At 40.9% G+C, this 144,179-nt stretch overlaps 1 long non-coding RNA gene across 1 annotated transcript; it reads right to left on the bottom strand.

Moving 5' to 3' along the window:
* Positions 1 to 24,278: 24,278 nt before the first annotated feature.
* LOC140731036 (uncharacterized) lies at positions 24,279 to 95,954 on the bottom strand. Its single transcript, XR_012099723.1, has 3 exons — positions 95,741 to 95,954; positions 94,738 to 94,867; positions 24,279 to 25,571 (listed from the first exon to the last, which is right to left on the bottom strand). It is a non-coding gene; the product is annotated as an uncharacterized lncRNA (long non-coding RNA).
* Positions 95,955 to 144,179: the final 48,225 nt, after the last annotated feature.

Genomic DNA, 144,179 nt, shown 5'->3' with positions numbered 1-144,179 from the left:
CTTTGGTTTTCCAACGTCTGCAGACTTTCTCTTGTTTAAAATTCTATCCCTTTCCCTTCTAAATTACAACTACCACCCTTAACCTTCACTATCACTACTGCTTCTATCTCCAACCTTCCAGCTCTCTCAGGAAATCTTGCTTCATTCTCAGGAGTGTGGCAGATAATGAGGAAGTATATTACCATGGACATGATGTACATCAAATTATCTTAGACAAAGTCATATAAAAGGCAACTGTAGATTACTGAAGTAACACTGGTTAAAAGGATGATAAATTAAAAAATTGAAATTATGAGCAGTTTAAATAAATTCTCATTGCAATTGATTCCTCTTCTTCAACCCCCTTGATTTTTCTATTGTTTTTCTGATACTTGATAGTGTAACAGCTCCACTCATGCTGGAATAGAATTTCCATCAAATTGCATTGATTTTACTAAAGCAATTCCTCCCAGTGCAGACCAGCAAAACATTCAAATTGAGGTTTCCTGATTATGCTAGACTGGGTAACGTTGTGTCAGCCACAACACCGTGCTTACTCTCGGAACAAGTTAATCAACATGAAGGTTTTCTGCTTATCAGTGACAGAGTCAAAGAATCTGTCAAAAAGTGTGGAAGTAGGTGATTCGTCCCATCAGATCTGGACCAACCATCAAGAACCCTGCATCACTATTCCCATATAATCCACATTTTATTCCCCCCACATTCACAATAACTTCTCCCGATTCTACCATTCACCGATACACTATAGATAATGTAATAATCTATCAATATAAATGTCTTTGGAATGTGGGAAGAGACTGGAGCAGTCATGGGTAGATGTGCAAACTCCACACAGTCAGCACTAGTAGTCAGGATTGAACCCTAGGTCTGTGCACCTGTGAGAATGCAGCCCTACTACCCGTGTAAGGATGCCATCCACTGTATTAATATGTATTATTAAATGTTAATCAACAAAGAATATAAATAATGTTTATGATGAAGCTACACACACAAAATGCTGGTGGAACACAGCAGGCCAGGCAGCATCTATAGGGAGAAGCGCTGTCGATGATTCGGGCTGAGACCCGTCAGGTCTTGGCCCGAAACGTCGACAGTGCTTCTCCCTATAGATGCTGCCTGGTCTGCTGTGTTGTACCAGCATTTTGCGTGTGTTATTTGAATTTCCAGCATCTGCAGATTTCCTCGTGTTTGCTTTTTATGATGAAGCTACTTGGGTTTATAAAATAATCTACAGTTTGAATATGTCATGCTTTTTTAAAAATCTTGCAGAAAAGTAATGCAACTTTGAGCAGTTTGTCAAATATATCCAGAGTTGTAGTTCTAGTCAATTTTTATTTATTTAGAGATACAGCAAGGAACAGGCCTTTCCAACACTATGAACCATGCCTCTCAGTAATCCACTTATTTAACTCTATCCTAATCCCAGGACAATTTAAAATGAGTAATTAAACTGCTAACCAGTGTGTCTTTGGACTATGGGGGGATCCAGAGGAAACTGACATGGTCATGGGGAAAACTTACAAACTCCTTATAGACAGCACTGGACTTGATCTCCAAACTCTTATGCCCCAAACTTTAGAAAGACTGAGCAATCCATAATTTCTGAAGGCAAAATCATACTGGCAATTAATTAGGCTTACCCTGGCCTGTTTAAACTTCATGTTATTTTTCACCAATTTCATCAGGTTTTCCAAAATAACATTGAGGATACAGGGTAATGCTTTGTAGGCAGCTCACAAAACTTCAAGATATACTTCTTATGAACTACTATTACTGCATTCTGCAGGCTGTAGTTTCCCTCTAAATAATGTATATTTAAACTGGATAAATGAACGAGAAATTCCATGATTCCCTGCTGAATTTGACTGATTCAGCTCTCAGGAATGCAGGTATGGCACACCTAAGTGGATAAAGGACATGGCACCAAGATGGGGAGCACTCTGAGCCAGACTAAAATGGTGGGATGTAAATTTTCCTCGACCCAGTATATTGCTAGAAAATATTCAGTCATTGGATAATAAGATAGAGGACATAAGGGTAAGATGGTTGTATCCGAGGGAAATGAGGTATTGCTGTGTTCCCTGTTTCATGGAGATGTGGCTGGATGTTGAGGTCAAGCCTAAGATCTTTTAGATGCATTTGATGGATTGAAGTGCTCATTTGGAGAGGGTAATGGGTGGGAGTATATGTTTCTGGATAAACTCTTCATGGTGCTTGGATGAAGCAGTCTTGGCTCACTCTTGTTCTCTCATCTGGAATATCTAACAATTCTACTTACTGAGAGAGTCCTCTTCCCTGATCCTGACCGCAGTTTATATAGGTACTGCCAAAGGCAGATATTAAGCAAGCACTTGAGGTATTGACTATCACGATTAGCAAACAAGAAGCAGCTGCATCGAAGACTTTCAAGTTAATGGCAAGAACTTCACTTAGGTTTCTTTGAAGAAATCTTTGCCCAATTATCATCGATATATCACCTGTGGCACCAGGGGTCCCAGCATGCTCAACCACCGTTATAAAATGATAATGAATGCTTACCATTTAATCCCTAGATTGCATTTTGGGAGATCTGATTATCTGGCTGTGCTCCTCCTATCAGCATACAAGTAGAGGCTAAAGAACAAGAGGTTACTCAGAGGTAAGGAGTGATTATGGGATTGCTTCTAGTTGGTGGACTGAGCCACGTTCAGGGACCCAGTAGAGGATCTGAACAAATAAGCCACAGTTATCACTGACTTTGTAAGCACAGTCATGAATGAGTGTTTCTCCACAAAATTGTTCGGTCTCCCCCAACCAGAAGTCCTGGATGAACCAAGAGATCCACAATCTACTGAGGGCCAAGTTAGTAGTGCTCAGGACTGATGACCAAATAAAATACAAAAGGTTTAGTTACAACCTCTGGAAAGCCATCTCATATGCAAAATGGCAATTCCAACCCAAATTTGAATCACAGAACATTTGACTGCTATCTCCTCCTACAAAGTAAAACCAGGCAACATAGGTGACAACAAGGTTTTGCTCTAGATGAGCTCAGTGCCTTTTATGTTTGCTTTGACTGACAAAATATGCAGGGACCTTTATTAACTTCCACAGGCCCCCAAATCCCTGTGATTTCAGTTTCCAAGGTCGACATGAGAAGATCCTTCAAGAAGGTGAACCCATGGAAAGCATTTGGCTCAGATGGGGTACCTGGATGAGTACCGAAGACCTGTGCTTTTCAACTAGCTGGTGTGTTCACTGATATCTTTAACCTCTTGGTTGGGCAGTCTGAGGTGTCCACTTGCTTCAAACAGGCTTTAATTATACTGGTGCCTGAGAGAAACATGGGAGCCTGCCTCAATGACTATTGTCCAACAGCATTTATATCTATCGTGATGAAGTGCTTTGAGAGTTTGGTGACGAAGCATATCAACTGCTGCTGAGGAATGACTTTGAGCCACTCCAATTTGCCTACCATCACACAGGTCAAAATCAAGCAATATTTCATTGGCTCTTCACACAATCCTGGAACATTTGGGCAGTGAAGATGCTCTTCGTTGATTATAGCTTTACATTCAATACTTAGATGCCATCAAAGCTAATCAGTAACTCCAAGACCTTGGCACAATTTCTCCTTGTGAAACTGGATCCTCAGCATCCTCACCTGCTGATCCCAGTCAGTTCAGACTGAAAGCATCTCCTCTATACTTACCATCAACACAGCTGGAGCACAAGCCTCTGTACTTAACCCCCTGCTCTAATCACTTTATACTTATGACTGTGAGGCTAACTACGGATCTAATGCCACCTTTAAGCTTGCTGATGATGCCACTGTTGTGAGCCAAGTCAAAGAAGGTGATGAATCAGCATATAAGAGGGACATTGCAAATCTAGCTTAATGGTGCTACAACAACAACTTCTCATTCACTGTCAGCAAAACCAAAGAACTGATTGTTGACTACAAGAGGACGAAACCAGAGATCCATGAGCCAGTCCTCATCAGGGGATCAGAGGTGGAGAGGGCCAGCTTCTTTAACTTCCCTGGTGTAACCATTAGTGTTGAAATGTGAGTATTATTAACAGTAAGTTAATACTAATCGGGGAGCTGTTGGTAGCAAGAGGCGGGATCTGGGGTTGGCGGGGTCTTTACTTCTGCTCTTTTACTCCCAGTATGCATTGTATATAGTTCCTCCATCCCTGCCGCACCAGGTACCTGGAAGCCTCTGTATTGTAAATATCATTTGCCGTCCCAGATAGAGATGCTCTTTTGGCCATCAAGTTGTTGAGTGGTCTTTTTGTAAAGCAGAAGTTACCACAATTTCCAAGGATCGGTCCCGAGCCCAGAATGTACGTGCCATGAGAGCAAGAGCACAGCAGCGCTGCTACGTTCTTAAAATATTGCATAGATTCGATATGTCATCTAAAACTGTCAAGCACATTTTTTCATCGATTCAAATAGTTCCATTTGTTATCAGAGAACGTATATAGCAAACAACCTGAAATACCTAATCTTTGCGGATTTTCAAAGAAAAACAAAGTGGAGGACAAAAAACATTAGAACTCCAAAGCCCCTTCTCCTCTTTCCTCACACAGGCGGCAGCAAAACATCAACGTCCCCTTCTACTCATCCCCCCCCACCCATTCACCCATTTCAGCAAAACAAATCATCAGGGCCCACCACCCACCATGCAACAGCAAAGCACCCAAAGAGAGACCATGATCTGCAGCCCGCAAGAGCTATTGTTTACCCAACAGTTTGACATGCCCCAGGCTCTCTCCCTCACTAACTAACAAGGGCCAGAGAGATGTCACCCATTTCACTGTGAAAGGGGTAACTCACAGTCGCTGTTATGCTGTTAAAGTCTGCCATGTCACCTTTTATTCCGAGATTCTCCGACTCGAGAATTAGCAGCAAACTCTCCCCATCTCTGAGAGAAAGAAAAAGGAGCAATCTCTCAACTGTGGAGGCCTCCGTCTGCCACAAAATCCTGATGTTCCTTCTCCTGCGACACCTGAGTCGGTGGCACCAGCCTGGAATCTGTCATTTACGAGACCGCGCAGAGCTGTACCCCAGCATCTTCCATGCAGAGCCTGGAGAATGATGGAAAATGGCCGTTCGGTTGGGGAGCTCCAAGAACGGGAATTCATTGCCATGAAAAACCACAGTCTGAGTGTTGCTGCAGATCAGGGACCTCCAACAGAACCCAGCCACCTTGAAAAGGGAAAAAGAGGCATTAAAGAGAGAAATTTAAGCTGTCTGCAGATGAGCTCAAAGAGGCAGCCATTTGGTGCCGTCTTTACTCTGCCCATTCTATTCCATTGTATTTCATTAAATTTACTGTGAATGCCTGCTAGAAAGTGAATCTCTACGGTGACGTACATGTACTTCAATAACAAACTTACTTGAATTTTGAGCTTTGAATTTGCTAGAAGTGTGGACTGAAGACAAAGCAGCAATAAACAACAACCATTTTGGGGACCTTTTCTTAAAGTTCAAACAATATTTTAAATCTGACAAAAAGAGACTTGAAAACTGTGGAATGAGTAGTGTGGATCTTCAACAATACTTTGGACCCTTTGTCTACAACTCCTGGTAACCGTCACAAATGGAGGAGAGGGAGACCCCAGCAACCGCCTCTGCAGTTTTCACTATTCTCTGTAGGGTCTTGCAGCCTGTTGCTTTATAACTGCGGTGAACTACATGTACCTGTCTGGACACCCCCCCCCCCCCCCCCGCTGACTGCTCCTGTGGCTCCTCCCACAGACCGTGGCTCCTCCCACGAACCGCGGTATAAAGGTGATTGGAGACACAGCCCCGGCCTCAGTCTCCAGGATGTTGTGTGGTGGTCACTTGCTGCTTGTTCTTTCTTCCAGCCAATAAAAGCCTATATCTCGCCTCACGTCTCCGAGAGTTATTGATGGTGCATCAATAACCTTCGTAGTGCACAATGATGCAGCCAGACAGGAAACTCTCAATGGTGCTCCTGTAGGAAGTCAGGGCTGGGAGGCTTGTACATCTCAATCTCCTCAGGAAGTGTAAATGCTGCTGTACCTTCTTGACTAGTGAGGAAGCATTATGTGTCCAAGAGAGAACATGGTTACCAAGTACTTAGCTGTTTTTTCTTAATTTATTCAGTTTCAGGTTCTGGGCATCACTGGTAAACTAGCTGTTTTTGAGCTTAAGGAGATTATGGTGAGTCATTTTGTGAACAGCAGTTCTGATGAAGTCTGATTCACAGGGGTGTTGGATCACTAGTTCAAGAATTTAATGGAACACAGGAAACAAGGCCTCAGTGAATCTTCAAGGCAATTCAAAGCACACAACAGGAGCCAGATGCAAATCATTAGTATTTTCAAATGTTGAGATTGCCAATTATCCAAATTTTACAACATCCAGTTTTTGAGTCTCTTTTTGTCAGATCAGGACTAGAACTGCCAAATTTTTTAACTGCTTCGTCCCTCAGGCTGTGAAACTAATGAACACCCTTCCACCACCAAGGTCTCATCACTGAATTACTGTTCACTGTATACTGTAATGTCTACTGCTTGCCTGTGCTGCACTTAGTTATGATAATATTTTGGTTTACGTGCTGTGTGTGTTATATATTTTGTGGGGGCACCGAAGTTCAGTGGAACGTTGTTTTTCTTTGGTTGTGAATGTACAATTAGATGACAATAAACTTAAACTTGAAATACAGCCCTTCGAGAAGACTGCAACCTTGCTGTAAGGTTTGGAGGCTTGCGTGCCTCAATGACCCAGAGAGCTATGCTGACTGGAGTCAGGACTTTATGCTTTGGCTCCTGGTAGGGTCACCCATGTCAAACAGGTCAAATAGTAGAGGGCAGACTAATAGTGTCCGCCGGTCCTCCAGGTTCAGGGGTTCAGCTCAGTGCTAACAACCCTGACTGGTAAAACAAAATTGTTGTAGAGTCAGCAATGAAGATTCCTTCTACATCTGACTATGTTGGTATTCCTGAGTGTTCCACTTGGGAATTCCATGACTGACAGTAGTGAAAACTGAGAGGAAGCTGCTGACATGATGACAGAAGCCCTAAACTCCGCCAGAGACAGAGAACCTTCATTCCTGCCCTAAACTCCAAGCGCATAATAGACAGTAGGTAACTAAGTAAAATAAAACAAACTGTTCTTATCAGGCTGGTGCTGAGGTTCTTGAGTGTTGTTGGAACTGTCTAGATCAAGACAAGTAAAAGTTATCCCTTTAGAATTCTGACTTATGATCTGTGAATGTTGTCTTGGTTTTGCTGCATTCTTAAATGCTGGCCTCTTTAATTTCTGAGGAAATGTAAATATGATTAAACATTATGCAGTAATCAATACGTTATGCCAATTCTGAACTTGTAATGGAGGGAAGGTCAGCTGATGCCTGTGGTGAATTGCCCTCAGAAAACCTTATCCACCTTCCTAAATGCAAAATGTTTGTCAAGTTTCTTCTTGCTTGCAATTCATTTCAGCTTTGCAATAGCACCTTGATACCATATTCAGTCAGGCACTATCTTAATGTCAAGGACTGTCACCCATCATTTCTTCCATGGAATTCAGTCTTGTTATTATTGAACTAAGCTTATGACAAGATTTGAGACTAATCTGTCTAGGAAAAAAATCAAACTGAGCGTTGGTAAACAAGTTATTAGTGACTAAGTGCTTCTTCATAGCACTGTCAGCAACACTTACAGCAAATTGATGTAGATGGAGAGTAACCTAATAGGGTGGTAAGTCCTCAGATTGAATTTGTGTTGCTTTTTGTTGGCAGAGCATACAAGGGTAGTTATTCATGCTGTTGAATAGATGCCAATGTTACATTGCATACACAAATAGATTGCCAAAGCTAAACCACTACCGTTTTAGATCCCAAGTTGGTATCACATCCAGGGATCAGAAGTAGAGTAAGCTGGAGGCAAAAAACAAGATGCTGGAGAAAGTGAATTGAGATGAAAGGTCTCAAGCTGAAACATCGACTCTCCTTTTCCCTTATCAGATGCCGCCCGACTTGCTGAGTTCCTCCAGATTCTGGATTTCAGCACCTCCAGTCTTTCGTGTTGTCTTCTCTGCTGGATGCATTCCGCATGAGAAGAAGATGAAAGTGAGTCACCATATTAGGTTAAGGGTCCTTCATCTGAACTGGAATGATGAAAGATATGTCTAGTCCCTCTGAATGCGATGTAAGTTATATAGGATTATTCACTTGAGGCTGGAATTTTGGAAGGTACAAGGAAGGATAAGAAAGGAAGGGTGGGGTACAGACATTTCTTTTCCTCCCATCACATTTCAGTAATCTGAAGGGATTGTTTTCACCATGAGTCTCTTGTCAATACTACCATCTCCTCCAATCACTTCACTTTCCAAGTACTTTTCATTAAAATATGACAGTTGTATCACCTTATCCCTTCCCACCAGTGACCCAAACAATCCTTCCAGAAGAAGCAGTAATTGACTTCCAGTTCTTCCCTTTTAATGCATTGAATCGGGATTGATGAAGACTACCTTTTGGGAGATCAGACTCATCAACTGGAAGCTGAACTGGGTCATCTCTGGGTGAGGTCCTTCTATTAACTGCTTTATTGTACACTACCAGTCACATCTGGATTTGTCAAACCTGTAGTGCTTTAATCTGATAATTACATTCTGGAATCACATAACTTCATTTTTGCTATATAACAAGCACTCTGAGTTGCATCTCAGTAAGTGTTGTCAGCTTGCTTTCAGATAGGGCAATAATTAGTAGATGAATTAGCTAATTAAACTAAATCCAAAAGAGCGGCTGTGGCTTTTAAATGTTGCTGATTAACCATGTATCAGATTTTACCTCACCTGCTGTAACAATCTTATAATAAATGCCATGGGCATCATTGTAATTTTGATTACTGTTTATGATTCTTTAACTTGATTTTATGATAAATTTGTTTCTCCCATCACTGACTGAGTCACTGCAATGTCCTAGGCTCAAGTGGAAATAAACAATTTGAAACCTTGACAAAAATTTCAATCTCAAAATGAACATGACCACAACGCTCTCTCCATCACAAAGCTCCTTTGCTCTAACAGTAACTCCCTTCTGGTACAGTTTCCTAAAGATCCCAATCACTCACTTACTTCCACCTACACTATTTATTTCAAAAATACATCAGACATAGAGGAAAATGTAATTCAGTCATTTAATTAATCCTTATTATACTTCAGTTTTAATACAGTTGTGTTCCTTGAAATCTGTCATTAGTAAAGAGGTTGTACAGACAAGTTTAGCTCTAATTGTTATATACAGAGGTAGTAGATGGGTGAAAAATCCTAGACTGGAGAATCCTGCTGTTAATTTTAAGAGAGAGTTATTTCACTTTTACCAATAAAATGATTAAGAGTTATAATGCAGGTAATTGTTTCAAAACTGGATGCACACTTACAAAGATTGTAATGGCATATTTCAAACCTTTACCTTCATGAAAAACAATCTAATACCTTCTAAATTATTCACTTAATTTTTTTATCAAAATCATTTTTAAAGATGACCATTTCACTTTATGCAATAATATAGCTATCATCTTGGTATCAAAAGTATTTTCATTTTTAAATTAGCCAGCAGATCAAAAATTGATATTAAATCAAGAGAGGATAATAGAAGCCAGATTATTGCAACTACATTAAAGATTGTAGCGCAGAATTGAATAAAATCCTACAACTAGAAAAGAACACTATATTTTTCATTAAGAGAAAAGACCACGGTATTTTCCCCTTATTGATCAAGAAACATTATTTATTTTTACTTTCCATCTATAGAAGATAGGAGAAGGGAAACAAAATTAACATTTCAAGCTGAGATCCCTTTGTTGGAACTGGAGAGGGCAATAAAGAAACTTATTAAATTGCAGTGCGGGTAGGGTCAGTAAAACTAGGATGAGCATGTGAAAACACTGCAAACAAAAATTATCTGGCCAGTTAGTGAATTGGAGCAGTAAGAGAGTGAAAGCATATACAAACAAGCAGAGACAAAAGAATGTAGAAGTGTAAAATGCAGAGCAGGAAGTCTTGCCAAATATGAGAAAATCTGCAGATGCTGGAAATCCAAAGCAACACACGTAAAATGCTGAAGGGTCTCAACCTGAAACATTGACAGTCTACTCTTTTCCGTAGATATTACCTGGCCTGCTGAGTTCCTACAGCAGGAAGAATTGTCTGGCAAGTTAGGTTGGGTGTGTCCTCCACTCCCAGAGAGAAATAAATGAAGCAATAAGAAAAAATAAAGCTGAACTAATGTCACAAAATAAGGTTGAAATAAATAATTACTTTCCAATGGGTCTAAGTATTTTCAGCCATGTTTCCCTGCTGATATGCCAGATGTCAAGATGACTGTATGCATCATAACAAAGATTTAAATGAAAATCCTCACCTTTCCTAATGTATTTATTTTGTACATTGTGTTGGTAAGCTGTTTTCTATGCCTTTCTACATGCTGAATTTTCTGAAAAGGTTTTAAAAAATACCTCTTATGATACAAACTTTCACCTGCCGTCTGAAACCCCAAATCATTCAATTCCCCAGAGTTCCTTCTTTCGAACTATTGAAGCTTCATATCTAATGATTTCTGACATCTCCAAAACCGAGCATCTGATGTAGGCACAGAACTCTAACCTATTCCAAAGCCACTTAATTGATTACCAATATCTCTCTCTACTTCCCTGCATTATCCCGTCACCAACCACACTGAAAACTATGAGACTCCACTATACAGGTATTGAATTCATTCTTTGGCACATCAGGAAAATTTTGAAGTAATCTCTGCATGCTGGAAATTTTCAATATATCAGAAACATCTGTGGCAGAAATAGGCCGCATTGATATTGCATCAGAATTATATTGTAATGTCCATTTCAATACAAGTCAATAAGTTGAAAAAATGAACTTTACTTCTCTGCACCCATATACTCCCTGATCTGCTGATGATTTCTAGCATTTCTATTTTATTTCAGAATTGTAGCATCTGCAGTATTTTTATTTGGAATCATAAATGAGATTGTGTATTCCTTAAGTAATGCTTGGTTTTGAAGTGTTGTGTATTTAATTATAAAGTCCTTTTTTTATTCCTTGCAAGAAGGTGCAAAGTTTCCTCTGTTCTCCCTTCCAATGTTCTCAGTTGAATAAACAATTGCAAATCTGGATCCTATTGTGCTAACACCAGAATTTAAACTCATGTAATTGGATAGATTGAGAATTAAATGTAGAATGAGCCAAGGTGCCCATGAAACAGTCAGATTATTGCAATAAAAATAATTTGATAACTAATATATAAACCCCATTTCCAGAAAAGTTGGGATATTTTCCAAAATGTAATAAAAACAAAAATCTGTGATATGTTAATTCACGTGAACCTTTATTTAACTGACAAAAGTACAAAGAAATTATTTTCAATAGTTTTACTGACCAACTTAATTGTATTTTGTAAATATACACACATTTAGAATTTGATGGCTGCAACACACTCAACAAAAGTTGGGACAGAGGCATGTTTACCATTGTGTTACATCACCTTTCCTTTTAATAACACTTTTTAATCATTTTGGAACTGAGGATACTAATTGTAGTAGATTTGCAATTGGAAATTTTGTCCATTCTTGCTTGATATAAGACTTCAGCTGCTCAACAGTCTGTGGTCTCTGTTGTCTGATTCTCCTCTTCATGATGCGCCATACATTTTCAATAGGAGATAGATCTGGACTGGCAGCAGGCCAGTCAAGCACACGCACTCTGTGTCTACAAAGCCACGCTGTTGTAGCCCATGCAGAATGTGGTCTGGCATTGTCCTGCTGAAATAAGCATAGACGTCCCGTGAAGAAACGTCACCTTGATGGCAACATATGTCTCTCTAAAATCCTAATATTCACCTCAGAGTCAATGGTACCTTCACATACATGCAACTCACCCATGCTGTGGACACTGATGCACCCCCATACCATCACAGATGCTGGCTTTTGCACCTTTTGCTGATAACAATCAGGATGGTCGTTTTCATCTTTGGCACGGAAAACTCGACCCCCGTTTTTTCTGAAAAATAGCTGAAATGTGGACTCATCTGACCACAGCACACGGTTCCACAGTCTTTCGGTCCATCTGAGATGAGCTCAGGCCCAGAGAATTCGCTGGCGTTTCTGCATAGAGTTGATGTATGGCTTCCTCCTTGCGTAATACAGTTTCAAGTTGCATTTCTGGATGCAGCGACGGACTGTGTTAAGTGACAATGGTTTTCCGAAGTACTCCTGAGCCCAGGTGGCTATAATTGTCACAGTAGCATGACGGTTTCTTAGGCAGTGCCGCCTGAGGGCTCGAAGATCACGCGCATTCAACAGTGGTTTCTGACCTTGCCCTTTACGCACTGAGATGTCTCTGAATTCTCTGAAGCTTTTCACAATATTATGTACTGTAGATGTTGAAAGATCTAAATTCTCTGGAATCTTGCATTGGGAAATGTTCCTTTTGAACTGATTAACAATTCTCACGAATTTTGGCACAAAGGGGTGAGCCACGACCCATCCTTGCTTGCAAAGACTTAGCCTTTGATGGACGCTACTTTTATACCCAGTCATGATACCTCACCTGCTACCAATTAGCCTGCTTAATGTGGAGTCTTACAAACCGGTGTTACTTGAATATTCTGTGCACTTTTCAATCTTATTTTAACTCTGTCCCGACTTTTGTTGAGTGTGTTGCAGCCATCAAATTCTAAATTTGTGTATATTTACAAAATACAATTAAGTTGGTCAGTAAAACTATTGAAAATCTTTTCTTTGTACTTTTGACAGTTAAATAAGGGTTCACGTGAATTAACATATCACAGATTTTTGTTTTTATTGCATTTTGGAAAATATCCCAAATTTTCTGGAAATGGTGTTTGTATTTCTACCATGATCATTCAAGTTCAAGTTCAATTTCATGTTTAATGTTCTCATTGGCATCCATGGACAGAGTATAAGTACAATGAAAATAAGCTTTTTGCAGCAACAACTTGGTACATTATAAGGCAAGAACAAACATAGTTAACATATGCATAAATTAACATAAATTATACATAATTTGCAGGTGCAGAATATAAACAACAAATTAAACAATGACATTAGAATGAGATTTAGAGAGAGAGAGAGAGAAAGAGAATGTGAGGGGGAGGGACAGAGAGAGAGAGAGAGAGAGAGGGAGAGAGAGAGAGAGAGAGAAAGAGAATTAAAGATAAGGTAGTGTTCAGGGTCTTTAGGTCACTTCCAGAACCTAATGGCAATTGAGAAGAAGCTGTTTGCTGAACCTTGAGCATTTGTGACTCCCCATCACCAATGCAGTTTAGCATTTCCTGACATGTCAAATGAACATAGAACATAGAACAATACAGCACAGGATTCAATGATTCGAAGTACATTTATTATCAGAGTAGGTATAAATTATATAACCTTGATATTTGCTTGCTTATAGGTAGCCGTAAAGCAAGAAATCTGAAATAACCCAATTAAAGAGAAAAAAGTAAATAAAAGACCAACACCTGATACACGAGAAAGAAAATGAAAACACAAAGCATGCAAACAATTGAAGTGAACAACAACATTATGAACCAAACTGAGTCTTCAGATTTGAAACCCGGAACAGTGCAGTGTAGGCCCAAAGCCTCACTTATTAGTTCATCATATTAGTGGGCACGGTTCACAACAGCTGGGTAGTATTCATAGTCTCAGCACCATGGCAGAGAGCAGCAAAATCTGCTCTAGCCCCAGATCCCAACACCCTGTCTTTTTAGTCTATCTGGGTCAGCATTTAAATTGACCAAACAACAGAACAGCAAAACACCCTAGAGAGAGGAGTGACCATTTGGTGAGCGAGGGATTTTGGCTTTTGCCTCCAATCTGGGTTGACGTTTAAATTGTGTTAACAGAGGATTGTACCTCACACTAGGAACCGCCCGCTGCGAAGGGATCAGGGTCTTGGCCATGCTGCCCAGTGTTTCACTCTGGGCCAGATTTCACCGCCCAGACTGAAGCCACTCTCAAGGTCTTCAAATCAGCTCAATGCCCAGACTGATCCAACCTTGCAGCCAGGGCAGTTGTATGGGCATCTAATTTCCTCTACCCCTAACCTCTCCTCTCAGCATGCAGAGAGATCCAACCTCACACATGGGCCAGTTGTGTAGGGATCTGTACTACACTGACCTGATCTGGTCTCTCAATGGCTCACTCCATCTGCATCAATTCTGCAACACACCATCTCAGTTCATCCCCCAAACTCGACTTGCCCCCTCACTGTTTGCGGCGATAATACAACTTAACAAAACAATTTCATCCATCCTCTCATTATAGCACATGCCCTCTAAACCAGGTAGCATCCCGTTAACCTCTTCTACACCTTCTCCAAAGCCTCAACATCCTTCCTATAGTGAGGCAACCAGAACTGCATGCAATACTCTGCATGTGGTCTAACTGGAGTTTTTTAAAGTTGCAACTTAATCTCTTGACTTTTGAACTCAATGAATAAAAGCAAGCAGTCTTAACCACCTTATTGACTTGTATAGCCCTACCTTGCGTTTGCCCTTCCAAGGTGCAACACTTCACACTCATCTGGGTTAAACTCCATCTGCCATTTTACTGCCCATATCTGCAACTGATCTATTTCATACTATAATCTTTGCCTCTCTTCTACACTATCCACAACTCCAACAATCTTGGTACTGTGTGCCAATTTACAAGTCTACTAATCTACATTTTTATTCAGTTCACTTACATACATCACGAACAGCAGACATCCCAGCACAGATCCTTGCAGAACACCAGTAATTACAGACCTCCAGCTCAAATAAGTTCCTTCAACCACTATCCTCTGAATTCTATGTGCAAGCCGGTTCTGAATCCAAACAGCCAATTCGCTGCAGGCCCAATGCATGTTCATCTTCTGGATTTGTTTCCCATGATGGACTTTGTCAAACACCTCACTAAATTCCACGTAGACAACTTCCAATGTGCTACCATCATCAATCTCTATCATCACCTTGTCAGAAAAACTCAATCAAATTGGTAAGGCACAACCTGCCATGCACAAAGCCAGGTGGGGTTTCCCGACTATGGCCATGGGTTTACAAATGCTCATATATCCTATTCCTAAGACTTTTCTCCAGCAATATCCCTACAACTGACATGAGACCAACTGGTCTATGGTTCCCAGGATTTTTCCATCTTAAATAGTGGTACAACATTAGCCAATCACCAGTCTTCCAGGACCTCACCTGTGGCTAGAGAGGAGATTAAGATACTGATCAAGGGCCCAGCAATTTTATTTCTTGCCTCCTTCAATAACCTGGGGTAAATCCCAGCAGACCCTGGGGACATATCCATCTTAATACTCATTAGGAGACCTAACACTGCTTCCACCTTGACCTCTAAACACGCTGACATAAACACTCAGCACTGATTTCCTGGTCCTCCATATCCTTTTCCTTGGTAAATACTGGAGCAAAGTACTCATTAAGTACCTCACTCACATACTCTGCATCCAGGCAATTGTTCCCTCTTTATCCTTGAGTGGTGCCATCCTCTCCCTAGTTATCCTCTTGCTCTTGATATACGTATAAAATCCCTTGGGATTCACCTTAATCCTACTTGACAAGGACTATTCATGGTGCCTCTTGGCTTTCATAATTCCCTTTAGTTCTTTTCTGACTTCTTTATACTTCTCATGTGCTTTGTTTGATCCCAACTTCCAAAGCTTTACATACTCTTCCTCTTTCTTCTTGATTAACTTCTTCACTTCATTGGACATCCAAAATTCTCACATCTTTTCATCCCCATCCTTCCTTCTAATGGAAACACACCTTTCCTGTCCTCTGTACTTTAAACACCCTCCACATGTCTGACGTGGACTTGCCAGAGAAAAAGTGTTGCCAAATAATGCTTCTTAGTTCCTGCAAAATGACCTCGTAATCTGCTTTACTCCAATTTAAAACTCTCCCACAAACACCATACCTATCCTTATTTATTGCTATCTTGAAAGTTAAGGATTTGTGGTCACTATTCCCTTACTGGTCACTCATTGAAAGGTCAGTCAGCTGACCAATGTTATTACCCAACACCAGGTCCAGTACGGGCCTTCCTCTCATTGGATCATCCATATATTGATTTAAGAAACCTCCTGGATATACTTAACAAGTTCTGCCCCATCTAAACCCCGTGCACTAAGAAGGACCCAAATTACATTAGGGTAGTTGAAATCCACCGTGACAACAACCTGATTATTTTTACACATCTCCTTAATCTGATTACATATCTGTTCCTCAATGTCCCGATGGCTAATTGGGATTCTGTAGTAAAATCCCATCAGTGTGATTACACCCTTCCTATTCCAGAGTTCTACCCAAATGGACTCAGTGTCTGCCCTCTCCATTATATGTCCCCTGAGTGCAGCTGTGATATCGTCTTTGATTAGTAGTGCAATTACCCTCCCCTCCATTTGCCTCATCCTCTACCTTTTCTAAATGAAGGGTAATTGGGATAGATAATAAATACTGGCATTTTAATCAATGACAGTGATGTATGAAAAAAGTAAAAACAAAATCACATATATAACATGCAAAATCATTTCCTCCTAGACTGTAACTTTAATTATAATGAAGTTGAGAGAAACTGAGTCAGTTTTCATGAGGTATTAGCTCAGCCTCACATAGATAATACAGAAGTGGCAGCTCCAAACATCCAAATTTAAATTGAACGATGGAAGTTGTGCTACACTTACATAAACTTTTTCTACTGAAATTAATGAAGCCAACAAGCACAAATGCTAATGAATAGTGCATTAAAGTCTACCAATTTGGGATGAAATCCAAGGTGAGGACAGAAAATAAATGATGCTTCTAACTCTGTATGCAGAGATAATATAAAACCACCTTCAGATCTCTTCTGGGGGAAAAGTTACAGCTTGCACTTTATCAGCTTGCTGTATTTAGTGTGAAATACACCAACTACAATCAACATTCATAATTCATGATGGCTGAGGGACGGGAATTATGACACAGCTTTCACTTACTAATTCCTTTATTACACTGGAGCTTAGTAACAAATCTTAATTCATTTGAATTACCTTGTTTTTCAGCATATCTTTGAATAATGTATGTTTAATATTATGCACTGCAGAGAATATTTATATTGTGCAGTAAATTATTTTCATTTCATGATATCTCATTTTCATTGCCCACATTTCAAAAGAAAATTTGTTAATAAAGGTTACTTCATTCAAACACTTTACTGATGCAGGAGTTGTCCAACATCATATAAATTAATAATATCTTGCTTTAAGCTCTGTATAAAATAATAATATGTTTCGTACTCCAGTCTTTTTCCATTGTTCTTGAACTCAATAAAATCTAATGAATATTATCTGGGCATTTTTAAAACCAAAACTAAAGTCAAAAATGCAGGTTTAGAGATTTTTTAAGTAGGTTTGACATCATTGCATAATTCCTTTTACTTTTATTTATTTATTCATTGAGGTACAGCACAGAATAGGCTCTACTGGCCCTTCAAGCCTCGCTGCTCAGCACCCCCAATTTAATCCTAGCCTAATCATGAGACACTTGATAATGGCCAACCAACCTCTCAACTGGTATGTCTTTGGACTATGGGAGGAAACCCACGTGGTCAGGGGGACATCATATAATCTCCTTACAGACAGCAGTGGGAATTAAACCTGGTTTGCAGATACTGTAAAACATTGTGCTTTACTAAACTACCGTACTATCTCAAATTCTCTTTGTCCCTAATGTATGTTTACTGTATAATCTGACAAATGTATCTTTTAATAACTCTATGTTAGAATAAATGATTCCAAATTAACTAATCTTAAACTAATTGGCAACCTTATTGGGGGAAGATGAAGAACATTCCAAAGTTTGTAATCTACCCTTATATTCATCAAAACCATTTGTCATCTGGCCAGCTCCAGGAAACTGCATTCCATTCCATCGGAACGTTTCGAACTAAAATAGCAGGATAACCTTTAGGTAAACTTCAGACTTTTATGGGGTCTTGCAATTTTACATTAACGTGTTTCTGTGAAAGAGGTTATTGTTCCTGTCCATTCTTTCAGTGAGACCTTGTGGTTTCACTGCTGAGTTAAGTTGCATGATAACTTAGAATCCATTTTGACAGCATTAAGTATGAAAACGTAACAAGCAGAAATAGGTGTTATGTATTAAGCCTTTTGTATTTAGTTTTCAATGAGATCTAGATTTAGCTTTCACCTCAATGTCACTTGCCTATCTCCATATCAATTGAATTCATTAATATGTAAATATCTATCTATCTATCTATCTTTAAAGAGAACTAGAGTCGTAGAGCACTACAGAACAGAAACAAACCTTTTGGCCTATCTACCCATGTCAAACTATTATTTTGCGCAGTCCCATTGACTTGCACCTAGACCATAGTCCTCCATACCCCTCCCATCTGTGTACTTATCCAAGCATCTCTAAAATGTTTAAATCCAACCCACATCGGTCATTTCCAATGGCAACTCATTTGACACTCTCAACACTCTCTGACTGGACTTAGATGCATGTGTCATTCTTTTATTCTAAATTGCTTGCATCTCTCAAACTTGTCAATGGTTAGGACTGATGAAGGGTCTTGGCCCACAACGGTGACTGTTTACTCTTTTCCATAGATGATGCCTGAGTTTGTGCAGCACTTTCTTTGTGTTACTTGGATTTCCAGCATCAGCAGATTTTCTCTTGTTAATGGTTAGCGCTAACCAACTTTGTTCATTCATGACAAGTATCTATATGATATAAAGAGGGCAAAACAATTACCAGCTGACTCTATAACATAGTCTACATGCATGGTCTTGAGATGATTCTTATGTAACAACTATTGACAACTGCATTCGCCTGGAATTTGTGACTAGTTGAAAAAAGATATGGCATCCACAGGGAGAGGACTGTCTACTCACCGTGCTCAGAATGAAATATCATGGACCAGATAGGTCTGCTTCACCTGGCACAAAATGTGCAAGTACAAGAACTATAACACTCAGGGTGGAGGAGCAACATCTTATATTCCACCTGGGCAGCCTCTAACTTGATGGCATGAATATCGATTTCTCCTTCAGGGAAAAAAACATTCCACCCCTCCTTTCTTCTATTCTCCACTCTGACCTTTTACTCTTTTCACCTACCCATCACTTCTCCCTGGCTCCCCTCTTTCATTCCTTTCTCCTGCTGTCCACTCTCCTCTCCCGTCAGATTCCTTCATCTCCAGCCCTTGACCTTTCCCGCTGACCTGGCTTCACCTACCACCTTCCAGCTAGGCTCCTTCCTCCTCTCCCCCCACCAACCTTTTTATTCTAACAACTTCTCCCTTCCTTCTCAGTACTGAAAAATATAATATAAGCTGATATTATTTTCCTTGCTAAAGTTGAAGCTTAAATATTTGACCGACAGAAATGAGAAGAATATATTCTGAAAATTAAAGGTAGCCTCAGATCTTATTTCTGGCAACAGAATTTCCTTACAGCGGCACTACACACAAGCAGTATCGATCCCTCCAGCAGCAAATCCCACGGAAATGTGCTGAGAGCTGATTTGCCTCATGCTCCCAGGCTGGACTGGCTGTCAAAGCTGTCAAGCAAACTGAATGCTTGTGACATTAACATGTTCTCAGAAACTGTAAAAATTGTTTAACAAAAAAGGGGGGAAAAAAATCTTTAAGACGTGAAAGCAATGCAAGCAAAGTTAAACCATTAGAAGCACATAAATAATTAAGCGGGTTTGAATGAAGCAAATTAAGTAAAAATCTATCTTACTTAATAGATATCCCTTTATCTGACAAACTAATGGAGTCATTGATCATATAGTGAGTAACATATTTAAAAAAAGATTTTTTTCTCCAAATATGATATGATGGTATAATGGATTCCTCAGATAAATTCTGACCCATATATTAGAGGGAGAAAAATTATTTCCTTCCTGTGGCCTTGAAATCCAATGACAGAAAAGAGACAATCTGTGGCATTAGAAACATAGAAACATAGTAAACCTACAGCACAATACAGGCCCTTCGGCCTACAAAGTTGTGCTGAACATGTCCCTACCTTAGAAATTGCTAGGCTTACCTATAGCCCTCTATTTTTCTAAGCTCCATGTACCTATCCAAAATTCTCTTAAAAGTCCCTATTGTCTCCGCCTCCACCACTGTTGCTAGCAGCCCATTCCACACACTCACCACTCTCTGAGTAAAAACTTACCCCTGACATCTCCTCTGTACCTACTCCCCAGCACCTTAAACCTGTGCCCTCTTGTGGCAACCGTTTCAGCCCTGGGAAAAAGTTTCTGACTATCCACACTATCAATGCTTCTCATCATCTTATACATCTCTATCAGGTCACCTTTCATCCTCCGTCACTCCAAGGAGAAAAGGCCAAGTTCACTCAACCTATTCTCATAAAGCATGCTCCCCAATCCAGGCAACATCTTTGTAAATCTCCTCTGCACCCTTTCTATGGCTTCCACATCCTTCCTGCAATGAGGCGACCAAAACTGAGCACAGTACTCCAAGTGGGGTCTGACCAGGGTCCTATATAGCTGCAACATTACCTCTCGGCTCCTAAATTTAATACCATGATTGATGAAGGCCAATACACTGTACGCCTTCTTAACCACAGATTCAACCTGCATAGCTGCTTTGGGCGTCCTATAGACTCTGATCCTCCACACTGCCAAGAATCTTACTATTAATACTACATTCTTCTCATATAAGGGAACTAAACATCAGCATCAGCAACATGTCAAGTTAAGAAAAAAGATCTTTTTAATATGCAACTCCTCTCTTGTCTCCAAGCAGGACAGCCGGGTGGAGACAAAAAATTAGTTCATGACCACAGCAACAGTTAAAGCAAGTTGGAAGATGTATGTGACTGACTTTTTAATATTTGGTTTCCTCAAGTCTTACCCTCTGTCTATCTTAGGATTTCAGACTAAACTGTCGACTATTTACTCTTCTATAAATGCTGCCAGGCCTGCTGAGTTCCTCCAGTGTTTTGTGTGTGTTGCTCTGTCTATTTTTCTGCCTTGCAAGCCTCTGTCTCATGACTTCTTCCAGCACTGTCGTCGATTGTATTGTTTTCTGTTTGCCACAGTGCCTCATTTCTAGACTTATTCCTTCACAGCTGCTAACAGTGGAGTTTCAGACTTTCTCTTCTGTGATCTACATATTTTTAAAACTAATAACCTTGGTATCCTAATCTATTCACTTCTTGTTACTGCTGATATCAACCTTGATGGTGTCTTGCACATTGGGCCCTGACTTCCTATCAAAGTTTTTCAATAGAAACATAAATTAAATTTGTAATATCTTGCATATGGGTCTGGGATTTATGATTTCTGTCATCTTGCTCTACTGATCATACTCTTCTAGATACATAAACACCTGATTTAGTGACTAGAAATGCCTTGACATTTGGTCCATAAATAAATGCCAGTGAAACTAAGTTTTATCTCTTTAGGAACAAGCAGATTAAGTGTTATTGATTTACCAGTCCAAGCAATGAAGTTCATTTCAACTCTGTTCAAGCCGAACTGGCTATAATAAATTATCGCAAAGCAGCATCAGGTGGTTATTGTAAATTTCTCTTTCATTTCAAATGGATGCATGCAATTTGAGCTGCATCCTTTAGACACTATTTCAAGGAGGATTTACAATGAATTTTAAACATTCAGGAAAAGCATGTATTAATCTGTTGTCATTCTTTGGTGGGACGTGTTATTGCCACTACATTTGAAGGTAGCAGAATTAGAAATTGTGAGTTTCCATTTATTTATTCTACAAATTAAGAGAACTGAACCCTGTCTATTTTGATTTACCTCTCCTGAAATAAAAATGTATCATTGTTAACCCTGAATGTTCTTTAAAACCCGCAATCTCCTTTCTATTAGTTACGAGAAAGCATTACATATGCAGACTAGATTTTATGTTGTCTAACATAGAAAACTAAGGAGTACATCAAGAGAAGTAAGATGCTACTTTTAACAGTACTGTGCATTGTATCAGGAGGAGGATTGTAGTGAAGTTTGCTTTCCCTACACTTTGCTTGCCAAACAAAACTTACCAGAGATTGGTGTCTTTTCTGATCCTGATTTACAGGTCACCTTGATCGAATGTTGAAAGGACTAGATAAGGTGGATGTGGTGAGGATGTTTCCTATGGCGGGGGTATCCTGAACGAAAGGGTGCAGACTCAAAATTGAATGGCGAGCTTTTAGAACAGAGGTCAGGAGGATCTTTTAGCCAGAGAGTAGTGAATCTGTGGAATGCTTTGCCGAAGACTGCGGTGGAGGCCAGATCTGTGTATATATTTAAGGTAGATGTTGATTGTTTTCTGATCAGTCACAGCATCAAAGAATATGGTGAGAAGGCAGGTGAATGGAGCTGAGTGGGATCCGGGATCAGCCATGATAGAATGGTGGAGCAGACTCAATGGGCTGAATGTCCTAATTCTGCTCCTATGTCTTATGGTCTTATGGTCTAAGAATTAATCTACCTCCTTTTGGGATGGAAGGGAAGTCCCATTTGCCCATTCCATAAACCCCAGGTATATGGTATCCCATAGTAGAGTGAGATGATGTTCATTTATCCTACATGTCGATTCCCTAAGACATGAAGGGACATCATTCTTAATGTAAAAATATATCCCATGAGCTTCCTCTCCCTCCAAAAGAAGGTATATCTGTCACCTTGTTGATTTATCTGGACTTCCGCTTTCCTCTCTTGTCTCACTCAAGATAGTGATACCATTATCAAATTATCTGGGTTCCCAGGCTATGAAAGAGAAGTGACATTCAGGGATTGTTCAGGGCTGTTAGCATTCTCCATAAGAGATCCTGATGTTGCAGATTTTGGGTTTATTTTAAGGAGCAGCAGGTGTATGTGCTTAATTTCTTTTAATGTGAAGTTGGATGTTGCTCACCAGCTATATATTATGGAGTTGACACAGAAAGGCTTTTCTTCAATAGAATTGGTTTCCAGGACAACAAGAAACCCAATATTGTTGCATGGGCTGAACATATACATGCAGTTGGAGGTAAACATAAACAGCTACCTGCACAAGACACACACGTGAGTGGCTAAAGCAAAGGTACCTTTGCCCATGGATTCCTTCTGGTTCCTCTGCCCATTCATTCCCAATGGCAATTGCCTCATCCCCAAATTTCTTTTTGCCTATCTTCCTATCTTACCCTAGAATGCCTCCAACACTTGCATCTATTTCCTCCTTTCTTGTAACCAGCCTTTCCAGTCACTGGGCAAACGTCTTTCACCTGGTATTCAGCTGCATTATCTTTGCACCATGTCCATTCCAAACACACGACCCTCAAGTCTACCCCATGTTTTCCCGCATTCTCCATACCCAAGAAACCTAATCCTACCAGAACTGCTTCCTGCATCATCCATGGGTATCTAAAGCAGGGTTTCCCAACCTGGAGTTTCACAGACTCCTCCGTTAGTGGGAAAGCTCTATGGCATAAAAAGGGTTGGAAGCCCCAAATCTAAAGTATATATATTTTTTTGTTTTCTGATAGCCTCATAAATGAATTTGTTGGCGTGTTCATGAACAGAGGTTGCATAGTTCCCAAAGGTAAAGGAAAATATTGAATATGATTTACTAACTAGCATCATATCTTAGAGAAATGCTGAAAAGCTGCTAAATTCCAGTTTGAGAGACTGTTGGAATGTTTTCTTATTCCTTACTTTTTTACATCACGTTGAAATGTTCTATTCCCCCCATTGTTTTTGACAGTCTTTACGGAAATCATGGTGGGATTCTTCCAGGCGAACTGGTTTCCTCCCACATTCCATTAAGGTTAGTGATTTGAGGGCAAGCTGTAATGGTGCTTGAGGTGAGACGACACTTGTGAGGTACCCAGCACAATCCTTGCTGATTCATGTGACAAGATAATCTTTAATTATCGAATTAGTGATAAAGAATCAAACTGATATTTAGACAAGGGTAGCTTGACCTTAGAGCATGACTCTATCACAGTATAAATTCACGATTTTCATCAGGCAGTCTAAGAGGTAATAATTAGAAGCTGTAGGTGCAGCTGAGAAATGATGCAAAAATTATGATGCAAAGTCACACTGAAATGATTCAACTTTGTGGTTGATGTTAAGAGAGGCCTTTAAGTCTGTTTATCTTCCTGACATCATAGTCCAATAATGAGATGTAGCCAGGCAAAGCCAAGGAGAACTAATGAGGTCAATAATTCTGTTCCAGTAATACATCGATGGGCAAGACCTTATGTTTTAATGATGTGCGGGTTAATTTACCTGACAACGTGGCATGCATATTTTGCCAGGAGCACAGTAATTTCAATTAGGGAGTAGTTATCCCATACCAGAGAATCTTAAATGGTCGCTTGTCCAACTTCAACTATCTTGACAAAATTTGTTGGTACAGGTTGACTCAGCAGAACAGCTCGTTGACATACGGGGTTTTAAAGATGTTTCAGATACAGGCTCTGCTAGTTAGGCAGAGGAATTCTTATCCATGGTTAATTACTTAAGTTGACTCACATTTCTTGTTGTCATAATCTTGTCCTTCAATGCACAGCATTGTACGGCTAGAACACTCTCACCAAGCAAAAGTTCTAAATAACAGGTAATTTTAAAATGTGCTAATTCTATCTGTAAAAAAAAGCTTGAGGAGTAGATTTTAAAGGTGGTGCTTCTCCCCCCTTTTCTTTCTTCCATGGTCTTCTGTCTCTTTCACCAATTAACTTCCTAGCTCTTTACTTTATCCCTCCGCCTTCAGGTTTCACCTGTCACCTTGTGTTTCTTTCTCCCCTCCCTCCACCTTTTAAATCTGCTCCTCAGCTTCTATTGCTCCAGACTTTCTGAGGGGTTTCGGCCCAAAACGTTGACTGTACTCTTTTCCATAGGTGCTACCTGGTTTGCTGAGTACCTCCAGTATTTTGTGCGTGTTGCTCAGATTTCCAGCATCTGCAGATTTTCTCTTGTTTGCTACTTCTGTCTGATAATTAATTTCTTGTCAATGTTTCAGCTAATGTTATTGAAATTCAGAAGATGTCAACACTGTATATATTATGAGCAAGTATTCATTTAAAGCCTTGCTAGGCTTTTAAGTCTGAGAAGCCAGAATTCACTTAAATGACTGGGGGACATAACTCTTTTCTTAAATGAGAATGTAGCACATGGGAGAGTGCTCAGGAACAATTGCCATCTCAAATGCAGCAGTCACACACGTAAAATATGCTGGAGATTCAAGAGTAAAAACAATAGAGCTTTTCCACCATGCCAATTTCCATTGACTCCGATCAAAATATAAAGAAGCAGTGTGATTTATAAAATATGCTTAATCAATACTGCCTGTTTTAAGATATTTCTCAATGATAGAATTGCTTGTATTACAGCTGGAAAACATAGGTAAAAGTTCAGTAAGCCGCCATAGCAATCAGCCTCAAAGTCATCCACTGTTCTGCACTAGTGTTCCCTCCATCCTAGAAGGCAGCCAAACTTTCAGACTTCTCCCTCTGAGAGAAAAACAGTGGGACTGCACACCTGAAATAAAGAACAAACATCAAACACTGAGCATATTCACACATTGAAGAAAGCCACAATCTATCTATTGGTAAGATGAATTACACTTGAGGGATCTGTTGCTCCAAATTTGTGATGGCGATGTTTAACTTTGATGAAGACAAATACTGTGGTATCCTTTACTCCTGTGTTCACTGAAAATAAGATATTGGGTGGGTCATTTATTGGTAATCTTAAAGTAGGATGATAATTGTAGCATGATGGTGTTTCAATTAATGGTCGATCTTTAGTTGTCTCTTAAATTTATGAGTTAGTCCTTCCCTCTTCCATCACTGACTGAGGGAGAAATTCTGCTTATAATCGATGGTGATGGCATTATCGCTGCAGTACAATGCATTTAATATCAAGTCACGTCACATACAAAATAAATATCAAAAGTATTATTAAATATTCAACTCATGACCGAACTGTCATTTATAATATGCAACATCTGTCTGGCACTTCAGTCTTCCTCCACAGAAAATTTATCCCAATTTTGACATAATCACAGAACCAAGAATAGCTTCTGCTAGCCCACAGCACACACAGGCAGAAAATACTTAGCGAGTCTGACAGTCATTTCCTCTGTCACTGAAGCTAATCATTGTCTATAGCCTGGAGATAACAACGGATATCTGACAAGCTGATGTCCAAAATGACATGAAATGGAGAATGCTATAATAAGTTTAGAGAGAGTCAAGCTTTGTCTTTAAAGTAAAGCAATGTTCCCCAAGGACTTCATCAGCAAGTTTACTTTCTGACTGAATCATTGTGATAGAGCAGAACTTTTATCAAACCTGATTGAACCCAGTGAATAAGTGTTCACTCAGTGTTCAGTGATTTCCCTAAAGATGCTTAATATGAAAGACTGCATTTTTAAACACTTGTAGTTACTGATGATAAACTGCATTTCTAAACACTTGTAGTTAGTGATGATAGATGTTGTTGTTGTATCAAATCAAATGGAACAATCAAAGCTTAAGGTGAATATATTACCCTGTTGCCTTTCAAAATGAATTCTGCTTTGAACTCTGTCCTTAAAACATTCCCCTTTTCAATCTTATACTTAAATAAAAATCAGAATATAAACCTCTGGAAATACTCTCCCTAGCACCACACCCCACTCATGTACACACACTTCTTATGAACCAAAGTGGCAAGAGAAACGTAATTGAAAAGTAGGCTGCATGCCATTTTTGTGCTTCATCTGGTTAACTTTTGCAAGGTCCGAGAAGTTTACTGTTATGCAGCAAAGACAGGAATAAGAAGGGTCAGTTCTGTGACATCCCGCACATGGAACGTTTAAAAGGCATCATGGACCAGGGAATGGAGCAGAGCACCATATCACTGGTCCCTGACTGCAGATCACATACATTTCCAGTGGTATTTCAAGTAAGGCCTCAAATCTCCTCTATCAAGCAGTTACATTGTGATATTGAAAAGAATACAGGATGACATGATGTTTACGCATGTGATATTTGCCAGTCATATTTTTGGTTACAAGTTTAGAAATCTTTGCTTTGGGTCAAAAAGAAAATAAATTGTTGACATTGTTATCAAAGGGACATTTGGTCATTTCATTGAATTACAGTCAATCAGAACCAAAATCAGAGTCAGGTTTATTGTCACTGACGTGTGTCGTGAAATTTGTTAACCTAGCAGCAGCAGTAAAATGCAATACATGATAATATAGAAAGAAGAAAAAAATAATTAAGCAGATCAATCGCTGTATGTACATGTATGTGTATTAACTAGTAAGATAAATATAGCGCAAAACAGAACTAATATATATTTTAAAAATTGGGTAGAGTTCATGGGTTCAATGTTCATTTAGGAATCACATGACTGAGGGGAAGAAGCTGTTCCTGAGTCACTGAGTGTGTGCTTTTAGACTTCAGTACTTCCTTCCCGATGGGAACCATGAGGTGCCCTGGGAGATGGAGGTTCTTAATAATGGATGCCAACTTTCTGAGGCACTGTTCTTTGAAGATGTCTTGGGTATAATGGAGGTTAGCTGACTAATTTTACAATTTTCTGTAGCTTCTTCCGGTCCTGTGCAGTAGCCCCCACCCCCATACCAGACAGTGATGCAGCCTGTCAGAATGCTCTCCATGGTACACCTATAGAAGTTTTCGAGTGCTTTTAGGAGACAACCCAAATCTCTTTAAACTACTAATGGAATGTAGCCACTGTCTTGCTTTCTTTATAATTGAATTAAATTCAAATAAATTAAATTCAATTAAATACTCTGTAACCTCACTTGGATTTGCTTTAACTTAAAGCTGAAGTTATATCATCCATTAATCAAAAAGCATTAGTTTTAAATATAATGCATGTATGAGTTTATGTGTGCATGTATGCATCTGTGTTTGTGTGTATGTTATTTTATTGTTAGTAATGATCTTGTTACTGTATATGCATGAGAAAAGTTGATATAGATCTCACCAAATACCAGAAACAACGGGGTAGCTGAGCAATTTTCCAATTCATTGCTGACCATCTAGTAATATTTGTTATTTACAAACATGAGGAAATCTGCAGATGCTGGAAATTCAAACAACACACACAAAATGCTGGTGGAACACAGTAGGCCAGGCAACATCTATAAGGAGAAGCCTGAGAAGTAAGGAGAAGCTAGTCCTGATGAAGGGTCTCGGCCTGAAACGTCGACAGTGCTTCTCCTTATAGATGCTGCCTGGCCTGCTGTGTTCCACCAGCATTTTGTTTGTGTTGTTTGTTATTTACAAATTGCTTTGCCCCCTTCCAAGATGATATCATCAAGCACAAGCGAGTGATATACAAGAGTTTGGGGTGTTACACTACTGATCAAGATATATGCAAGCCTCGCTTATAGTAAAGCAAAGTTAAACACATAATTTCTGGCACATTATTTTGATTAGTTTTGTGATTTGGAGCTACAAAACGTAACACCATTCACTGGATTTTTTTTTTGTTCTTTGAACCATTCCATGTAAACTCCAGAGCTGTTAAGCATGAAACTCCCTGGAGTTCTGCAGATTCTGAGATACTCAAACCACCCTGTCCGACATCAACAATCGTCCCATGGTTTGAGATCATATTTCTTACCCATTCTGATGTTTGGTTTGAGCAACAACTGAACTGTTTGACCATGTCTGCATGCTTTTATGCATTGAGTTGTTACCACATGACTGGCTGATTAGAAGTTTGTGCTAATGAGCAAATGTGCAGGTGTGTCTGAAGAAGTGGCCACTGAGTGTTGACCATTGTGTCTCACCACAGTGGTGGGGGAAGAGTCTTAGGCATAGGACTTATTAGCATTTACAGAAGCAAAGTCTTATTAAACATAGTTAGCAGGACTTTGTGAGTAGGAGGGAATGCCTCATAGGTCTGATTGAATTTGTTGAGGATGTGAAAGAACACATAGATGAAGGTATAATCATTAGATGTGGTGCATATGGATTTTAGCAAGGTGATTGATAAGGTTCCCTATTGCAGGCTCATTTAAAATGTCAGGAGCCGTGGGATCCAGGGAAACTTTGCTGTGTGGATTCAGAATTGTCTTGCCTATAAAAGCAGAGGTTGGTATTGGATGGAGCATAGAGATCAATGACAAGTGTTGTTCCACAACCATCTGTTCTGGGACCCCTGCTCCTTGTGATTTTTATAAATGACGTGGATGAGGAAGTGGAAGAGTGGGATTGTAAGATTGCTGGGTAGCTTACATGCTGTCAAGGGTTACCAAAGGACATTGATAGGATGCAGAGCTGGGCTGAGACATGGTAAATGGAGCCCAACCCTGAAAAGTGTGAAGTACTTCACTTTGGAAGATCGAATTTGAAGGCAGAATACAGGGTTACTGAAAGAATTCTTAGCAGATTAGAGGAACAAAAGGATCTTGGGCTCCATGTCTATAGACCCCTCAGAGCTTTCAGACAGGCTCATCAGGTTGTTAGGAAGCTTGCTGGTGTTGGACTTTGTTATTCAAGGGATTGAGTTCAAGAGATGCAAGATAAAGTTGCAGCTCCATAAAACACTGGTTAGATCACCCTTTAATATTGTTTTCAGTTCTGGTATTCTCATCATCAGAAGTAACTTTAGAGAGGGTGCAGGAGGAGATTTGTCCAGATGCTGTCTGGATTAGAGAATATGTCTTATAAGGATCAGTTGAGCAAACTAGGGCTTTTCACTTTGGAGCAATGGAGGGTGAGAAGTGTTGTAGTAAAGGTGTACAAGATAAGAAGCATTGACAGAGTGGAATGGAATGCACTACCAGGATATTTTAATGGTTATTTATGAATGAGTCTTTTCCATTGGCACATGGATGATCGAAAAATGGAGGGCTATGTGAGATGAAAGGGTTAGATTCATCTTAGAGCAGGCTAAAAGGATGTCACAACATCATGGGCTGAATGGCCTGTATTGTGCTGTAATATTCTATGTTTCTATGTTTTATGATTAGGAAGCTAAAATTGGACATGACTTTTTAAAGAATATAAGGTAAACTGTAGGGTACATAAACAGGGAATCAGAATGTCTAAAGTGGCTATGGAGTGACTTTGGTGAGTCAGATTGAAGAGAATCCCAAACCATTTTATACATACATTAACAGTAAAATGGGCACTATAGAGAGGGTGGGATTACACAGGAGGATCATGAGATCAGGGAGATGATATTCTAGGGAAGTTAAGGAGGAGGAAGTGTTTGGTCTCTTGAAGTTGGATGTTGTCAGGGCATGATGGAATTATTCAATGTAGAAAAAGACAAGAATGGTGATTGCTGGAAATTTAATAGAGATGTTTTTTAATCCTATTCGGCATCAATTGAGGTTTCAGAGCTCTGGAGAATTGCAAATACCTTTCCTCATTATTTTATGTAGGGCAGTAAAAGCAGATAAGAAAATAATAGACCAGCGAGCCATACATCAATGGTAGGGAAAATAATGGAGAAAATTAATTGGGATAGGATCTAATCACATACAGAAAGGCATAGATTTATTTTGGAAAACTATATGTAGCCTTCTGCAGATAGGGTCATGCCTTACAAACTTGATGGAGATTTTTTTGAGGCGATTAAGATGATTTTTGAGAATAGAACAGTTGATGTTGTCTACATGGGCACTAGTAGAGTTTTTAACAAGATTACTCATAGTAGGCTGATCAAGAAGATTACAACACATAGGATCCATGAAGATTTAATATATTGGATTCAAACCTGTACCTGTTTCCCAGCACCTTAAAACTCTGCCCTCTCGTTTTAGCCAGTTCAGCCCTGAAAAAAAGCCTCTAACTATCCACACAATCAATGCCTCTCATCACCTCTATCAGGTCACCTCTCATCCTCTGCCGTTCCAAAGAGAAAAGGCCAAGTTCCCGCAACCTATTTTCATAAGTCATTCTCCCCAATCCAGGAAACTTCCTTGTAAGTCTCCTCTGAACCTTTTCTATAGTTTCCACATCCTTTTTGTAGTGAGGTGACCAGAACTGTGCACAGTTCTCCAAGTGGGGTCTGACCAAGGTCCTATATAGCTGTAATATTACACCTCAGCTCTTAAACTCAATTCCACAGTTGATGAAGGCCAATACACCATATGCCTTCTTAACCACAGAGTCAACCTACACAGCAGCTTTGCATGTCCTATGGCCTTGGACCCCAAGATTCCTCTGATCCTTCATACTGCCAAGAGTCTTACCATTAAAACTATATTCTTCCATCATATTTGACCTACCAAATTGAACCACCTCACACTTATTTGAGTTGAACTCCACCTGTCACTTCTCAGCCCAGTTTTGCATCCTATCGATGTCCCTCTGTAACCTGTGACAGCGCTCCACACTATCCACAACACCCCCAACCTTTGTGTCAACAGCAAATTTACTAACCCATCCTTCCACTTCCTCATCCAAATTATTTATAAAAATCATGAAGAGAAGGAGTCCCAGAACAGATCCCTGAGGCATACCACTGGTCACTGACCTCCATGCAGTATATGACCCGTCTACAACCACACTTTGCTTTCTGTGGGCAAGCCAGTTCTGGATCCACACAGCAAGGTCCCCATGGATCCCATGCCTCCTTACTTTCTCAATAAGCCTTGCATGGGGTACCTTATCAAATGCCTTGCTGAAATTCATATGCACTACATCTAATGCTCGACTTTCATCAATGTGTTTAGTCACATCTTCAAAAAAATCAAACACGAGGAAATCTGCAGATGCTGGAAATTCGAACAACACACACAAAATGCTGGTGGAACTCAGCAGGCCAGGCAGCATCTATAGGGAGAAGCGCTGTCGATGTTTCGGGACAGCGAAACCACTTGGAGAACTGTGCTCAGTTCTGGTCACCTCACTACAAAAAGGATGTGGAAACTATAGAAGAGGTTCAGAGGAGACTTACAAGGAAGTTTCCTGGATTGGGGAGAATGCCTTATGAAAATAGGTTGCGGGAACTTGGCCTTTTCTCTTTGGAACGGCAGAGGATGAGAGGTGACCTGATAGAGGTGATGAGAGGCATTGATTGTGTGGATAGTTTTAGGCTTTTTTTTCCAGGACTGAACTGGCTAATACGAGAGGGCAGAGTTTTAAGTTTTAACTGAAAGGAAAGATACTAAGAGATTTGAAAGTAGGAGTGGGAGGGGGAAATGCGAAATGATAGGAGAAGACCGGAGGGGGTGGGATGAAGCTAAGAGCTGGAAAGGTGATTGGCAAAAGTGATACAGAGCTGGAGAAGGGAAAGGATCATGGGACAGGAGGCCTAGGGAGAAAGAAAGGGGAGGGGAGCACCAAAGGGAGATGGAGAACAGGCAGAGTGATGGGCAGAGAGAGAGAAAAAAACAAACAACTAAATATATCAGGGATGGGGTAAGAAGGGGGGGAGGGGCATTAACGGAAGTTAGAGAAGTCAATGTTCATGCCATCAGGTTGGAGGCTACCCAGCTGGTATATAAGGTGTTGTTCCTCGAACCTGAGTGTGGCTTCATCTTGTCAGTAGAGGAGGCCATGGATAGACATACCAGAATTTAAAAAATTCAATCAGGTTCATAAGGCACAATCTGCCTTTGACAAAGCCATGCTGACTATTCCTAATCATATTATACCTCTCTAAATGTGCATAAATCCTGCCCCTCAAGATCTTCTCCATTAAAATTACCAACCACTGAAGTAAGGCTCGCTGGTCTATAATTTCCTGGGCTATCTCTACTCTCTTTCTTGAATAAAGAACATCTGCAACCCTCCAATTCTCCGGAATCACTCCTGTCCCCACTGATAATGCGAAGATCATTGCCAGAAGCTCAGCCATCTCCTCCCTCGCCTCCCACGGTAGTCTGGGGTACATCTTGTCCGGTCCTAGAGACTTATCCAACTTGATGCTTTCCAAAAGCAGCAGCACATCCTCTTTGTTAATGTCTATATGCTCAAGATTTTCAATCCACTGTAAGTGATCCTTACAACCGTTAAGATCTTGGTGATCTTCATGAAGAAATGGAAGAAGTATTTTGCTCTGGGTCTCATGTTAATGTTATTTCTGGTTTCAGATCATTCCTTTTTTTGTTACAATTTTGGGCAATTTTGATTGGGGTGGTCTGTAGATAATGAATGACAAGTGCGAGATTGAATTGAACTGAGCTGAACTGAATCTTTCTGAACTCATTATCTTTTGTATTTTATTTTCTATGTTTTTCACTCTTTTTTTTGCTGTTTGTGCAATTTTTTTTGCATGGAGTAGGGGTTTGATGTTTTTCATTTGAATGGGTTCCAGGGTATTCTTGGTTTCGTGGCTGTCTGTGGGAAGACTAATCTCAGGGTTGTATACTCCATACAAACTTTGACAATAAATACACATTGAATCTTTAAGTCTTTGAATTAGTTCATGTATCTTCTACCAATAGTTATCATTTTGCACTCTTCTACAATACCCATTATTAGTCAACCGCAAACACTAATTGGATTCTCCCAAGAAAAACGGAGTGATTGATTACATTTGCATCTTCCAGCAAAAATTAGCAAGTGTCAATATAAATTATGCATTCCCATCTTCTGAAGCATTATGTGTAAAATTATTCACATCTCTTTACTGGTATTTATTCATAAGTAATACATTTAAAGTTATTGCTTTTGGAACTGCTTTTGATGTTTGTAACATACTTCATGTTGTTTTATAATTTTTTCTTTAACCAAACTCCCATCAATAATATACATTGCAATTATCTTGTTAATATGGCAGACAGCTGAATCTTACACGTTGGGAATCTTTTACTCAATTAGATTGATTACAGTGGCTGTTCAGCACTAATCACTGTGCCTGTTGCTTTCCCTAACCTCTCTGATCCATTGCCATTATAATCAGTCTTTGAGTCAGGTGCTTTAGGAAACATTGAAGGTGAAGTACTGTTTTATATTAGACAATTCTGCTTTTGTTAAGATCACCACAATTAGTCCTAGTGATATAATTTGAGTATAATTTGCCCTCATTTAATAAATGGTTTTGATTCCTTTTCAGTTTTCTAAACACATTAATGAAAGCTTTCATATTCAAGAAATCAAAACAGGTTGCTCTGAGTCTGCAGTAGTTACCTCACTATTAAAAGATGCTTATTTACAAGGGGTGATTGAAAGTTTGTGGCCTAAGGTAGAAGGAGTCAATTTTAGAACACCTAGCACTTTTATTTTTTTCTACATTTACACACTTAGTCCAGTGGTCATGGAGCATACAGATCCTTTCTCTGTAGAAGTCGGCGTCTTGGACCTCCAGAAGTGGTCCACAGCACAGGGTGATTGATAAGTTCATGGCCTCAGGTAGAAGCAGATGAGTTATTAACTTTAAACTTTCTGCATTTTCACTCAAAGAGTAGAACTGCATGGGCATGTAACGAGAGCTGTATAACTCATCTCTTTCTACCTTAGGCTATGAATTTATCATTCACCCCTGCTGTGGACCACCTGGAGGTCCAAGATGCTTTCATTACATGCACGTGCAGTTCAACTCTTTGACTGATAATGCAGAAAGTTTGAAGTTAATAACTCATCTCCTCCTACCTTAGGCCTTGCACTTATCAATCACCTCTACTGTAGATCACTTCTACAAAGAAGGGATCCGTATGCTCCACGACCGCTGGACTAAGTGTGTAAATGTCGGAGGGGACTATGTTGAAAAATAAATGTGCTAGGTTTTCTAAAATTGTCTTCTTCTACCTTAGGCCACAAACTTATCAATCACCCCTCGTATATCCTTCTATCCTCTTCCAATGTAGCCCTCTTCTCACTACTCCTATCAGCAGAAGTTCTGGAATCTTAGGTGCTACACCACCAGATCCCTGACAATTATCAGGATCCTGAACAGGCATATCATTCATCACTACTCTCAATGCATTCTACACATATAAACTCACTTCAAGGGCTCTTTATATCTCATGCTCTCAGTATTATTTTTATTTGCAAATTTGTCTTCTCTCACATATTAGTTGCTTGTCAGTGTTCATCTGTTTATGTGTAACCCTCAGACTTGGCCAGCATGTGTTCGTCTAGGGGAAAACAACGTCTGACCCCGCAAAACTGAGAAATCTTGTTTATGTGGATGCTGCGTGATGTGTTGCCTGGTTACAAATCCACACCACAAAATATCAAACAGTACACAATATGCAATCAAATAATTGATCTTTATAAATCTTAATCTGAATAAAGGGTTAGTAAAGAAAATAAAAAGAAAAAGGGCCCATTTTAAGGAAAAAAAGTCTATTGCGCATCATTGGAGCTCACTGATATGGCTATTCATCAACCATCGACCTCCTCCGAGCGTCGCTGACCTCCAAGAGTAGCCAGCCCTCGGACCCTCACTCCTCAGTCCACTCCATCCAGTCGTCTTCCAATTCTCTCTCCATTGCTCCCTAATGAAAGCCTACAAAAAACTCGGCTTCCAAACACACAAGAAAGAGCAGCATTTCCTCATTGGCTAACCCCTGCCTTCCAAAGCCCCGTTATCTCTAAACATTGTTGCTACAGAGAAACCATTTCCTTAGCAGTGAAACATTACATAGAAGCCAATACATTAGCCTTAAGAGTGAAACCTCATAGCATGCATAGTTCTTCATAAAATTCTGTTGTATTCCACATATTTCCTGTAAATGCCTGCAAGAAAATTAATCTCAGCATAGTATATGGTTATTGTTCCTCTCCATGCCTTGTGGCGTATCGGGTGGCAACCTTGCTGTTGCTTTAGCCATGATCTGTTTTTTACGAGGTTGAGTTGTTATCTCAATACTCAACCCAGCATGGATTGGAAAGCGTGCAAGGAGCCAGCCGGATTCGAACCTGGACCACTCACCTTGAAGTCTTGTGTGGATGCCACTACACCACCAGCCGACTGTATATGGTAACATGCAGTATATATGTACTTCGATAATAAATTTACGTTTCAAGTGTGTATAAGGGTTTGTCAAATCTTAAAACACATTTGACTTCATACATTAAAACAAAATGGGAGAAGGAAGGAGGGATAATTATGTCTGAGGAAGAATGGACAATAATATGGAGGTATCAATGGAATTGTACCAGTTCACAAAAATGGAGGGAGTTCGGGTGGAAAAACTTGATAAGATACTTTATTATACCTTCGGGGAATGCCCTGTTATCAAAGATTGTTGGAGTGGGATACATAATGCCCTACAAGACATCTTTAAATGTGAAATGCCCTTAGAGAATAAGACCATATATTTTGGGTATATACCTCAAGAATGGTTGAAAAGAGATAAATATTTAATGAATATCCTGCTGGTGGCTGGTAAAAAGACCCTTACCAGGAAATGGTTATCACAGGAGAGCCCAACTTTAAATGTATGGATGGAAATTACAATGGACATTTACAAAATGGAGAAGATAACAGCATCTGTTAATCATAAGTTGGAACAATTGGATTCATACTGGGAAAACTGGTTTAACTACATAACACCTCATAGGCCTGATTTTATTCTCACAAGGCAATGAATATATTGTAAAAAAAAATCACTCCCTACTTTGTACATAGTTTTCTTATTTCAATTGTTCTTTCTCTCCTCTCCTTTCTATAAGTTTATACCTCAGATAATTATTATGTGGAGAATTTTGACAAATATGATTATATGATATATGTACAGTAACTGAAATACATCTTATGGAAATGTTTGATGATATACTTCAATAAAAATAAATCACAAAATAAATATAAATAAATAAATAAACAAACAAACAAACAAACAAACAAATAAATAAATAAATAGATAGATAGATTTACGTTGAACTTTTACTCGTATAAGTTCAAAGTAAACTTCTCGAGCTTTTAAGATTTCTTAAAGAAATCCAACTTTGGTTGCGAGGTGAAGTGTACTTGACTAAATCTGGTGCAAATAATTAAGCTTACAACCACAGTCTGAAAAAATTAGTAAGAAGGTAATGGTTCTTGTCAGCCCCGGAGGGATAGATTTACTTATTGAACATACTTAGGCACGGTGTAGTGTCTAACAGCTGCAGAAGTTCTCTTGACTGATGCCGGTTAGGAACTGTTCGACGACAGTCTCCTGTCTCAATTAAGCAGCAGAGTCCTACATATATATAAAAGGAACACCAGCTATTTTCTTGATTAGTTGTTTTTTTAAAGAGTTGTCCCAAATAAATGATTGCCCGAACTAACTTATGACCCAATTAACTGGAACCCGCTGTTTATATTTTAAATATATTTTTATTTGCACAATTTAGTTTTATATGGACATTGGTAGTTGGTAAGGTTTTGTTTATGTGTAGTTAGACCGGTGGCATTGATCTCCCACATCATGAAGATCCTGGACAGACTTGTTCTAGAGTAGCTCCAGCCTATGGTTAGGCCACACTTAGACCCCCTCCAGTTCGCCTACCAGCCCCGACAAGGAGTTGAGGATGCCATCGTCTACCTGCTGAACTGTGTCTACGCCCACCTGGACAAGCCAGCGAGCACTGTGAGGGTAATGTTTTTTGACTTCTCCAGTGTGTTCAACACCATCCACCCTGCTCGGCTGGGTGAGAAGCTGACAGTGATGCAGGTGGATGCTTCCCTGGTGTCATGGATTATTGATTACCTGACTGGCAGACCACAGTACATGCGCTTGCATCACTGTGTGTCAGACAGAGTGGTCAGCAGCATTGGGGCTCCACAGGGGACTGTCCTGTCTCCCTTTCTCTTCACCATCTACACCTCGGACTTCAACTACAACACAGAATCTTACCATCTTCAGAAGTTTTCTGACGACTCTGCCATAGTTGGATGCATCAGCAAGGGAGAAGAGGCGGAGTTCAGGGCTACGGTGGAAAACTTTGTCACACAGTGTGAGCAGAATCATCTGCAACTTAATGTGAAAAAAACTAAGGAGCTGGTTGGTGGACCTGAGGAGGGCTAAGGCACCGGTGACCCCTGTTTCCATCCAAGGGGTCAGTGTGGACATGGTGGAGGATTACAAATACCTGGGGATACGAATTGACAATAATCTGGACTGGTCAAAGAACACTGAGGCTATCTACAAGAAGGGTCAGAGCCATCTCTACTTCCTGAGGAGACTGAGGTCCTTTAACATCTGCCAGATGATGCTGAGGATGTCCTACAAGTCTGTGGTGGCTAGTGCTATCATGTTTGCTGTTGTGTGCTGGGGCAGCAGGCTGAGAGTAGCAGACACCAACAGAATCAACAAACTCATTCGTAAGGTCAGTGATGTTGTGGGGGTGGAACTGGACTCTCTTGACGGTGGTGTCTGAAAAGAGGATGCTGTCCAAATTGCATGCCATCTTGGACAATGTCTCCCATCCACTTCATTTTGTACTGGTTAGGTTCAGGAGTACATTCAGCCAGAGACTCATTCCACCAAGATGCAACACTGAGCGTCATAGGAAGTGATTCCTGCCTGTGACCATCAAACTTTACAACTCCTCCCTCGGAGTGTCAGACACCCTGAGCCAATAGGCTGGTCCTGGACTTATCTCCACTCGGAATAATTAACATTATTATTTAATTATTTATGGTTTTATATTGCTATATTTCTACACTATTCTTGGTTGGTGCGACTGTAACGAAACCCAATTTCCCTCGGGATCAATAAAGTATGTCTGTCTGTCTGTCTTATATGGAAGCCTCACTGAAAGCCAAGGATATTCCAAATACAGAGGGTAATTGACTGACAAACAAGAGAAAAACTGCAGGTACTGGAAACCTAAGCAACTTACGCTGCCGAAGGAACTTGGCTGGCTGGGGGGCATCTATGGAAATAAGTGCTGTTGACATTTCGGGCCGAGACCATTTGGCAGGAATCATTTAACTGCTGCATTTTGCCTCAAGTGTGTAGATGAGTGGCAGAGTCTGGGAGGAGCTGGAAAATTTGGGGGAGAATTAAAAAAGGATTCAGACAGGATTGTGATAAAATGTGCGTTTGATGGTTAGTGCAAAAAGTAGAGAAACAAACTATTTGTCTGATGGGCTAAATGGCTCATTTCCATGTTGTGTGACTCTTGACGCTATAACTAATTTTATCCATTGCTGGGTGTTCATCTGATAGAAAGCTGCTGGCTAAAGGCAGCAGTGATGACTCCATCCCTGATAGCAGGTTAACACTTTGTCAGGGAACGTGCTGTTGAACAGCAGAAGGCAATATTCATTCTTCCTCCCGCTGGTAAGTGAAGGTGAATGCAGCACTTTCACTTGCAATGCGAGACTGAAGGATAAAGCAACTGCACAAACTGCTGAGCGATCACAGCACAAAAAAAACTTCTGAAATTAATTGATGAGCGCACATGCTGAGGTTGGACCAATTTAGAAAATTGTCCAAGGCTGATCATGCGGCAATTTTTACAACACTGATTAAAACGTCTGAAATGGAAAGTGATAATAGTCATTTCCACTATCCTGAGAGGATGAATTTTTACACAACAATGACACTGGTATTACAGGTGCAACCTGGTTTGCAGCTGCATTTGTAGTAACTGTACACAGCCATCATCACAGCAGCCGTCGTCTGAGTGAATCTAGTCACAGTGGTGATCTTGAGGCTTCAGCTCTTTGAGGCCTCACTCAGAGAAAGCAAAGGAAAGGAAAGCTCTTTTTTCCATTCTCTTCTTTATTTCTGTTCAGCTAGGACAGTAGAGATGCCAGGCAGGATAGTGAAATGCTCCTCTTGCAGGATGTGGGAAGGCAGGTTGACCTCCAGAGTCCTGGATGACCACAACTGCGAGAAGTTCATCCAGCTGCAGCTTCTAACAAAACACATTAAGGAGTTGGAGGTGGCACTGGAAAAACTCTGAATCATTGGGAGGCTGAAGAGGTGATAGGACATACAGAGGGATAGTTACATCCCAACATGTAGGACACAGGAACTCTGTGACAGTCAGAGAGGGGAAAGGGGTTAAGGAGCCTATGCAGATTATTCCCGTGGCTATCCCTCAACAATAGGTACATGACTTTAGATACTGGGAAGGGTGAGAAGAGGCATGCTGTGATGATAGGGGATTCATTAGTTAGGGGAACGGACAGGAGGTTCTGTGGGCGAGAACGAAATTCCCGGATGCTATGTTGCCTCCCAGGTGCCAGGGTCTGGGATATCTCGGACTGAGTCCTCAGCATTCTTAAGTGGGAGGGTGAATAGCCAGAAGTCGTTGTCTATGTAGGTACCAATGACACGGGTAGGGTAAGGGATGAAGTTCTGCATAGGGAGTTCAGGGAGTTAGGTGCTAAGTTAAGGGGTATGACGTCTAGGGTTGTGATCTCAGGATTACTACTCATGCCACACATTAGTGAGGCTAGAATTAGGAAGTTTATACAGTTTAATATGTGGCTAAGGAGTTGGTGTAGGAAGAAGGGCATAAGATTTTTGGATTATTGGTCTCTCTTCCAGGGAACGTGGGTCCTGTACAGAAGGGACTATTTGCACCTGAACTGGAAGGGACTAATATCATAGTGGGAAAATATGTTAATGCTGCACGGTGGGGTTTAAACTGGAGTTGCAGGGGAATGTCACAGTCCAATCCATGGATTCTTCATTCCAGTTATTTCCTTTTCCCCGTGTTCTGTTGGACGCCTTGATTAAGGCACCTGATCTTCATTTGATACTGGCAACATAGAGGCTCTGGTTTACAGTGGTGATTGCTGGACCATCACCAGAAGTTCATCACTGGAAACCAGTCACCGGATCATCTCACCGTAGCCACTGCGGCTATGATCATCCAGGAATCGTGCACTCTAGTTGCCTTGGTGCCTGTGGCTGCTTAGCGAATTCAGTCGTTTTCGTGTCCAGCTGAGTTGCCAGCTGTTTTGCCACAGCTCCAAGTAAGGTACGAATTCTGTCATTTTCGTGGCCGGCTGAAGACTTGCTGGCCTTTTGCTCCCACTCCAAGCAAAGATACGTGTGGACTGTCATTGTGTGGTTTTGTCTCCTTGTTGTCCAAGTCCTTTCCAGCTGAGTAGGTCTGGCCGTTTGCTGCTACTCCGAGTTGGGTATTCTGTTTTTTTGTGGTCCAAATCCAGTCCAAGTCCAAGCTCGTGGTCCAAGTTCCAAGTCCAAGCCGAGGTCCAGAAACCTAGTCCAATGCAAGTTCAAATCCAGGTTCCAAGTCCAAGTCTTAGTCTAGGTTTTACTGGTTTGTTATCTAAAGTTTATGTCCATGTTGACATTTTGTCCTTGCTCACTGGCCTCCCTAGTAACTATCAATAAACACTGTTCTGTTTATACTACCCCTGTGTCTGTGTCCTGTACTTGGGTTCACTCTCAACACCCCCTTGTAACAGGGAATGGGAACCAGAGTTCCAGAACAGTTAATGGAGAGGTTGTGGAGGCAGATGTTGGTAAGACCTCAAACATAGAAACATAGAAAACCTACAGCACAATACAGGCCCTTCGGCCCACAAAGTTGTGCCAAAAATGCCCTACCTTAGAAATTACTAGACTTACCCATAGCCCTCTACTTTTCTAAGCTCCATGCAGCTATCCAAAAGTCTCTTAAATGACACTATCATATCCACCTCCACCACCTCTGCTGGCAGCCCATTGCATGCACTCACCACTCTCTGAGTAAAAAACTTACCCCTGACATCTCCTCTGTACCTACTCCCCAGCACGTTAAACCTGTGTCCTATTGTGGCAACCATTTCAGCCCTGGGATAAAGCTTCTGACTATCCACATGATCAATGCCTCTCATCAACTTATATACCTCTGTCAGGTCACCTCTCATCCTCCGTCACTCCAAGGAGAAAATGCTTTGTTCACTCTACCTGTTTGCATAAGGCATGCTCCCCAATCCAGTCATGTTAGGAAGATGAGCTGCTTATATCTCAATGCGAGAAATATCGTAGGAAAGGCAGATGGTAGTGCTGAAAAAGAGGTAGCTGGTTTACAAACACAGGCAATGTGTAGTGTGGAGAGGCAAAATTGCAGTCAACAGCATGAGTTGAACGGTAAAAGCAGGACAAAATCGAAAAGGATGAATACAGAACTGAAGGTGTAATTGAATGTGTGCGGTATACAGCAGAATAAGGTGGATAAACTTGCAGCACAGTTGCAGATTGGCAGGTATGATATTGTAGGCATTACTGAATCATGGTTGAAAAGTGTAGCTGGAAACTTAATGTCCAAGGATACACATTGTATCAAAAGGATGGGCAGGAATGCAGAGCGGGCGGTGTTAACCTGTTGGTAAAAAATGAAATCAAATCATTAGAAAGATGTGACATAAAGTCAGAAGGTGTTGAATCATTGTGGATTGAACTAAGGAAATGCAAGGGTAAAAAAAGATCCTGATCGGAGTTGTTTACAGACCCCCAACAGTAGTAAGGATGTGCCCTACAAATTACAATGGAGATAGAAAATGCATGCCAAAAAGGCAATGATTCAATAGCCATTGACAAATTCAATATGCAGGTAATTTGGGAAAATTTGTTTGTGCTGGATTACAGGAGGGAGAATTTCTAGCAACAAACAAGAGAAAATCTGCTGATGCTGGAAATCCAAGCAACACACACAAAGTGCTGGAGGAACCCAGCAGGCTAGGCAGCATCTATGGAAAACAGTATAGTTGACGTTTCAGGCCAAGTCCCTTCATCAGGACTGGAGGAAAAAAGATGAGGTCAGAGTTAGAAGGTGGGTGGAAGGGAAGAAGAAATACAAGGTGATTGGTGAAATTGCAAGTGTGGGGGAAGAGTGAAGTAAAGAACTGGGAAGTTGATTGGTGAAAGAGATATAGGGCAGGAGAAGGGAGAAACTAATAGGAGAGGACAGAATGTCATGGAAGAAAGAAATGGGGGAGGAGCGCCAAACGGAGGTGATGGCTGGGTAAGGAAATAAGATGAGAAAGGGAAATGGAAATGGGGAATAGTGAAGGGGGGCACTACTGGACGTTCGAGAAATTGATGTTCATGCCATCCAGTTGGAGGGTACCCAGACAGAATATAAGATGTTCCTCCTCAAACCTGAGAGTGGCCTCATAGCAACAGCAGAGAAGGCCATGGACTGAAATGTCAGACATTTTTTTTTCTCCAGTCCTGTTGAAGGGTCTCACCCAGAAACATTAACTATACTCTTTACTGATGTCTCAGGGTACTTGGAGGCACATGATAAAATAGGCGATAGTCAGCATGGTTTCCTCAAGGGAAAATCTTGCCTGACAAATCTCTTGGAATTTTTTTCAGAAATAAGCAGGGTAAGTGGGATAGACAAAGAAGAATTGGTTGATGTTGTGTACTAGGATTTTCAGAAGGCCTTTGACAAGGTGCCACACATAAGATTGCTTAACAAGATACAAGCCCATGGTATTACAGGAAAGAGTCCAGCATGGATAAAGCAGTGGCTGATTGGCAGGAGGCAAAGAGTCAGAACAAAGGAGGACTTTTCTGGCTGGCTGCCAGTCTGTAGTGGTGTTCCACAGGGGTCTGCATTGGAACTGATACTTTTAACTTATATATCAATGATTTGGGTGATGGAATTGATGGCTTTGTTGAAAAGTTTACAGACAATATGAAAATAGGTGGAGGGGCAGGTAATCTTGAGGCAGGCTACAGAAGGATTTAGACAGAGTAAGAAAATGGTCAAAGACATGGCAGATGGAATATAGGGTCATGAGGTGTATGGTCATGCACTTTGGTGGGAGAAATGAAAGGATTGACTATTTTCTAAATGGAGAGAAAATACAAAAAAACTGAGGTGCGAAGAGACTTAGGAGTCCTTGTGCAGGGTTCCCTAAAGGTTAATTTGCAGGTTGAGTCTGTGGAGAGGAAGGCAAATGTGATGTCAGCATTCATTTCAGGAGGACCAGTATACAAAAGTGAGGATGTAATGTTGAAACTTTATGAAGCACTGATGAGGCCCAAGTGTACTTTGAGTAAGTTTGGGCCCCTTATCGTAGAAAGGATGTGCTGAAACTGGAGAACGTTTAATGGAGGTTCACAAAAATGATTCCAGGATTGAATGGCTTGTCATATGAAGAGCTTTGATGGCTCTGGGCCTATATTCACTGGAATTTAGAAGAATGAGGGGTGACCTCATTGAATCCTATCGAATAGTGAAAGGCTTTTATAGACTGTATGTGAAGAGGATGTTTCTTATGGTGCAAGAGTCTAAGACCAAAGGACACAGCCTCAGAATATAGGTGCATACTTTTAGAACAGAAATGAGGAGGAATTTCTTTAACCAGAGAGTGGTGAATCTGTGGAATGCTCTGCCACAGGCGGCTGTGGAGGCTAAGACTTTATGTATATTTAAGGCAGAGGATGATAGATTCTTGATTGGTTAGGGCATGAAAGGACATGCGGAGAAGGCAAAAGATTGTGGGTGAGGGGAGAATTGGATCAGTCAAGATGAAATGGTGGAGCAGGCTCGATGGGCTAATTCTATATCTTGTGGTCTTGTTTCAATATACTTTGAGCATCAGAACAGGACCATGGTGTGACAATTACTGTAATGCAATTCGACCTGGGCAAGGAGTCTGTAAGGAGTGTTCGTGTGTTCTCCCTGTGACTGCATGGGTTTCCTCCTTTGATTCCAAAGTCGTAGTAGTTAGTAGGTTAATTGGTCACATGGGTGTAATTGGTTGGTGTGGTAGGACTTGTTACCATGCTGTATCTCTAAAATTAATAAAAGTAATAACTGATTCCTTGGTGCACTTGGCTTCATGCTAAGGTCCTTCTCATTCTTGTAGCAATTGGCTTGCAAAGTCAAAAAGATTTATTATTAATGCTCCAAATCTTGTACCAGTATGCTTTAACTTGTTTAGAGGTATAATGTCAGTCATATTTCTTCCTGAAGACATCTAAAACAATTATCCAAACACCATAACAATTCTTGCAATCGCATCTCCTAAGCTTTCAGAAAAAGCCTTAAGAAATTGATCTCTTTAAAAAGACATTGCTTTCTTCCTTCCATTAAGGAGAGGTTTGCGATGAGAAATGGTGACTCTGTAGTTGAAATGCAATTTGTCATCCTTGGCATTCCACGGGAATTGAGAGTGAATTGCTTGCCTTGTAATTCAGTTGGTTCTGATGTGCTGTTGAGGATAATCTGGAATCCACACTCTCTGTCACATGGACAGATGTATAGGCTCCAAATCAGTGTTATTTTGCTAATGTAACAGCAGCTATTTTCCATAAATACTGATATTTTAAGGAGGCAAAGTTTTATATGTATCAGAATAAAGGAGATGCAACAATGGCTTGCAAGCCCAGGCCCATGATTACTCTAGTTTTTCTCCAAATTTCTAGACGGGCAGTTCATTGTGGCACCAAATCAGTATTGATCAAGGACTGATATCATGAATGTCCTCTCTTCTACACCAAATGGACATTAGCATCATATTCAGATTCAGATTTAGTTATCATACTACATTGAAACATACAGTGAAATGAAAAACATTTCTGTTAACAAGCGGCACGCCCTAGGATGTCCTGGGAGCAGTCCATAAGTGTCGCCACATATTCTTGTGGCAACATAGCATGCCATTCTCTTCAGAAGGACAACTCAAGCAGTAATTACAACAATTAATACAAGATAACAACAGCTAAAAGCAAGCCTTGTTCCCACTCTCCCTTTCACCCAACCAAACATTCACATTAGCAAACAGATCTCCAGTGCCAGGACTTGCTGCCTCTGGACCTCCCGTTGCAGAGTCACAGATATCCAGCCTCTAATTTCTGACTTTACTATCCTCTGGGTCTTGACCACAGGACTCACCGATCAAGGTTTGAACTTTCAACCTAGACTTCAGGACTCACTGTTCGTGGGTTTGACCTTCAAGCCTTGACTTCTGGACTTGCACAGAACTCTGACCCTGATGAGCTGGGAAGTGTCTGGCCATTGTGACCCCTTCAGGCCTCTACCTCTGGACTCGCCGAGCTTTATACTTCACAAACAGCAATGACCTTCCCAATGTGGCAATTCATACCAAGCTATCTCAAAATGAGCCAGACATACAACCATGGTAATTATTATGGCAAGGCCTTTGTTCACAACCATTCATGCTTCTGTTTGACCATCTAGTTCAATAATCTGTCAACAAACATGACAGTTCTTAAATTGTCAGTTCAAGTCATTACCTTAAGCTTGCTTTTTCTTTAAAATAATTCTGGCATGTAACATTTTCAAAACATCTCAATATTTTTCCCTTTACTTCTATCTGCTGTGCATTCAGCTTTAGCTTGCAAGCATACTGCAGGGACTATACATCAGTTGTCCTCTGTTTACAGCAGCCCACGACAATATAAGCATCAAATTAAAGACGGCAAATTGATGAATCAGTTCTTCTGAAGCACAGGGAAATTACAGAAAATTTCTCCTGTAGCTGTAGGCAAGTGATTATTAGAAAGAAAGAGACTGGTTAATGCTGTTAGGATTTGTATTATAGCCCTTGAAGAGTACACAAAATCATGAATTTAAAACCAGTTGCATTTAGGAAAAATGGATTCTGATCGGAACATTCTTTATTTGCCTGTTTCAGTACTTCTCCACCATTGAATGTGACGGAACTTAGTTCAATATGATTTGTATTCAACCCTTTTCTATGAAAGATATGTGTCTCTGAAAGAATAATAATAAGTGACAGAATTGTCATTCCACCTAGCCCAGTAAAGCACAGACCCTGTTCACTTACGTGTATGTTTCCAATGCTTGAAATTCTAACTGCAATTCAGCCAAATGTTTTACATTTCTTTTAGGTAATGAATTCATTATTTCTATGGTAACAATGGAAGGAGCATGTCTCAGGCCTCCTCTGATAGCAGTCGTGAGGGCACTTGCAGAAGAGAAGCCATATTTAAATGACATCTTGTGCTATGTTACAAGCAGCTGCTGTGGGTGATGAAAGGAACATCCTGCTGAGTTATAGCTCCAGCCTTACTTTCCAGTAAAGGAGATAACTTAGCCAATTCCTTTTCTGACGAAGTCGACTCAACACAGACAAGCCGTGATCATGACTGCACCTCAGCTCCCGAGACCCACGTTTGATCCGGACCTTCAGTGCTGTCTCAGTCGAGTTTCTACATCCTCTCAAATCGTCCCACCCCTGGGTGCTCTGGTTTGTTTCCCATTTCCAAGAAGTGCTTGTTGGGGGTTTATAGGCCTGTTACATTATCCCTTATGTGTAAGAGCAGCAGGAGCATCAGGGTGAAGTAGTAATTGTCACCCGGATGCCTAACACAAACATATCCTTTTCTCTCAGTTGCAAGCCCCTGGAAGGGAAGGGAAAACTGAAAATTTAATGAGTAGGGGCTTGATGATTGACATGGGCATGGTGAGTCCAAGAAGCTATTTCTGTGAAGTGTAATTGCTTGTGACATGGCTGTAAAATGCATCAGGGATCCTGATAATCCAAGACTTCACTACACATTAGATCGGAATTTGAAACTAATGCAGTTGCAAAGCAGTAGTGTGATCACTTGAGTGGACTACGATGTTCTCCTGAGGGATTGTCTACCGGTGGGTCCTCAGGTGGCTGTAGCGACTGATTCTGAATCTTGTAGTACGGGCAAGAATAAGTGATGGCTGAGCTTAGAGGTTGGGCCTTTTGGTTGTTCAGTCTTTCCTTTTGCAGCTGCCGCTTGTTCCCTGTGGCGAATCAGAGCTCGTTCTAATGTAGCGTGGTTCATTCTTGACCAGATTTCCTGCAGATATGTCTATTAAGTGAAATGTCTTCCCAGTTTTTAGATGTAATGTTGAATTTCTTCAGGCTGATTTTAACATTAACTTTAAAACATTTCCTTTGACAACTAGTGGCTCACTGACCTTCCTTCAATTGGAAGTAAAGGATCTGTTTGGGAAGACATGCGTTAGGCATGCAGATGACATGACATATCCTTTGCAGACTAATTGCCCCATCACAAGGTTGTTATACATTATCATGAATTGGAATATCTTACTAATACAAATAATAATACAATTCCTTTCCCGGTACATTCAGAAACTGATGGAGAATGTATCGTGAAAGTAAGTGGACAAGAAAAGATAGACATTTAGTGGTTGGTGAGTTTTCCACTTTATCCAGAAACAAAGCTATAGATTCACTTTATAAGGATAATGAAATTCAGTTTTATGAAAGCAACACCAGTGGTCATTTGGATGACACAGCACAGAAGTAGACTCTTCAGCACAAATGGTCCAGGCTGACAATTACCATCAAAACTTGTCTCTTTTGCCTGCATTTGGTCCATATTCCTGTAAACCTTTCCAATCCATGTACCCATACAGATAGTATTATATCTAGGTTGTAGGACACATTTTAAGCAAATGCAAAGACAAGGTATTAGTTTATTTGCTCTTCAGAAGACCTTAAGTTAAACAGAAAACATAGTGGCAGCAGGGACACCTTGAAATAATTTCCAGAAATAACTCACCACATCAGTCAACCAAGCCTCATTAACCATTTGCTGGATCAGAATGTGTATTAATAGTCACATTAGCTCTGTTTGAATTCTGGAAGATCATCGGTTGGTTAAATCTCACATCTACTGAATATAGTATCACTTGTATATTGCTGGAATAACAGACATGTAATTAACTATTTTTCTGTTTAGTTATGCAGATATTGAGTGCCACTCAAACCTATCTGTCACTCAAAGTTGAACAAGTAGTTCTTTCTCAACTGTTCTATAAGTATTATTCTTCAACTTTTTAGCTGCATTTTAAAATTTCACTTTTTGCACCTGCTGCCCATTGGAGGAATATTCTGTTTCTCCTTCAGGAGTCCCTTGGAATCAAAAAGAGCCCACTCTGGTTTTCAAACTTCTGAGGTGACTGAAGAACAATGTAACATCTACGGACTATTCTGGAGATAGAACAGGAGCCGAATGAAGAATTAGACGAGTGAGTTTCTGGCAGTTTATTCCTTTGAACTTTTACACAGTGCGCCATTTACTCATGGATTTAAGCTTCCCAGATCTCGATCTCAAATATCCCTTTCCCACTCTGAGAAGAGTTTCCAGCAGTTAATAAGTGTTCTGTCCTTTTGGGCAATTGATTTAGGTTTTTCTATGTGATTAAACACAATCAGCTTTTATTTTAATGAGTAGTTTCTGATCTGTATTATGTCACTTCTTGTGCAGCCAGGACATAGTAAGTCGAACAGCACATTGGCTGGAAGTAGGCCAGAAGTTTATGTTAGGAGACGAAGGAGTTTCTATCCAAAGCCATCCTGTTGTTCCTTAGGAGAAGCATTGCTTGTAAGTTGATATTATATCATTTATAAGTTAATCAAATGGTATCAATAAGAAATAGAATGACTACTTCGAGTTTATTTTTTCACTAACCTAGATGCTAATTCTTTCCATGTACTGTATTATTTACTTGTCAAAATCTTATAATATTTACCTTCAGAAAACTTAACCAAGTTCTTTCTTACCTGTGTATATTTGCTTGTGTGAATGGAACAATGCAGTAATTGCACTCTATTTTGTTGCTTTTTAGTTTCACTATGTCATGCCATTGAGTCAGCAATAAAACCAGGAAGCTAGGAGACGATACCCTGACTCTCATGTTATTCTTGAATGGATTTTGGCTGACTGTCTAGATGATGTTACAACACCTCAGTGAGGGCAGTACAATAAGGTTGCTGACATTTTTTTAAGATAGCGTTTGGGACATTGTTCTCTTTCTCTGTCCACCTGGTAATCAGTTTGCATGAGAGAGTTCAAAATAGAGTTTCCATTTTAGCAGTTGTTGTCAGCCATACAAGCAGTGTGGCCTGCCCTTCAGTTGACCAAGTGTAATTAGGGGTTTGATGCTGGGAGTGTTGGCCTGGGAGAGGTAATTGATTTGGTGCACTTATCTTTCCAGGGGATTTGGAGGCTATGGAGGAAACAGAATTGGTGATCTGAGGAGCTAGATGTAGGTAGCCACAAGAGCAAATAGAAGTTCAGGAATCACAAATGACTAGAAAACCTTTGACTTTATTTATTTATCATCACTGTCATATGCAAAAGTACATTATGCACAAATATAATGAAAAACTTACAGTAGCATCACAGATACATTGCATCATATAAGCAACATTCACAAGAAAAACATAAATTAAGCATAAATTATACACAAAAATTGCAAGAAAATACAAATAGAACAAAAAAATAAATTTTAATGTAAAGTGGTGAAAGTAGCCATGGTGTTGGTAAACTGTAGTGATTAGGGTTGCGCTAGTCGGTTCAGCAACTAAAGGGAAGTAGCTACTTTCTTAGTAATTCTTAAACCTGGTGGTGTGGGATTTTAAGCTTCTATACCTCCCGCCTAATAGCTGCTATGAAACAGATGCAACGTCATGGACGGTGGAAATCTTTGATGACAGATGTTGCCTTATTGAGGCAGTTCACCAATGAGAGAAAAATGTGCCCATGATGTATTGGGCAGAGTCCCCATCTCTTCACAGCTTCTTTTGTTCCTGTGTATCCAAATTGTCACACCAGACCATGATTCAACCAGTCAGAATAATCTATCGAAGTTTTATTAAAGACAAGCCAAACCTCCTTAACCTTTTAAGAATGTAAAGATGCTGATGCACTTTCCTTATGATTGCATCAATATGTTGGGTTCAAGAAAAGACATCCAGTATGTTAATTCTAGGAATTTAAAACTGCCAACTCTATCCACCTCTGATCCAATAATGTAGACTAGTGCAGGTTTTCCCTCCTTCCCCTTCCTGAGGTCAACAGTCAGCTGTTTATTTTTGCTGATGTTGGGCAACAGGGCAAGCTGGTGACCTATTTTGCTCCAATAAGCTGATACTTCATCACATGCGATTTGTCCAGCAACACTGGTGTTGTCAGGAAATTTGAAGATGACATTGGAGGTAGGCTTAGCCACATGGTCATGTGTGTATACAGAGTAATGAAGTTTGTGCCAGGTTTGAAGGCTTGATTTCAAACACCTTTTTGCTTAGTTGATCAAAAGCTATGCAAGCACACTAAATGCATTGGTGAATTATGATGACTACTTCGGCTAAGATGGAGCTCCTGGGGTGATAACATGATGCAGCTAGCAGAGCTGCTGCATTACAGCTCCAGTGGTTGAAACCGAACCTTCCTTCCTGTATGGTTTGCACATTCTCTGTGTGACTGCATGGGTTTCCTAAACACTATAGTTTCTCCTCACAACCACACAACCAAGAGATTTGCGGATAGGTTGCTCCATTATTGTCAATTAATCATTTCTTCTTGCACTACTTCAGACTGCATTGCAATCTTTGCATCATTGTGTTGCTTTGTGCTCATCACTATTGTATTTATTGTTCCTGAGTATACTATAAGCTTCAAGAGAGCAAAGAATTACACAGCATACTGATGTATTTGATGATAAACTAATCTGAGGAACCTGTTTTTCCCAGATTCCCTAACAAATAAATAGCCTTTGTCTTTGACAGTGGTTTGTTCTGACAGACTCCTTCTCCCTAATTCATCAGCAGACTTGATTCAAGAAAACAGGACTAGGATGTGCAACTTAGCTGCACTGGGATGAGTGCACTAGAATATCTATAAAATTGCACGCACGTTGTACTCCTCTGAAAGTCGGTTCCATTGACCAAATTGTACCTTCATTGGGAATTAATCTTTAAGATGTGTATTCACCCTGTTCAGCCAAAATACACCATGTCTTCCCAGAAATTAATATTTTCCATTTATTTTTGAGTTCCCTGCAAAGTACCTCAATAAACAACCTGAAGAAAAAAAAAATCAAAGTCAAATGCTTTCAATTTTTATTGTGAAATATTTGTAACTGATGCTTTAATTCTTTAATATATTTTGCTTTCCTGTTTTCTGCAATTTTATTGTTTTACTGTGATTAAGGTTTATTTCTGTCACTCAGAATAAGTATTGTTGAATGCAAGTTTAATAGGAATAAAGCATACTACATGATAGATGCCATTAGTAAGGCAGCTTGGGGTAACTGTTGGTGGTTGAGGTGCAGTCTAGAGGTTCTCCACCTATTTCAAAAATCATGGCTTCAATCAAAATCAGATATGAACAGACCTTTATGCACTTTAATTTTGTCACATAAAATGTCCAATTGGTCTCACTCTCTGAGATGGCACAAGTTATAGCTCTTTTGTGTTCTGAACATGAACTTACAGGAAACTGACCCAAAGCTGTCTGTGTTTTTCTCACTTTGAATGGTAATAGGTGGGAAATTAAAGAAACTTTGCTATCATTACACTGGGTGGAATACAAATACAGGTTTCAGAGTTGAAAGACGACACTTCGCTCTTCTACCTGTCCCTTTCATACAGTGATCTGACATAACCACAAATTACTGCTAACCAGTTGTGTGATTCAGAAAGATTTCTGGGAAATCATGCTCATGATGCACCTCATTATAAATGTGCAAATTACACAGATGATGGATGGAATTAGTTACCTTTCATTATGAATTGCAAATCTCCACGATGTTCTGGTTAATTTACACCATTTCTCTGTTTGTTTCATAACTGTTGCCTTCATTTCCTTTGATCTCCTGTTGTTTTCAAAAGCTTGCTGGATTTGCACATTAATTGCCCATAAAACACATTGCCAAATGTTAATTCTGATTAGAGTTTACCTACCTCTTAAACTATTTTTTTTAATCTGAAATTATCTCTGCTCCTAAATTCTTCAGTCTTAGCTACTTATAAGACTGTTTATTTGCAGAGTTTAAACAGATCAGATTTATAATTTTTGATTGGATGTTTCCATCTCTAATTTTTAATCTTTCCCTTGCTTTATTTTTTTTCATTCTGTACCCAACTTAACCATTACTTAGCTCTTCTAACTCTTCTATTACTATTAAGTAACTCTTCTATTACTTAGCTCTCAATTTTGAAAGGACGTTTGTTTTAAAGAAGCATTGTTAAATTCCTCCTATAGAGTAAAGGTAAATCCAAAAATAATACTTAGCATTTGATTTCTTCAAGGAACATGCTCACAGCATCAGCAAAGGAAGATGTAATTAGATTCTAGACCAGCTAGAATATTTTTTTAATCTGGATGTACTGGATATTCTGGCTGCACAAAGAAGTAAGTCACCAGATCCAGATTGAATGCAAGTAGCAGGAGCCAGAAACTTGTAATGAAAGCTACCAAATTTTGAAAGGACTAGATAAGGTGGATGTGGAGAGAATGTTCCCTCTAGTGGGGCTACCCAGAACTAGAGGACATAGCCTCAAAATTGAGGGGAGGCCTTTTAAAACAGAAGTAAGGAGGAATTTTTTAGCCAAAGATTGTGGAATCTGTGGAATGCTCTGCCATAGACTGTGAGTATATTTAAAGTGGAAGTTGGTAGATTCCTGATTGGTCATGGCTTCAAGGGATATGATGAGAGGTCAGGTGCATCGGGTTGAATGGGATCTGGGATCAGCCTGATGAAATGACAGAGAGGACTCAATGAGCTGAATTGCTTAATTCTGCTCCTATATCTTATGATATTATCGAAACATTATTTTCAAACTGACAGCAAGTGCAATCTGAATTTTCACAAGATTGTATCCCAGACCATTGCTTTCCTTATTATATGTTAATAACACAGATATTCAGAGCAATTTTTTAAATGTGCAAATTACACAAAACCTGTAACTATAACGAACTGTGAGGATGATAGTAATAAACCAAAGAGGTATAGACGGGCCAATGGAATGGGTAGAGAAATAAGTGTTATGCTAAGAAATGCAAAGTGTTGCATTTTGATGATAGGAATAAGAATAAATTACAGTCACATTTTTCAAAGATGTGCAAGAGGAGGCATCAGAAATATGCTATCTGGGTCAGTGACGGAAGCAGATACCATTGCAACATTTAATAGACACTTAGACATACACATGAGTAGGCAGGGGAAATAGGGATGAGGACCATGTCTAGACAGATGGAATTATTTTAATTTGGTTGGCCTAGACATTGTGAGCCAAAAAGCCAATTCTTTGGTTGTATTTCTCTGTGTTCTATATTGTGTGTTCTATGTGTCCAGCTGACAGGGCAGGGTGAGAAAAAATAGATTAAAAAGAATATGAGAGTCTGTCCATAATAAGTAAAGGTGAAGAATAAGGAAAATATGATGCACCTTCATAAATTTAATTTTTTTATTTTTTTATTTAGAGATACAGAGAGGAACAGGATCTTCTAGTCCAACGAGCTGTACTCCCTAGCTACCTACCTATTTAACCCGAATCACTGGGCAATTGACAAAGACCAATTTCCTCACTAACTGGTACATCTCTGGATTGTGGGAGGAAACTGGAGTACCTGGAGGAAATACACGTGCTCACAGGAAGGACTTAATACTGACCGACAGAGCCACAATTGAACTTTGAACTCAGATGCTCTGAGCAGTAATAGTATCGTCCAGACTGTTACGATATCGTGCCATAGCTGGTTCAACCGTGATGGGAAATTTGTAAAGAGTTCTGCATGCTATAACTTACTGAAGATATGAAGGAAACAGAAAAGAAAGTGAAATTGATTCCAGGGATAAATGGTTTTAGCTTTGTGGATGGAATAGAAAAGGTAAGATTGTTCTCCTTGGATGAGAACAGGTTGCAAGGGGATCTGATATTTAAAGCTATGTAGCATATGGACTGAACAGATGGAGAGAAACTGTTGTCATTGGCAAAACGGGAGTCACTGAGTGATTGTGATTGACCAGAAGAACGAAACATGAGATGAGGAATTCTTTACTTCACAGCAGGTTATTCGTTGCTGGAATATATCGTCAGAGGTAGCAATGAAGGTATTAGTGCATTAAGGAGGAAGTGAGATTGACTGAAAACATTTCAGGCCTTTGTAGAAGGGGCAAGAGAGGAACTAACTGGATCCCTATTACAGATACTATGTACTATGTAGAACATAGAAGAGTATAGTACAGGAATCGGCCCTTCAGCTCATGATGCGCTGAAATAATTAAACTTGTAATTAATTACCTGACTAAACTAATTGCTTCTACTTATCCAATGTCTATATTTTCTCATTCTCTAGACATTCATGTGCTTACTAAGAGCCTCTTAAACACATCAATTGTATTTGTCTCCACTGCCAGACCTGGCACTGAATTACAGGTACTTACCACCATCTGCATAAAAATCTTGCCCTATAACAATACCAACTCTAAACACAAAGTACACCGCAGATGCTGGGTTCAAGGCAACACGTACAACAAGCTGGAGGAACTCAGCAGTTCGGGCAGCATCCGTGGAAACAAGCAGTCAACATTTTGGGCCGAGACCCTTCATCAGGACTGAAGAGGGAGGGGACAGGGGCCCTATAGAGAAGGTGGTGGAAGAGTGGGAAGGAGAAGGCTGGTAGGTGCCAGGTGAAAAACCAGTAAGAGGAAAGAACAAGGGGTGGGGGAGGGGATAGGCAGGAAAAGTGAAGAAGGAACGTAAGGGGAAAGCACTGTGTAGTAGAAGAAGGCAGAATCATGAGAGAGGTGATAGGCAGCTGGAGGAGGAGGCAGAGAGAAACTGGGATGGGGGAAGGGAGAGGGAGGGAATTACCAGAAGTTGGAGAAATCAATGTTCATGCCAAGGGGCTGGAGACTACCCAGATGGTATATGAGGTGTTGCTCCTCCAACCAGAGTTTGGCCTCATCATGGCAGTAGAGGAGGCCATGTATGGACATATCCGAATGGGAATGTGAAGCTGAGTTGAAGTGGGTGGCAACCGGGAGATCCTGTCTGTTGTGGCAGACGGAGCAGAGGTCCACTGTCCACTGACATCTTCTGTAAACCCACTGACTCTCATAACTACCTCGATTATTCCTCTTCCCACCCAAGCCAAATGCAAAAATGCTATTCCCTATTCTCAGTTCCTCCATCTCCGCCGCATCTGCTTCCAGGATGAGGTTTTCTGTTCCAGGACATCTCAAATGTCCTCTCCCTTTAAGGATCGTGGTTTCCCTTCTGCCATCATCAATGATGCCCTCACCCACATCTCCTCTGTTTCCCACACTTTGGCCCTCACCCCATCGTCCTGTCACCACAACAGGGACCGAGTTCCCCTTGTCCTCACCTACCACCCCACTGGCCTCCAGATCTAGCACATTATCCTCCGCAACTTCCGCCACCTTCAACAGGACCCCACCACTAAGCACATCTTTCCCTCTCTACCCCTGTCCACTTTCCAAAGGGATTGTTCCCTCTGTGACTCCCTGGTCCATAAGTCCCTCCCCACAGATCTCCCACCTGGCACTGATCCCTGCAAGCATAAATGCTACACCTGTCCTACACCTCCTCTCTTACCACTATTTATGGCCCCAAACAGTCCGTCCAGGTGAGGCAAAACTTCACTTGTGAGTCTGTTGGGGTCATCTATTGCATCCGGTGCTCCTGGTGCGGTCTCCTCTACATTGGTGAGACCCGATGCATATTGGGGGACCGCTTCGTCGAGCACCTCCGCTCCATCCGCCACAACAGACAGGATCTCCCGGTTGCCACCCATTTCAACACTGCTTCACATTCCCATTCGGATATGTCCATACATGGCCTCTTCTACTGCCGTGATGAGGCCAAACTCAGGTTGGAGGAGCAACACCTCATAAACCGTCTGGGTAGTCTCCAACCCCTTGGCATGAACATTGAATTCTCCAACTTCCGGTAATTCTCTCCCTCTCCCTTGCCCCATCCCAGTTTCACTCTGCCTCCTCTCCAGCTGCCTATCACCTCTCTCATGATTCTGCCTTCTTCTACTACACATAGTGTGTTCCCCTTACATTCCTTCTTCACTTTTTCTGCCTATCCCCTCCCTGCTTTCCCTCCTCCACCCCTTGATCTTCCCTCTGATTGGTTTTTCACCTGGCACCCACCAGTCTTCTCCTCCCCACCCTCCCCCCACCTTCTTTATAGGGCCCCTGCCCCCTCCCTCTTCAGTTCTGATGAAAGGTCTCGGCCCGAAACATTGACTTCTCGTTTCCATGGATGCTGCCCGACCTGCTGAGTTCCTCCAGCTTGTTATACGTGTTACAGTACCAACTCTACCTGCTGAATGGTATCTCAGTGTTACAGTCTATTACCTTTTCTATGATATTTCTCGAAGTGCAAGTTGCAGGTTGAAGTATATCTTCATTACAAGTGATCAACAGAAAATTAAACTATGACTGCTATGAACAAAGCAGTTCTGTTTGGGAATCTTTAGGAATTACTGATTGCTGACGACAGACATGTACTTTTCAAATCCTGATAATTAGGTCCTGGAAATCCTGAAAAACAGCTAATGGTGAAGGACTTCGGCCCAAACGTCAACTGCTTATTCCTCTCCTTAAATGCTGCCTGACCTGATGAGTTTCTTCAGCATTTTGTGTGTGTTACTCAGGCAATTTTCATCTCCTTTAACTGAATCCTGCTGGTGTTGTCTGAAATATTTCTAACACTCTCATGTGCTCTCCATGTACTGAGGCTCATAGAATAAGTATATCCAAGGCCATGAATCCACTGCCTTTCTGCTCTGAGTACCTCAGTCCCATGAATCATCATCCATTACTGAGCTATACGTCACATTGAATTCAGGCCAGAGCTGGAGGATCACCCACTCTTTAGGCATTAGATTTATAGTCGTGGAACAACCACTGAGCTGATTTTTCTATACTGAGGCTGTGATGCACATTGTAGTTGGAGATGACATGTATTGAGCAATTTCTAAACTAACTACCCCCTCAGATCAACACAGAAAATACTGGAGGAACTCAGCAGGCCAGGCAGCATCTACAGAAAAGAGCACAGTCGACGTTTCAGGCTATCCTTCAGATAACTTCACAGATAGTTGTCTATCCTTCAGATAGTTGTCAAGAAATGTATGCTTGTTTTCAAAGAAGAGCATTTGCACTTGTTAAGTATCTTTTTCTCTTTATATCCCAGTTCATCACCGACTTGTCATATCTCTCATTGACTTTGTGGAACAGAACTGACTGCTAAATTTGCCTAATTTACTAAATTAGCAACTTTTTAAAAGTATGTTTTTCACTCTGATACTCCAGCAATCCAGAAAATATAAATACATGGGTTTATCTATAGCAGGGGTGGCCAAACCGCGGCTAATGAACCACATGCGGCTCCTTGGCATTCAATGTGCGGCTCATGGAAATACGTTGATTGACCTCCTTTTTACCATGTGCTGCCATTGCGTAGAAATAAATGGGAAAGCATTTTGATGATAAAATCCCTTGAGACTTAATTCCATTGCTCAAGAGTTGGTGAGAATCGCTACGTGGCGCTGAAGACAGCTTGAAGACAGAGGCGCGAGTTTCAAATTACGCGACGTAGATCTACGTCATTGGGCACTGAAGGCAAAAGTAGCACAGACGTAGTTTTGTGCTCAAAGTGTTAGTGAGTCTAGGCCCAACCTCTCTCACGTCATGTACAATAAAGCAGTGTAACACAGGACGCTAAATTGTGCGGACCTAGTTGGTACACTGCGGATACAAGTTTTGTTTACACGTGACTGTGAAAATTTTGTGAAGGAAGATGGCGTCATTAAATTGTAAGAAACAAAAATAAGAAGATGAAAACAGACATTTTAAACCACAGTGAGAGGAAGATTTTTCATTCACCATTAAAGGAGGTAAACCTTTGTGTCTTATCTGCAATGTGTCACTCAGTCATTTCAAAGCCAGTAATTTGAAACACCACTATGAAACAAATCACAAAAACTTTTCGGCTAATTATCCACAAATGACAAGATAAATAAATATCATTAAAAAAACTCTTTTTTTTTCCCCTAGATTTTTATTTTTGGCATTCTAATCCTATGTTACTGAAATGCAAATTTGTATATTTTTCTTAGATGTTCCCATAGTTCATTACCGTATTAAATACACTCAATATAATTAAAACAATCATCGGTCAAGATTTTGAAAACATTTAGTATATATGTGCATTATGATTACTGAAACTAATACAAATTAACAGTTTAAAAACTACATGCATGAATAAATATTATTGCATACATGTATTTAACATTTATATAAAATTTTTGTAACAATGTATGTAACAATAAAAACGTGTGTGTAAATTTTGTTCATGTCCTGCGGCTCTCAAACATCTGAAGTTAATCATATGTGGCTCTTATATTAAGTAAGTTTGGCCACCCCTGATGTATAGTAAATGCAAGACAATAATTTTGCAGCCAAGTGGTGTTGTAGATTGTGCAATTGTCTCACAACTCTAGTGACTGGGTCAATCTTGACCCCTCTGGTACTCTGTATGGAGTTAGTATGTTCTCTGTTACTGTGTGGTTGTTCCCAAATGGCACGTCTCCTCCCACAACCCAAGGTAGGAGAAATGATCACTGTAAATTGCCACTAGATTAAATGTGTGGTGGGCAACTTATGGTGGAGAGTACCAGTGGCTCCCTCGCGAACATTGTTCCTGTGGCATGGCTTTCATCTACCATTGTTATCTTTTGAAAGTATCTTTTTGATTTCCTGCACCTCTGCTCTCACACACTCTCCTCTGGGAGAGAACAAAGATGGAGATCCTTGGTCCTCACCTTCAACCCCACATTCAAAAGATTATTTTGCATATTTTCCACCATCAGTTGTCTCTTCTCCTCTTAGCATTTTGCAGGTACTCTTCCCTCTGTGACTTCTGATTCACTCTTGCCAACAACAATGGTTATTCATATCAACTGTTGCAATTTCTATTGCATCCATAGGCAATACAGTACTTCCCTCTTGCCTCTCCCTTTCACACCACCCAGGATCCACACTGCTCTTCCAGTTGAGGCGCACTTCACTTGCACTTTATCCAATTTAGTGTGCTGTATTTGGTATTCACTATATGGCTTCCTCTATGTTGGAGAAAACAACTTCAGATTGGGCAGACACTTTGCAGAGTGCCTGTGCTCAGTCTCTGAGCTACCAGTTACTGACCACTTTAATCCTCCATCCTACTCCCACTCTAGCTTATCAGTCTGTAGCTTCCTCTACTGTTACAATGAGGCTAAATCATGCTTGAGGAACAGCACCTCATCTTCTTAATATTTAATTCTCAATTTCTGATAATATTATTCTCTCTTATTAGCCATCTATCTGTGATATTTTCTTGGCTTGATTATTGTTCTTTTGGTCTCCCGTGAGCCTTGGTCACTCCACACACAACAGCCAAGGTTTGTCTAACCTCTCCTTATAGCACATGCCTCCTAATCCAACCTTTTCTACAGCCTCTCCATCCTTCCATAATGGGATGACAAAAATGAATACAATACTCTAGATGTGGCAACAGCTCCTTCAGCATACTGCTTATGCCATTAAGAGTTGGAGGTCCACATGTCTCAATGATTCAGTTGAAGTACCAGAACCAATGATGTTTAAATGGCAAAATTCTGGGAACTATTGGCATCAGCTGGTGTTGCTTTTCCTGGACACAAAGGGATTATTTTCTTTAACAACCCATTAAATCAGAACCATGGTCTAATTGGAGAATTATGCGTGAATCTCTATAGCATCTGGTGATCCTGTGATCTCTATCTCAGCGGCCAATGTCAGAGCATTTTTCAAGAGGCTGAACTCTTGCAAGGCGTCAGGCCCTAATGGTGTACCTGGTAGGGTACCGAAAGCCTGTGCCATCCAACTGGTGAGAGAATTCAAGGACATCTTCTATTTCTCACTGCTGCAGTCGGAAATTCCCAAATGCTTCAAAAGGGCAACAATTATATCAGTGCCAAAGAAGAGCAGAGTGAACTGCCTCAATAACTATTGCCCAGTTGCATTCATATCAACTGTGATGAAGTACTTTGAGAGGTTGTTCATGGCCAGAATCAACTCCTGCCTAAGCAAGGACCTGGACCCGCTGCAAATCTCCTATCACCACGATAAGCCTGCAGCAGATGCAATTTCACTGGCTCTCCACTTGTCCTTAGATCAACAGGACAACAGCAATACCTAAGTATGGCTGCTGCTTGGTGATTACATCTCAGGATTCAACACCATTATACTCTCAGTGCTAACCAACAAACTCAAAAACCTGGGCCTTTGTACCTCTGACTGAACTGAATTCTTGACTTCCTGATCGGGAGACCACGGTCAGTGCAGGTCGGAAATAACTTCTCCTCTTCACTGACAATTAATGCTGGTGCACCTCAAGGACACGTGCTGAGTCCACCGCTCTACTCTCTCTACTCCGATGAGCATGGGGCTAGCAAGCAGCTCAAATACCATCTATCAATTTGCCAATGACACATCTATTTTTGGGAGAATTTCAGATGGTGACGAAAGAACAACTTTGCACTCACCATCAATAAGACCAAGGAATTGATTTTAGACTTCAGGAAGGGAAGTCAAGGGAACAAACACCAGTCCTTATCGAGAGATCAGCAGCGGAAAGAATGACAGCCCTAAAGATCTATCCTGGATGCAGCTTATTGATACAAGTACAAGGAAGGCACATCGGAGGCTATATTTCATCAAGAGTTTGAGGAGACTTGGTAAGACACCAAAGATCCTCGCAAATTTCTACAGATGTACCGTGGAGAACATTCTGGTTGCATCACCATGAATATGGAGGGGCAACAGCACAGGATTGGAAAAAGCTGCATATAGATGCAAACTCCACCAGCTCCATCAAGGCACTAGTTACTCCAGCAACGAAGAGATCTTCAAAATGCAATGCTTCAAAAAGATGGCATCCATCACAAAGGACCGCCATCACTCAGGCCATGCTATTTCTCATTGCTAGCATCAGGGAGGAGAAACGGGAGCCTGAAGGCACACAGTCAATGTGTAGGATCAGCTTCTTCCCTCTGCCATTAGAATTCTGAATGGCACCCATGACACTACCTCAATATTTTTTGTTCCTCTTGTTCTCTTTTTGCACAGATGAGAAAAGCTCATTGATCTCCACTGCCATTTTTATTGCGACAAGCACAATAACAGACCGACGCAATGACCCAGAGAGAGAATTACTCAGTCACATTCAGATGGGGGAGATGATTATTATAGACCCCGGTTACAGTCAGGGTGACCCACAAAAATACAAGCGAACAACTGTATAACCTGAGCTAAAACGTAACAATAAAATTAACTTGAACATCTCGTCATAATTCCACAAATGCATTTTACAAAAAAGAATGATAAGTAGTGCTGGCCGCTAGGAATGCTGGGGTAAGCTATCAACCGTGCCCCTTGAACACCACAATGCTCACACCTGAGGGGTCATCTATCCACGGTACCCTCAGAGTCAAAACAAAGTCTAAAATTCTTGATGGTGTTCGACACCGTCGCCTGGGGTGCTGGGGGGGGTGCATCTGGAGCCCCTGCATGGGAGACACTGTTTGGTGAGTCAAGAAACAAGGCACACGGTGTGTCACATTGTTCCTTCAGCCTCACTGGACTGATGGTGTCCACGGGCCGATATGGTGCCAGTGGTGCCACTGCAGCATGACTGCCTTCCATTGCCCAGGCAACCATACACAATGTACCACATCAGAGAGGCGATCGAGCACCTGTCCCATCCCCCTTCAGTGGCTTCCAAACTTGGGGGATAGTCCTTTCCTCTGGATGAGGCAGCAGACCAATACTCTGCCCCCCATAGTAAAGTCCAGTTCCTGGCTGCGGGCACCATGCCATGACAATGTAACAGTTCCTGGCATCTGTACGGGGGTAAGGGCCCAGGATGTGCACTGCTATTCACTCCATTGGGGCCTCCATCAGGTGCTGCTACACTGGTGCCCTTGACTGATGGCCCAGCCCCTTCTAGAACATGCAAGCATCGCAGCAGTGCATCAACAGCTCCAGATCCTGCATGCACCCAGACCAGTAGATCCGTTTGCCCAGAGTCTTTGCAACCACAAAAAGTCAGGCCGTGCGCCAACTGTGGCACAGAGCAGAGACCCAGCTGCAGGAGATGCCTACCACTATCAGAAAGCTGCAACCACTGGAACAGCAACTCGTCGTGCACCTCCAGCATCCCCCATTGAGACTGTGGGGCTTTGGTCTCTGGATCCAGGGCAGAGACCTCTGTCCACTCTGGCCGCTGTCCCGCACTCAGCCATCCCCTCATCCGGGCCAGCGTGGGGTTACTCTCCTGCTCTCTGCGCAGCTGCTGGTGGTCAGTGGCAGGGAGGTCGGTGCTGGCTGTCACCTGGTGTGCAGCCACTTGCCCCTGGCTCCGCTCCTCAAGGCTGTGACAGTAGTGACACTCAGTAGCCTCACAATGCTGATGAGAGAGTGTGTATCCATTGCCATGGTGGCTTCCACCGTGATGCAGTATCTCAAAATCATAGTCCTGGAGAGCCTCCAGCTATTGCGCCAGTTGCTCCTGGGGACCATGGAAGCTCAACAGCCAGGTCAGTGATGCACGGTCCATGCGAAGCAGGAACTGTTAGCCGAAGAGGAAGTGGCAGAAGTGGCGCAAGGCCTGGACCATGGCCAAGAGCTCCTGACGGGTGACACAGTATCACAATAGTTCCACTTAGGGTGACTCAGGGTGAGGTTGAAGTACTGCACAACACATTCTCTTTGGTCTCCTCATGAGACAACACAGCACTGAGGAGCTCCCTACACGCGCCCCCCCCCCCCCCCACCGTGCCATTGAGGGTGTCTGTGTCGGGCATGCTGGATTGAGGTCCGTCAGCATTGGGGCATGGCTGAGTGTATCTTGGAGCTGATCGAAGGCAGGAGTACAGGTGTCATTGCAGGTGAAGGACCTCCCCTTCTCATTGACCTTGTGTTGGGAACTGCCAATTGATAGATAGATAGATAGATACTTTATTCATCCCCATGGGGAAATTCAACATTTTTTCCAATGTCCCATACACTTGTTGTAGCAAAAACTCATTACATACAATACTTAACTCAGTAATAATATGATATGCATCTAAATCACTAACTCAAAAAGCATTAATAATAGCTTTAAAAAAAAGTTCTTAAGTCCTGGCAGTTGAATTGTAAAGCCTAATGGCATTGGGGAGTATTGACCTCTTCATCCTGTCTGAGGAGCATTGCATCGACAGTAACCTGTCGCTGAAACTGCTTCTCTGTCTCTGGATGGTGCTATGTAGAGGATGTTCAGGGTTTTCCATAATTGACCGTAGCCTACTCAGCGCCCTTCGCTCAGCTACCGATGTTAAACTCTCCAGTACTTTGCCCACGACAGAGCCCGCCTTCCTTATCAGCTTATTAAGACGTGAGGCGTCCTTCTTCTTAATGCTTCCTCCCCAAAGTCCTTAATAAACCAATGGTAGTACGGCGCTAGGGTCAGAGTCATTGCTGATGGGTGAGCCTTTCTTTGACTGCCACCACATTCTCAGGGAGTTTCCACTCCTACACGCACCACGTGCCCCAGGAACTTTGTCTCGTGGCACAGCAGGCAGCATTTTGTGGGGTTGAGGCCCACGTCCTCCTGGCGGATGACAGCAAAGAGATCTTCCAAGTTGTGAAAAGAATCATCAAAAATGGTGGCATGCATCAGGAGATTATCCAAATAGATTACACTAAGACTCCACAAAATGTGAGCCAGCACCCTCCCCATCAGTCCTCGAATGTGGCCAGGGCAATACACAGACCAACAGCATTACCCAGAAGTGCCACAAACCTTTACCAATGGTGAAGGGAGTCTTGGGCCGTGGCTCTTGGGCCAGTTTGACCTGCCAGTGGCCACTGTGGAGACTGAGAGAGCTGAAACAGGCAAAACACATGATACAGTCCAGGGCATCATCAGTTCAGGGCAGTGGTTCGGAGTTCTTCTCGCTCAAAGCCCTGAGACAGTGGTAGTCTACACAGAATTGCCATGGTTTGTCTTCCTTCCTGACCAACACCACTGGGGCTGCCTACAGGCTGTTGGTGTGCTCACTGATGCCAGCCGCTGCCATCTTTTTGACCCCCTGCTCTGCTGCCTAATATTTGGTGTGGGTCAGGTGATAAGCCTGCTGATGGATGGGATGGACATCCTTGCTAATAAGGTAGTGTTGGACGAACCCCATGCACCTACAGTCCTCATCTCTGCTGTAAAGATGTCAAGGTGCTGGTCCAGGATGTCTTTCGGCATCTGCCGCTGGTCCTGATCCAAGCCCTTGCTGCTCTGCTGCCACAGCTCTCGTAATGCCCGAACAGTCTCGCAGGAAGGCGCCACAGTAGTGCAGCTGATGCGGTTGCTGATGACAGGAACGTGGTGTGGGTAGCACTGAGGTAGTATGTTGTCCCTGGTGCATCCGCACAGGGCCCCTAGAAGGACAAAGGTCCAGGCCAATGATGCAGAAGTCCGAGATGTTGGCTAGCTACACCTCGTACTCTACTGCATTTTTCCCTACAGTGATGTGCAGCCTCTTCCCTCTCATCACCACACAGTGCCGGCAACCTTAGCAAACTGCACTGCAGACGTTGTCCACGTGGGGACAATGACTTTTCCAACAGTGAGGAGTCTAGGACTGGAGGGCACAGACTCAGAATAGAGTGACATCCATTTAGAGATGAGGAAATACTTCTTTAACCAGAGTGTGGTGAATCTGTGGAGTTCATTGCCACAGACACCTGTGCATGCCAAGTCATTGAATATACTTAAGAAAGAGGTAGGTTCTTGATTAATCAGGGGTTCAAATGGGGCAAAGGCAGGGGAATGGTTTTGAGAGAGATATTAACTCATCTATGATGGAACGGCAGAGAAGACTCAATGGCCAAATGGCTTAAGTAGGTTCCTATGTCTTATGGACTTACTTTCAAGAATTTTCAAAAAAGAATATTTTCAAGAAAATATCAATAGATTTTTGGATATTAAGGGAACCCAGGGAAAAGGGGATGCCATTTCCAATCCTTATATTTAACAGACAGGTGTTAACAAATTTGTTAGGATTTTATGAACTACCTAGAGAAATAACACTGCACATTCACAATAAAATTATTCAGCAACAACACATTTTTGGGCAGTGATTATTTCTGTTGAGTGCTCTCATTAGTTTTACTTACTGACCATCAGCACAGAGCTTGTCTTTTACTGCATATTATCAATGGTATTTAAACTAATTAATTACCCAACTTATTCTTCTTTCCACACCATTTCATTTTAACTTAATATTATGAAACAGCCTCTTTAGTTTTTGGATTTGCACATAGCCAAGTTGTTTTTCATCATTCAGATTAAATTGTTTAGTTCCCTGCATATTTTGAATCATATTTTAGAATGTTTTATTTTATCTTGATGAACTTAACAGTTTTGTCTTAAAAATACCTCATAAATGGGAGCTCCAGGTCTGGAAAGGAATTGTGAAGGTATTAACTCATTGGCTCTATCATTGTGTGGTGTCTATTTCTGTATACTGTACATTTACACTATTCACAAATTAATCTATAGGCCAAGATTCTCAGCTAAAACTTATAGATTCTTTTCCTACAATGGAAAATTGAGTACAGAAGTCTATTTGACAGTGCTTCTCTCTTTAAGATGATGTCATTTGAGCAACAAGTTAAACTGCAACATTGAATACACAAGGCAGTGCAGTTTTGGAATCAAGTAACACACTGAAAGCTGGAGGAACTTAAAAGTTTAGGTAGCATCTCGAAAGAGAAACAAATAGTTAATGTTTCAAGTTGAGATCCTTCATGACCCCAAAAAGTTACTGTCCTTTTCCCTTAAAATATGCCTTTAAAAATGTCCTGTTGTGTTCCTCCAGCTTTTTGTATGTTAAACCAAAAAGAAATGTTCAGCCCTGCGTATATTTGCAAATAACTCTTGATCCTGTTTAAGTGTGCCAGAGTGTCACAGTCCTAAGTAATTCCCCATTTTCTCCTAATTTCCTTTGATGGTGGCACACCTGGTTTTCATCAAGACCTGCAGTATAAGAACCTCAGCTTTGCACCCACTAGTTGCCAGATCGTTGGTTTTGTCAGTGTGTTAATTAACGTTTCCCACCTGCTTAGGATTTTGTGTTCTAAGATTTGCTTCGGTACAGAGATTTACCTGTGCAACTCAGTCTCTCCGAGTCAAGATAAGTTTTCTAAGTTCAACTCCAGTTTCGAGGATTACCTGTGCAACTCTGTCTCTCCGTGCTAAGAAAAGTTTTGTCTGCTGCTTCCCTTTCTTTTTTTCTTTCTTTATCAATCTTTTTATTAATTAAAAAAGTACATATATACAAACAAGAGGAGAATTATCTCCAATATCTATATCGATAACATTTCATATAAAAGGTAAAATAAACATTATCAAGATCATACATAGTATTAATCTAATAGTATATAATAAAAAATAAACTGATCAATTCTCCTCTTATCATTCCATGAAAAGAAAAAAACAATAAAGAAACTTTCATAATTTTAATATACATAAAAATATACTATTCTCTATAAACAAAAAAGAGGATAAAAGGGGACTGGGCAGCCCATACTGAGAGTAAAAGCAAGAAAAAAAGAGAAACTTTCTGATCAAATCCAAAATTTTGAGAAAGTAACTGGAAGAGCAATAATCAAATCATATGAAAATATTGAATATAAGGTTACCAGGTTTCTTCAAATTTAAAGGATGTATCAAAAGTTCGACTTTTGACTTATTTTCTGTAAACTTAGACAGGACATAATGGAGGTAGGCCAATAAAAAACAGTAGGTGGATTAGAGTCCTTCCATTTAAACAAAATGGCTCTCCTTGCCAATAAATTTGTAAAAGCTATCATCCGTTGAGCTGAAGCCGCTTCCCTCTCTACGCTCCGTGTCAAGGTAAGTTATGCCTGCCTCCTGCTTTCCTGCACTCCCTCCTGTGTGCCGTTTAACGCTCATGCCCATGTCTGCATCCTACCTCAATCTCCGTGCCTGTGTCCTGCGTTTCGGTTCGCCTCGTTTGTTGCAATTGAATGATCTGGCCACTATGGACCCAGTGGACACGAATACCTTTCAACAAGCCCTCGCCCGCCAGGGTTCCCTACTGGGACAGCACGACCAACTCCTCCAGGAGGTCATGGAGACCCTCTGCTCCCTGTCTGCTCACGTCACGCAGATTGGTGACCAGGTGGACCGGGTATCCACTCATTTTTCTCAACCCACTCTTGTAACTCAGCCTAGCCAGCCCAGACAGCCTGTAGCGGCAACCCCCTACGTGTCAGCAACACCCCCGGCAAGAGAGCCTCACGTACCTGAATGGGAGCACTACACTGGAGATTTGAGGAAGTGCCGTGCCTTGCTTCTTCAGTGCTCCTGAGTGTTCGATTAGCAGTCGTCCACATACTCCACAGAGAAGTCAAAAATTGCTTATATCATGGGGTTGTTGCAAGGATGTGCCTTAGCGTGGGCAACAGCTGTTTGGGATAACTAACTGGATATCTGTTCTTCTTTCACTACCTTTATCGTGGAAATGAGAAAGATCTTTGACCATCCCGTCCCTGGTAAGCGCCCACTCACTCTCCACCAGGGCTCACGCAGTGTTGCCAAATATTCCGTGGAGTTCCGGATGTTAGTGGCCGACTAGAGGTGGAACGATGAGGCACTCTAAGGGGTATTTCTGAATGGTCTCAGCGACATGGTGAAAGACAAGTTGGCAGCAAGAGACGACACCGACAGCCTGGATTCCTTGATCCCCCTAGCCACCAGGTTGGACAATTGTCTCCGAGAACGCTATAGAGAAAGAACTGGTCATCCACCACCTTTGGCCACTCTACGGCACTCATTACTGCTTCCCGCCAGAACAAACCTCTCTCCTCCTCCTTCTCCTAGAGTAGCTCCCAGCCCGGCCATTTCACCACCTCGGGAGATGAACCCATGCAGCTGGGACGGAACCGCCTTTCCCCCACAGAACGACTCTGGAGATTGGGAGCAGGTGAGTGTCTATGTTGCAGCCAGTCCGGCCACTTCCATGCTACCTGTCTCTTTCGGCCAAAAAGGCTCACTGGTAGAAAGGGGGATCCTGGTGACCCAGACAACATTCCCTTCCTTCCCCAGAACTCAGATGCAGCTTCAACCAACAGTCCCTGTTTCTGTTAGCACTAGTGGACTCCGGTACTGAGGGAAACTTTTTGAATGAAAACCTAGCTTTCCAAGACAGAATTCCTCGAGAGCCATTGAGTATCCACGGGAAGCCCGGTGACTGGATGGTAGACTACTTGCCTGAGTCACACACTGTACAGAACACTTGCTTCTCCTTCTCTCCGGAAACCATCGGGAAAAGGTATGATTCAATTTAATTTCCTTTTCTCAAGCTCCTATAGTTCTTGGTTACTCCTGGTTAAGCCGTCATAACCCCCATATTGACTGGCCCACCATGAAGATAGTAAGCTGGAGTTCTGCCATTCCACTTATCTGCAATCAGCCCTTTCCCCGGTGGGGGTCACCATGACCTTGTCCACCTCTGAACCCACTGACTTATCCAAGGTTCCAGTAGAGTATTACGATCTGGGAGAAGTGTTTAGCAAGCAACGAGCTCTTTCCCTGCCTCCACATCGCCCTTACGATTGCACAATTGACCTTCTCCCCGGAGCCCCTCTACCCACCAGTCGGCTGTACAACCTGTCCTCACCAGAAAGGGAAGAAATGGAGGCTTACTTGAATGTCTGTCTCATGGCTGGCATTATCCGACCCTCATCTTCCCCTGTAGGCACAGGTTTCTTCTTTGTGGGGAAGAAAGACGGCCTACCGTGCCCCTGCATTGACTGCCGTGGCCTGAACAGCATCACCATAAAGAATAAGTATCCTCTACCCCTTATCAACTCGACTATTGAGCCCCTTCAGGGAGCCACGATTTTCTCTAAGTTGGACTTGTGGGATGCCTATCACCTGGTCCGGATAAGGGAGGGAGATGAATGTAAAACAGCTTTTAACACCCCCCTCGGTCATTTTGAATATCTGGTCATGCCATTTGATCTCACCAACGCCCCTGCTGTTTTCCAAGCACTGGTGAAATACGTTCTTAGGGACCTTATTAACCATTTCATTTTCGTTTATTTGGATGACATTCTAATCTTCTCTTCTAAAATGGGTTTTGGCCATTCCAAGTATGGCCTGACCAGAGTTTTATAGAGCTGCATCATTACGTCACAACTCTTAAACTCTATCCCTCAACTTATGAAAGCTAACACCCCATAAGCTTTCTTAACTACCCTATCTACCTGTGAGGCAATTGTGGCCATATACCCCCAGATCCCTCTGCTCCTCCACACTACCAAGTATCCTGCCATTTATTTTGTACTCTGCCTTGGAGTTCGTCCTTCCAAAGTGTACCACCTCACACTTCTCAGCCCACTTCTGCATCCTATCAATGTCTCTCTGCAAGCTTTGACAATCCTCTACACTATCCACAACACTACCAACCTTTGTGTCATCTGCAAACTTGCCAACCCACCCTTCTACCCCCACATCTAGGTCCTTAATAAAAATCACGAAAAGTAGAGGTCCCAGAACCGATCCTTGTGGGACACCATTAGTCACAACCCTCCAATCCGAATGTATTCCCTCCACCACGACCCTCTGCTTTCTGCAGGCAAGCCAATGCTGAATCCACCTGGCCAATCTTCCCTGGATCCCACACCTTCTGACTTTCTGAATAAGCCTACTGTGTGGAACCTTGTCAAGTGCCTTACTAAAATCCATGTTAATCACATCCACTGCACTACCCCCATCTATATGCCTGATCACCTCCTCAAAGAACTCTATCAGGCTTGTTAGACTTGATCTGCCCTTCACAAAGCCATGCTGACTGTCCCTGATCAGACCATGATTCTCTAAATGCCCATAGATCCTATCTCTAAGAAGCTTTTCCAACAGCTTTCCCACCACAGACGTAAAACTCACTGGTCTGTAATTACCCAGACTATCCCTACTAACTTTTTTGAACAAGGGGACAACATTCACCTCCTTCCAATCCTCCAGTACCATTCCCATGGACAACGAGGACATAAAGATCCTAGCCAGAGGCTCAGCAATCTCTTCCCTCACCTCGTGGAGCAGCCTGGGGAATATTCCGTCAGGCCCCGGGGACTTATCCGTCCTAATGTATTTTAACAACTCCAACACCTCCTCTCCCTTAATATCAACATGCTCCAGAACATCAACCTCACTCATATTGTCCTCACCTTCATCAAGTTCCCTCTCATTGGTGAACACCAAAACTAAGTATTCATTGAGGACCTCGCTCACTTCCACAGCCTCCAAGCACATCTTCCCACCTTTATCTCTAATCGGTCCTACCTTCACTCATCTTCAGTCTGGAGGTTATGATTTTCCTGTTGTTGACTCCACCATCCAAGGCATGGCAGCAGTCAGGATAGTAAACAGGAATAAATGTTGCTGTTGAAGTTTGAATTGAATGAACAGCATGGTGTAGTGCTGCATTGTGAGTTTTTGTGGGGCCAGTGAGAGACAGTGACAATGAATTTCTAATACCAGTGGTAGGTCCTCTTTTCACCTAACTTTCAGTTTCTGAGACCTGCAGACATGGTCAAGAGGTTCAGCTGCTATTCAGACCAAACATCAGAATGGGGAAGAAATGTGATCTAATTGACTCGATGGTTGATGCCAGACAAGGTGGTCTGAGTATCTCAAAAACTGCTGATGTGATATTTTCACGCCCAACTGTCCCTCGACTTTACAGAGAATGGTGTGAAAACTCAAAAACATCCAGTGAGTGAAAGTTCTGTAATTTAAAACGTCCTACTAATGAGAGAGGTCAGAGAAGAATAGTTAGATTGGTTCACGCTGACAGGAAGGTAACAGGAACTCATGCAACCACGCATTACAACAAAGGAAAGAAGAAGAACATCTCTGAATGCACAACATGTCAAACCATGAACCACTTTATTAGGTGCAGACAGTACCCAATCATGGTGATGAGGCCATGCACAGTTTTGAGGAGCAACACCTTATATTCCATCTGGGTAACCTTCAAGTTCATGGCATGAATATCGATTTCTCAAACTTCTGGGAAATGCCCTCCTTTCATCATACCTGCTTCCCTCTCTCACCCTATCTCCTTACTGGCCTACCTGCTCCCTCTGGTGCACTGTCCCTTCTCTTCCAAGGTCTTCTACCCTGTCCTATCAGACTCCCCCTTTTCAATCCCTTTATCTCTTACACCTATCAGCTTCCCAGCTCTTTACTTCACCCGTTCCCCCTCCCAGTATTACCTATCACCTGCCATCTTTTACTACTTCCTCCCCTCCTACTTGCTTTAACTTCTCATGTTATTTTCCAGTCCTGATGAAGGGCCTCGGCCTGGAGCATCAACTTTACTCTTTTCCACAGATGCTGCTTGTCCTGCTGAGTTCCTCCAGCATTTTGTGTGTGTTGAAGGGATTGGTGGAATTTCACGGGAGCTAGCATGAGCCTCATAGACCAAATGGCTTCCTTTAATGTTATAATAAATAAGTACTTCAGACCAAGAATAGTGAAAATGCATAAACACAAGAGATACTGCAGATGCTGGGAAACCACAGCAATGCCCACAAAATGCTGGAGGATCCCAGTAGATCAAGCAGCATCTAAGAAAATGAACAAACTGTCGATGTTTCAGACCAAGACCTTTCTTCAGGACTGGAAATGAAGGGAGGAGAGGGAGGATTAGCTAGAAGGTGACAGGTGAAGCTACGTGGATGGGAAAGACAAAAAGCTGGAGAAGAAGGAATCTGACAAGAGAGGAAGGTGGACCATGGGAGAAAGGTAAGAAGGAGGGACACCAGATGGAGGTGATAGGCTGGTGAGAAGAAGAGATAAAGAGGCTAGAGTGGGAAATAGAAGAAGAGGGAAGGAAAAAAGTTGCTGGAAGGAGAATTTGATATTCATGCCTTCAGGTTGGATGCTACCTAGATGGAATATAAGGTGTTGCTCCTCCACCCTGAGAGTTGCCTTTTTGTGGTAAAAGAGGAGGTCATTGACCAGCATGTTGGAATGGGAATGGGGATAGGAATTCAAATGGTTGGCCACCACGAAATGGCAGATGGGGTGGAGGTGCTTGACAAAGTAGTCCCCCAATTTATGTCAGGTCTCACCAAACTAGAGGAGGCTGCATCAGAAGCACTAGATACAATAAACGATCCCAACAGATTCACAGGTGGAGTGTTATCTCACCTGGAAGGACTGATTGGGGCCCTGAATGGAGGTGAGGGAGGAGGTGAATGGGCAGGTGTAGCATTTCTGTTGCTTGCAGGGATATGTGCCAGAAAGGAGATTACTGGAGAGGGACAAATGGATAAGGAAATCATCGATCTCTGTGGAAAGCAGAAATTGGAGTGGGGGGCTGGAGGTAGGTAAAGATGTATTTGGTGGTAGGATCCAATTGCAGATGGTGGTAGTTGCAGAGAATGATACCTTTTGAGGCTCTTAGGATGATAAGTGAGGACAAGAGTAACTGCATCTCTGTTAAGGTGGCAGGAAGATACAAGGAGTGCAGATGTCTGGGAAATGGGTGAGATGTGGTTGAGAACAGCATCAATTGTGGAGAAAGGGAAACCCCGTTCTTTGAAGAAGGAGGACATCTCTGCTGTCCTGGAAAGGAAAGCCTCATCTTGGGAACACTTGCGACAATGGAATTGAGAAAACTGAATAGCATTTTTACAGGAGATAGCATGGAGCATGTGTAGTCAAGATAGTCATGAGAAATGGTGGATGTATTAAAGATAACAGGAGATAGTTTGTCTCCATAAAAGGAGAATGAGAGTTTGAGAAAGGGAAGTGAAATGTCAGAAATGAACCAAGTGGATTTATGGACAATATCGTAGTTGGAGGCAAAGTTGATAAAATTGATGAGCTTAGCATGGTTGCACGAAGCAGTAACAACCAGCCAGGAAGATTTAGGGAGCATTACTAGTAAGGACTTGGAACATGGACTGCTCTACATAGCCAACGATAAGGCAGGCATAGCTGTGGCCCATACAGGTACTCGGGCTACCCCTTGAGTTTGGAGAAAGTGGAAATGCAGAAATGTTTCTTTTTAATTTAGTTAATTTTTACCATATGTTTATCACCAGAGATTAGACAGAGCCCATGACCAGATCAAAATTCAAGATCAGCTGTGTGAAGGAAAAGGAAAAGTAAATAAAATGTTAGGGAAAATATGTATTGTAATCCTGAAGTATATTAACTCTATTGCATTCAGTGCAGGGGAGACAAAGAGCTGCTTTGATTTCTGATTCCTGACTTTGCCCTTCATTTGGCTGATCAACATACAGACTCAGCTATTGAAATAAAAGAAACTGCAGATGTTGGAAATCATAGAATCTGAAGCCTGCTTTGCAACATGGTTATTAGAGCATGAAAGGAAGCCATTTGTCCTTACCATCTCCATGAAAAATCATTCCATTTAGTTCCCTCCCCTTTGGCTCTTTGCTCATTGACCTGCCATATTCCTTCTTCGGATACTCATTCAGTCCACTTTGAAACTTTATGGCTAAATCTATCTGAGCCCAAATTCACCAGTACCCCTGGCAGTGATTTCCAGACCCTCAAGACCCAGAGTGTAACAAAAAAAAACTTGTTTTGTGCTCATTCAGCCCATTTCAGGCTCATGTTTCCAGCTGCCTATACAAGTTGATATAAAGGTTACCATGTGGCAAATCAGATTCAAAATTGTTTATTGTTATTCTTCAGTACATAAGTGTAAAGCAGAATTAACTGATTGTTACTCTGGATCCAATACAGCTTAAAAAAAAACATAGTTAGCATAAAAACACTAACTATAAATATAAAGGCAATTCTATAAAACACAATGTACAAGTTACTTGAGTGCGTCTATATATGCATAAGATTAGCTTATGTTCTCCTGGATTGATTGTATATACAGTATATAAAAAAGTATCCCCCTTACCCCTTAGAAGTTCTTGTGTTTTGTTTTACAACATTGAATCGCAGTGGATTTAATTTGGCTTTTTTGACACTGATCAGCAGAAAAGACTCCTTCATGTCAAAGTGAAAACAGATTTCTACAAATTGGTATAAATTTAACACATTCATTTAATACAAATTAATTGATTGCATAATTACTCAACCCTTCAAATCAGTATTTAATAGATGCATCTTTGGCAGCAATTACAGCCTTGAGTCTGTGTGGATAGGTCTCTATCAGCTTTGCACATGAGGACACTATAATTTTTCACATTCTTCTTTACAAAACTGCTCAAATTCTGTCAGTGCATGGGGATCAGGAGAAAGTAACACTTTTCAAATCCATCCACAGATTCTCATTTGGATTGAGGTCTGGACCCTGACTTGGTCACTTCAGGACATTAACCTTGTTGTTTTTAAGCCATTCCTGGGTAGCTTTGGCTTTATGCTTTAGGCCATTGCCATGCTGGAAAATAAATCTTCTCCTAAATTGTTATTTCCAGGGCCTGCTACAGTGAAACTTCTCCACAGCATGATGCAGCCACCACCGTGCTTCATGGTAGGGATGGTGTGTTTCTGATGATGTGCAGTATTTGGCTTACACCAAACAAAGCATTTAGACTTCCTTCCAGCTGAATTCAGAGTCTGCCACATGTCTCTAGTTGAGATTTCATGCAAATTTTTTCAACAGTGGCTTTCTCCTTGCCACTCTCCCATAAAGCTGCTACTGGTGAAGCATCAAGGCAACAGTTGTTGTATATGCAATCTCTCCCATCTCAGCCATTGAAGCTTGTAACTCCTTCAGAGTTGTCATAGATCTCTTGCTGGTCTCCCTCACTAATTCCCTTCTTGCATGGTCACTCAGTTTTTGAAAACTGTCTGCTCTAGGCAGATTTACAGCTGTTGTCATATTCTTTCCATTTCTTGATGATTGACTTAACTGTACTCCAAGGCATATTCAGTGACTTGGAAGTTTTCTTGTATCCATCTCCTGACTTGTGCTTTTCAATAACATTTTCGCAGAATTGCTTGAAGTCTTCTTTTGTCATGGTGCAGTTTTTGCCAGGATACTGACTCACCAGCAGTTGGACCTTCCAGATACAGGTGTATTTTTACTACAATGAATCGAAACACCTTGACTGCACATAGGTGATCCACGTTTAACTAATTATGAAACTTCGAAAACCAGTTGGCTGCACCAGTGATGATTTAGTATGTCAAATTAAAGGGGACTGAATACTTATAGAATCAATTATTCTGTGTTTTATATCTGTAATTAATTTTGATCACTTTAAAGAGATCTCTTTTCACTTTGACACGAAAGAGTCTTTTTCAGTTGATCAGTGTATAAAAAACTAATTAAATCCTCTGTGATTCAATGTTGTAAAATAATAAAACATGAAGACTTCCAAGAGGGTTGAATACTTTTTATAGGCACTCTATATACATAAAGCATCTGAACATAAGGTGAACTTGGCAGGAGATATTAAAGTGACAAAGTGACTCTCCACCAGAGGAACTCTTCCGGGTATCAGTAGGGCATATGAAAATACAGCTGTGCAGTGACTGCATCAGTGTAGGTATGAGGTGTGGAGTTTAAGCGTAAAGTGACAGTGCATGGGGGTTGAGGGGTACTGAGTGGCTGTGGGGAAAATTCACTGACATGAATGAAATAGTGGTGGGGGTTGATGGGGTGGGTTAATGGGTGGAGGTGTTGATCAACCTGATGTTTTAGGGCAATTAACCATTTTGTAGTCTAGTTCTCCTGGGATGGATGATGCATAGCTTCTTTCCTGATGGGAGTTGGATAAACAAACCAAAATAGGTTAGGTGGGATCCTTTCTGATTTTGCTGGCCTTGTTCCGTTACCTTTCTCCTTGCTGGTGGGTAGGATGGTGCTGATGATGTATTAGGCAGTGTTAACTACCTGTTGTAGAGTCTTCCCGTAGCCACAGTGCAGTTTTGTATCACACAGTCATGCAGCATACTGGGATGCCCTCATCTGCACATCTGTGGAAGGTCATTAGTATTGATGTGCATAGTCCAAGTTCTCTTCAGTCTCCTCAAAAAGTCAAGACACTGGTGTGCTTTCTTGATGGTACAAGATGAGAGATGAGAGGTTTATGAGATCTGCATCTAGGAGTTTGAAACTGCAGTTTCCAATGCTGTACTACTGATGTAAAGAGGAATGCGAATGGTGAAAAGTTTCCTGAAGTTGATACTATCTCCTTTGCCTTGTTGACATTGAGGAAATGTTATTTGCCTGGCTCCAGTCCTCAAGCTCTTCCATCTCCTCAGAGACTAGGGAGTCTCTGTAGATGTTGGTGATGAGCCCAACCACTGTCATATCATCGACGAACTAAACAATGTGATTACTTGGGTGTTTGGCCATGCAGTCATGTTTGAGCAGAGTGTACAGCAGTGGGCTCAGCACAAAGCCCTGGGTGCTGTCCAACGTGCAGTATTGTCCTTCAGAGAAAATCAATGTATATTCAATATAAATGGGGAGGTATAAGTGCAACATTGTCGTTGTTTAAGGTTCATAGCTACTATGTAGGACTTACCCAATCAGTTTTATACTGAAAAACAGATATCAGTGTATAATCAGTGTAATAAATTTTCTTGACTTCGGTGGCATACATTGAATTTTAGATGGATATTTGATCTGAGACAGCACATTAACATATTGCAATGTGATTACCAAATATATTTTCTTTATCTTTAGCCACCCAGGCCTCATTTTGGCATTTAAGATAATTTATTATTCTTACAATTAAATTTCATGGAAAAGTGATTGATCATTGATGCAGAGGATCAGCGAACTGTTCTCTACAGGTTATGGGTAATTGTCAGCTTCAGTCTGGTTAAAAAAGATGAGGCTCGCAGCAAAAAATAGGAAAATAAAATATGCAAGAATTTAGGAAGGCATGTTAGGACAAAGGCAGATGATAAGTTGGGAGAAGATGATTTAGAGGCTACTTGATCAGATCAGAATTTAGTTTAAAGCTAGAAACTGGGTAAGTCTGTTTAATGGATTTGGAGAAATCTTTGCTAAGTTCACAGAGATAAAACATTTAAGACTCAATTTTCTATATGGACTATCCAAATGAAATTCTGGCAGAGATGTCATTTGCCTTTGGGTATCAATTTTTCAAGTCTGTGAAGTGCACATCTCATTTTATGAACATGTTTTTATTTCATTTACTGAGGTTTATGATGAAGCTGCATGCAGTTCACGGAGAGATTTCAATGACATTTATCTTCACAGTGTAGGCCATTTTACACTGCTAATGGCTTAATCAATATCTTAACAATTTTAATGAGACATAGTAAGATCATAGATCTTTTTAAGATCATAGAATACTTACAACACAGAAGGCTACTTGTCTCCATACAACTTCTCTAGCTGAACAATTCACTATATGTATCCCCAAAAAGCCACGTTTCTGTAGCCTTGCAACCTTTTCCTTACAGGTTCTGAGAGCAATTTGGAAGACACAGGATAGATACATTCCAAAGAAGAAGTATTTTAAAGGCAGGGTGAAGTAATCTTGGCTGACAAGAGAAGTCAAAGCCAAGTTAAAAGCCACAGTGAGGGTATATAATAGAGCAAAAATGAGTGGCAAATTAGAATATTGGGAAGCTTTTAAAAACTAACAGAAGATAACAAAAAAGTCATAAAGAAGAAAGAGATGGAATATAAAGGTAATATACAGAATATAGCCAATATACAGAAGTTTCTTCATACATATAAAGTGTAAAAGAGAGGCAAGAACAGATATCGGACCACTGGAAAATGATGCTGGGGAGGTAGTAATGGGGACAAAGAAATGTCAGATGAATTGAATAAATGTTTTGCATCAGTCTTCACTGTAGAAGATGCTAGCAGAATGCCAGGATTGTAAGAGTGTCAGGAGGCAGAAGTGTTTCAAGTTGCCATTACTAGGGAGAACGTTCTTAGGGAAGTGAAAGCTGTGTAAGTAGATAGGTCCCCTGAACGAGATTGTTGACACCCTGGGAATCTGAAATAGGAGACAAAAGAGATTGTGGAGGCATTTGTAATGATCTTTCAAGAATCACTGAGTTCTGGAATGTTTGCTGATCATACAAAAGTAAGTGAGTGGCAGGTTGTTTTGTGGAAGCAGAGAAGTTGCAAAAGACCTTAGGCAGATTAGGAGAATGAGCAAAGAAGTGGCAGATGGAATACAGTGTCAGGAAGTGTATGGTTATGTACTTCGGAAGAAGAAATAAAAGTTTAGTGTAACCCAGGGTAATTAAACCCAAAGATGTAACAGAAGAAAGCTCCACCTGTGGAGGGACAAAAAAGAGGTTTACCAAATTTTAACAAAACAGAGAACTTGAAAAAAAACAGCAATGTGAGAATGAGGTGTGGCTGATACTGGTGCTGACAAGTGAGAGAAACACAGCAAACTATTAGAATCTAAAGATATAAACTGTTAAAAGTGAAATTAGTAGTGAGTATCTCTACCTATTTCCTTGAAAACCTTAGGGTGAAGTCCCTAGGGCGGAATGATATTGATAAAAAATTTATTGAAGCTTTGGCTATAACAAGCAGCAGCTATAGTAAGACAAACATGAGGAAATCTGCAGATGCTGGAAATTCAAACAACAACACACACAAAATGCTGGTAGAACACAGCAGGCTAGGCAGCATCTATAGGGAGAAGCGATGTCGACGTTTCGGGCTGAGACCCTTCGTCAGGACTAACCGAAAGGAAAGATAGTAAGAGATTTGAAAGTAGAGGGGGGAGGGGGAAATGCGAAATGATAGGAGTAGACCGGAGGGGGTGGGATGAAGCAAAGAGCTGGAAAGGTGATTGGCGAAAGTGATACAGAGCTGGAGAAGGGAAATATTGGCAGAGATGAGTGTCCAAGTACTCTACCATGTAACTGGGAATTAGTTCTGTTATATCATACCACAGTATTTGGTGAGTTAAACACTTTTACTGTTTTGAGTGTATAATTTATGTGTGAAATATGTTCAGTAGTGTTGTAACTGAGAAACGTTTGGAAATTACAATGTGATATTGAGCTATTTTGAAGTAGAAAATAGGATGTAAATAAGAATTTATAGATTATAATACTATTGTATGAATATTTTTTGTATGAGTTTTGTGAATCGACTTTCCATGGATGATCAAGTATTTCATCTATCAAACCAAGAAACAAAATGGCAAGCCAAGATCGAAGAGCCAGCATGGGAATAGAGTGTTTCATGATGTAGACAATTTAATATGCTGGATGTATAAGTTAATTTTTCATTCGAAGGATCTGGATTTGATTTTCTGGGAGAACTACCGGTAATTATATTTGCAAAAACTTTAATGAGTTACTGGATGAGATTTATTTTGTTTAAAAGTTGTGAATTTGGAGAATTTGTCATGAAAGGAATTGAGCTATGTTTATATTTTTTTTGGGAGGGGGAGTTAAATTTGAATTCGTAGACATACTGACCTGAACTGAAAGTGAAGTTAATTATAATACTTAAGATTAGGAATTCAATTATTTTTCTAACTAACTAGGGATAAATAAAAAGGAAAGGTTAGTCTGTAAACCTTTAAATAGGGAATAACACTAGATCTAATTAGTTAGAGAAATTGGAGTAATAAAGGTTATTCTAATGAATCTCACTGACTCTAACTAAAAAGGAATTTGACTTTCATTTGATATCTGAGATTTGGAACCTAAACAGAATGTTGAAATTTTGAATTGTTCTTACTCATGTAAATATTTTGTATTTATTACTATTTTTATAAACAAAGCTTACTTTTAGAAGTGTGCATTCTATTCACTGCCTCTTTCCTATGAGCTTCTGATGGCTGACCAGCACCTACTATAGTACTATGTAATGTGATTTTCTCATAAAGCGTGCAAAGACCATCACACGAAATAAAACAATTTTCCAAATGGAGGGAAAGTTCAAAAATGTGCAGGTGGTGAGAAAGGCAAATGTGATGTTAGCATTCATTTTGAGAGGGCTAGACTACAAAAGCAAGGATGTAATGCTGAGACTTTATAAGGCACTGGTGAGACCTCATTTGTCATTGAGGCAGTTCACACTGCTCTTCTTGGGCACTGGTATAATTGTTGTCCTTTTGAAGCAGGTTGGGATATCTGAATGTGGCTATGAAAGATTGATACTTCCTTACCAGTTGGTGGCCCAGGTTTTCAGAACTGTACCAAGTACTCCATCAGCGCCTGTCATGTTGTGAGGGTTCACCTTCTTGAAAGATAACCTTTGAGACAGAGATCACAAGGTCACTGGCTGCTGCAGGAATTTGTATAGCTGTAGTTTTATTCTCTCTTTCTAAGCAAGCATTGAGCTTGTCTGCGAGTGAAGCATCATTGCTATTTATAATGTTGGGGTTCGCTTTGTAGGAAGTAATGGCCTGCAAAACCCTACAAGAGTTGATGTGCATCCAATTTTGCCTCCAAGCTCATTCAGAATTGTTCCTTAGCTCTTGAAATAACCTTCCCCAAATTGTATCTGGTTTTCTTGTACAAACCTTGGTCGCCAGACTTGAATTCCTCTGATCTAGCCGTCAGCAGACTACAAACCTCCTGGTTCATCCATGGCTTTTGACTAGGGTATGTTTCATAAGTTCTCATAGGCACACACTCATTCACACAGGTTTTAATGAAGTCAGTGACAGCTGAGGTGTACTCATTCAGACTTGAAGATGAATCCCTGAATACAGTCCAGTCCACCCGATTCAAAGCAGTCTTGTAAGTGCTCCGTTGTCTCCCTTGTCCATTCCTTCTTGGTCCTCACTACTGGTGCTGCAGTCTTTAGTCTCTGCTTCTACTCAAGCAACAGAAGTACAGCCAGGTGATCAGACTTTACTAAATGTGAGTGTGGGATAGCACAGTAAGTGTTCTTGATGGTGGTGTAACAGTAGTCTAGTGTGTTGGTTCCTGTGGTACTACAAGTGATTTATTGGTAATAATTCAGAGACTTTTTCAAGCTGGCTCTGTTAAAATCCCTCATTGATTACACTGCCCAGAGGTGGTATGGACACTGCTACCAAAATGCTCCAGATTCTAGCATCTGCAATTTCTGGTGTCTCAGCTTGTGAGTGTGTTCTGTGAGTTCTCCATAGCCTTAATTTAAAAGGTGCTCACTGCTATGCAGCATTTCAGAGAGCAGACATTACAAAATCACCTGTGACCAAGAAAACCATTCTAAGTGGAAAAAATAACTCGTAGCTTGCTGCAAATTACTTCCACACATTGGAAAACCTATGAAGGGCAAAAGCTGATCATGCAAGTCACGATCCTTGTTAAATTAATAGACTGAGAGGAAATCATATTAAGAAGCAATGATTACGTATAGCTGAACTTCAGATATTAACTCCTGGAGACTGTAGGGAAAAAGGACAAATTTGGAGATAAGGAATATTATTGTGCTTTATCTCTTTCATTGACTTTCCTGGTGCTTGCATGCAGATCAGTCCAATTAGCTCATCCAGGGAATCACATGATATCAGTTCAAGCTATCAATAAAATCTGGAGATGCATGTGTCTGTGATTTTCTATAGTTATAATCAGGTGAAAGGAAAACACAATGAGATTTACAAGAGCAATAAATTCTATAAGGAGCATTTGATGTCCTTTTAAGGATTCCTCCTTTCTCGTATTAAGCTGGATATTTTCAAGTGCCACCTGCTAAACAGCTGCTCTTGGAAGTGGTTATTTACTTTCTCATTCGATGACTGACAGAATCAGAATCTGTTTTACTATCACTGACTATCAATGCCGTGAAATATGTTCTGAGGAAGCAGTACTATGCAATACATAAAAAAATAGTAGAAGTTACAGCAAAAATCTGTAAAAAAAAATAACTAAATAGAGCCAAAGGAGAGCAAAATAGTGAAGTCGTGTTCATGGGTTCATGGACCGTTCAGATATCTGGTGGTGGAGAGGAAGAAGTTATTCCTATATTGATGACTATATGCATCTTCAGGCTTCTATACCTTCTACTACCTGGATTCTAAGGATAAGGAGGCATCCATCATGATAGATGCTGCCTTCTTGAGACATCGCCTCTTGAAGTTGTCTTCAATATTTGGGACTGTTGTGCCCATGATAGAGGAGGCTGAGTCTACAACTCCCTGCATTATCTTTCAATACTGTATGTTGCAATTTCCAAACTAGGCCGTGGTGCAACCTGTCAGAATGCTCTCTGCTATACATCTATAGAAATTTGTGTGAGTCTTTGGTGACTTACCAAACTTCCTCAAGCTCCTAATGAAGTATACACACTGGCAAGCCCTTTTCATAATTATGTCAATGCCTTGGGCCCTGGAAAGAGCCTCTGAGATGTGATGCCCAGGAACACGGAAATCACTCACATCTCCACTGCTGACCCCTCGATTATCCCTAGTGTATGTTCTCCCAACTTCCACTTCTGGAAGTCCACAATTAATTCCATGGTCCTACTGATGCAGTAGGTTGTTGTGACACACCAGCTGATCTATTTCATTCCTTTATGCCTCCTCATCACCATTTCAGTTTCTGACAACAGTTGTGTTATCAGTGATTTTATAGATGGTGCTTGAGTTGTACCTACTCACACAGTCATAAGTGTACAAAGAGTAGAGCAGTGGGCTAAGCATGTATCCTTGAGGTGTGCCTGTGCTGATCGTCACTAAGGAGGAGATGTTATTTCTGCTCTCCATGGACTGTGGTCTCCAGATGAGAAAGTCAACAAAGCAGTTGCAGAGGGTGATACAGGTTTTGGAATTTGCTGATTAGTACGGAGGGGATGATGGTCTGTTGATTGTGGCTTATTTGAAGAGATTCTAAAGCATTATCTAATTATTGTTGTTTCATGATGCATATTTTAAAAAAGTGACCATAAGACATAGAAACTTTGTCTACAAGAAAATATTCCCAGGAAATGGCAGGAGCTCCTCTGGGCAGATACCAGGAAAGTGTGATACATCTGCTGTAGGGCTGAGGTGACATCAAGGGCTCATTTTGACAATGCAGGCACGTAATTATTCCATAGTCAAGGCACATACATGGAACGGGACAGGAATACAGAAGAGATCTTAGTGAGGAAACTAAGGGCAGCCTCAGCAATATTTAAGATCTTTATCATGCCATTGTACAGCAGTGACAGAATGTTGAGGTATTCTAAAAGGAAATTAATTTTAATGTTTTATTGTTGCTCAATAGATTTTCTACATTAATGTTTAATTTCTTAATCCCCAAAAGCAATCATCTCTTTATTTGTTTCCTAAGCTATATTGTCCAACTTAACTTCCTAATTGAACTGCACCCTGGGCTTAGTTGTTTCCCAGTCCAACATTTTTAAGTTTAAAGTTCAAAGTAAGATTTATAAACAGACTACTTACATGTCACCACGTGCAACACTATGATTTTTTTTTTGTGGGCATACTTAGCAAATCGATAGCACAGTAACTATAAACAGGATCAATGAGCAACAAACTGTGCAAGTACCAAATATGAATGCATAGTAACAAATAACAAGTTAAAGAGTCCTTAAAGTGAGACCATTGGTTGTGGGAACACCAGAAGTAGAGTGAGGGTAGTTACCCCTTTTGTTTAAAACCCTGATGGTTGAGGGATAGTAACTGTTCTAGAACCTGGTGGTGTGAGTCCTGAGGCATTTGTACCTTCTACCTGATGGTAGCAGTGAGAAAAGAGTATGGCCTGGATGGTGGGAATCCTTGATGGTGGACGCTGCTTTGCTGTGGCAATATTTCATGTAGATTTGCTCAATGGTTGGAAAGGCTTTTCCCATGAAGTACTTGGCTGAATCCACAATTGTAGGATTTTCTGCTCAAAGGCATTGGTGTTCCCATAACAAGCCGTAATGCAACTAGTCAATACAGTTTTCACCACACATCTATAAAAGTTTGTTAAGGTTAAGGTTATGATTACATGCCATATCTCTGCAGGCTCCTAAGGAACTAGGGGTGCTGTCATGCTTTCTTTGCAATTACATTGCCTCTCTCTGAGCTTTCCCATTTGATAGTCTCTGTAAGTGGCCATCCTACACCTAACTGATCCAAAATGGGACAGTCTCATCCACTCCTGCCAAAACGGCATGATTATCTCTCTTCTCCATAACTCTCATCCTCGATGATTATTCTTCCAGACACTTCCTACTTCCCAACTCAATTCCTGCAGCAACACTACTATCCACAATGGCTTGGATCAAAGAGTAAATGGTTTTGTGTGATTTCCTCATGAAAGGCCTATTCGATCCTGCCTGATCCTAGCATGTGACAGTGTATTTCTGCCTGGTTTCTCACTTATTGGTGATATTTCCATACAGCGTTGCTTTAATATGTCCCTGCAGTGTCAGTAAAATCTCTGAGCAACACTGAAATTCCAGAATTAATGACACTTAAACGTTTGAAACCACTGGTGCTATTGAGCATAGTACAGAATGAGACAAGGGGCTACTTTTCTTAATAGTACATTAAACTGTAAAGATAACTTAACAGAAGATACAATACAAAACGTGAAATTAAGATCTATTCAGTATCACCATATGACGTTTAATGGTTGGATTCTCAGGGTTTCTGTTTTCAGTTTTTGACTTTTAAGTTTTCTTCAGTGTCAATAATCCTTGGATAATTATGAAGAGTGAAAACAATCAATAAAAACTCAAACTTGCTCTCCCAACCATTTCCCAAATAGACATCCGCAAGTTGTGAACTGAAATGTGATGGAGTCAGTTTGACCTGAAGTGTTAACCTTGTTTCTCTTTCCATAGATGCTCCCTGATCTGCTGAGTGTTTCTAGCACAGCTCTATTTCAGATTTCCCAGCACCTACAACTTCCTTCAAATTTTCATACTTTTATCTTAGAATGAAAATCAGGTTTAATATCACCGTCGTACATCGTGAAATTTGTATTTTTGCAGCAGCAGTGCATTGCAATACATGATAATGTGTGCTCTGGGGTCACTGTCGACAGCTGGCTCCAGAATTCCTAGTGGCCAGTGCTACGTATTGTTCTTGTTTTAAAATGCATTTGTGAAATTATGGTGAGATGTTCAAGTTCATTTATTGATACATTTTAGCTCAGGCCATATAACCATATAAACCATATAACAATCACAGCACGGAAACAGGCCATTCCGGCCCTCCTAGTCCGTGCCGAACTCTTAATCTCACCTAGTCCCACCTACCCGCACTCAGCCCATAACCCTCCACTCCTTTCCTATCCATATACCTATCCAATTTTACCTTAAATGACACAACTGAACTGGCCTCTACTACTTCTACAGGAAGCTCATTCCACACAGCTATCACTCTCTGAGTAAAGAAATACCCCCTCGTGTTTCCCTTAAACTTTTGCCCCCTAACTCTCAAATCATGTCCTCTCGTTTGAATCTCCCCTACTCTCAATGGAAACAGCCTATTCACGTCAACTCTATCTATCCCTCTCAACATTTTAAATACCTCGATCAAATCCCCCCTCAACCTTCTACGCTCCAATGAATAGAGACCTAACTTGTTCAACCTTTCTCTGTAACTTAAGTGCTGAAACCCAGGTAACATCCTAGTAAATCGTCTCTGCACTCTCTCTAATTTATTGATATCTTTCCTATAATTCGGTGACCAGAACTGTACACAATATTCCAAATTTGGCCTTACCAATGCCTTGTACAATTTTAACATTACATCCCAACTTCTGTACTCAATGCTCTGATTTATAAAGGCCAGCGTTCCAAAAGCCTTCTTCACCACCCTATCTACATGAGACTCCACCTTCAGGGAACTATGCACTGTTATTCCTGTTATAGTTGCTTGCTTGTATGTTTGTGGGTCACCCTGCATCCGGGGTCTGTTATAATCACCTGCCCCGCATGTGTGTATCTTGGTAGTTTTCTCTCTGGGTCATTGCATTTGGTCGGTTTTGTGCTTATCACAATAAAAATGGCAGTGGAAATAAATGAGCTTTTCTCGTCTGTCATCATGGATCGATTGCTCGCCACATTGGTGTCAGGAGTGGAATTAGAAACTGAAAGTGAAATTGACAAGCTAAGACATCGGGTGGAGCGCCTTAAGACCAGGGTAATAAGTTGAGAGACTGAGTGGTCGGCTTTCCACTCACCCCTTGCCAGGCTCCTGAGGACGGGATGTCAACCGAGAGAGAGAACCTGGGAACTGAGCATTGCACCTTCACAGAGATCCCCAATGGGCCAAGTGCACCCAGGCTCCCCAAATAGGGGACATGGCGGAGCGCATCACCTGCCTCCCTCGTGGCCTGTACTGGGGAGCCCAAGACATCGGAGGACAGGAAACATGGCAGTCATCAACAATGCTGCCAGGAAAAAATGGGAGACCAATGGGCTCCAGCAATTAACACCATAGGGTCCACCCTGAAGCTCCCCAGATATGATGGTACCAACCGCCTGGAGCCTTAGCTGCCGCAAGTCAAACTTGCCACATGCACAACAGGTGGAGCCCCACCGAGACGGCAGTGCACCTTGCCCTGGTGCTGGACGAGTTGCCCTGTTGTCCTCTTTGACCTAACACCGGCTGAGCAGCATGACTACAAGGTCCTCATAATGGTGCTGGAGTGGTGTTTCAAGCTGAGGGCATTGGAGGAAAAAGAGAAGAAAGAACCGGGCAGGAGGTGGCCCCCTGTGGGAGTAAACCTGGGGGCATTTGCAGCAGACCTCCACCACTGTGCTCGGCAGGCTACCCCAGTCCCTCCCATGGCCCAGGAAGAGCTTATGCTCCATCCCTTTGTGAAGGCAATGACGCTGGAGTGCCTTCGGCAGCATGTTCACCTGACATCACCATCATCGCCGGTCGAGGTGGTGAGGGAAGAAGCTATTTTAGTCCCCCAAGGCATTCCAGAGATGCCTCACATGCTGTGAGCTGGGGTGGTGTCACCAAGGTGGAGGAGGAAACTCACGAGGAGCAGCCCGTGAGACAGGTCTGACCAGAGCCACTCCAACCCTGCTGTGTGCCACCGAGCGTTCCATGCTACCGGTGTGGCTAGGCAGGCCACATGGCCTGGAACTGCCCCACACCAGCACCACGCCACGGCCCAGCGTGGTCGCCGGGAAACGCCGAGTGGGCGGTGCCATGAGGGAAGCACCACTCGAGACCTCCAACAGAATCCTTCCATTGTCGCCTCCCCGGGTGGGCCACGGGTGAAGGACAAGGCTTAGACGTGGAATGCATGGTGCAGGACATGAGATACCGTGCATTGGTGGACGTAGGGTCAACCATCACCAACACTCTAGCTCGGCACTGGATCCGTGGCTGACCGGCAGGGCAGCTGCAAGAAGCAGAGCAACAACTGCCACCGGTCACCCCAGCACAGCACACTGTGATCAACAGCCGCATCTGCACAGTATGATGGCACTACTGCAGTGCCTTCCAGCGAGACCGTCCACTCAGTGCGAGGGCTGTGGCAGTGAAGCAGCGAGAACTCGGATCAGGGCCAGCGGCGGGTGGTGAAAAACCTGGACCAACACCTCGACATCTTCACAGCCGGGAACAAAGACTGCAGGTGCACGGGGCTGGTCCAACACCACATTAATACCAGGGATGTCCACCCCATCCTCCTGCGACCTTATCACCTGACCCTCGCCAAGTGCCAGGCAGCAGATGGCATCACTGAGCACTTAGACAACCTATGCAAAGCCCCAGTGGTGTTGGTCAGGAAGAAAGATGGGTTGTGGCAGTTCTGCATTGACCACCGCTCTCTCAAAGCTGTGACCAAGAAGGACTGCTAGCCACTGCCCTGAATTGATGATGCCCTAGACTGTATCAAGGGTTTGGCCTGTTTCAGCTCTCTCATTCTCCCCAGTGGCCACTGGCAGGTCAAACGTACCCTGGAGCCTCGGCCTAAGACTCCCTTCACCATTGGTAAAGGGCTGTGGCACTTCCAGGTAACGTTGTTAGGTCTGTGTGATACCCCAGCCGCATTCAAGGACTGATGGAGAGGGTGCTGGCTCACATTCCGTGGAACTGCAGTGTCATCTATTTGGACAATCTCCTGGTGCACGCTGCCATTTCTGATGATGCTCTTTGGAACCTGGAAGATGTCTTCGCCTGGTGGACCTGAGCCTCAAGCACACAAAATGCTGCCTGCTGCACCATCAGATGAAGTTCCTGGGGTACATGGTAAGTGCCAAAGAGGTGGCGACCGTCGACGAATGGCCCACCCATCCGCCATGTCTCTGACTCTAGCAGCTTCCTGGGGCTGGCATCATACTACCACTGGTACTACCGCTTGTACATCCCAAAAGGGGCTGGACCATCAGTCTCAGACACCAATGCACCAGTCCGTGGTCTGGGCCCCAGTATGGACCTGCTACCCCTCCCAGAAGAAGGGACTATCCCCCAAGCTAGGAAGCCATTGGAAGGGGCCAGGAGGTGCTCAACTGCATCTCTAATGTGGTATATTGGGTGCAGTTGCCCGAGTGGCAGAAGGCAGTCGTGCTGCACTGGGACTGGCTGGCATAATATCAGCTCTCGGCCACCATCGACCCAGAAAGGAAGTGACACTCCAGGGGCTCTGCCTCTTGTCTCACCAAGCGGTTCCTCTCCTGCGAGGGCACCAGAAAGCCCCCAGCACTCCAGGATGGGGCGTCGACCACCACCTGGACATTGGGACTTCGTTGTGGTCTCTGCAGTTGCTGGGGATGGCTGACCCTTAGGTGGAAGCAATGTGATGCTTTTGGCGGTGTGGTCAACAGCTCACCCCAGCATTCCTAATGACCAGCGTGATTTATTGTGCTTGTGTTAAAATGCTTTTAGGATTATGGTGGGGTGTTCGAGTTCATTTCATGTAACATTTTAGGTTGGTTTATACAGTTGCTTGCATGTGTATTTGTGGATCACCCTGACTCTAACCGGGGTGTGCAAGAGTGGGTTTTCTCCCTGGTCATAGCGCCCAGTCTGTTTTTGTGCTGGTCACAATGCTAAACAAATTTTCTCATCTGAAATCATGGATGAAATGCTCGCTACAATATTCATCGTGTTCAGGGACAGCATTTGCAATTTATTCCTCATTGGTTGATAGGACAAAAATAGGCTAAAGTAAAAGGAAAGAAATTATAATGAATAGATGCTGAAGAAAGGAGAAAATAACTTCAAGTCCAAAGAGAATACCACTGACATAATTGAACAAAAGCAAGGCCTTATTCATGAAATTCTAAGGGCTTTGAGCCTTTATAGAAGTGGATTCAAAATGAAGTTCGATTTATACAACAAAGTAGCTTCAGTTGTTGGATTCCTTCTCCTTTAATTACTTCAGAGACAATGAAGATGAATATGATTCCCCCTTAATTTGCTTTTACTTGAAAGGATATTGTACAGAATTAGTAGCTTGAAGGGCAGTTTGCTGTTTTTTTAAATTGAGAAGAGGAAATATTTAAATAATCAGTGTGTGGCTCACATAGCCAGTAATATACTTTCCTGACAATGTGTTTTTAAGCTGCAAACATCTGCAATATATACAGCAAATAGTGCTGGACTCTTTTGATGCTCGTGGACCTGAATGAGATATTTTTTCCAAAAATTGAAATGGACCTGATTAAAGGACGTGATGGCCTTTTAGAACAAAGGTGTAATGTCTGCTATTTACATTCATGTGTTTGTGGTTTTTTTTGCAGCAGTTTGGTAATTATCAGGGCAACACTGAACCAAGATTAGAAATAATTGAACATCAGGGGTAGGAGAAACAGTATGCTACAGGTTACTTAATTTGCTCTGGTCAACCCAACAAAGTACTGCAATTCAACACTTCTCAATCGACCTCAGGAACTGCCAGAAAACAAGTAGTAGATTTTCATGATTGGGACAGCAAGAGGACTAGTCTTGGAGTTCAGAGACAAACAGTATTCAGGAGGCTTTCTGTGGCAGCGCACAGTGAGTGTCTTGTTGTCCAAAGGGAAAACATTTTCCTTGAAGATCTTCACCCATTAATGGCCGTGAAGCACTCCTTCACTAACAAAGAACATTAAATCCCTGCCTCAGTTCTGTATGAAATCCTGCAGCTCTACTGGAACACAATCCAACCTCTACAATCAAATGTCAGTCCCATCTCCTGATGGGATACTCTTGGCAAACATCACTGAATTATATGGTGTGAACCGATCCTAGCAATGGAACCCCAGACCTCAACCTTTCAGGGAAAGCTCAAACAAATTCGAGCCGACTGCTGGTGTAACCAATAGTTCCATAAGTGGAAACTGAGACACAAGGTAAATTGTGATGACTGTACAAGTCAAGCATATCTCATGGCATCTGTTCCAGGTGGTACCACAACCATTCACAAAATCAATTGAACAATTGAATGGGCTGTCATCATGACATCAGACTATGCTAGCTTCCCTAAACATACAGACATGTGTTTTGTCCATATGTCTGCAAGGCTTTCCCTTCTTATTTGTATCATCACACCAGTTTTTCAAATCCCCAAATGTCTTTGATCCTCAAGTTCAAGGGAGAGTTATTTCTGAATGGAACATGGCAGCTATTGTCACACGGTGGGGGCAAGGGTGCTGGGAGAGGACCCACAAGCAGGACACAAAACACGTCTTTCTTAGGTTCAATAAAATAGCGTTTATTACTCGCTACACAGAGAACCGGGAAATCAAGGAGGACAAAGAGGAACACGAAACTCAGACTAGGAGACTAGGGAGTTGGATCGCCGTGGACCTTGGACTTGGAAACTGGGAACTTGGACCACCGCGGATCTTGGACTTGGACTTTGGGAACATGGATTGTCGTGGACCTTGGACTTGGATACTGGAACTTGGACCACCATGGACCTTGGACTTTGAGACTAGGACCTTGAATCGCCACAGCCAGACGTGGACACCATGGGTCGCCTCAGCCAGAACGTGGACACTCAACCACAGGACCGGAACGTTGAGCCAGGTCTCCGCCTTCAACTCAGGCACCGAGCCGGGACTCTTCTTCGAATGACAGACACAGACACTGGGCATGAACATCGAGCCAGGACTCCACCTTTAACTCAGGCACTGAGCCGGGACTCTTCTTTGAGGGGCAGACACGGACACTGGGCATGAACATTGAACCAGGACTCCACCTTCAACTCAGGCACTGAGGCACCATCAATAACTCTCTCTGAGACGTGAAGGCGAGATATCAGCTTTTATTGACTGGAAGAAAGAACAAGCAGTAGTTGACCACCATACTACATCCTGGAGACTGAGGGCCGGGCCCAGGCCTCAATCGCCTTTATACTGGGGTCTGTGGAAGGAGCCACGGTCAGTGGGAGGGGCCACAGGAGCAGTCAGCAGGGGGCGTGTCCAGACAGGTACATGTAGTTCACCACAGGCACCAAGCCGGGACACCTCTTCAAGGGATAGACACAGACACGGGGCATGAACATCGAGCCAGGACTCTGCCTTCAACTCACCTCTGGCAGTTTGACCTTGCCCGGACCCACTCTGGAGAAGGAAGGTGAATTGCCGGAACTCCGATGCGGGCTGGATAACTCTGGCTTGTGGTAGCGACGGCGACTTGCTAATGCTTCCTAACACTCTCGCCCCGGACGGCTAAAGCCAGGGGCTTATAAGCTGCTGGTTCGGGTCGAGAGTAGATTACCTTAATGGCCAAGCTCAAGGGACACATGAAACGGAATTAGAAGGGAACAAGGAGTCAATGGTCCGGATCATAACGCAACCTAACTAAATTTAAAGGGGAACCGATCTGGACCATGACAGCTATGTCTTCATCTGTCAGGTACCTAAGCTCTGTATTTCTTTCCTAAGCCTCTCCTCTTCATTTTTTTGTTAACTGCTTTATATCTTGTTGCTTTTTGTCAGATTTTATTTTATTTCAGTCCTCCATGTGCATCTTGAGAAGTTTTACTGCATTAAGAGTCTATATGGACATAATCTGGATATCAGAAGGGCCAGATCATCCATATAAATTTGATTGCCATTGCTTTGTTCCTTGAATTTGAAATCTTGATTTATTTGTATCATTTTACTTACTTTTATTCTGTCTGTAAGAGTTACATTGTGCAAGATAAAACAAAATGAATTATGAATGAAATAAATGCCTCCTTATGAAGCAGGAGTAAACCAAGGCAACTGGATTGCTGTGTTGTCTAGAAGATGTTTTGCCACTCATCTGAGAGGCTTCTTCAGACACAAACTCCACCTTATTTATGACAAGCATGAAGCCGAAAGAAAAGCTGGAAATGCTTAGCAGTTCAGGCAGCACCTTTGAAGGGAGAAACTGAGTTAAATCTAAAGGTTGATGAGCTTGTGTATCACCTGAAATGAACTATTTCATATACAGAGAAAGAGGGGTGCGAGTGGAGAGAATGAGATGTAGAGTTTCTGTTGCTGTGTTCTGGAAAGTTTATCTGTCAACTCAGAGTTGGAAACATAGCAGATGTGAGAATCTGGTGTAAAAAAGCGATTTGCTGGAGGAGCTCAACAGGTTGAGTGACATCTTTGGAGCACAAAGAATTGTCAATGTTTCAGATCAAGACAATGCATTAGGACTAACTGGCTAGCATGTCCGACTGCTTGCAGATGTGAATGTACTTTTGGACCATATTTTCAAGTGTTTTCATGAATCTAATATTAAAAAGAAACATGAAATATGATATCTTTTAAAATCTGCCTCAAATCAGGCTCATTAAAACTATTATTCTTCACTTTGAAATCAAAAACAAAGTTAACACTCGTCTCAGCTCCAAATTTCTTTTTTGGCATAAATATGAAGATCTTATCTCGGTTTACTTGTCCAAGCCTTGAATTCAACATGGATTTATAATAATTCTTATAGCTTCTTTTTAAAGCAAAGCCTTAATGTTACATATTTCTAAGTAAAGTACATTACAAAATTAATATTCTGTGTGTCTAGAGTGTCTAGGTGCGGGCAGGGAGTCCAGCAGGAGTGAAGATATTTGTACAGCTTTGCTTTATAATTTTCATCATGCTGAGTTAGGGAGACAAGATATATAGAACCATCAGTTAGAACAACCAATATAATTATGGAATGTTGGCTTAAAAGGATCTTTTCTAAGGAAGCTTAGTCTTCCAAGTAAGCAAGACTCATTATGTAGCCCAAAGCAGCCATTTATAAAGAAATGCCATCTCATTACAAGTTACTTTGGCTAGCATTTTGGCCATTTCATCTTCGCAAAAAATAGAGCCAGTCTTGGTTAAGAAAGAGACCAAGGGAAGTTTAAGGAAAACTGGATGAGTTATCAGAAGCTTTATAAATGCAGAATGGGTGTGAGATATAGGAGATAAATGACCGCTCATTGATCAGAATTGTAATGATAGTTATTTTTTTCCAGTGATGTCTTCTTGCTCTTCTTTTGGATTTCATGAATTGATGGAAAACTTGGGGGATGAACATTTGCCCAGATAATGATGTGAATATTTCTTGTACATCCCCTTGTGAAGGAAAAGTGTGTGTGTGTGTGTGTGTGTGTGTGTGTGTGTGTGTGTGTGTGTGTGTGTGTGTGTGTGTGTGTGTGTGTGTGTGTGTGTGTGTGTGTGTGTGTGTGTGTGTGTGTGTGCTTCCACATGATTGAGAGTACAGGGTCAATCAATAACTCACATTTACCTATAGAGCTAGATGTCAACAAAGAGCTGAGAGCCATGATTCCACTTCCTTTTACAGGGACTGTCTGCAATTGAATTTGGGATTTGTATCACAGGGAAACAATGAGAGAGTGGGAGGGTGAGGAAGCCAAAAAGAGAAAGGGTGGAATGGAGAAAGAAGGATGGAGGGAGAGGGAGAATGGGACTGAGGTAAAGTGAAGGGGTGAGAGAGAGAAGGAGGGTAAGGGTAGAATGGAAGGATGGAGGTAACTAAGGGGGAAGAGAAAGGAAGAGAATGTAGGGTAGAAGGAAAGGAAGAGTTAGGGATAGGAAGGGAAACTGATCACATATCCCTTTGCTCAGATTGTCTGAAATTGAATTTGAATCTTGAACCTTCTGACTCATGATTAAACCTTTACCTCATACCTCTCTTTCTTTATAAATCCACTTCCAATTAAAGCTGAAAAGCACCATTTCACCCTCAATGATGTCATGAAGTGAATGTTTCCGAAGTAAGTTTTATTGTAAAGGTAAATAATTCCATCCAAATCCCAATCTGAAAGGAAAAAGGGTGAGAGAAATCAAACAATAATATTTCTCCCATTCCACTTTTGCAAATTGTTACATTGGCTTTGCTAAGTGATATGCAAGGTTTAAGCATTTTCTTCATAATTTAAAATTAATCCATCTTGGCTTCCAAAATTAATAAGACAGTTTTGCAATATCAGTGCCAGCATAATCATCAGACTCTGTTATAACATCTATAAAAGAGTTAGAAAAATATATTATTCTGTTTATTCCATTATAATGAAGTACTGTATCTTTTTACCAAAGGCCAATGCACTATCATATCAGAGTTTCAATATTTGGGTGACCTTTATCTGAATTGATGAATAATTACCTAGAAACAATAATTATCACACTCTTTAATGGGAATTCTGCCAGTTGAAAGATGAACTGAAAGTGGGTTTTTTTCTGCTTTTGAGTTGAATACTAATTTTCACTCTGTTCAAAATAAGCTGGAGCATATCAAATAATGAAATTGAAATGCATCCTTGATATCTGAGTGTGCTTTTTTTCCAAAAGCATGTGTAGAATAGATATAAGCCAGCTAAACAACCTGTAACATTTTCTGCATGAAGTCTTGCTCTGAGTGCATAACTTTACTGATCATAACAACCAATTATACTGGCATAATTTTTATAATACTTGCACACTCAAACTGAAGATAGGCATCAAGATCAACGATTCCAGCAGTTTTATTTCAGTGATCAAAGAGAGGGAAGAACAACATCCACTATTTTATTACATTTAAGGATAAACAATGAAAATCCAATTCATGTAACACCTTGATAAACATTATCCAAATACATTACTGCAGGGTATGATACAAAGGGAGAAGCAAGACCAGTGGGTCCATCAACCTTACCTCGGTAGTGTTGTAGTTAGCACAAAACTTTATGGCACCAGCTGTCAAACTGGGGCTTGAATGCCATCTCTGTCTGTAAGGAGATTCTCCTGGATGCTCTGGTTTCCTCCCACGTTCATTACAGTTTGGGTTTGTGAATTCTGGGGATGTCCTGTTGGTGCCAGGAGTATGGTGACACTTTCAGCATCCCAGCACAATCCTCACAGCTTTGATTTGACACAAACAACACATTTCATCATGTGATTCAAAGTTTGAAGTTAATAACTCATCAGGGGTGATTGATAAGTTTGTGACCTAAGGTAGAAGGAGATGAGTTATTAACTTCAAACATTCTGCATAATCACTCAAAGAGTTTACCTGCATGTGCATGTAACGGGAGCTGTATAACATCTCCTTCTACCTTAGGCCACAACCTTATCAATCACCCCTGCTGTGAACACTTTCTGGAGGTCCAAGATCCGTATGCTCCACGACCGCTGCACTAAGTGTGTAAATGTAGGAGGGGACTATGTTGAAAAATAAATGTGCTAGGTTTTTTAAAATTGACTCCTTCTACCTTAGGCTATGAACTTATCAATCACCCCCTGTAAGGTGTTACCAGAGATAACGTGGCTGGATCTAAAATCGCCAACACAGTTTATGTGAGAATTAATTCAGAAGACACATGACAGTCAGAAGGGTATGAAGAAATGCTACTGGAATGACCACTGCAAATGTTTAGAATGAATGTTGTCAACATACTGAGAAACCTAATATTGCGGAACACAAAGAAGAGATGATACCTACAGAAATACCTTGCAGACCATGGCATAACATGGTGCTGTTTAATTCCCACACAACCAGATATGGTAACTCATGGATATAACCTACCTCAGCTACACAATCATCAGAGGACACGCAACAAGAACCACAACAGTTTGAATCCTATTTTCAGAATAAGTGAGTGCAGAAGAACTGGTGTGCAATAATGAAATCCGTAAGAATAGAAAAAGAGCAGGAATAAGCCACATTGTCTGTCAAGTCTGAATGGCAACTCAAAATGATCATGGCTGATTTATCCAGGGACTCATCTCCTCTTCTCTGCCAGTCTTCCCAAGTCCTCAATTTCCTAATCTTTTGATTTTTTTCATCAATTTCATCTTTAAGTAGGACCAAATACTTACACAACACATGGGTGTTGAAGTTTCCAGAGAATCACCAGACAACTCACTTCCAGAATATTTAGAGCTATCAAAGTGATACAAATGTACTGCTGTTTACATATCTTCATACTGGCAGTGATAAAAAAAAAACATGGACAGCCATGTCCAAACAGTCAGGAGGATTATTTTTCAAAAACTGGAAGTCAGATCCATGCTTTGCATAACTGCACTTCCAGTCAACTCTTCTCTTAAGGCCCAGATGATGTTGGCAGCATCTACAGGAGGTGCTGCCTCAAAAGGAAACATCCATCATCAAACATTGTCACTATCTGAGCCATGCCATCTTCTTGCAGAAGATACAGGAGCCTCAAGTCCCACATTACCAGGTTCAAGAACAGCTTCTTCCCTTCAACCATTCACTTCTTCAACAAACCAACACAATCCTAATCACCAAACACAAGGAAATCTGCAGATGCTGGAAAGTCAAACAATACACAAAAAATGCTGGTGGAACACAGCAGGCCAGGCAGCATCTATAAGGAGAAGCACTGTCGACGTTTCGGGCCAAGACCCTTCGTCCTGATGCTTCCAATCCTAATCACTACAGTTTAGCAGCACTCTAACCACTTTGATCACTTTGTAGTATAGTGGACTTTTTCTTTCTTTTTGTTTTAATGCTGTTCTTTGTGGTAAAAAAATTCTGTCTAGCTTATGTTGATGATTTTCTTGTGAATACTGCTCATGGCACACGCCTGTGATGCTGCTGCAAGTTTTTCATTGCACCATATACAAGAGCATATGACGATAAACTAACTTTGAAATGGCATAAAGTACAAAGCAAACTTGACCAGCATATTTATACCCTCCGCAAGACAAAAAAGAAAGACCAAAGCTGCTTGATGCACAAGTGAAGGAAGGCCTGCACTTCAGCAATTATTCTGAATCATGACTGACTTAAGGCAAAACAGTGGCACTGCTGCTTACAGTATAAAGCTTGGAGTTCAATCTTGATCATGGTGTTGGCTGTGTGGAGTTTGCACGTAGTCCCTGTGGACATGTGGGTTTCTTCTGAGTGCTGCAGTTGCCACTCACGATGCAAAAATGTGCTGATTGTTGGATTAATCAGTCACTGTAAATTACCCCCTAGTGTTTATGAGCATGCTAGAAACTGTGGGTGTTGGGGGTGAGAAGAATGCTGGGAAAATAAAAAGGATTAATATGAGTTTAAATACGTGGTTGACAGTCAGCATGGAATCAAAGAGTGGAAGGGCCTGTTTCCATTCTGTGTCTCTATGACTTGTTAGAGAGCAAGCAATACGTGTGCAGGAGCCAGTTCTGAAAAGCAGGAACTCATTTAAGGTCAGTGATAAAGGTGATGCCTCATGATCATCCATCCTCGAAGACTAAGAGAGGCATACAGATAGAATGGAAATAAAATCATCTCCCACATTCACAAGACTCAAGATAGAAGATAACAGTGGTAATACCTGCAACACCAATTTTATTTTCTACACTGATACAGTTAGCAGACATCACATCATCAACACAAGGCATTCATTCATTATCAAAAAGGGTGACTTGTTTAAGGTCACAAAGTGAAGGTGCAACTTCTTCCCATCTCATCAACAAAATATGGTAAATTGTAATAGAGTTTAATCTAAGTTTATAAAGGCATCATTCAGGTTATAGATTCTAAGGAAATAGTTAGAGAAACAAAAGGAAAAAATTACATTATTGAAAAAAATATATAGTGATCAATACAGCAAATTCTCAACAGGTAAAAGTTCATTTTGGAAATTGTGGGAAACTCCTACATAAGGTGATATTACTCAAGCTATATGCATGCTTTCTATTTTATTTAAAATTGATGATAGTAGGTTCTATCCTATCATATCCCATACACTGCAATCTGCAATGGAAAATATATGTCAATGTATTAAATACCCTCTTCTAAAATAAAATTAAACTTGTGGATTAATCAAAAAATAATTGAACATTAACCTGACATTGCTTAATCCTAGTGTTGGTTCACTTATATAAGGAGATGGTGATGTAAAAGGGAACAATGGTTAACTAACCAGTTGAAGAAGGAAAAGAGGAGAAACTAATGAGACTGGGTGATAGTTGTGCCAATGCTGCTGAAGAGGAAGATGCCAATGACTGTTAAATTTTCATTATTAAGTTGTCCAGTGGTCTGCACAGGAGCCTTTCATTTCATCTGACTTAGAGGATACTGCTGACCTTTTTTTAAGCTTTGTAATCTAGTGTTGAAGTTCCAGATGCCTCAGTTAATTTTTTCACAGTTCATCCTCCAGGGGATCATCTGCTTGGGTCTCTTCAGCAACTGTTTGAAGCTTTCTTCCATTATATCTGGATGTTGCCTGTCCTACTGCGCACTTTCAGTTCTTTGTATGTTCCTCAAGATTCCAGCATCTGCAACATTCTGTGTCTGTGTTATATTTTTGTTCAATGAGATTCCAGCAACAGTTTGACATCATTGACTTTCACCTCAGGTTTAATTTGATTTGATGAGTTAGCACCGCATCTTCATCGACCAGTGCACTTCGTTTCCTCAAACTGCTTGAAACCACGTACAAACCGATGGCATAAGTTATTTCAAACTCCTTTCATACGTTTATGATACCTTGATGTACTTAATGGCCTCAGTGATGTTAGAGTCCTTCTAAATTTCTTTCACTGTAAAACCAAAGTGTAACCAACAGAAAGCTCACAAAGTAATGCACACAAAATGCTGTGGGAACTCGAAAGGTCAGGCTGGATCTCTGGAGAGGAATAAAGAGTTGACATTTTGAGCAAGACCCTTCTCAGGACTGGAAAGGAAAGGGGAACAGACCAAAATACAAACTTGGGAGAGGGAAAGGAGTGCAAGCTGGAAGGTGATAGGTGAAGCCAGATTAGGAGGAAGGTAGGTGAGTAGGCGAGAAGGTAGGACGAAGTGAGCTGGGAGGTGACAGGTGGAAAAGGTAAAGGACTGAATGAGAAAGAATCTGATAGAAGAGGAGACTGCAGCATGGGAGAGAGGGAATGAAAAGGGGCACCAGAGGGGTGGTGGGAAGGTGAGTAGGAGAAGGGCTAAAAGGGATTGGAAAAGCAAGGTGGGGGTGGGAGAAATTACTGGAAATCGATGTTCATGCCACCATGTTGGGAGCTATCCAACCTGAGGGAGGCCTTGTTGTGACAGTAGAGGAGGCCATGAACTGATATGTAGGAATGGGAATGGGGAGTGGAATTAAAATGGTTGCCCACCAGGAAATCCTTCCTTTCTCTCATGATCCTCTCTTCTCTCCTATCAGATTCCTTCTTCTTCGGTCATTTAACTTTTCCACCTATCACCTCCATGCTTCTCACTTCATCCACCCTCCTACCTTCCCTCTCATCAGGCTTCACCTGTTACCTTTGCTTTTACTCCATCCCCTCTCCCCACCTTCTTATTCTGGATACTTCCCCTTCCTTTCCTGTTCTAATGAAAGGTCTCAGCCAGGAACATCTGCTCTTTCTTCCTCTTCAGAGATGTTGCCTGAACTGCTGAGTTCCTCCGAAATTTTGTGTGTGTTTCTCTAGATTTCCAGCATCTTAAGAATCTCTTGTGCCTATAGAAACATCACAATACTGCTACTGAAGAAATCTAGAGGCATTGTGCACATAATGTTTGGTTTGTGCCTCAGTGTGATTATTTGAATACAAAGGAAAAGTGGACCTATTCAGATTTTGGGGAAAGAATATCTACATTGAAGGAATAATCATATTCTGTGGAAGAAAAATATATGCTGCTCTATCGGATAAGTAGTAGGTTTACAAATATGACTGCTCTGCTTCAATGTATCAGACTCCTCCACTTGATTCAGCCAACAGTGACTAAGTCTCATTGAAATCTACGGCCATTAACCTCCTGCTCTCATTCTGATAGACTGCAGATTTATTTTACTGCTATTAATAAAGTTTTCCTTATTTATGGAATGAAACAATATTTTGTGGCATATTTCATAGCCTCAGGACATTTCCAAGAGATTTAAATGCAATCAAGTACTTTTGAAGTGCTGCCTGTCATAATGTTCTTGAACAAATTTAGATTTTCTACTTGTTTATATGACCACTGTTGAGATTGTTACATATTCCAAAACCAAATTGATTTAATGAATCTTACTTACACTGAGTAACTGACTCTTCAATGAATTCAGAACTGTAATCATTTTATTGCAAGAGTGTTGGATTGGTCCATCTAACAATTACATATTATTCAAAGTCCAGAATAAATTTATTATCAAAGTATGTATGTGGCACCATATAAAACCTTAAGACATAGGAGCAGTATTAGGCCATTTGGCCCATCGAGTCTGCTCTGCTGTTTTATCATGGCTGATCCATTTATCTCTCAACCCCATTTTACTGCTGATGCACCATCAATAACTCTCGGAGACGTGAGGCGAACGATGGGCTTTTATTAGCAGCAAAACGGAGCACAGCATCTCGGAGATTGAGGGGGGAGCAGTGCCCCAATCGCCTTTATACAGGGGTCTGTGGGAGGAGCCACAGGAGCAGTCAGCAGAAGGGCGTGTCCAGACAGGTATACATAGTTTATCACAACTGCCTTCTCCCCGTAGCCTTTTTCACCTTGACTAATCAAGAACCTATCAACTTCCAGCTTAAATACACCCAATGTCCTGGCCTTTGCAGCCATCAATGGCAACAAATTCCACAGATTCACCACCCTCTGGCTAAAGAAATTCCCCCTCATCTCCATACCAAATGCATGTCCCTCTATTCTGAGGTTGTACCCTCTGGTCCTAGATTCCCCCAGCACAGGAGACATCTTCTCCGCATTAACTCTGTCTAGGCCTTTCAACACTTGATAGGCTTCAAGGAGATCCCATTCTTCTAAATTCCAGTGGATAAAGGCCCAGAGCCATCAATCGCTCCTCATGTGATAAGCCTTTCAATCTCAGAATCATTCTCATGAACCTATTCTACCTTAAGATTCACTTTCTTAGAACAAAGAAATACAATAGAAACAATGGAAAACTACACAAAGAGACTGACAAACAATCAATATTTAAAGGAAGACAAACTGCAAATAAAAAAATAAAAAAAGTAAATAAATAATGCTGAGAACGAGTTGTAGAATCCTTTCAAAGTGAGTCCATAGGTTGTGGAATCAGTTCAGAGTTGAAGTGAGTGAAGTTATCCACATTGGTTCCAGAGCATTATGACTGAAGGGTAATAACTGTTTCTGAACCTGTTGGTGTAGCACCTAAAACCCCTGTACCTCCTTCCCTAGAAGGTTAATTTACAGGTTGACTTTTTGGTAAAGAAGGCAAATGCAATGTTGACATTAGTTTCAAGGGGAATGGACTATAAAAGCAAGGAGATAATGCTGAGGCTTTATAAGACGTTAGTCAGGCCGCACTTAGAGTATTCTCAGAGCTTCTTAATAGAGGAGGGAGAGCTGGTGAGCTTCAAGGAAGGAATCAGTCTTTCATGCCTAGACAGTGATGACATGGCTATCTCTAACTGGGACAATAAAATTAAGATTCTACTACAGTTAGAGTTAAAATTTTAGCAGGAGAGGAATAGAGTTAGAGTTAGATAAATAAAGTGATAACTGTCCAGAAGTTTTTGAATGGGTGCTTGATGATCTTGTGAGATGAAGGACCGTTTCATTTTTTAAAGACTATAAAGACAGAGCAAATTTTGTGGGCAGATAAACGAAAGTAATATTCTAGATCAATGACCTTTTTTCAGAATTATTTCATCATCTGACATCCAGTTTAGAGCAATACATAGATTAACGGGAGATACATTGCTGGGAATTGTTTTAAAATAGCGGGAGTATTGTCACAGAAATACTTGTATACAAGCACAAGAATTTCAAGATCAAGGCTGTGTTCGATTATTACGGTGTCAGCTGCTAGTGAACTTTAGGATTCAATATGGATTTAGAAGGTGAGCTTATTATAAATTGGCAAACTCCTGCTTGGAAGTTTGGTTCTGAATAGAAATTAGGTAACGGAAAAACAATGTAATTGTATGCACAATGTGGGCAGGTGCAGAAATTACTGTGAATCCTTCACCTGAATGCAGCTAATGGATAAATCAACAGAATTAAACTCCTGTCACTTTTCTTTTTCTTTGAACATCAATCAAGTGACCCAATAGAGGGGAGAATGAGTAAACCCAGAGGCAATTCCCATTGACAAGCCAAGCCAACAAATTGTGCTAAAAATTCATGTTACGTGCCAAAGTAAATCGGGTGATAATGGAAAGGTCAGTTGATATACAGAGTGCTTAATGTGTTGTGCCAATAATTCTAATAGGATTAAATATCAGGTGGTGTATATCATGTAGTTATCTAAAATCACTATTTACAAACACTACTCAGACTAATTTTATTCTCCACTGAATTCAGAAAGTCAGAAGACATTTGAACATTTTTTCTCGTATAATTAAACATTTGCAAATATCCAGGTAGTCTTTTACAGTAATCACAAAACAATTCAGCAAGCAGAGTTTGTTTCTATGACTCCAATTTTTAATATTGGCAGCAAAATGATAAGGGATATTCAGCTCCAAACAATGTCAGCTTGATTCTGGAATGTAGCCAGACAGAATATTTTTCATGGACTTTGGAGGAAAATCAAATCATAAGCCAATGAATAGCAATCTACTTTAGCATTTAGTCAAGTGGTTGTTGAGATTAATTGAACAATTGAACTAATGTACTGTGTCACGGATAAATATTTTGGGTGCTGAGACATTTGATGTTCCATGCAATTAATGTTTTAGCTAGAGTTCATTTTTTATTGTTCTTCTGTCATTTTGTTGTTGCAAATTATAGTTAAAATTTTGTGAAATAAAAACCTATCTTTTAGAGAATGCAATCATAGTATTTTGGATGTACTGAAATACAATTTCTGCTTATAGTTTGAATTCTAACGAACCCTTCATTACAATCATGATCATACATGGATGCATTCCATTTTAAAATACTTCTGGAATTCCTGTGGCTGTTAAAAATGCTTAATAAGTCCAAGTTGTTTCATTCTGCATATCATGCATTAGGAATTGCTGCTTAGGGAAAACATCATTTTGAAATTGTACCCATAGTACCACATCTTTTAATGAGCTATTTTAGCAGGAGAGGAATAAAGATCATGAATCTCTGAACTATTCCTCTAGAATATATGGTTATGCAAATATCAGGCTATAGTATCTGAAAGCTTATCCACATAATATATAGACTAATATTTACAGCAGTCCTGACTAAACACTCAAATTACTACTAAGACTCACACTTCAGTATAATGAGAATGCATTCATTTTAGCTGGGCCAGTGATTAATGCAGGATCAGGACTAATCAAGCCTGAGCAAATTTGCATTTTTGCAAGACTATCCTCAATACTTCATAAAGCATAATGAATCGTTTCTATGCTTGAAGTATGAATTATGCTACCTTTGCTATTCCAAAAATCTATTCCCATAAATAATGAAATAAATATTGTTATTCAATTCTCATTAATCACAACTGAATCATTACTCGAGAAAATATCTCTAAAATCATTTAATTTATAACTGTATTCCAATAATTGTATGTCTTTTCATTCAATTTACTCACTGAAACCTATTAAAGTATATACACATTTTAACACATTTTATCTTTATTTTATTAAAATCAGTAAGTTAAATTACAAAAGAGACAAGATTGTGTTTTTGCTGCTTGCTTCATGAGCAGATCAACCTGTCCTCTTGTCCACCTATTGAGTTTTGTTAACTTTAGCAGGGTGAGCCATTTCGAACAAATATTGCTTTGAAAATCGCAAAATAGGAAGCATCTGTAGTACCTTGTGTCTCCTGAAGCAAAGATTTACTCTGAACCCAGTCATAGGACCAGTCTACTTGGGGGCTGATGTTTTCTTGTGTTCTGTTGGTTTTTTGTGCGGAGGAGGAGTTGTCTTTTTTGGGGGGGGGTGTTTGAAGTTCCTGTTCCTTTTTGTGTTGGGGCGGGGGAGGGTTAGGGTGTTGATGATCAGGATGCAATTTGTGTTTGGAGGGGGGATGTGGGTTTGATGCTTATCTCGGAATGACTTTCATATTCATTTTTGTTTTCGTGGTTATCTGGAGAATATAAATTTCAAATTGTAAGTGGATCCATGCTTTGATAATAAATAAACCTTTGAACCTTTAGCTCTTTGAGGCTTCAGTCAGAGAAAGCAAAGAAAAGCTCCAGGTAAAGTTTTTTTTTTCCTTCTCTACTGTATATCTGCTCAGCTAGGACAATAGTTGAATGCTCCTCTTGCAGAATGTGGGAAGGCAGGGAGACCTCCAGTGTCTCTGACGATTACAACTGTGAGATGGACATCCAGCTGCAACTTCTAACAAACTGTGTTAAAGAGTTAGAGCTGAAACTGGATGAACTCTTGATCATTTGGGAGACTGGTGGGTGATAGATAGGACACACAGAGAGGTAGTTGCACCTAAGGTGCAGGACACAGGAAACTGGTTGGCTGTCAGGAAAAGGAAAAGGGTTAAAGAGCCAGTGCAGAGTACTCCTGTGGCCATCCCTCTGAACTGAACAACAGGTATATCACTTTGAATACTGCTGGAGGGGTTGACCTAACAGAGGATAGTTACAGTTGATGAGTCTCTGGTGCTGAGTCTGCCTCTGTGACTCAGAAGGGAAGGGGAGGAAAAGAGGTAAGTTATGGTCATGAGGGATTCATTAGTTAGGGGAATGGACAGGATGTTCTGTGGGTGAGAAAGAGATTCCCAGATGGTATGTTATCTCCCAGGTGCCAGGACCAGGACATCTCAGATTGAGTGCTCAGCATTCTTAAGTGGGAGGGTGAACAGCCAGAGTTTGTGGTCCATGTACGTACCATTGACATGGGTAAGATGAGTGACGAGGTTTTGCATTGGGAGTTCAGAGATTTAGCTGTAAATTTAAAGAACAGGACCTTCAGGGTTTTGATCTCAGGACTGCTACTCGTGCTACATGCTAGCGAGGCCAGAACTTGTAAGAAGATAGAGTTTAATACATGGCTAAAGAGTTGGTGTAGGAGGATTTTATTTTTATGCAAAAATGCATAAGATGTTTGGATGATTGGACTCTCTTCCAGGGACGGTTGGACCTGTACAGAAGGGATGGTTTGCACCTGAACTGGAGGGGGACTAATGTCATAGTTGGAAGGTTTGTGAATGCTGCCTGGTGGGGTTTAAAATACATTTGCAGGGGGATGGGAACCAAAGTGCCAGAACAGTTAGTGAAGAGGTTGTGGAGACCGAGGTTGGTGTAATGCCCCGGTTCACATCCTTACTGTTATGCTGTATGTAATTCATTCAGCAGCTCTGTAAGAGCAGTTTGTTCTGCTTCCAGCCTGTTCAAGTTAGTGTTGAAGATAAAGGATGATGTGGAATGTGTGCCATCCAATTAGCGGGTGTTTTTTCTTGGTGAGGGACAATAAGGTTCATCTTGGGCTTTTTTTCGACAGGAGGTGAAAAGAGAAGATGCTGTGGAGAACTGGTTGTAGCATACGACCCAGTGGGACACCCGTTTGTTCGAGATGGATTGGGAGTGACACTCGGAAGGTGGTGCGTGCTTTCACGTTGACCGAGGGCCCAGCGCGTGAGCGACAGAGAGGTTCAAGATGAGCTCCAACTTGTTCACATTTGACTGTTCAATTAGAATGGACCCTGTTCTTTTTGTTATTCTTTACTCACCCTTTGGTTAAGATTCAAAAAAATAATTGCTTTAATCATATGCAGTGTACTGTCTGTTAATATGTGGCATTAATTTCTAACAGGTTAGTAAATTACGCAGCATCCAAACAAAAGGGGGGTGGGGGGGGGGGGGTTGCTCATGCGTCAATCTCACACATTTGGCGGGGCCAGGATTGTCTTCCTAGGCCTACACAGTCAAAGAATCCGGAGTGTTTCATTGGTAAAATGTCAGTCAAAGTCAGGAATCGAAAGGTTGAGCATGGTGCAACTAGTGTCCTGAGCTGTGTATACTTCAATGCAAAAAGTATCGTAGGAAAGGCATATGAGCTCAGGGCATGGATCAACACCTGGATTTATGACATTGTAGCCATTAGTGAGACTTGGTTGCAGGAGGGGCAGGACTGGCAGCTCAATATTCGGGGGTTCCGATGTTTTAGATGCGTCAAAGCAGGAGGGAATAAAGGAGGAGGCGTGCTTTTACTAGTTGGGGAAGATGTTATGACAGTGCTCCATTAGAATAGACTGGAGAACTCTGCTAGTGAGGTATTGTGGGTGGAACTGAGAAAGTGATCACAGACTGAAATTGCAAGAAATACAAGGTGATTTTCCGCATATTGATTGAGAATCCCATACTGTAAAAGGACTAGATGGGTTAGAGTTTGTCAAATGTGTTCAGGAAAGTTTCCTTCATCAGTACATACAAGTCCCAACAAGAGAGCATGCGATACTGGATCTGCTAATAGGGAGGGAGACAGGGCAGGTGACAAAAGTTTGTGAAGGGAACCCGCTTAGTATTCAATGACCACAGTGTTATTAGTTTTAAAGTAAATATGCCAAGAGATAGGGCTGATCCGTGAGTTGAGATTCTAAATTGAAGGGCCAATTTTAATGGTATCGGAAATGATCTGGCAAATGTGGATTAGGACAGGCTGGCTTCTGGCAAAGGCGTAGTTGGAAACTGGGAGGCTTTCAAAATGGAATTGTGGAAGTACAAAGCTTGTATGTGCCTGTCAGAATGAAAAGTAAACATAGCAAGTGCAGGGAACCTGAGTTTTCAAGAGCTATTGAGACCCTGGTTAAAAGAAAAAAGGTGCATAGCAGGTGCAAGCAAGTAGGAACAAATGTGTTTATGGAGTACAAGAAATGCAAGAGAGCAGTTGAAAAGGAATCAGGAAGGCTAAAAGAAGGTACAAAGTTGCTGTAGCAGACAAGGTGAAAGAGAATGTTAAGGGATTCCACAGGAATGTTAAGAGCAAGGGACAAAACTTACCCTCTGGAATCCATAATAATCCATGTGTGGAGCCAAAGCAGATGGGGGCGGTCTTAAATGTATTCTTTGCATCTGTATTTACTTGGGAGACAGATACAGAGTCATCAAATTGAGACAAAGGGGCATCAACATCATGGAACCTGTCCAGATTACAGAGGAGGAGGTATTTGCTACCCTGAGGCAAATCAGGGTGGATAAATCCCCAAGGTGTTTCCAAGGATTCTTTGGGAGGCAATTGCAGAAATTGGAGGGACCCGAGCAGAGCCATTTAAAGAAACCTTAGCGACAGGAGGGGTACTGGAGGACTGGAGGATAGCCAGTGTTCTCCCACTGTTTACAAAGGCTCTAAATAGAAACCAGGAAATTATAGGCTGGGGAATCTGACATCAGTTGAAAGAGGCTGCAGAGGGTTATAGATCTAGTCAGTTCCATCTTGAGTACTAACCTACAAAGTACCTAGGATACGCTCAGGGAGCGGTGCCTCAGTTAGGCAGCGTCCATTATTAAGGCCTTCCAGCATCCAGGATATGCCCTTTTCTTGCTGTTACCATCAGGTAAGAGGTACATTAGCCTGAAGGCTCACATTCAGCGATTCAGGAACAGCTTCTTCCCTTCTGCCATCCAATTCCTAAATGGACATAGAACCTTTGGACACTACCTCACTTTTTTTAATATACAGTATTTCTGTTTTTTGCACTTTTTAAAATCTATTCAATATACATATACTGTAATTGATTTACTTATTTATTATTATTTGTTTTTCTCTTCTATATTATGTATTGCATTGAACTGCTGCTGCTAAGTTAACAAATTTCATGTCACATGCCCGTAATAATAAACCTGATTCTGAGTTGTGGGAAGGTTATTGGAAGGTATTCTAAGGGACCATATATAAAAGTATTTGGATATACATGGACTGATTAAGGGTCATCAGTATGGCTTCATGCATGGAAGTTACCAGGAAAGTGGATGAAGCCAAGGCAGTGGATGTTGTTTAGTGAGGCATTTGATAAGATCCCGAATGGGAGGCTGGGCAAGAAGGTTCAGTTGCTCAGCATTCAGGATGAGGTAGTAAATTGGATTAGACAGTAGCTTTGAGAGCAAAGCTAGAGCATGGTAGTAGAGGCTTGCCTCTCTGACTGTAGGCTTGTGACTAGTGGTGTGCTGCAGGGATCTGTGCTGGGTCATTTGTTGTTTATCATCTATATCGATGACTTGGATGATAAAGTGGTAACTCGATCAGCAAATTTCAGCAAATAATGTGGAACAGTGTAAACAAGGTTGAAAGAGTGCAGAGAAAATTTACAATGATGTTGCTGGGTTTGGAGGACCTGAGTTACAAGGAAAGATTGATTAGATTAGGATTGTGAGTCTTTCAAATAGTTGGGCATCATTATGCCAAAAGATTTGGCAAAATTATCAGAATGTAATTATGAGCCTTTATATATAAAAAAAGGAAGATGTGGAAAGATGGAACCTGATTCCTTTTTTCAGTCTCAGTTTAAGGATTGAGTCTATTAAAATGAATATACTGCCCAGACTGTTATATCTCTGCAAGACCCTACCAACAGAGATTAATCAAAATCAATTCAATGAATGAAACAAGATGCTATCAAGGTATATTTGGCAGGGTAAAAGGCCTAGAGTTTGTCTCAAAACTTTGCAATTAGCAAAGGAAAAGGGGGGGATGGGGCTTGCCTTCTCTTAAAGATTATTATTTTGCAGCACAGTTGAGAGCTGTGATATGTTGGTGCAACCCATCATATGGTGCTCAATGGAAAAACATTGAGGAGCAGGTACTTCCCATCCCCATACAAGCAATTTTGGCTGATAACAACCTGCAAAGGTACATAAATACTATTGATAACCCATGGGTGAAATTGACTCTTAAAATATGGAAAATACTATAAAAGAATATAATCTAGAGGGAGATATTGCAATTCTTAAATGGTGTGCATATGACTCGGATTTTACACCAAATAAATTGGATGCTAGATTTAAGGACTGGACGGCTAAAGGAATAACAGTTCTTTGCAGCATAATGAAAGAAGGAGTACTGTTCAGTTTTGAAATGCTTAAAGAGAAACACTTATTAGAAAAACAAGATTTTTATCGGTATTTACAGATGCGACAATATGTTAATAAGACGCTTAAAAATGTATCCAAAGCAAATACATGCTTGATAGAGCTCTTTAGAAAAACATATAATTCAGATAATGGTAGTAGAATCATTTCAAGCATGTATAAGGGGTTGTCAAATCTTAAAACACATTTGACTTCATACATTAAAACAAAATGGGAAAGGAAGGAGGGATAATTATATCAGAGGAAGAATGGACAACAATATGGAGATATCAATGGAAGTGTACCAGTTCACAGAAATGGAGTGAGTTTGGATGGAAAAACTTGATAAGATATTTCATTACACCGTCTCAGAAATCCCATTATGATAGTAACCTCCCTGTTTGCTGGAGAAATTGTGGAAATCAAAATGCAAATCATTATCATATTTTTTGGGACTGCCCTGTTATCAAAAACTATTGGAGGGTGATACACAAGGCCCTACAAGACATCTTTAAATGTGAAATACCCTTGGAGAGTAAGACCATATATTTTGGATATATACCTCAAGAATGGTTGAAAAGAGATAAATATTTAATGAATATACTGTTGGTGGCTGGTAAAAGGACTCTTACTAGGAAATGGTTATCACAGGAGAGCCCAACTTTAAATACATAGATGGAAATTACAATGGACATTTACAAAATGGAGAAGATAACAGCATCTGTTAATCATAAGCTGGAACAATTTGATTCATACTGGGAAAAATGTTTTAACTACATAATGCCTCATAGGCCTGATTTTATTCTCACAAATCAATGAATCTGTTGTAAAAAAAAGATCACTTCCTACTTGTACATAGTTCTTTCATTTTGCTTGTTTTTTCTTTCCACTCTTTTCTATAAGTGTATACCTCAGATAAATGCTTTGTGGAGATTTGTGATATATATGATTATATGATATATATGTACAATGTCTGAAATACATCTTATGGACATGTTTGTTTGATGAATTTCAATAAAAAAATAAATTACAAAAAAAAGATTAAGACTGCATTCTTCATAAAGTAGAAGATTGAAAGGAGATTTGACAGAGGTATGCAAAATTATGAGCGCATAGATAGGATTACTGCAAGCAGGCTGTTTCCACTGAGATTGGGTTGGACCACAACCAGAGGTCATGGGTTTAGTGTGAAAAGTGAAAAGTTTAAGGGGAACATGAGGGAAAACTTCACTCAGAGGGTTGTGAGAGTGTGGAATGAGCTGCCAGCACAAGTGGTCCATGCCAGCTTCATTTCAATGTTTAAGAGAAGTTTGGATAAGTAGGGATATACAGGGCTATGTTCCCGGTGCAGGTCGATAGGAGTAGGCAGTTTAAATGGTTTTGGCATGGATTAGATGGACCAAAGAGCATGTAACTGTGCTGTACACTCTATGCCTCCTGGACTTTTTAGCCAAACATGGTGGAGGTGAGTTGACTGGTCAGAGTGGACTCAGCACTTAGTGTTCAGTGAAAGAAACATTGCACTTTAGTCGTCTCACAATCGCACGATAGTGTAATGGTTAGCTTAATGTTTTTCAATGCCAGGGATCTGGGTTCAATTTGCACTACTGTCTGTTAGGAGTTTGTATGTTGTCCCTGTGACAGTGTAGGTGTGTAGGTTTCCTCCCACATCCCAAAGATGTGCAGATTAGTAGTGTTGTGTATTTGAACAAGTAGGTTAGTTGGTCACTTAACCTACTTTTTTTGAGGTGTACTTGGGCATCATGGACTCATTTGACCAAAAGGGCCTGCTAAATAAAAATGTGTCTCTAGACTAAAAAAAGGGAGAGATTCATCTTCCATGTATAATGTATCATGTGCCAGTTGCTCATTCACTCTACAGGTGCTGCCTAATCCTACTGGGCTTAGAGGGATATGAGCCAAATGCAGAATATTGGGACTAGCTTGGTAGACTCTGAGGTCAGCATGGACTAGTTGGGCTGAAGGGCCGGTATCCCTGCTGTATTGCTCTATACCTCTACTTCTATACAAACAAAGTAATCTCCTTTCAACTCAACCTTGAAATTAGCTACCATTGGATATGAAGTTGTGGTCAAAAGTACCATCCAACTTTAAAACGGGAGTTCAACCATCTGTGCACACGTCCTTTTATTTTTGAAAGTGCACCTTTGCTGTGACCTTTTGATCCATTAACCATTGTAACATTTCAATTCCTTGCTTCAATCATATCAAATCAGAATTGTTCAGAAATCTACTTAAGGTTTTGAAGAATGATTTTTTTCAATTGTTTATTGATCTCATTGTTTGTCAAGTTGGAATGACGCACTAATAAATGAAAAATGAAACTGAAATTTTATGGATTGGTGACATTAAGTGATGAGAATTCATTTTGAAACCCCTGTGGCTTGATTAGGAAAATTGGTCTGAAAACCAAATGTAATTTTAAGACCAGATCAGAAATAAAATTTCTTCAGCCTGAATAATGGGGATATCAGCTTCCCATTTGTAGCTGCTTAAAGCAGCAACCAACCAATATAGAATTGTTGCAAATGCCTGTGGATAGCTGAAAGATTATTTCAGATGTTAGATTTTTTTCCGGAAGACATTCATTCTCAGCTGATTGAAAGTAATCATACTTCCTTGGATGCTGGTCTTAATGTTTTAATTTTATTTAATGCGGTATGAGTAACATTATCATAGACAGTGTTTATTCTTGGAGGAGGTAATAAGGGAGCTGAATATCATAGGGAAATATGCCAACAAGCACCAACACTTTATTTTCGTATGTTCTTATATAAAATCCTTTACTTTCTGTACTTATGTTGGAAGGTTAATCTGGCAGCTCTGGGCAGGTTTACATCTCGTTGTCATTGAATTATCACTTAGCTTTGCTGATCTTTTTCACAGTCATGCTGTCAGGGAGGTACAACATGGAAGAAGGCACTTCAGCCTACTGAATCTGTGCCAACAATTAAAAAGCCATTTTTACATGAATGCTACAAATTTAATTATTTGCATATTCCCAACAACTCCTTCCCAAGATTCAATGGCCCATCTGCACACCAGAGGCAACATAATAGCAATCAGTGCATTTTTTTTAGAAGTTTTGTGAGGGAATCAGAGCACTCAGAAGTTGTCAAATATTGATAAAGTGAGAACATGAAAAGTTCTCATAAGAAGGAATAGCGGTCGGGATGGACTCCAGATTAGTTAAGCTATAAACTAGCAGCTCTAGAACCTGCAGCACTGAGTTAACCTTAGTCACAGTGTGGCCTGTGTCAGCTTTTAACTCAATTGGCTTCTCATTGAGATGGCTGCAAGTTTGGCTTTGAAAACATTGCTTGCATTATTTTGCACCAGCAAACAATCTGTTGGATGTACTGGTAAACAATTGCATTTTCCTACCTCCTAAACGACTGAAAAAGTTCCTTTGGTACCATCTTGAAGAGTGAAGGAGCTGCCATCTTGTCCAAGCCAATGTGGGGGGCAGAAGAGCAGCTACAGGATTGCTTCGAGTCGGTGGATCAGGCCATGTTTGAGGACACATCAGTAGATCTGAACAAACGTGCTGCGGTTGTCACGGACTGTATAAATACACTTATGGTCCAGTGTTTCCCCACAAAATCATTCAGGGCCCTCTTCAGCCAGTAGCCCTGGATGAACCAAGATATTCACAATCTGCAGACAGTTAGATGAGTGGTGTTCAGGTCTGGCAACTAAGGAAAGTACAAGAGATGCAGGTACGACCCCTGAAAAGCCATCTCACATGCCAAATGACAATTCCAGACCAAGCCTGAATCACTGAGAGATGCTCAACAGCAATGGCAGGGCTTGAATTCCATCACATCCTGCAAAGCAAAACCAAGTAAGATAAATGACAACAATGATTTCCTCCCAGATAATCTCTATGCCTTTTATACTTGCTTTGACCAACAGTACAGAGGGGCACCTTCATGAACTCCCCCAGCCCCCGACAGCTCTGTGATTTCAGCTCTGATGATGATAAGAGAGCATTCTTCAGGAGAGTAAGCCCATGGAAAGCAACTGGCAGAGGCAGTAGACCAGGCTGAGTGCTGAAGACCTGTGCTAATCAACTGGCTGGAGTTCTTTAACCTCTCACTTCAGCAATCTGAGGTTCCCACTTGCTTCAAGCAGGCTTCAATTATACCATTGCCCAGGAAGAATTGGTAACGTGCCTCAATGACTATCATCTAGTATTACGTACATTCATTGTGATGAAGTACTTTGAGAGGTTGGTGATGGAGCATATCAACTCCTGCCTGCCTGAGACGTGACTTGGATCTGCTCCAAGTTGCCAACTGTCACAACAAGTCAACTGCAAATGCCATCTCATTTGCTCACTGAATTCTGAAACATCTGGAGGTGAAAGTGCATACATCAGGATGATCTTCATTGAGTAGAGTTTTACATTCCACACTATCATGCCCCAAAGCTAATCAATATACTCCAAGACCTATACCTCAATATATCTTTGTGCAGCTGGATCCTTGGTTTCCTCACTTGCAGACCCCATTCAGTTCAAACTAAAAACAACATCTCCTCCATAATCACCATCAACATAGCTGGACCACAAGGCTGTGTGCTTAGCCCTTTGCTCTACTCACTTTACACTTGTGACTATGAGGCTAAGTACAGACCAATGCCTTATGTAAGCTTGCAGATGACACCATTGTTTTTGGCTGAAGCAAAGTGGTGAAGAATCAACATATAGGAGGGAGATTGAAATTTTGACTGAATTGTGCCACAACAACAACCTCTCACTCTAGATCAGGGAAACCAAAGAAATTATTATTGACTACAAGAGGAGGAAACTGGAAGTCCAAAAAACAGTTCTCATCAGAGGATCAGAGGTGGAGAAGTTCAGTAACTTTAAATTCCTCTGCATTATCATCTCAGAGGTTCTGACCTGGGTACAGGATATAAGTGCCATTACCAAGAAGGCACGGCAGCATCTCTACTTTGGTAGAAGCTTGCAAAGATTCAGCAAACCATCTAATACTTAGACAAATCTATAGATGCACAGTAGCAACACAGCTTGCTCTGGAAACACCAATGCCTTTGAACACAAAAGCCTACAGAAAGTAACATTAACTGCCCAGTCCATCAGAGGTAAAGCATTCCACAACATTGAGCACATCTACAAGGAGCACTGTTGTAGGAAAGCAGCATCAATTATTATGGCGTATTCTGGGGTTAGGGTATATAGTAAATATCTATCTTCAGAGTTGAATGTGGATTGCAGATTGCATTTAAAACTCAGCTCAGAACAATTAGACCTCAGGGCTTGCATATGCATGATGGTGGTCGAGAGTCAGTGGAGATTAACATTTATTTTGGAGTGTGGGTGCAAAGGAAGAGTTGTGTGAAAACTATATGCAATTCAAAGGAAGCATTGTAAATACATCTTTAGCATATAAGATTGCAATGTCATATTGGATCGGCAGGGCTCTTCTTACAAGTGTGTCCCAATATGATGACTGTTGCTCATTTTTGTTGAACAAAACACTTCTATATCTGTTAGCTTTAGTGTCTCCTTGGTGATTTTGTTCATGACATGACATCCATCATCGAGGACCCCCACCATCCAGGCCGTGCTCTTTTCTCACTGCTGCCATCAGGAAGGAGGTACAAGAGTGTTAGGTCCCACACCAGCAGGTTGAAGAACAGTTATTATACTTACAACATCAGGCTCCTGAACCATTATGGATAACATCAATCACCTCATCTCTGAACTGATTCCACAACCTATGGACTCACTTTCAAGGACTTTAAAACTCTTGTTCTCAACATTATTTATTTGTACTTGCACAGTTTGTCTTCTTTTGCACATTGGTCATTTGCCCATCTTTTTGTGCAGTGTTTCATTGATTCTATTGCGTCTCCTTGTATTTACTGTGAACACTCACAAGGAAAAAAATGCTCAGAGTAGTATATGGTGACATATACAGTGTGAGAGTGATTGTTGGGGTTAGGACATATAGCAATACAAAATACTGACATCAGTGACCAAGCTTCACACTCAAATGTGCATTGAAGATTAAATTTAAAATGCAGCTCAGAACAGTAAAATGCATATCAGACAGACCAGGAAGCAGGCAGTTAACTCATTGTCTACATATACATTGTTTCCAAAGGCTGTCAGCATATTTGTGATAATTTGTAGAATAAAGAGACTGCTTCATGTCTACCAGCACTTCTCTCTGGTAACTTCATTCATGAAACAACACACAGTATATACTTTAATAATATGTTTACATTGAACTGTGAATTTTTTTTCACTCAGTTAAAGCAGACTGGCCAAAAAAAAACTGCATCTGCTTGATATCTGAAATAAAAACAGATTATTTGTTTCTCATCAAGTCTCTGTCAGTGAGGCTTTGCTGTGCTTGAATTGGCTCCTGCAATGACCATATCTAGAGGGCAAGCAGTTAGAATGAGAGTCTGTAGGAGAGGCACAGGTATATTTTTAATACAGAGAATGGTGGGTGTTTAGAATACACTGTGGTAGTGGAAGCAGATCTAATTGAGGGGCTCTTAGGTAGGCACATGAATGAGGAAGGATGAACCTGAAGGAAAGTACAAGCTTAATGCCAGGATTCATAGTGTGGAGGAACAGCGGGATCTTGAGGTCCACATCTATAGGTCCCTATTATAATTTTCTTCGCTCAGCTTTTTGCTGTAAACAAGAACGAGACTCAAGTTTGTAATGTAAATTGCAAGCAGCAATCAGTTTGAGGCATAGGTCGCTAGCCCTCAGCAGGTGGTTGGTTGCTAAAAGGTCTGATTTGCAAAGCAAAGTGACCATGAGGCTTTTTGCCTGCATTAGCCAAACACAAGATAATGGAGTTTTGTCACTTAGCACATCAAACATAATGCAACATTGGAAATACAATGTATATTTTGTATCTTTGAAGATGCATTTGCTTTCCACTACATCAGTGAAATTGATTCTGTGTAGACCATTGCAAGAACAGTTTTTAATTTCAAAATCTAGTTTCATCAAAGAAAAAGAGATGAAATGTAGCTTTATTGAAACAGGGGCTTTGAACTGCATTGAATGTTATGGCAAGGTGTTGCTGGAATTTTCACCAAGTGAAGTACGTGGTAAGTTAATTTATTTATTAATATTTCTTCCACTCCTGCACTAGTGTATTTAATATTTCAGTAACATTTAAGTAATATTGTAAATATATTGTTTGATTGAACGTTGTTTGTTCACATAATTCATTATGTGCTATATTTAAGAAATACGTGAATGGAATACGTGATTATGCCACCATGTCATACGTGAGCACCTCACTAAAAGAAAAAGTAAGTGCACACATCCCAGCTTCCATGTTTTGCCAAGTATACTTGAGGGAGGAGCATACACTTTACTTAGAAGTTTAGCTGCTCCAACCAAACCAGCCAATATGAGCTCTGCTGCTGTCATGAATGCAATGTTGGAACATTTAGAACTGTTGATTGCAGAAAACAAACTACTCTAAAATGAAAGGAAACAGTGACTGCCCCATTCTAGTATCAAAAATTAAAGTTGAAATTAAAAAGAAACAAAGAGCTCTGAAATCAAAGGAAGGTAGCTGCTCCATTTAACCCCCAAATATAGTGCATTCCCATATATGCCCACTTAGAGATTGTCCACAGTACCTATGGACTATGGGTGGATGGTGGGGTTATTGTTCAGTTGCACAACAACTCTGGGGAAAAAGTTGTTTCTCAGTCTAGATATCCATGCAGAGATGTTTTTGTATCTCCTCCTGAATGGCATGAGATTGAATAGTTGATTACTGGGGTGGGATGAGTCCATCACGATGTTGTGAGCCCATCGTAGATAGCGTGATTCATAGATGGTTTCTATATTTGGTAGTTATGGCCCAGTGACATTCTGTGTCATCCTGATCACTCGTTTAAGTGCTTTCTGGTAAATCTTGTTACAGCTAGTAAATCATACAGTCATGCAGTAGGTCAGTATGCTCTCAATGGCAGATCAGTTAAAGTTCACCCAGCAGCTTTTGGTACAGATTTACTCTCTTTAAACACCTAAGCTAGTATAGTGACTGCTGAGCCTTCCCTACTATCAAGGAGGTGTCAGTGGTTCAAGAGAGCTCCTCTGTGGCATTCACTCCCATGAACTTAAAGCTGGAGACCCATTCCACTGCTTCACCGTTTATGAGTAGTGGAGCATTTTGTGTCTTCTTCATTTCCCAAAGTCAATTATGACTTCTTTACTTTTTTTATATTGAATTATGGTTATTGCACAATTCCATTGCTGTACCTTCTTCCTGTATGCTGTATTATTATTATTTGTAATTAATCCAATCACTGTGGTTTCTTCTGTAAATCTGATGATAGAATTGGTAGCGTAGGCAGGGGCAGAGTCATGAGTTAAAGGGGTGGGCTCAGTATACAACCCAGTGGTGCCTGGTGTTCAGGGTCAGGGAGGTTGATGAGTACTTGCCTAGTCTGACTGGGTGGGTTTGGTAAGAAAGTCCAGAATCCAGTTGCAAATTGATGTATTGAGTCCCAGATTGTGTAGTTTATTGGGCAACCATTGTGCTGAAGGCAGAAAGGTAGTGAATGAAACACATTCTGACGTAGGTGTCCTTACGCTCATGATGTTCCAATACGATATAGAGAGCAATGGAAATGTCACCCTCAGTCGATCTGTTTGCCCTATTTGAAAACTGGTGCTGCTCCAAAGTGGCATGGATGGTGCTCTTAATGTAGGACATAACCTATCCCACCAGGCACTTGGTGGCTATGGTGGTCAATGCAAACAGGCTGTAGTCATTGAGGCAAGTTACCACTCCTCTTGACGTACAATTCTCACTAACACAAATCGAAAGCCTCCCTTTTACATCAGAAATAATCCAAACGGAAGCCAGAAAAGAACCCACACTGTCTCAATGACTGGAATGTGCAACAAAAATTCCAGTTCTCCTATTTTTTACCAGCACAGAGAAAAACTTGCTCTTGATGGGATTTGCCTTATGTGGAGATTGAGAGCTGTTGTACCATCCAAGCTAAGAGCTAAAGTGTCCGAGAAGCTACGTGCTGATCATGTAGGTGTGGTCAAAATGAAAACATTAGCTCAAAGCATTGTCTGGTGGCCTGGGTTAGATCAGCAAATGAAGCAGCTTGCCATGTGTTGTAACTTAAAGTCACTAGAGAGACACTGAAGCTAATAGATGCAGAAGTGTTTTATTCAACAAAATGAGGCATGCCTGGAGGAAGAGGCCCATTCAACCCAAAGTTACATGACATTTTATATGCTAAAGATCAAAGGTAACAGCAGGACAATTCTATAGTTACTATATACTACGATGCTTCCTTTGAACTCCACACATCCTTCTTCACACCCACACTCCAGACACCCAAAATGAAAGTTAAACAGCATTTTGTGGTATGACATCAACTCCAATTCACAGCTCCATAAAAACTTGTGTTCACGGCTGCATTTTAAATTCCACCTGTTTCACCTGCCAAGCAAAGTGTCCATCCCCCACCCTGTCAGGAAAGCTGTTATCTCTCAAGAGTACAAAATCCACCACAGCAATTAATCTCTAGGCCTGAATGGGATAACTTAAACTTTGCTATGCTGCGGAAGTGTACAAAAATTGTTTGTTTGAGCATTCTTGCTTGTTTACATAATTTATATACAAGAAGTACGTGAATGACATATGTCATTACTTCACCATATGAGCACCTCACTAAAAGAAAAACTGAGCATACACACACAGGCTTCCATGTTTTTTTTCCAATTAGTTTCCATATAATCTATCCAATGATACTATTATTCTGCACTTACTTAACCCCATCTACCATTTCATTATGCATGGACAATCATAAGGCAGATATAAATGAAGGTTATTAAATCTGTTAATCTATTAACATGCAATACAGAAACCTATTGTCTGCTACTGAATTGCATATCTTTTACATTAGCAACCTATGTTTGCTTTTAGTCAAAAATTACTTGGCAATCACCTTTAACATCTAAATAAAAACCTGACCTACCTTCCAGTCTAGCTTCTGTAATGTAGGCCTGAGCATCAAAAGCTGGCCATTTTCATCAGAATGGTATACTTTCACCTCCCTAATAGAGCAGAAGATTAGGGTTCCTAAGTTTGAAGTCCCAAACCTATGTTCAAATAATTGCTGATTTCAGCACGCTTGCTGTGCCATTGGATAGATTTTTAGACATTCAGGGTGCCAAAGGATGCATGTTTAGTGTGGGAAAAGTGATGCCAAGGCAATTTTATTGAATGGTGGAGCAAGCTAAATGGCACACTCGTACTTCTAACTTGTGCGTTCTCATGCTGATTAACCTGCACTTGGTTAACATGGCATAACAAGCATCCTGATGAAGGGTCTCGGCCCGAAACATCGACTGTTTACTCTCTTCCATAGATGCTGCCTGACCTGCTGAGTTCGTCCAGCATTTTGTGTGTGTTGCTTTGATCTCCAGCGTCTGCAGACTTTCTCTTGTCTGTAACCAGCATCCTGTGCATTTACGTGATTAGGAGCACAGATAGAATAGTGACCACAATTAAATTTATTTTTGTATTAAATTAGATTGTTTTAAATGTTTTTAATTTTTTTGAGTAGTTTTCTTATGTTTCTCAGAATTATATATATTTAAAAAATATTATTTGCCAATTAGTTAGGAACTTTTAGCAGGAGACGGTATTCAGAGACGTACTGCTGATGCAAGAAAGCCTAGAATAAGCAAGTGACTAGTAAACTCAGAGTAGATTAGATTAGATTCAACTTTATTATCATTGTGCCGAGCACAGGTACAGAGCCAATGTAATGCAGTTCGCATCTAACCAGAAATGCAAAGAATAGTGTTATTTACAAAATAATTGTGAATAAAAAGTAAGTGCTACAGCACACAAATATAAAAGTACTGAGACAGTACAATACGGGTGCAATACTGCCTAGCGCTCTGATGTGAGGTTCAGCAGGGTCACAGTCTCAGGGAAGAAGCTCTTCCTGTGCCTGCTGGTGCAGGAGCGGAGGCTCCTGTAGTGCCTACCGGATGGGAGGAGAGTAAAAAGTCCATGGTTAGGGTGAGATGCATCCTTGATAATGCTTTTTGCCCTGCCCAGGAAGTGTTTATGGTAGATGTTCTCAATGGTGGGCAGTTGGGTGCCAATAATCTGCTGGGCAGTTTTCACCACTCACTGGAGTGAATCAGAATCAGATTTAATATCACCGGCATATGTCATGAAATTTGTGAAGTTTACAGCAGCAGTACAATGAAATACATGATAAATAAATATAGAGGGAAAAAAACTGAGTTATAGTAAGTATATATAGTATGTCTATTAAATAGTTAAGTTTAAATAAATAGTGTAAGATAACAGAAATAAAAAAGTAGTGATGCAATGTTCATGGATTTAGTGTCCACTTAGAAATTGGATAGCAGAGGGGAAGAAGCTGTTCCTGAATTGCTGAGTGTGTGCCTTCAGGCTTCTGTACCTCTTTTCAATGGTAACAGTGTGAAGGGGGCATGTTCTGGGTGGTGGAGATCCTTAATGATGGATACCGCCTTCCTAAGACACCGCTCCTTGAAGATGTCTTGGATACTACCCAGGTTGGTACCTGACTAGTAGCCCTGCATACCAAACATTGATAAAGCCAGTCAGAATGCTCTTCATGGTACATTTGTAGTTTTCGAGTGTTTTAGTTGAAAAACCAAATCTCCTCAAACTCCTTGTAGATGTTGCATCCGGGTTAGGTCCTCAGAGCTATTGAAACCCCGGAACTTGAAATTGCTCACTCTCTTCACTTCTAATCCCTCTATCACGATTGGTTTGTGTTCCCTTGTCTTACCCTTCCTAAAGTCCACAATCAGCTCTGCGGTCAGGCTGATGTTGAGTTTAAGGTTGTTGCTACAACACCTCTCAACTTACTGGTATATCTCGCTCCTGTATGCCCTTTTATCACCAACTGAAATTCTACCAACAATGGTTGTATCATCAGTAAATTTGAGCTATGCCTAGTCATACAGTCATGAGTGTAGAGAGAATAGAGTAGTGGGCTAAGCACACATCTCTGTGGAAAGCCAGTGTTAATAGTCAGCGAGGTGGAGATGTTATTTCCAATCTGCACAGATTGTGGTCTTCCAGTTAGGAAGTCAAGTTTCCAGTTGCAGAGGGAGGTACTAGGTTGCTTAGGTTCTGTAGCTTTTCGATCAGGGCTGTAGGAATGATGGTGTTAAATGTTGAGCTATAGTCAATAAACAGCTTCTTGACAAAGGTATTTGCATTGTCCAGGTGATCCAAAGTTGTGTGGAGAGCCATTGAGATTGCACTTGCTGTAGACCTATTGTGGTGATAGTCAAATTGCAGTGGGCCCGGGTTCTTCCTGAGACAGCTGTTGATTCTGACCATGACCAATCTTTCAAAGCATTTCAACACCATAGATGTGAGAGCTTCTGGATGATAGTCATTGAGGCAACTTACACTGCTCTTTTTGGGCACTGGTATAATTGTTGCCCTTTTGAAGCAGGTGGGAACTTCCGACTGTAGCAGTGAGAAATAGAAAATGTCTTTGAATGCTTCCACCAGTTGGTTGGTACAGGTTTCAGAGCCTTACTAGATACTCCGCTGGGCACTGCTGTCTTGTGAGGGTTAATTCTCTTGAAAGACAGCCTGATGTTGGCCTCTGAACAGAGATCACAGGGTCATCAGATGGTGCAGGGACCCTCATACCTGTGGTTTTAGTTTCCCTTTCAAAGCAGGCATAGAAGGCATTGGAAGTGAAGCATCACTCCATTCATGATGTTGGGTTTTGCTTTGTAGGATGTAAAAGCCTGCAAACCCAGCCGGAGTTGACTTGTATCCAATGTCACCTTGAAGAATTGTTCTTGGTTCTTTAAATAGTCCACCACAAGTCTTAACTTGTTTTCTTATCCAGACCTGATTCACCAGACTTAAATATCACAGATCTAGCTCTCAGCAGACTATAAACCTCCTGGATCATTCATGGCTTTTGGTTTGGGAATGTACGGTAAGTCTTTGTAGGCACACACTCATTCACATAATTTTTTAATGAAGTTGATGACAACTGTGGTATACTCATCCAGGCTCAAATATGACTCCTTGAGCACAGCCCAGTCCACTGATTCTAAGCAAATGCTCATGTAAATGCTCCTGTGTCTCCCTGCTCCATAACTTCTTGGTCCTCATTATTGGTGCTGCAGTCTTCAGTCTCTGCCTATACTCAGGGAGTAGAGGTGCAGCCAAGTAATCAGGCTTAATGTGTGGGGGTGGGATAGCACGATAGGCACTCTTGAACTTACTGTAACAGTGGTCCAATGTGTTATTTCCTCTGGTACTACAGGCAATTTGTTGATAATAATCATTTAGATAGATAGATAGATACTTTATTCATCCCCATGGGGAAATTCAACATTTTTTCCAATGTCCCATACACTTATTGTAGCAAAACTAATTACATACAATACTTAACTCAGTAAAAATATGATATGCATCTAAAATCACCCTCTCAAAAAGCATTAATAATAGCTTTTAAAAAGTTCTTAAGTAGTTTACTTAAATACATTGAGTCCTAACCCCGGCACTTTAACATATCTTACTCCTGGCGGTTGAATTGTAAAGCTAAATGGCATTGGGGAGTATTGATCTCTTCATCCTGTCTGAGGAGCATTGCATCGATAGCAACCTGTCTCTGAAACTGCTTCTCTGTCTCTGGATGGTGCTATGTAGAGGATGTTCAGGGTTTTCCATAATTGACTGTAGCCTACTCAGCACCCTTCGCTCTGCTACCGATGTTATACTCTCCAGTACTTTGCCCACAACAGAGCCCGCCTTCCTTACCAGCTTATTAAGACGTGAGGCGTCCCTCTTCTTAATGCTGCCTCCCCAACACGCCACCACAAAGAAGAAGGCGCTCTCCACAACTGACCTATAGAACATCTTCAGCATCTCACTACAAACATTGAATGACGCCAACCTTCTAAGGAAGTACAGTCGACTCTGTGCCTTCCTGCACAAGGCATCTGTGTTGGCAGTCCAGTCTAGCTTCTCGTCTAACTGTACTCCCAGATACTTGTAGGTCTTAACGTGCTCCACACATTCTCCATTAATGATCACTGGCTCCATATGAGGCCTAGATCTCCTAAAGTCCACCACCATCTCCTTGGTCTTGGTGATATTGAGACGCAGGTAGTTTGAGTTGCACCATATCACAAAGTCCTGTATCAGTTTCCTATACTCTTCCTCCTGTCCATTCCTGACACACCCCACTATGGCCATGTCATCAGCGAACTTCTGCACATGGCAAGACTCTGAGTTATATTGGAAGTCTGATGTGTACAGGGTGAACAGGACCGGAGAGAGCACGGTCCCCTGAGGCGCTCCTGTGCTGCTGACCACCGTGTCAGACCTACAGTCTCCCAACCGCACATACTGAGGTCTATCTGTCAAGTAGTCCACTATCCAATCCACCATGTGAGAGTCTACTCCCATCTCCGTTAGTTTGTGCCTTAAGATCTTGGGCTGGATGGTGTTAAAGGCACTAGAGAAGTCCAGGAATGTAATCCTCACAGCACCACTGACCCCATCCAGGTGAGAGAGGGATAGTGACTTTCTCATGTTAGCCTGGTTAAAATCCCCCACAATGATGGGGGAGGCATCAGGATGTTCTGTTCTATGCCTGTTGATTGCATCACTCAGTTCGTCTTGAGCCTGTTTGACATTAGCCTGAGGTGAAATACACACTGCTACCAAAACAATCGCTGAAATCTCTCGTGGCATGTAAAATGACAGGCACTTAATTGCGAGGCATCCCAGGTTTGTAAGCAATATTCGTACACTACCATGAAGCATATTCCTCCAACTCGGCTTCTGAGAGACTCAACCGACCTACCTCGACAGAGTGTTGTGATCCTATCTATTCAAATCACTGTGTCCGTCACAGAAGGGGTTAACCAATATTCCGTAAAACAAAGGTACCAAAATTCCATAAGACAGTTCAATGATCTTAGAAAAATAAGAGATGATAAAATTGGCATTTTGTTTTTGTTCCTGACAGAAATAGTGACAGAAATAAATGAAGGATTAGAGTCTGTTTTCATGGTTCAAAGTTTGAACTTTGAAATATTAAAATCTGTTTTCTTGAACTTTGTGACTTTTTGTTTGCATTTTAGTAGCACAGATGAAAATGTAAAGAGCAAGCAGATTAATCCAAATTGACATGATGAGTGTAGTGTTCTAATTACTTTGGCAAAGTTATCATTCCAATTCGCAATAAATGAGACACAAATCAAAACTAAATTACGCCTCCGAAAATAGGAAACTTTGACATTAGCACACATGAAATATGACTTTAAAAGAGCTAATAAAAAAGAACAAAGCCCTTTCTAATTTAGAAATTATCTCCCTGAGCATTGAAATCAGATATAGGAAACAATATTGGGAAAAAAATAGAGATACTCTAATTTGTAAAATGCCATCTATTAGCAGATAACAACTGGATATCACAACAATGCCTCCTGATGCTGTTCGCAAAATTGACAGTAACAGCTTCTGCAAACACCACTGAGATAACAACATTCAGGCAGCCCATTAGCAAAACTAAGCTTCTAATTAAATTGCTGCCATCTGGGCTATGTTGCTGGTACAGAATATTAATATTGATACGATCTATGACAGCAAGACAGCCTAAATTTAAATCATTCATCTCTCATCGGCTATTATTGCAATGTTCTTTAGTGACATTAATTTAGTATGTCAGCTATCAATTAGAAAATATATAGATAATGGAAGTGATGAGGGAGCAAGTATAAGGCTGTTGCAAGCAAGTCTTTGATTGCTTCTTAACCAAAATGGAATGTCTAAGATATTAACAGTAGACCTCTAGGCTTTTAACAGAGTGACTAGATAAGGGCATTACTTTCACAAAAAGTCTCACATATTGCAGGGGGGTCATGCAAATTAACTGAGCCTCAGGCAGAACGTACTCCTAGAGGATATTTATAACATTGCATTTTTTAACCCATCTGATAGCAAATGAAGCTGCCATGATTAGCTTCAGATGTTACCAGATCCCAAATGAGTCTCGACAGGGGTGAAAAACAACGTATGGCGTCTAGCTTTTCAGGATTGTTTGCTCTGAATATGTTCAGAAGTTCTTGAAGTGAGACCATCTTCTAAATAGAACAAAACAGATTTCAGGTGAATTGTTGTTTGGAATCAGAATCAGGTTTATTATTACTAACACATCTTCTAAAATGGTGTCTAGTAGCAGTACAATGCAAGACATACAAATGTAACTGTAAGTCACAATAATAAATAAACAGATACATGGACAAATAAATGCATAAACATATAAATCAATCAATAAATAAATACACAAATAAGCAAATAAGTGAAGTGTGAAAGTGGAATAATAAGGTAGTATTCATGAGTTCATAGACTGTTCAGAAATCTGATAATAGAGTGGAAGAAGCTGTTCCTAAAATGTTGAGTGTGGGTTTTCAAGTTCCTGTACCTCCTCTCTGATGGTAGTAATGAGAACAAAGCATGTCCTGGATTGTAGGGATCCTTAAAGATGAATGCCACATGTTTGAGGCACTGCTTTTTGAAGATGGTTCAGATGGGCTCTATTGTATCATGAATGAAGTCACTGGAGAAAAGAACTAGTTGGTATAAAGAAGCTGCTTTATTCCACAAAACAAGATGCACCAAGCGTCGTATGGAGACACTTTTGGTGGAAAGGTCTGGCTGGCACAACATGGGGCTCAATATTTTAAGTGCTAAATATCAAAGGACAGTTCCATATTTACAATGCTTTCTTTGAAACTATACGCCATCTTTACAACTCCCAAATTGCACCCACACCATAGACATCTAAATGAATTTTAATCAACATTGCCTGGTCTGTGAGTCATGGTTCTTAGGAACTTATTGTTCAGAGCTGCATTTTTTAAAAAAAAATCTACAATTTACATTCAGATTTGAAGATTGGTGGCTGAAGTAATTTGCTCAATATAATTGTCCTAAACCCAGAAATCGCTCTAACAGTCCCTCCTCTTGGCCCTCCTGGTCAAATATAAATTTGTACCAGGAGAAGCCAGTCTTAAGGACAATTGACTCAAATAGGGCAGCAAAATTACCCTGACTCAGAATTTCCCCCCTATTACTTTATGTACATCTACATATACCCTATCATCCTTAATCACTGTCTACAAAATGCTAAGCAGAGAAATTGTTCCAGAAATTTGAACAACAGTCTTTAGAATTATGGCTTTATTTATATACCTGTTGGCTCTTCCCCGCTAGCCGATTGCAACTTACTAAGAAAGTTGACAAGGGTAAAGCAATGGATTTTGTCTATATGGACTTCAGTAAGGCCTTTGACAAGGTTCCACATGGAAGGTTAGATAGGAAGGTTCAATCATTAGGTATTAATATTGAAGTAGTAAAATGGATTCAACAGTGGCTGGATGGGAGATGCCAGAGAGTAGTGGTGGATAACCGTTTGTCAGGTTGGAGGCCAGTGACTAGTGGTGTGCCTCAGGGATCTGTACTGGGTCCAATGTTGCTTGTCATATACATTAATGATCTGGATGATGGGGTGGTAAATTGGATTAGTAAGTATGCAGATGATACTAAGATAGGAGGCGTTGTGGATAATGAAGTAGGTTTTCAAAGCTTGCAGAGAGATTTAGGCCAATTAGAAGAGTGGGCTGAAAGATAGCAGATGGAGTTCAATGCTGATAAGTGTGAGGTGCTACATTTTGGTAGGACTAATCAAAATAGGACATACATGGTAAATGGTAGGGCAATGAAGAATGCAGTAGAACAGAGTGATCTAGGAATAATGGTGTATAGTTCCCTGAAGGTGGAATCTCATATGGATAGGGTGGTGAAGAAAGCTTTTCATATGTTGGCCTTTATAAATCAGAGCATTGAGTATAGGAGTTGGAACGTAATGTTAAATTTGTACAAGGCATTGGTAAGGCTGAATTTGGAGTATTGTGTGCAGTTCTGGTCACTGAATTATAGGAAAGATGTCAACAAAATAGAGAGAGTACAGAGAAGATTTACTAGAATGTTACCTGATTTTCAACACCTAAGTGTCAGAGAAAGGTTGAACAAGTTAGGTCTTTATTCCTTGGAGTGTAGAAGGTTGAGGGGGGACTTGATAGAGGTATTTAGAATTATGAGGGGGATAGATAGAGTTGACGTAGATAGGGTTTTTCCATTGAGAGTAGGGGAGATTTAAACAAGAGGAATGAGTTGAGAGTTGGGGGCAATAGTTTAGGGGTAACACGAGGGGGAACTTCTTTACTCAGACAGTGGTAGCTGTGTGGAACAAGATTCCAGTAGAAGTGGTAGAGGCAGGTTCGATATTGTCATTTAAAGTAAAATTGGATAGGTATATGGACAGGAAAGAAATGGAGGGTTATGGGCTGAGTGCAGGTTGGTGGGACTAGGTGAGATTAAGCATTCGGCATGGACCAGAAGGGCCGAAAGGGCCTATTTCTGTGCTGTGATTGTTATATGGTTATATGGTTAACTTAATCGCATTCCACTTCTTCACCCCTTTACTCTCTGGTAGCTAAAACTTTAGGTATCCCCTGCTGATTTAGTTCCTTCACTTTACCCTGGATAGCTGTCAGTGTGGCTACGATTTATTTGTTTGTGATCTCTGTTGGTTGTACGTGTTCACTGCCCCTGGCATTTCCATATTATTTCTTCCTTTCCTAGATCTTCAATGGCCCCTTCTTCCATTAGGATGTCTAGTCCAAGGATAGTACCATCATTATTTTGACAGACCCAGAAATGCACAAGAAGCTACACTCCACTGATTTCAAGTATCTCTGATTCACTTCTTTCTTCTTTCACTGTTTTTCCTCCTACACCTGTAATATAAATAGCCTGCCTCTTATTGGCAAGAGTACGTCAGCTATTGATACTAATGCCTCTGTGTCAATGAACATATCACGTTGCCAGCCTCCTAACAGTGCTGTTGTGTACACCTGTGGATCAGCAGCGCTGGCAGTGGGGGCCGCTGCCAGTCCTTTTTCTGACCTGGAAGCTGTCTTCACCAGCTCTATGATCTGATCGTCAGTCAGATCGGTTATATTGGGCTCTGATGGGGTGCGAGATTGCTGTGACTTTCGTCCTTCCTCCGTGTCTATCTTTCCTCTTTTTTTCGGACTCTGCCTCCAACCATGCCCCGATAAGCCACAGCTGTAGCTTATCCACTCCATTACCCTCCCCTGTCGATTCCAGCAGTTCCTTGCTTCATGCACCAGCTGATGGCACACAAATCAAACCCTCTGTGACATCACAGTAGCTGCATCCACGATAGCAACTTCACAATTGCTCCTGTACTTTCTTTGGTCTGTCTCAGTGGCCCACAAAACTATTGTAGGGTAGGTCGATCCCACCACTACCCCTAAATCTAAAACTTCCTGGTGGGCTAAATTCAGACCTTCCTTCATCATTTTCAAGAAAACTGGGTCATCTCTTCTTGGATTATCCAACCCTGAATACTCTCCATACACTTGATATTTATATTCTGCATAATCCATGGCTTCTTCATCATCTCCATGAATTATTGCCATTATCGTTCCCCAGTTACCCTCATCTCCCCCCAGTTACAGCTTCAGTTCCGCTTTAGAAGCGTGGTATTTTTCTTCTGTCCTGACAATCCCGGAAGGTGCTCTTGTGCCATCCCTTAGCTCTTCGGCCATACAGTCCCACATATTCCTCGGGCACTTCACCTTAACCAACACATGCACATCTTTAGGATGCACCTGGTAAATTTCAACCCGTTCCTTCTTACACCAGAATTACAAAATCCCACATGTGACTTTAATTGAGGGCAGCTCTGACAAAATGCTTTGTTTCTCCCCACGGGTGAAGAGCTTATGAATGGTCTTAATCAGAGTCAAGGTCTGGCTCAGATCATCAGGGTTCTCAACCTGATGTTGCCTGACCTCGATAGGTGCCATCCTGACAGATATATCTGGGTTAACCCTCTCTGTGAAATATCTCCACACTAATTACCACACTATGCAAAATCTAAATGACAGGTACCAGTCAAACAGTACATACTGTGTTTGTGATACCTCGTGATCCCATGTATCAGTGACCCGAATGGGTCCAATTCTGAGTGCTAATTTTAAGAATACTCACCCACTCAAACTGCTAATATCGCTGGCCACGTAATGAGTCGCACGGAGCTATCCCTCTCCTGACATCAAATTTTGTTGCATGAATGAAGTCACCCAAGAAAAGTATTGGTAGACATGAAGCAGCTTCTTTATTCAACAGAACAAGATATAACAGGCATCATAAGGAAATACTTACAGTCAAAAGGTCTGCCTAGACCAACGTTGGGCATGATATTTTATGTGCTAAACATCAAAAGGACAATTTCATATTTACAATATATCTACAATGTTTTCTTTGAAACTACACACTAACTTCACATCTTCCTATTCACACCCAGGCCACAGACATCAGCAATTTTAATCAGCATTGTCTAGTCTGTGATTCACGGCTTTTAGGAACCTATTGTTCAGAGCTGCAATTTAAATTAAATCAATCTATATTCAGATTTGAAGATTGGTGGCTAAAGTCATTTGCTAAATGTAAATTTGCTAAACCCAAAAATCACTCGAGAAGGCTCAGTCAAGTAAACTCCAGTTGTTCAGGGTCCTCTGTTGCTGAAATCAGCAGTGTTTCCTGACTTGGAAAAGAAAGATAATTCTCACCTCTCATTTTGATTCAACAAAATCATATTGCTGCAGGCATTAATAATTGTCTTACCTTCATCAGATCTTCCCTTCAAGTCATTGGACCCAGGAGAGGGAATGAAAAATATCACACTAAGGTGAGGAAAGCTACACAACTGATTTTTCTCATTTTGAATCTAGTAAAGCAAAGATATAAATCTCATGATTAGATGATTCGCTTCACCTTTTTGTACCTTTAAACTTAAACTCCTTGCAATAGATTTAAGGTCAATTTAAGAAAATGAAAAATAATTTTGAATTGAATAGAAAGAAGTTAAATTACAAGACAAAGAGAACAGTGTGAGAGTTATATTTGTTTGTTGCTAACATGAAAAACCATAGGCGAGTTAAGAGTAAGAAGTTTATTAAATAACTAATCAATCCGATAGAGAAATAAAATGGAGAACTATTTGAAAGCCTGAAATGGTAAAGGGGTAGTCTGCATTAGTGTTAATGACAGAAGAAGATTCTGGTAAGACCATTGGATTCAAAAACAATAGTAAACAGAAACTTTTTGAACAGCTTGCAATTCTGAGATGGGTCGGTCATCCATTCCATGTTAAAACTGCTATGTTATTAACCATGATCTTCTATTTCCCCTTTAGGAACAAGGGTAGTGCCAGAAGACTCAAGGAGAATTACTGTTCTACTCTTATTAACAAACAGGAAACATCTCTCGAAACCCATCACAGTTAATTCAATAGTGGTGGTGTAAAAGCCTTTTGTAGCAATACTATAGCAGATAGTCAATTAGGCAAGTATGAAATTATAAAAGAGTGCCAGCCCAGAGTTGCTAAGGGTGAATCATCATATTTGATTACTTGATTGTGTTGTTTGATGAAGTAGCAGAGAATGTTGCTCGGGGCACTGTAATTAATATGTACATGGACTTTCAAAAGGCCTTTGATGAAGTACCACTTATTATGCTCATTAGCAAAATTAAAGCCCATTGCATGAAAGCTGCAGTAGCAGCATTGATCATAAAATAGGGCCACAGAGAGGAAAGGCAGAGTGTGTTGAATGGCTGCTCTTCTGAATTCTGTGAAGTATGCTGTGATGTTCCAAAGTGCTCATTGCAAAAATCATTAATCTTTTAGATGCCTGAATAGCTTGGACTTGGGATACTGGGCAGCATATGACAGTTCAAAGATTAAAGTGTTACAAGCAATGACAATTCCAAGATTAGCGGGCAGTTAGTTAAAACCTAACCGCGTAGGAACATCTCACAAAATATGGTAAATATTTGAAATTCACTAATCCAGAGCACGGCCGAGACTAAGTAATTGGGAATGAAAGAATTGAGGGCTATGGGGAACTGGCACAAAGAAGACCTGGGGCAGATCAACCAAGATCAGATAAAATTGCACAGCATGTTTTAGCAGCCAGGTGTCCTACTCCTACTCTTTCTTTCATATATCCTTATCTCCTTTATATAACTAATATCCCTCATCCCACACATCTTCAGGATGTGGGAAGAAATTGCAGCACCACAGAAAAACCATAAGGTCACAGAAAGACTGTTCAGACTGCACACAGGCAGCATCAAAGGTCAGTCATATTAGAACACTGAAAAGTATAGCTCAGGAACAGTCCCTTCAGCCCACAATTTTGTGCTGATGTAATTAATCTAAAGATACCTAATCCTTCCTGCCTGAGCATGGCCCATATTGCTCTTTTTTTTTTGTAGTTAAAGACCTTTCTTTTCTTACAAGCCTCTTAGATGTCTCCTTGTATCCACTTCCTTGTCAGCACATTCCAGCCTCCCAGCATCTCTCTGTGTAAAGAAGAACTTGCTCTGCACATTGATGAGTGTTGTTTTCCAAGAATTTGAATGCATTTTCTTTGATAAATGGTCACAGACAAAGGACTTAAATTTTGTATTCATCTTCTCTTTTGGTCTGCATCTCTTGAAAATGTATCTATTTATTTATTTGTTTGTTTATTTATTGGGAGAGCCAAAGTAAAACAGGTACTCCGGCACAATGAGCAACACTGCCCAACAACCTTAGCCTAATCACCAGATAATTTACAATGAACAATTAGCCCACCAACTGGTGCATCTTTGGACTGTGGGAGGAAACTAGCGCACCTGAAGGAAACCTATGGTCTCACAGGAAGTACATACAAACTTTTACATACAGCTTTCAAATTGAACTCTGAATTCCGATGCCCCAGGCTGTAATAGCGTCTGCGAACTACTAGGCTACCATGGCAGTTTTTACTTGTAAACATATTTGAGTACCTAAAATTGCCCTCGACCTTTTGGGTAGAAGGTTGGATCAGCCTATTTGCAACCATATATAATATTAGTCAAGTTCCTGTAACTAAGAAGACAGTCATTCTGGCAATTTCATGTTAAAGCATTTGGCAGTTGTCCTATATTCCAAATACATTGTTAGTGAAGCTAATAATCAGCATCAGAAACAAAAGGTGATAGCTTAAAAATGTGTCTGTTGCAGAAACACCTCATTTCGAGTTTGCTCTTTCACTGGAATCCAGCACGGCTGATTATTTCAGAATGAAATTTGCATGCTATAAAATCCTTGAATTATACAGCATTGTCTGTGGTAGCTTAATGTTTGAGCTATTAATTATGCCCACTCCTACGGTAGCTCTCCTGTAACTTTTCATTTACTTCTCCATTTCCATACTAAAATTGACATTGAACAAGTTTGTGTACGAGCTAAACTTGGTTCAAATGGATTGATTCTACAAACATAATACTGTGGCGAACATTTGGTCCATGATGACAGATGAGAAAAGCTGGTTTATCTCAGCTGACGTCTATATTGTGACAAGCACAAAAACAAACTGGAGGCTTGGAACTGGGGAGAGAACCCATGCAATCACGTACAGACAGGGAAGGTGGTGATCACACACCCCGGTTACAGTCACGGTGACCCACAAGCACATGTGAATAACTGTATAACCCAAGCTAAAAATTAACAATAAATGAATTTGGACACTTCACCATAATCCCACAAAGGCATCTTAAAACAAAAATAGTAAAAAGCAGGCCACTAGGAATGCTGGGATGGTCTGTCAACCATTCCACCCATCACTCACCCGACCACTACAATATTTTATGTACTGACAGGTATAGTTTAGCGTCAGTAGGAAGGACCATCATATTGTGTGCTCACTACCAAACGGGACTGGATTTTACGGTCAACAAGAAAATTCAATCAGTAACTTCTGGAATGGGACCTTTCAATAAAACCTCTATTAGAATTTGAGTTTCCACAGTGTGTTACCCTGGATTTCCAACATCTGAAAAATCCCTTGTGTTTAATTTTTCTACATAAAATTTAATTGATAATATTTAACACTGAAAATTCATCAAGAACATCAATGTGAATGGCTTGGTAGCATAGTAGTTAGCATAGCACTTTACAGCATCATCTGGAAGATTGGGGTTCGATTGCTACTGCTATCTAGAAGAAGTTTGTATGTATTTTCTAGGTGTTCATAGTTATTTGTTTTATGAGAATGAACTTTTTTTTAAACAATTGATTTCAGAGGATGGGTTGCTATGGTGACCCATGGCCACAACTTCTCTTGAATTATCTAATCCAAATATCTTTAACTGAAAATCTTTGGAAGTTCTTGATAAATAATTTCAAGGTAAACAACAGCTGGTGATATTCATTTGTAATCAGGAAAAAATGAAGAAATTGAGTTGAAAGGACAGTCCTATGGTTTTTGGAGTACAACATACTTTCAGTGATTGGATCTCAGCACACCCTAATTACTGCTGTATAGAGAAAATGTTCAGTCATCAAGATGTGAGAAAAAAAGTCTTAATACTAACTTTATTTGTAGACAGCTTTTCATGCTGATGATGTAATTCAAAATGCTTAACATTGTGAGAAAAGTATGAACGTGAAAGTAAAAGACAAAAAAGATGTTAGTTAGAAAAAAAGGTTAAATAATAGGTTTTGAGCTGGCATTTAAAGGTGTTACGTACCCCATAACTAGGTGTCTAACCAGCAGAGAAAGAAGAATCCATTGGAGTCTGGTGGTACCAAACTAAAGGTGTTTATTATTAAAAATAAGCAAAACCATATCAATAATGCAAATATACATATAAAACAAGTTAGCAGTAATAAACCTAAAAGTGTAGGAATAATAATAATCAATAATAAACAAGCTCTATCGATGTCTAGGGGAAAATGAATTGTCATAGAAAAGTATAAAGTTCAGTTCAATTCATGAGTGCTGATGTAGTTATGGTTGTTGTATTGTAATCGTTGGAGAGAGAGAGAGAGAGAGAGAGAGAGAGCGAGCGAGTGAGATGTAACAGCTACAGTAGCCAAACCCTTTGCTTTCTTAATCCATCGTTTCATTGTGGTCATTCAGTTATGACCTCTCCGTCCTTCTGCTAGACCGTTCTTCTGTGGTGGACTAGTCACTCTGGCATGAGTGGAAATGCACACAAGCCCCCACCGGCCCTGCTTTTACACTGATAGCCTTACTGACCGACCTCCTGGTTCGATCTTCGAAGCCCTCACCTTTCTCGTGGGTTCCAACACTCAATCAGTGTCCACTGGCGTGTCTGGAGGGTGTCTCTCCAGACCTGTCTTTTTATCCCTACTCACGGGGTCTCAGCTATCCATCAATTCTGAATGACTGTGTTCATCAAATCAGGCCACTCCTGCAGTCCACAGAGGAATGTCATTGAGCAAACTATTGTCTTTGCCGCGAAACAGTAAATAATTCAAAAGGAGTCACAATACAGTTAATCAGCAATTTCCCCCTCTCTCTTATCTGTCGCAGATGTTCTTGCCTGTTTTTCGTCTCTCTTTCTCATGATCAGCATAGCAACAGTAATAGTTTGTGTTTCTCAGGGGGGGATGGTTAACTCTTTACCCCATTGTCCATCAGGTCTGTTCATCACTCATAACAAAGGTATCAACTGAGTCTGCATCCTTTATACTTTTAGGTATTGAATTCCAAGGATTAGGAGAATAGTTCAAAGAAAATGATAAACTAATTATCTTTTGAGGGAGACTTTTTTAAATTTAAGAGACTGAGAAAAGCCAACCTGAGAGGTCAAGCAGGATTATTGAAGAAAAAAGATTCCTTGATGTACTCAGGTCCCAGATCATTAAGAGCACTAAAAACAAGTAACCGAGCTTTAAAACCAATTCTAACAGACACAGGAAACCAATGCAGAGTAGCAAGTATGTGAGTGATATGTATGTTCCCTCATTCTAGTTTTGGTTAAAAGTCTGAATAAGTTGAAGTTTGTCAATAATTTGCTTTGGAAGGCCAGTAAAAAGTACATTGCGTTAATCTAGTCTACTCAATATAAAGATGTGAATGAGTTTTTCAGCATCATTACATGACAGAATTCATGCAGTACTCTTGCAATTTTGCTTAAGTGTAGAAATGCTGCTCTGGTAATTTTTTTAATGTAGGATTTAAAATTCAAATTTGAATCAAGGATGTCCTCCTCCTACCTGTGTACAGACAGAGGCTAAAAAGAAAGACTACAGAGATTAGGGCAACTAAAATGTGGTTGTGGGAGGTAGAGGAGCGATATTGAGATTGCTTTGAGACAGTGAACAGGGTCGTGTTCAAGCACTCATCCAGAGACCTGAATGAACACACCATGGTTGTAACTGACTTCATTAACACACTGTAGATGAGTGCATCCCCAGAATTTTCCCTAATCAGAAGCCCTGGATCAACTAGGAGATCCAAAATCTGCTCAGATCCAGGTCAGAGTCATTCAAGTTGGGAAACTAAGGAAGCTACAAGAGGTGCAGGTGTGATCTCCAGAAAGCCAACTCACAGGCAATGTGGAAATTCTGGACCAAACTTGAGTCATACAGTTATGATTGACAGCTGTGGCAGGGCTTTAATGCAATCACCTCCTACAAAGTTAAATCGAGTAACATGGGAGACAGCAGGGCTTCGCTTCCGGATGAGCTGAAAGCCTTCTATATTCACATCAACTACCAGAACATGGAGAAACCATCGCAAACACTCACATCCCCAAATGACCCTATGATCTCAGTCTCTAAAGCTGATGTCTTCAAAAGGGTGAATCAACGGAAATAACCTGGAACAGTTGGGGGTAACTGGACACGTATGAAAGACCTGTGCTGACCATCTGGCTGGTGCGCTCACTAAGATCTTTAACCTCTCACTGCAGCAATGTGTGCTACTCAGCTGCTTCAAGCAGGTTTCAAGTATGCCTGTGCCCTAGAAGAGCATGCTGATCTGCCTCAATGACTACTGCCCAGTTGCAATTACATCCACAGTGATGAAGTGTTTTGAGAGGTTGGTGATGAAACACATCAACTCCTGCCTGAGATGTGACGTGGGCCTGCTCCAATTTGCCTTCCAGAGTAACATTAGAATCCAAGATGGTGGCACGACACAGCTTGCAGCGGCCACTCTGGAGCTCATATCTGTTATTTGTTAAGCGGGGTGCCGTGCGCAATCCTAATCTGATGGAAAACGGACGTGGGAGCACAGAGGAACATCTGGAAATCTCCAGGAAGGCCTTCTTCGTTTCTGCTGCTGCTGTGAGGTCGTGGTCTCTGCTGAGAAGAACAGGCCCCCAGTCCTCGGGGTCGTGTTGCCAGTGGCCGTTGGCGGGGGCATCTTAATGCGCTCAGCAGAGGATGGTGCTCAGAGAGGCTGTGCCGGAGCGGATGGTCAGAGGCTCGGAGGTTCGACGGACTCGGAGTCCGCTGCGGTCAGGGCGCTTTCATTGTGTGCTGTGTCTGTGAGGCTGAGTTCGGCGACACCCTGGAAGTCCATAGCGGGGTCATTCCCTTCTGCTGGCTACATAGGATGACGAGTCTATTGGGACCCTGAGGACTTGTGAAAACTGTGTGGTGGTTTCTTTCAAACTTATAGTCTTTTAACATCTTTGGACCATTTTTACTGTGCCCATGGTCTGTTTTTTTTTTATCAATTATGCTATTGTTTGCACTGTTGTAACTATATGTTGTAGTTATGTGGTTTTGTGCAGGTCTTGTTGCTTTAGTTTTTGGTTTGTTGGGTACTAGAGTTGGTCCCCTGACTTGGTGTGTCTGGGTTGTCTTGTTTTGTCTGGTGGATTTGGAGCTCCTTTCTGGGGAACACACTAAGATGGTAGCACGATATTAATACGCAGCAGCATCTCCGGACTTTGGGGATTGCCAAATGTTATGTGGATTTTCCGGTGTAGTCTGTTTTGTCATGTGCTTTCGTGATATCATTCTGGAGGAATGTTGTCTCATTTTTTAACTGCATTGCATTTGTGGTTTCTAAATGACAATAAACTGAAAATGAACTGAACAGGTCCACAGCAGATGCCATCTCATTGGCTGTTCATCTGTTCTGGAATTTATGGACAGCAAAGATGTGTACATCAGGATGTTCTTCGTCAACTACAGCTTAGCATTTAATATCATCATCCCTGAAAACTGTTCAACAAGCTCCAAGACTTTGGTCTCAATACCTCCTTGTGCCAATTGGATCCTTACTTGTAGACCCCAGTCAGTTCAGATAGGCAACAACATCTCCTCCACAATCTCCATCAACGCAGTTGCACCACAGGGCTGCATATTCACTTTACACCTATGACTGTGTGGTTAAGGGCAGCTCCACTGCCAAATTTAAATTTGCTGATGACACCACTGTTGTGGGCCAAATCAAAGCTGGTGATGAATCAGCATACAGGAGGGAGATTCAAAATTTGGCTGAGTAGTGTCATAACAACAACCTCTCACTCAAAGTCAGCAAGACCAAGGGACTAATTATAGACTTCAGGAGAGAGGAAACCAGAGGTCCACGAGCCAGGATTGGAGGTGGAGAGGATTAGCAACCTTAAATTTCTGGGTATCAATATTTCAGAGGACCTTTCTTGGACCCAGCACACAAGTGCAATTGCAAAGAAAGCACGGCAGCACCTCTACTTCCGTAGGAGTCGGTGGAGATTCAGCGTGACATCTAAAACTTTGACAAACTTCTATAGATGTGTAGTGGAGTGTATATTGACTGGTTGTATCACAGCCTGACATGGAAACAGCAATGCCCTTGAACAAAAAAATCCTACAAAAGGTGGTGGATTTGGCTCAGTACGGCTCAAACAAAGCCATTCCAATCATTGAGCACGTCTACATGAAATGCTGTCATAGGAAAGCAGCATCCACCATCAGAAATTGCCACCACTCATGTCATGGTCCCTTCTCACTGCTGCCCTCAGGTAGAAGGTACAAGAACCTCAGGACTTGCATCACCAGATTAAAAAAAAACTATCCCTCAACCATCAGGCTCTTGAATAAAAAGGGATAGCTACGCTCACGTGCCCCATCATTGAAATGTTCCCACAAACAACAATCACACTTTAAGGACTCTTTATCACATTATCCCATGCTCTTTTTATTTATTGCTATTTATTTATATTTATATTTGTACAGTTTGTTGTCTTCTGCACTCTGGTTGATCTTTCATTGATCCTGTTATAGTTACTATTCTATAAATCTGCTGAGTATGCCCACAGGAAAATGAATCTTAGGATTTTATATGATTATATGTTATGCACTTCGAAAATAAAATATACTTTTAACTTTGTACTTGAAAAGAATAAATACTTATTCGATAGATAGTTAGCGCAGACTGAGTGTGCCAAAGAGCCTGCTTCTGTACTCTGACTGTATGAGTGACCTACTCCAGCTGCTATTCATGTCTATAGCTGTATGAAGTTTAATGAACTTATTGTGGATTGGAGTGACCATGAAAACGACTCTCTCTTGTCTGATAAATAGATAACCATTTAAATCATTGAGCACCCGAATAGTTCCTTCAGCCCACCTCGTCTTAGTCTTCAAATTATTTCAAAGGAAAAAAATGCAGATGACAGAAATCTGAACTAAATGCAGAAAACAGTAATGGGAGCACCGGAACACTCAGGAATCATGAAGCCTGTATGGTGACAGATATAGTATTTCAGATCAAAAATCAATCATATAAAGTGTCGAAGAAAAAAATATAAATTAGTTTAAAGTTTCAAAGAAAATGAGGATGGGAAAGGGAATATATCTAATAAGGCAGGGCCAGGATAACAAAGAAAGTGGAAAAATGGAATGAAGTTCTTTCAGGAGACAGAGCGGGAAGAAATATCATTGAGATAGCTATGGGAGTCTGAGTCTTGCAATAGATGTTTGTAACCAACCTATGCTAATTAAAACTACTTCAATTTTCAGTTTATGACACTGATATGTTTAATGTTCAACAAAGACTTAATTAAACTAGTGTACAAAAGAGTGAGATATATACTGCAAGTATTGTGCTAAGATGAGGCCACCCTCAGGGTGGAAGAGCAACACCTTATATTCTGTTTGGGTGCCTCCAACCTGATGGCATGAACATTGATTTCTTCTTCTGGTGAACAAAGTTCTACCCCCTCCTCATCCTTCCTCTATTCCCCACTCTGACCTTACACTTCTCATCTGCCTATTACTTCCCCCTGAGTCCCTTCTTTGTTCCTTTGGTCCTATTGACAACTCTCCTCTCCATTCAGATTCTTTCTTCTCCAGCCCTTGACCTTTTCCACCCAGCTGGCTTCACCTATCATGTTCCAGATTGTCTCCTTCTCCTCCCCTCCACCCTTTAACTCAGACATCTTTCCCCTTCCGTCCCAGTCCAGAAGAAAGGTCTCAGCCTGAAACATTGACTGTTTACGCTTCTCCATAGATGCTGCCACACCTGCTGAGTTCCTCTAGCATTTCCTGTGTGTTCCTTTGGATTTCCAACATCTGCAGACTTTCTCATATTTGGGAAAATGAGCTGCCATCACTGGCACTGAGGCAGTATAAAAGAGTAAAATAAAGGAATGAATCAGAAATACAATGAAATACATGACTGAAAGTGACAGAGCATCTAGATAGATAGATAGATACTTTATTCATCCCCATGGGGAAATTCAACTTTTTTCCAATGTCCCATACACTTGTTGTAGCAAAACTAATTACATACAATACTTAACTCAGTAAAAAAAAATGATATGCATCTAAATCACCATCTCAAAAAGCATTAATAATAGCTTTAAAAAGTTCTTAAGTCCTGGCGGTAGAATTGTAAAGCCTAATGGCATTGGGGAGTATTGACCTCTTCATCCTGTCTGAGGAGCATTGCATCGATAGTAACCTGTCGCTGAAACTGCTTCTCTGTCTCTGGATGGTGCTATGTAGAGGATGTTCAGAGTTATCCATAATTGACCGTAGCCTACTCAGCGCCCTTCGCTCAGCTACCGATGTTAAACTCTCCAGTACTTTGCCCACGACAGAGCCCGCCTTCCTTACCAGCTTATTAAGACGTGAGGTGTCCCTCTTCTTAATGCTTCCTCCCCAACACGCCACCACAAAGAAGAGGGCGCTCTCCACAACTGACCTATAGAACATCTTCAGCATCTCACTACAGACATTGAATGACGCCAACCTTCTTAGGAAGTACATTCGACTCTGTGCCTTCCTGCACAAGGCATCTGTGTTGGCAGTCCAGTCTAGCTTCTCGTCTAACTGTACTCCCAGATACTTGTAGGTCTTAACCTGCTCCACACATTCTCCATTAATGATAAAATAAAACAACAAGGCCACAGAATAAAATTTCATTCCATACAAAAAAAATATTAAACCGTGATAATGATAGAATGATTATAGGAATAAATCAAACAGAGGGTACTTATCATAATCACCTCTTGCTTATTCTAAAATATTTGTTAACAACAGACTGAAAAACCATTACAATTTAGTCTTCCAATATATTTCATTTATCCTTTCAGTGGCACGTCAGGTGGAGTTGCTGTCTTACAGTGCCACAGAAGTGAGTTCAGCCCTGATCCCAGGTGCTGTCTGTGTGGAGTTTGCATGCTTATCGTGTAACCACATGGGTGCTCCACTTTTTCTTGATTTCCAAAAATGCATGGTTTAGTAAGCTACGGGCCTGTGTAAATTGCCCATAATGTGTGAGTGAGTGGAAAATTCTGGGAGATCCAATGGGAACGTGGGAAGGAAAAAATGGAATTAATGTTGCATATGTAGGATGAGTGTAGAGAGCAGTTGATGGTTGGTTCAGACATAGTAGGCTTCTCAAGCTCTGCATCTCAATGATTCTATGACAGGTAATAGCAATAGTTGGTAAGCAAATAATATCTCCTCACTAAGAAAATCACTGATGATGCAATGAAGAAAAGGATAATTTTATTAGGAAGCTCTGACCCAAGTCCAGGATTTCTTCTTCATTCATAGACAATGTAAATGGGAATACTTCCTGTTGTTCAAATGTTGAAGTAATTTTAGTTCCAGCTGCACATGCAGCACTGAATAGCTAATACTTAGTTGTTCCTTATGAAAATACAGTACTGAAGGAAGCTCATAAGATAAGTTCAAATTTCAAAGTAAAGTTATTATTAAAATAAAGATACGTCACCATGTAATACTCTGAGATTTGTTTCTTGTTGGCATTTGCAATAGATACAAAGAAACAATAACATCAATGAAAAACTACATACAAACACTGGTTAGCAATAATGCACATAAGAGACAGCCTGTGTAATTACAAATAATAATAATAAATAAAGAATAAACATAGTTTGTAGAGTCCTTGAAAGTGCGCCCATAGGTTGTGGGAGAGTTCATTGTTGAGGTGAGTAAAGTTACTTATACTGGTTTCGGAGCCTGATGGTTGAAGGGTAGTAATTGTTCCTGAACCTGTGGCATGGGAATTAAGGCCCTGGTCCCACATTTCCTATGGCAGCAGTAGGAAGTGAACATGGCCTAGATCATAGATCAGGTGAATTGACTAGATCCCTTGCTATTCATCCTCTCTTTTGTTCTGTGCTTTCAAGATGGCCAGGTAGGGAAGTCAATTAAGGGTCACACTTCAGTTGTAGAAAATCTGCCTACTTCAGGTATCAATAGAATGTAAATTTCAGATTGGTTTTAACTACCAGGTAGATATTCTTTTCTATCTAGAACTGATAGCCTGCAGAATTTTGCTTTGAGTTGATAACAATCCAATTTCCCAATCAATGGCGGTTTATATTGATGTCACTTTGCATTATGATTCTGTTTTTCACCCATTTCCAAAATATCGTTGACCAAATGTCAAACGGCAAGACGTCGTGGGTTAAAATTTTATATTCCTCACAAATTTCCTCTTTGAAGTGCTAAAGCCGTGAGTGCCAAATTAAGAAGATAAATTTCTTCAGTATGGACATGCAAACCTTTTCATAAATTGCCTTCAAACTTTATTAAGTGCAGTAAACAGAAAAAATATAGCTCCATTATCCCCTGTACTGAGACCTTCCCAGAATGATAGATCATTCTAAGCCCATTACTTGTGAGTTACGATTACTTTGTAAAGGACATTTGCAATTTCATGAATGGTTTATAAAATATGGGTTATTTGAGGAGAGGTCTTTTGCAACATACAATCGAACAACACCAATTTTATTTGGCTTTCTTAACTATTATGATGAGTGTGACTTGTCTGTTGTTTAGCTGCTGAGAAATATTTGTCATTACTTTATTAGATTTTAGAACAGATTTGTGATTTACATTGGAACTTTGTCATCAGCACATAAAAAGGCTCTAAAACGCAAGATCTGAACAGACCTTAGGGAGGTATTGATGCAGCAAAAAGTTGTAATGAACTTCAGGCACATCACTGAAGGATAATATATTCTCCATTTTAATTCTAGATTGTTTTCTTTCCCCCAAATTAATTATCCTGTCATGCCTTCTCAGGTTTATTAACATTTGTGAATCTGGAACCATACCTAGATATGAGGAACAAAAACATTAATGGGTTAGCATTTAAAAGAAGCTGCCTGTGCTTGCCAGTAACTCATCTGTCTTATTTTTCCCGGATAAGTGATATCACTATGTTATTCAAATCCACCATGATGTAAAATAGCAAGATTCTGCACAGTGATAAAGTCTTTTGTGACTGTTAGGCCCTACAGTTTCTTTTAAACTGATATATAGTTCAAATTTCAAAATAAATTTATTATCAAAGTACATATATGCCACCATACACTATCCTGAGATTTATTTTTTGCAGGCATTCACTAAATACAAAGAAATACAACAGAATCACTGAAAAACTAAACGCAAACAAAGATGGACAAACAGCCAATGTACAAAACACAGCAAATTGTACACCAATAAATAAATAAATAATACTGAGGACAGTAGTTGTAGAGTCCTTGAAATTGAATCCATAGGTTGTGGAATCAGTTCAGTGTTGGGGTGAGTGAAGTTATTTCCTCTGGTTTAGGAACCTGATAGATGTGGAGTAATAACAGTTCCTGAACCTGGTGATGTGGGATGTAAGGTTCCTCTACCTACTTTCTAATGGCAGCAGCAAGAAGAGAGAATGGCCAGGATGGTGTGGTCCTTGACAATGGATGCTGCTTTCCTGCA

The sequence above is a fragment of the Hemitrygon akajei genome, chromosome 7 (assembly GCF_048418815.1).
Source record: "Hemitrygon akajei chromosome 7, sHemAka1.3, whole genome shotgun sequence".
NCBI classification, from domain to species: domain Eukaryota; kingdom Metazoa; phylum Chordata; class Chondrichthyes; order Myliobatiformes; family Dasyatidae; genus Hemitrygon; species Hemitrygon akajei.
This window is presented reverse-complemented; position numbering and strand designations above follow the sequence as displayed.